Below are 139,723 nucleotides of genomic sequence, written 5' to 3'. Positions count from 1 at the left end.
CTTGTCAGACCAGGAGGCGGGGAGGGGGCTCTGGGAACCAGGACACGGGGGATGTGGCCCAGAGTGAGAGAGAGGCAGGACCGCCAAGAGGGAAGCTGGCAGAGGGGACTGGGCAGAGCCTCAGCGGACCAAGCGCTCACACACCGAGAAGGGACCGGCTGGGTCAGGGCAGTGGACCACTTGGTACCCAGAGGCGCCACGGCCAGGAGTGCAGGCTAGCTGCAGGCACCTGAAGGGCGGACTTCAGGCCTGCCTGATACCTGGTCCAGCGTCACTCGGGCCTGCAGTCTGCCCCTTGCTGAGTCTCTGTCCTTTGCTCACCCCCCACGCAGACCTTGTCCAGCCTGCCTCCTCAACATCTAAGGAACCCGCCTTCTGCTTCCACCCCACGCCTGTTCTCCCTGCCAGGCCGGGACACGCTTGGAGGACAGCAGCTGCGGCTCAGCACCCGCCTGTCCGCCTGCGACCCAGGCCCCCCCAGGGCGAGCCCTCCGCACACACAGCGGCGCCCGGCTCTCTCCGGCAGGATGCCCTTGGGAGCCTCCGGAGACGCTGAGGACAGAGGACCGTAGGGCGTCCCTCCCCACCCCCACGCCCGCCCCTCCGAGCACTCCCCTCACCACGCTCCCCCACACCAAACCCGATGACCCTCCTCCTCCTCCAGGCCGCCTCCTCCAGGATACCATCCCTGCTTCCCCCAGCCTGGTGACAGCACGCACGCACCGCCCCTCCAACACACACACACACCACGCCCCTGTCCTCTCCCCAAACACCTCCCTGGAACTGCCCTATGACTCACCGAACCCCTGACTAATCCCCGGACAAGAGGCCCTGTCCTGGCGGGTTCCTGGCTCAGCCTAGCCGAGTACCCAGGACCCACGAGGGCCTCGAAAACACCTGAAGCACTGCTTGTCCTCAAGCTAACTATTGATTGAATGTCTTGCCCAAGACTGTCCTCTCTGGCAGCCACTGCTCGGGGCAAACTGGCAGTGACTCTGTCGGGAGTGGGGTGGAGGCGGGGAGACCGGGGGGAAGGGAGAACATGACCCCCACGCCAGCCTGACCCCGTAAACAGGGGACCAAAAGCTAACCAGGGGCCTGAGGCACTTGGCCCTCGGTGCCCAGGGCCTGACATCCCTCCAGACCCCTCCTCCCCTCCCTCCCAGGCCCTCTGGCCCTGCCCCAGAGCAGCCCGACACCAGCTGACAGCTGCCCGCGCCAGCCAGCGCCCGCTGGCCCTCCCCGAGGGTCAGGTGACCCCTCCCCGCCCCAGGCCTCTGCAGTCCAGCCCTGCGGGCAGACCTGCGTCTGGGCAGACCTCGCCACCAGTGCTATCGTGGACGCTGGCTTCTCCTTACTGGGGCCCTGGGAAGGGCCTTTGCCCAACGCGACGGTTGGTGGTGACCGACCGGGAAGACCGCTCTCCGCTGGACCCCTCTCTCCTGCCCGGAGTGCGGCTCCAGTGAGTGCTGGCATGGGGAATAAGCGTGGGCAGGGAGGGCCCTTATGGTGCCAGGGCCGGGAGAGAGGCCTGTTCACACCGTGGGACTCAGAGGTGGACCCCCCGACTAGAGGTCAGCCCCACTGACCCCGAGGGGCCACCAGTGTGTCCGTGTGCGTCCGCGTTGGGGGCCTGGGGGCTGTTGGCACAGCTCAGCAGCATAGAAATCCTGTCACTGTCTCCTCTCCGCTTGCCCTCCCCTCCCCCAGGAGTTACCCTCCCCGCCATGTTGTTCTGGAATCTGGGCTCCTGCGTGAAGGTGGCAGGGCGGGGCTTCAGGGACGCTGTGAGGGCAGGCTCGGGGGGCTGGAGCCAGTCTCCCAGCCCTCGCTGGGTTTAACCCTTCATGCTGGGCAGCTGTCCCAGGAGCTTTGGGCAGCAAGGGCCCCGGGAACGAACGGCACGTATCGTCCCAGCAGCTGGGAGGGGCCCTGGGACCGGATGACATCAGCCGGGGCCGGGGCCGGAGCCGTGGCTCGGGCCTCTGTGGAGCGGGCGCGGGGGTGGACATGGCCACAGAGGTGTATCACGGCCAGGGCGCCTCCACCCCGGGCAGGGGCAGTCTTTAGGGGCCCCTTCCCCCTGGGCTCTCCTGGGGCCACCCCCAGGGAACTTGAGACTTGAACCTGAGCCTGCCTTGGTCCTCAGGCTCTCTGGGGCCCTTGCAAACATCCAGGGCGGGTCCCTCCCAAGAGATTTGGATCCCACCAGGCAAGAGTCAGGCTTCTACGGTTTTTCAGACCTACTGGTTTATTTTTTAGCCTTTTTACTATGAAAAACTTTAAGCCTACAAGAAAAAAATAGAAGGAAAGACACGATGAACATTTGCATGTTCTGCGGCTGGATTTACCATTTGTCTGAATTTTGCCACATTTGCTTCATTGTATTCACTAAGGCTAAGGTATTTTGAAGTAATCTGTGGACGTCACAGCATTTCCCGTCAAAGCACCTCAGTTCAGGTCCTTATGTAACCCCAGCGCTTTACCCCACTGACGATATTATTGGCTCCCCATGGACGGCTGCGTCCAGGCCGCATTCCAGTTTTCCCAGTTGTTCCTAAATAGTGTTCAATGCTTTGTTTAGACGAGGATCCAGTGGGGCTGGGGGCAGGGGGAGGACCCCGCTTTCAGTCTGGTAACATCTCAGCCAGCCCCCACCCTCCCGCCCCTGTTCCACACCCCCCCCAAAGTGACCAGCTGAACTGAACGCCGGCTGCCCACAGGAGGGTGAGAACAGGGCTGGCTCAGCAGCTCAGTCCAGTGAGGGAGACTGAGGCCCGGAGGGGAAGGGGCAGGCAGTCTAGGCAGACCCAGGGCTCCGGGTCCCACTGCGCCATGTCCAGGCACCTTCACCTCCTCGTGCCCCCACAAAGTCAGCTTCTTATTGGGGATCTGAGGAACCCCTCTTCTGCAAAGGGGCTGCAGCCCCTGGGGGTCCTCCCAGTGCTCTGTCCCAGGACCTCCTGGGGGCGGCAGGCCAGGCTGAGCCCCCCCACACCCCCTGTGGTCGACAGCTTGCTCCTGCATCCTCCAGCTCCAAGCACAGGGCCTAAGACCTCCTCCCCACGTGGTTGCTGTCTTTTTCATCAGCAGCCACCAGGGAAGAGCAATCAACTTTATGAGCATCAGGCACCAGCTTGTTCAGGGAGCAGGTGGGGGAGGCTGGCCCGGCTGGCAGACGAAGGGGGCATGGGGTCCGCCCATCCCAGGGGAAGGAGCCAGTGGGGTGTAGATGCTGAAGACGCTTCCACTCTGCTCAGCTAGACCCTCCAGCGCCCCCACCCCACCTCCTCAGCCGGCCCCCGTTTCTGGTTTTGAGGTCCTTCCGCTGTGAATTGAGCTGGGCACCCCGTTCCTCAGCAGTGCACCTCACCGGCCCTTCAGCCACTGTCCCAGCTCTGAGCCGTTTGGAGAAGGGCCCCTAGTCGCTGGGCCAAGGAGCTTGCTGGTCCAAGTGACTCCTCTCTGGGTGGTTCTGGCCCGTCTGCTGCTGCCCTCTGCTGGGCAAAGCCTCACCCTTCACACTCGCCCAGCTCAGCTCCACAGCCTGAAGGACAGTGACCACACACGCACATACCATAGGCTTGTTCCACCCCCACTGTTGTGTTTTGACCTTAAAAAACGTATCTCTTGTTAGAGTCCTAAAGATTCCATAGTAACCACCGACAAGACCGTCTATCTCTGGTTCGTAAAGCAGGTGGCTGGTCATGCGACTTAGAGGAAGGTGTGGGGAAGGGTGTCAGAGGCTGGAAAATGTGGTCTTGATGTCTAGTAATATCCAAGACCCTGGGAGGAGGGTCCAAGGTCCCTCCAAGCTTCTCCAATATCCAAGCTTCCAGGGGGAGAGGTCCCCAGGAGACAAGCCTGCCTGGGAGGGGCTGTAGGCAAGGTGCCCAGAGTGCCCGGGAATGGAGGGGCCGAGGTCCCGAGGTGCTGTCATGAGGTCCGGCTCCACTGCGGCTGGGAAGACAGAAGCCCTCCCGCCCCTCCCCACCCCACCCCTCCCCACCCCCGCTGGCCCCAGCAGCCCTTCCAGGAGCGCTGGGCTCTTGAGTCATCTTTGCCCCATGTGTCTCCTGCCCTGACAGCAAGCTCAGAACATCGTCGCTGCTGCTACGGACATTTGTCAGGGGCTGAAGGGCTTCTAAACTAATAATAGCTGTATTAAAATCGCATTAGGTCCTCAAGCTGGAGGAACATTGGGAGATTTTAAATGTTAAGAGAAAAGGAGATGGGGAAGAATATCTTCCCTCAAAGGATAACATCGGCTCAGAAATAAGTCAGGAAAATGAAGTATTGCTCTGTGACTCTGGAAATCAAGCCTTCCGCGGGAAATAGATGCTCTCCAAAGCCACATCTTTCAGCCACAACTGAGAAGGTGATGTGTGACGTCCCTAGCATTCGGTATTGATCCCACCGGACTAGGACCATGCGGAACATGGGGCTTGCCATCCCGCAGCCCTTGAGTCGTTTCTAGGATGGATTTAAAAACTTGATTTCTTTTTCTCCCTAGAAAATAATTTTGTGCCTTCCAAGCCTGGATGGCCCCAGGTGATACACAGCCCTCTGCCTTGTGAGCAACTCCAAAATTCTCCTGCCCATTCCAACCTAAGTGGTTTTAAATGGTTTTCGGGTCCTCTCATCTCTAATAGATTAAAAAATGCTCCCTTGGGCATCACAGAGACATTGAGTGGTACTTGTACCAAACCTCTGGCTCTGAGGGGCATGCGATATGTACCCTAGAGCTTCAGAGGCGAGAGGGCAGGCCATAAACCATGCTGCTTCTGAGTCTGCTGGCCGACACGTTTTATTTTGCAGTCTACTTTTGCTGCAAGCTGTTTCTTAATTATCTTCTCCCCAGAACACACAACTCCCCCTTGGATCTACTGAGACGCAGTCCTGAAAGCATTCATACCTTGGCGCTCTCAGGCAACCCCCTCCTGCCTAGACTGATGGGGGGATCAGACCTCCTCTGCTCAGACCCCAGCAGCACCCACCTCTGCCTCCCCGCTCAGCCCTCCCTCTGGTCCCATCTCCCTGCCTGTCCTTCGCCTCCTTGCTGCTCGCTGCAAACACGCGCCCTGAAATAGGCCTTCCTCAAGCTCCCCCAGGCCCAGACTCCATCTCCCTGGTCTCACACCCCTGCCCGGGTCCCTCAGCAGTAACTCTTCTAACCTTTCTAACTAGGACTCATTTTTCAACCTAATTTGTTCCCTAGGAGTCCCTCTGCGATATTCATTAGACTTTCAGTATCTGTTGATTGAGAAAATAGACAATGATAAAAACTACTAGGAACTTAATAATGCCTTTAAATGAATTTGTATTTTGGTAAACACTGAAGCATTTAGATACATTTGAGAAATGATCGCAAGCTGTGGATATTGCTTTTCTAGTCTGCAGATAATGCTGCTGGCGCTGATGGTGTGGCTTTGGGTCAGGGCTTGAGTGGCCCACGGATGGGAGTCCTCCACCCATGGCACTGTGAATCCACACTGCCCAGCTCCTCATGGAACCCTGCCCCCGGGGATGGCACCCCCACCACCCTGCCAAGTGCGAACTCCCAGCGGGCTCCCACTGCTGATTTGGGCAGCTGAGGCTCACAGCACAGAGATGGTCTCGGATAGGAGCCTGGGCCCCACTCAGGTCTCAGGACTCTCAGAGGAAGCCAGGGTGGTCCCCCTATCTTAGAAGGGAGACCACACGGTGGGGCAGAAGGCCATCAGCTTTGGAAGGAGACAGATTCACTGTGGCTGAATTCCAGCACTGGTGCTCACTCTCTGGACCCTGGGAAAGCTCTTCCACTTGTCTCCATCTGAAAATTATTCTGAGAAGCAGAGTGGGACGTTGTAAGGCCATTGGTCTGCTGTGGATGCTTCACAGGGGTGGCTACAACACAGAGGATGTATTTAAGCCTGAGGTTGCTCCATACTGGGTATCTGGCTGTGAGTTGGTGAATTAGTCAGGATGGACTAGGTTGTGCTGAAACACCCCCAAAGCTCAGTGCCTAATATAACCTGGATTGCTTTCTCTGTCATGAACAGTCACTCAGGAAGTGACTCTGCTTCCCAAATCACCCTGGCCAGGCAAAGAGTATGCAGGGCACTGCTTACTATAAATGCTCCTCCCGGAAGTGGCATCCGTCACTCCCATCCACATCATGCTTTAGCCGACGTACCTTCAGAGGACCAGGGAAGTGCAGTCATACCATGTTCCTGCAGGGGTAAAAAAAAAGAAAAAACAGGATATGTGTAAACAGTTTGGACAATAACCACAGTCAACCAACTAGTTTCCAGATACAAGGAGCTGACAGCCTCCGAAAAGACAGAGTTCGTGACTCATTTAGTCCAAGTTGAACCCTTACAAGTTTAGTTTGTGGTTTCACCTGCCATCTTCCCTAAAAAGGGAGAGACAAGTTTTCAACGAGGTGTACCTTCTGTAATTTTTAATGAACTCCAGTTCAGCCTGTGGGGAGAGGTTGTGTGCGTGTGCGCTAAGTCACTTCAGTCGTGTCTGACTCTTTGTGACCCCGTGGACTGTAGCCCGCCAGGCTCCTCTGTCCATTGGATTCTCCAGGCAAGAATCCTGGAGTGGGTTGCCATGCCCTCCTCTAGGGGTTCTTTCCGACCCAGGGATCAAACCCACGTCTCTTATGTCTCTTGCCTTGGCAGGCGGGTTCCTTACCACTAGCGCCACCTGGGAAGGCTGTGGGGAAACTCAGATACCCACCAAGGCTCCCAGGAAGAGGAAGTGACATGTGCTGACCTGTTGTGACGAGCCCTGAGCCATGACGCCCTCTTCCACCTCTGCTCGATGGGTGGCCTCTGTCCTTGTGCCTGGCTTCACCGCTGCTGTCCTCTGTCCCCACCCTGGGAGCCAAACACTGTCCGTGACCCTCCTTCCAGACCAGGAAGCGTCTAGCCACCCAGCGCGGGCTGGCCGCCGCTCAGGCCTCTAGCGCCACAGCTGGTCCAGGGCCTCGTTTGACACCCAGCTCCGTGGCCGGGCCCCACTAGAGAAGTTAACCCCTTGAGTCCTCCTGGAGTGAGTCCTGGAGTCATTTCATCAGGATGTGACCCAGCGACGGGGCAGGAGGACACAGGGACCTGAGGCCGTCTGTCCGCTGTTCCCAGGGTGGGGGCGCCTCGCCCTCCGGCTTGCCCTCCTCCATCTTCCCTCAGCCTCCCTCTCCCCAGGGAGCACTCAGGACTGACTCTGGGCTGGAGGCCTGGGCTGGGGAGAGGGCCCTGCGTCTCCCCGCAAAGCACTAAAGGGAGCCCGTCGGGTGTCAGAGGGGACGTGAGGCCCTGCCAACCCTCCCAGCCCCCAGGCCGAGTCACAGAGGTCAGTCCCAGGCACCACCCACGTGCCAACAAAGCCCGAGCGCTGAGGATGCCCGGGAAACGGGCTCTCCTAAGGGGGCTGTGCGCTCCGGCATCCGTGCGCTCCAGCATCCGTGCCCTGCGAAGGTCGTGGCAGTGGGCGGTAAACCAAGGCTCGGTTCACCCCAGGGGTCTCAGCTAGCTGGTGGGGGGCCTGGAGCAGACCCAGGCACTGGACTGCTGCCCCACGCTCCTGGGCCCAGAGGCACTGCTCAGGGCCGAGGCTCTGGCCACTGACTCAAGTGTCTGCCGGTGGCGAAAGGCAGGTCTGGGCTGAGAAAACTCTGTCAGCCTGAATTATTCATCCTGGACTTGGCAGGAGGGATGGGGGAAATGGAGGCCTTGGCTAGCTCAGTCGAACAGCAACGGATGGAAACTTCAGCCTCCTTGGGAATCCAAGGTCAGAGTCAGCGCCTGGGGGAAGCCAAAGAGTGGCTCCCTGAGCGGCAGCAAACCCACTTGTCCAGCTCAGGCAGGAGCCCGGGGGACTAAGCCACTGCCCCTCCATCCTCCCTGTGCCTGCCATCCATCCGTCCGTCTTCCCCATGCCCCTCCATCCTCCCCACGCCCCTCCATCCCCCCGGCGTCCCTCCATCCCCCAACCCCCGGTCCCCTCCGTCCCCCCCACCCTCCTCCGAAACCCTGGCGTCCCTCTGTCCCACCCCCCCACGCTCCTCCATTCTCCCTGCGCCCCTTCCCACAATCTGCATGCGTCAGGAGCCCGAGGACCCTCATATTTCCCCCAAGCCACACCCTAAGGTGACCCTTAAGTGGAAGGGCCTCAGTTTCCCCCAGCTTCAAGTCCAGCGTTTTTAAAAAGCTGCCGCCAAGCCTGGGGGCAGGAGGGTTTGCAATGCTGTGTGTGGACCATCTTGGAGGGACTTCTGGCTGATCCGGGCTCCCTGAGACAGTTTGGCCAGGGCCCCTGAGAACGTCTGACCGTGGGGGTGGCAGTGACCGGATGGAGGCTCTGGGAACACAGTGCTTCTCAGACCCAGCTGATGCCCCCTCAGCGGGAAAGCCCCACGCAGGCCAGTACCAAGGCCCAGCTCCAGGGGCCCTCAGCTGATCCCTCATGCTGGTTTCTGCAGACGTGTGGACCCCAGACACCCCTGGGACACGCACTCACTGTAGCAGTTGGGGGGAGGGCTGGCCAGAGGGTGTCAGAGTAGGAGAAACCAGGCCTGGGGACAAGAAAACCCGAGTGCCTGTGTCATCACAGCCAGTGACTTGTGAGTGACTTTGGCCAAGTCCCAGCCTCCTTAGGACTCAATTTCCTGACGCTCAATGTAGAGAAACAACAGCCCCCGGCATCTCCGCAGGACAGCGGGTGAGCGTGCTCTGGGCTAGTGTACCTGGGTTCAAATCCCTGGTCTCCCCCTAGTAGCTGGGTGCACACAGGCAAGTTACTGAACCTCTCCGGGCCTCATTTTCCTCACCTGTGAAAGGCTGATACTACTAATTCCCTCATCAGGCAGTTGTGAGGCTCGCATGGGTGAAGGTAACTAAAACACCTGGAACATTGCCTGGGTTGCGTTTGTTACCATTTACTGTTACCATTATTGTTACATTTATCCTTATCATCTCCTCCCACACCACACTGCAAGGTAACATCTGTGTCCTTAGGGCTCCTCAGGAGACAGGGGGTGAGGGGAGAGAAGGGTGAGGGGCCGCCCTGGGTGGCTGCACAAGGGCCTGCTGGGGACGCCACCTGGGTTCCCCCGGCAGAGCTGGGCTCGCAGAGATGAGTGCGCGCCTGGCCAGCGATGGGCCCCGGGCAGACTGTGCAGGCCGGGGCCTCGGCTCCCAGCAGAGGATATAAATGAACTTCACGAGCCGGCTGTCCCTGTGCCTCCCCGCAGCGCCTCTGCCTCCCTGACCTGGGGACAGGTCAGCTGGCAAAGGCTGGCACCCAAGTGAGCCCAGTGAGAGAAGAGGCACTGGGCTGCCTTGATTTTTCTCTACCTTCCTCCTTCCTGCCTCGGCCGAATTTGCAGGGAGGATTAGGTTTGCCAAGCAACTGTGATGTCTTATCCGATAACCAGACCGAAAGTATCAACCCATCCATGATTCTTCTCACGTTTACATGCCTCCCAACTTCTCTCAGCTCTTGGGGCAGATCCCAAGGAGGACTCACCTCGGGTGGTGGTGGGCAGGGTGTGGGTCTTCAGAGCAGGGCTGGGGAAAGCCTTCACCATCAGGCCCCAGTCCTCCCCACCCCAAGGCCTTGCCCCAGCACCCCCAGACTCCCTAGTCGTGATTTAGTCTTGCATCCGGCATAGCAATTTGCACAGAACAGGCAGAAGACACCCCCTTTCCCTTTCGAGGGGAACTCTGTGGCCTGCCAAGAAGTGACCAATTCAGGAACATCGTCGTGGAGGGGCGTAAACAGGCCAGGCTGAGGCTTTCAATGCCTCCCAGCGCTGGAGGTCCAAGTGGATGGTGGGACGTCTCTGAGCCGGGGGCTTGAACAAAGTGACAGGTACTGCTGCGCGTGGAGGCAGCCAGCCATGCCCATGGTCTGGACTGAAGGTCAGTTAGAGAGTTGCTCATGCCCAGCACTGCCCGGCCTGGTTGCATCCTCGGCCAGGAGTCCAGCAGAGGAGAGTATTAATAACTCCATGGTGACGGCGCCACCGCGGGACTGTCCTCTCGAACATGACAAATGCGGCCACAAGAGCCTCCCCTGGCAGTGTCTCCTTGGCTCTCTGCTGAGACAAAGTCAGGATACCTTTATATTTTTAAAATATATTTATTTGGCTGCACTGGGTCTCTTAGTTGCAGCATGTGGGGTCTTCAGTTGCAGCATGTGAACTCTGTTGCAGCATGTGGGATCTAGTTCCCTGACCAGGGGTCGAACCCAGGGTCCCCTGCACTGCGAGTTCAGAGTCCTAATTGCTTGGATCACCAGCAAAGTCCCAAAGTCAGGATGTCTTTAGGGGCCAAGTTTCCAGCCAGAGTTTCCAACATTTGCCTGAGGTCTGGCAGGCCGGACCTCATAGAGGGTGAAGGACAAGCAGACGGTAGGGGACCCAATCAGGAGCCCCTGCCTAACTTCTGCCTCTTCCTGGCTTGAGGCGGGCTCCAGCAAGCCATCACAGGCTTCGCTTTTCTCATTTGCAAGCATCCATGATAAAGCTGGCCCTCCCAAGGCTGGTAAGAAAATCTGATCCCCTGGGCAATAATGCTAGAAATAATCATGATAGACCACATTTATTGAGCACCTAGCTCCAGGTACTAGGCTAACATTTTCATAGCCTTTATATCTCAATTCTGCCCCTAACTCCATGAGGTGGGTATCATTGTTACCTTATTCTATAGATGGGGAAACTGAGGCCCAGAGAGGTTTAGTAACTTCCCCAGGTCACACAGCAATGATGTTGTGGGGCCCAGATGGTGCCCAGCGTATGTATATGCTATATCAAAATGAAGCATTCCTGCATCCCTCCAGCCCCTGCAGGATAGTGAGTCCCCACCAGCAGGGACTGTCTTCTCATTGGAGCAGGGATCAAAGTTTCCAAAGGGGAAGGCCAGCCATGGGACATGAGCAGTTCAGACATGCTCACTACATTCTGCAAGCTTATAATCTTAGGGACTGTCTTTTGGAGTTTTTTGTTTTTTGAATGTTTTAATATTTAAATTCAAATATTTTCAAGGCACTTGTAAAAAGTATTTAGTGAAAAGTCTCCCTCTCAGCCCTGCTCCCCCGAGGTGGAAACTGTTAGCAGTTGCTTGTAACAGACGATTCCAGAAGAAATCGACGCCTGTGTACGGTCTTGTCTAACACCTGGGGGTGTGGCTGGGGACTTCAGGTGCCCTCCTCCCACACACAGTCTCCCTCACATCCCTTCCCTTTCTCCTCTGTTTTCCAGGGACCCGCACTGCCGAGAGCCCTCAGCCAGGAAGACTCTTGTTCTCTAGCCAACAGGAAAGGCCGAGAAAAGGAAAGTTGAGGACTGCTAACAGCCCACCTTCTGTCCGGAAGCTGCGACCTCAGCCCTAGACGCCCCTTCCTCTTGTGGACTGCAGGGAGCCACCCCGCCCTCCCACACTGGAGCATGGTGGTGCAGGACAGCGTGGACGCCCCCGGCGTGCCGCTGGAGCCCTTCCTGCACCAGGTTGGGGGGCACCTGAGCGTGATGAAGTATGATGAGCACACGGTGTGCAAGCCCCTCATCTCCCAGGAACAGAGGTTCTACGAGTCCCTGCCGCTGGCCATGAAGCGCTTCACCCCGCAGTACAAAGGTGGGTGTCCGAGCAGTCCCCTGCAGGCGGTGCCCCCCCAAGGGGCCCGGCCTCTCCGCACGCCCCCACCACCTCCTCAAGCACCGTGGTGTGTTGTAGGGTTGCCATGGAGACCTGCCCCTCTGCACAGCCGCTGGCCTTCACCGCCCCAGCTTCTCTGAACTCTTCCAGCCCCCAGGCCTGGAGTGTAATGCTATTTGGCATCCCCTGTAAATTAGCTCAAGCCACCAGTCTTTGCGGGATTGAGAACGGGATAAGGTGATTCCCCAGCCCCACCCCACCTTGATGGGGCATTCTGGTCTGTGCTTTAGATGCGCCGTGCCCGGGTCCTGCAACTGTGGTTGGTAAACACAGGACGGGTAAACACAGGACACTCCCTTGGGTGACCCAAGTGGATGGAGGGAGCCTTGGGTCTGGGACAGGTTATGGAGGAGCCGGTTCACAGTGGGTTTGGGAAACCAGAATCCCCACTGTCCTCCAGGGGCAAAGCCAGGGTGCAGGCTGCTCCCTCAGTGTGTGTTCCGGATTTGGGCACAAGGTCTGGGGAGAGAAGGCTGCGTGGGCAGGGCTGCTGTTTGCCAGCCTCCGCGGGGGGCACTCCGGGCGGCCACTGGCATCCATGGGGCAGGCTGTCGTGTCCACCCCCAGCCTTTGGTAAAAGTGGCTTGCAGGGCTCAGGGCATGACTCTGCCAGTCGCCAACCCCACAAAGTAAGGAATGCTCAGAGAAAAGACCTCCTTTAAAGGATTTTAGACCTGTGACCTCAAGCTTCTGCCCTCGTTGTGCAAGTATCTGTAGTGAAAGCGATGATAACATTCAGACAAGTCACTTAAAAACTTACCTGTATTTCAAAGATGGAGAAAACTGGGAAGAAGGGGACCCGCCTATTGGTTTGCCAAAAAAGTCATTCTGGTTTTTCCATATCACCTTATGGAAGAACCCAAACGAATACTTTGGGCAACCCAATGGTGTTTCTCATACGTATGATCTGGGGTCAAACAGCTTTACCAGAATCACTGATGTATGTGTGTGTGTGTGTGTGTGTGTGTGTGTGTGTGTGTAAAGGCAGGCTCCCAGGCCCCATTCCTGTGAATCGGAATCCCTGGGTCAGAGCCCAGGAATCTGTATTCAGCATCCAGATTCAGACCCACTGAGAGGGGTCCAAGGCCTTGAGCCCTGGGCAATGCTTCAGTCGTGGGCAGCCAGGACCTCCCGAAAGTCTGAGATGAGACACACGAGAGATGGGGAGGGAGGCTGGTGTACAGCTTCCCAGGGGCCCTCTGGGGCCGCTGACCAGTGCTGCCGTCAGCTGTGGGCCACCGCCCACCTTGTCAGAGCACCCTCTGGAGTTAACATCTGTCCCTTTACAAGCGAACTCAGGCCAGCAAAGGGGCGGCCGGATCTCAGGACGGGGGCCCCGCTGCCCGCAGCATTCCCTGCTGGCCCCACACAGCTCTGGAGCCGAGACCGGCTCCCAGGGCCACCCCAGGCAGAGCATGGAAGTGGAAGAGCAACCACACCCCAGGGCCCTCCCTGCTCCCCGTCTTCCTGGGTCAGCGTGGACGGCCCCACTCTGGGGAGCCTCGGGCACTGGTCAGCTGTCCAGACCCATCCTCTGCCTTGCGTCCCTCTCAGCTTGGGCCCATCCTGGTATTCGCCCCCGACGCCCCGCCTCGGAGCCCCACTAACTCTGTAGATTAATTTGAGTCCTCACTTGGAGACGATGGTTGCAAACAAGTCAAGAGGGGCCAGGTCAGGGAGGCCCAGGATATCCATCAAGGGAGACCACGCAGCCCAGCTGCGGGTGAGAGTGAGGCGGAGCCCACGGGCTGGCCTGATGCCCAAACGCAAGGCTTGGATGATGAGGAACGCTGCTCCCCTCATCTGCCATACCACAGGCTGCCGGGTGCCAGGGTGCAGGCGCCACCCGAGGAAACACACATGTGAGGAGACACTAGAAAAAGGCCCAGAAGTGGGGCCTGCGTGCCCTCGGACCCCCGGGGCAGGAGGGAAGAAGGTCGGGTCTGGGCATGGGAAAGGGTCCCTTGAAGGGCCTGGGGCTGTGCAGGGTTCTTCCTTCCCCTGATAGGAAAAGTAATGCCAAGGCTTCCCTGGCAGTCCAGTAGTTAAGACGCCACACTTCTACTGCAAGGGGGCACGGTTTCAATCCCTAGTTGGGGACTAAGATCCCAAAGATGGTTCAATGCAGCCCCCCCACCAAAAAAAAGAAAAAAAAATCAAGAAAAGTACTACTGGTCAACCTTTTAGCATTTACTCAGTGCCGAACACCCTAGAAGTTGTTTCTTTGATTGACTTGTTTAACCGTGACAACACTCTAAGAAAGGTACTCCCGTCGTCCCCACTTCATGGAGGAAGAAACAGGCCCAGAGAGGTCACCCAACTTGCCTCAGGCCACACAGCCTGCAGAACAGAGCCAGGATTCAAGTCTAGCTCCTGAGTATGGCCTCTCAGCCCCCGGCCCTGATGCAGTGACCATCCCTGCAGAGACAACTCCCCAGACGCCAGTGCTCAGAGCCGTCCAGCCCAACAAGGGAGGGGAAGTGACTTGCCCAGGGTCACTTAGCTAGTGAGTTGAGCGCCCACAGGCCGCTGCAGGGGTCTCCCTTCCCATCCTGATGGGACCAGCCCAGAAAGAGGGGCCATTGCTGACGCGGCCGCCACATGCCCCGGAGCCCACTCTCTTCCATCTCACGCCTGCACGCTGATGGCTTTGGGGTGCTGGACAGGCACTGCGTTCCCCAGGGCAGCCTCCCTGGGCCCGGAGCGCGCCTGGACTCCTCGGACATGAGAGCATCTTGAAACTCTGTCCCTCCTCCCCTCAGCTTCGGGCAAGCGAGGACACGCTCCTAGGTCCAGCTGGTTAATGGATGAGCCAGATTCATATTACAGACGTCGGCGAATTAATGTCCTCATGAGCTTAAAAATAAATACATGACAGAATACTCACGGAAGCTGCTCGGCCAAATCAGAATTGCTGAGATGCTCTGGGTGTGTCAGGGAGCGCTCCCGTCTGCCCGGCTGACGTGGTCACAGTCGAGGTGCTTGGGGGGGGCTGGTGAGCAAGCAGATGGGGCTGGGGTCTCCCACCCACCTGGCTGGGCAGGGGCAGCAGTGTATTGGGAGCCTGTGGGTGTCTGAGACAGCCAAGGTGAGCTGGAGGCCAGGCTGGGGCCAACAAGGCTCTTGACAAAGGAACGATCCAAACCTCAGGGAGTCTGAATCCCACTGAGTGGCTGCTCTTGTCAAGGACATGCAACTCGAGACTGTTTGCAAGGTCACATGAGCTATGGGGCTCCCCTGGTGGCTTAAATGGTAAAGAATCCACCTGCAGTGCAGCGGACCTGGGTTCCATCCCTGGTTTGGAAAGATCCCCTGGAGAAGGGTATGGCAACCCACTCCACTTTTCTTGCCTGGGAAATCCCTTGGACAGAGGAGCCTGGTGGGCTATACAGTCCATGGGGTCGCACAGAGTTGGACATGACTGAGCCACTAGGACGACACTGTGTGCAATGGTCCCAGGTTTCAGAGGGAAGGGCTGGGCTGAGCTGAGAGAGGGAAGGAAGAGAGAGACAGGGAGCCAGGTAGAGGCGCGCAGGGAGACGGAGCGAGAAGGCGAGACAGGAGTCTGGCTGGGTCGCGCTGACGACACGACAAATAGAAATGACTTTTGGGTTTCACCGGTTTGGCATTATTTGCACCTCTGCTCACCTCCATCTATTTTGACACTCAGACCAGATGAGATCAGGCCAGAGCTAGAGTCCGGAGAAGCAGGCGAAGGTCACATTTCTTGTCCCTCCAGGGAGGCCCCCTGGGCCCAGGGTTCCCCAGGAACTTGGTTTCTGACAGGCCTGTCACCTCAGCCTCACAAATGTGCAAGGCCGGGGGTCCGCCAGACAGTAACTTGAACTTTGTGAGATCCAAAAGGGCCTTGCCTTTGGCCGGCACACCTTCCTGCCTCCCCGAGCGGCGAGGAGGCTCCAAGCTCCCCAAGAACCAGCACAGAGGCCGTGGGGCTCCCCCTCTCCTGGCACCTGGAGGGCGGGCTCTGGGGCCTGGTGGGGTGTGTGGTTCCCAGGTCAGCCCTCCTTCCTGGGACCAGCACAGCAAGGTCAAGGCTGGAAACAAAGCCCCGTGTCCTGGGCTTCTCGGTGCTTCCAAGCTTGACGCTGATCGCCTCTCCTGAGGTGGTGGCTCTGTGGCCACTCTGTCTGCCCCCGCGGAACAGAATGACCAGCCAAAGGTGACTGGGGACACAGCAGGAGTGTCCTCATCAACCACACTCGGGTAAACACAGCGTGACAACCCCCACTCTCCCGAGAGATCCTGGGCTTCGTGTGGCAGCCTGTTCCTCCTCCCACAGTCCCGGCTGGCACGGCTGGCACAGCCGTCACCCCTTATGGACCATGTGACCTGCGGCAAGTTATTCAATCTCTCTGAGCCTCAGCGACCACAGTCAACGCCTTGCAGGCTTAGCGATAGACACTAAATTAGCAGTAAACAAAACGCACATAATGCTGGCACATAGTAGGTGTAAAAGACCCAGCAGCGATTATCACTCCTGTGCTGTGTCCCAGCCGCCACCAGCCCCCTGCTCTCACGAGCAAGAACAGCACGGGTGGGCTCCATCCAGGGAGGCAGGCTGCAATCCAGGTGAAGGACAGAATGCCGCACTCAGGGGCACTGTGACCATTAGCATCACGATTGCTCCACAGGATACTGGGGCCTGGGATGAGCTAAGGAAGAACAGAATTTTTAAGGAACTGGAGGGAAACGAAGGTCACCGTCAGGCCGCAGAATCAGGGCTCTGGGAGCCCGAGATGTCAGGCCAGGCCCAGGGAGACCGCTGAGCCAGTAGCGCAGATGGGCCTGGAGAGTGACGTGCAGAATGACAGGGCAGCCCTGAAAAGGAGTGTCTGCACTGAGCAGCCCAGGAGGGCAGGCAGGACCATGCGCGTGGAAAGCAGCCGCCTCCGCGGCTGGCTCAGCAGAAATGACCACTTAGAGGCCGGGAAGGTGACCCAGTGCCTAGGGGAGGTAATAAACACCTGGGAGGATGGGAGGCAACCCTCCCACCTGTCAGGGTCTCAGCAGAAAATGAGTGGCACGTGCCAGGGGGTTAAATGAAGAGAATTCTTCAAGGATCTATCAGCAGAACTGCACACAGGATGAAGGGAGCAACCGGGGGGACTTTCCTGATGGCCCAGTTGTTAAGACTGTGCTTCCACGGCAAGGGCCACAGGTTCAGCTCCTGGTTGGGGAAATAAGATCCTGCATGCCACGTGGCCAACAAAAAAGAGGTGAAGAGGAACAACTAGGGATGGTGAGGCAGCCAGAGACCAGCGGGACAGGAAAGCTACAACCACCCCTGGGCCTGAAAGGTCAAGCGAGGGCATGGTAGAGCTGACCTGGCAAGAAGGAGGCCACAGAGAAACAGGGTGAGCCATGGGGCAGCAGGGAGGGAACCTGAGGGATGAAGGTCCCAACCTTTCTCCTCTTCTCCCCGCATCTGTCACCGGTGACCCTCACTGGCCCGGCTGGCAGGCAAGGAAGCCACGGGTACACGCCAGAGTCAGCCCCTCGGGCACAAAACAGGGTGGAGAGAGACGGAGGGCAGGTTGGTAGGTGAGAAAGCCAAGAGGGGTCCTCAGAGCACCAGCTGCAGGGAGAAGGGGGGCAGCAAGGACTTTACAGAGAGCCAGTTTTCATAAAACCACTCGTGTGGCAGTCTCCTGGGCCAGGACCATGTGTACCTTCCATCTTCACCAGGACTCTGGCAAGGCTGGGCACCCACCGGATGCCAAGCCCCACGGAGGGAGGCGTGGACCCTGCCATCAGAGCAAGAAGTCCACGGGGGATGACCACAGAGCCATCAATGTGGGGTCAGAGCCTAGGACCTGGCCTAGCCAGCGTCCCAGAGGAGAAGCCCGGCTAGTGCACGGGTTCCCGGGGGGTACGCACATCCTTTGATATCACAGCCAGCATCCAGAGGAGGAGGTCATGCTTGGAGTATAAACCCCAGGGGTTAGGGAGTTCTGCGGCGGTCCAGCAGGTTAAATCCTTGGTTGGGGGGGCTGAGGTTCCAAAGGCCTTGTGACATGGCCAAAACAAAGACAAACACACACTGGTGGTTAGGAGGTACCGTTGGCAAAAATCTCACATGCCTTCTATTTTCTATCAAAGAACCACATTCTGTCCATAATCCTCATGGGCTGTGCATCACGTGTCTCAGTGTGAAAGCCAGGGACGTGGGAAGGCTGAGTTAAGGGGCAGCCCAGGCGGCAGGAGGCTGTTAGAGGAAGGCTTCCTGGAAGAAGCTGCTCAGATAACGATTATGTGGAGGGGAAGGCAAGGGTGATGAACGAGACAGAATGAGATGCCCCCCCCACCCCAACTTCCCTCACTGCCACTTAGAGGTGGGGCTCTTCTCTGCAGAGGACCAACTCAGATGCCCCAAGGCTGGGCCCAAATGGGGTGCCACAGGGTGCCTGGGTGATGTGGGCTGTGTCCAGAGGTGCAGGAATGCGAGGATGAAATAAATGCACGCAGCTGCCCTGTTTCAAGCATGAAGGGGCAGGGAGAGGCCACGAAGCAGGGACCGTGCCAGCCTCAGCCCAAGGCCATTTCCGGCAGGCCCCACGGCTCTGGCTCATTCTGGAGCAGGATCTGTGTCAGGCCAGTCCCCGGAGCACTCTCTAGGGAGAGGAGCTGGGGAAGGGGGCAGGTTGACCACTGCCATTAAACTGTGGTTCAAAAGGACAGCGCACCGTGTCCACCCCTCCCCCTCTGCAGGCACCATCACCGTGCACCTCCGGAAGGACAGCCGCGGCCGTCTCAGCCTGGTTGCCAGCCCCCTGACTGAGAACCGGGGGCCCTTCACGGTCTCCACGGAGTCGGCAGCGGTGGCCATATGGCAGACCCTCCAGCAGAGCCCTGGCGGTGGCGCCCTCCCCCTCGCCCAGTGGCAGCACCCCCAGCTGGTACACTCGCTCACGGAGAGGTGAGGCCACGTGGCAGGATGCCAGAAGCCAGGCCGCGCGTCCCTAACTGGGACCAGCACTGTTCACGCCCGTGCCAAGGCCAACGGCTCCCCTTTGGGACCAGAGCCGAGAAAGTGAGCAATTCAGATGAGGGCTCTGTCGAGCAGAACCCATGTGACCAAAGAAAGGAATACATCTTCTTTGGTGCCACTTCCGGAGGGAGCATTTCAATGCGTTTCCTCTCGAAAGTGGATGTGCGTGCCGAGTCCTATACAGAGAAGGCATTCAGTGTGTGTTTGTTTAATTAAGCATCCATTTCACTGAGACCATGGAGTGCATCTGGAGGGGGGAGACGTGCAGCGCAGAAGCCCCAGAACAGTTGGCATAAAGGAAAAGTGTGGCTAATGCCTCTAGAAATCCTCTTCCTTAGCGGCCGAGTGCCAGTGCGGCCCTGGAGATGCAGACAGCTCAGGGCACCTGAGGTCCTCGGAGAGGTCTCCAGAACCTCTGATGGTGACCTTTCTCAGAAGAAAAACATCCCTGGGGAATTTTAAACATTTATGGGAAACAAAAGGGAGCTAATACAACGAAAGTACCTCCCTTCCCCAAGGAGCGCAGCAGATCTAATTAAGCCTCCTGGCTTGGCATCAGGAAGCGGTGTGTATTATCTCCCTGCTACACACCCGGGGAGCCGAGATGTAGAGGGCAGGAGAGAGGGTGGACCGTGGGTCTGTGGTTCTCACTCCCGATGAGGCCACAGGAACAGCCTAACCCCCAGCCTTCTGATCCCAGGCAGGGTCGCCCCCTCTATGCTGCGTGAGTTATTATGGACTTTAGAGGGGCCCCGCGAGGCCGGCAGCCTGGCCTGGCCTGGGGCCTGAGCGGGGCAGGGGGGCACCGAGGTCCTGGGGGACATCCTGGAGGGTAGCCAGGGGCAGTCCACGGCCTGGTCCAGCCGAGAGCCCTGCCAGCCACCAGGGTCCTGACCGCCGTGCGCGCCCCTCGCCCACAGCCCGGCCACGGCGCTCCTGAGGTCCGAGCTCCACCTGAAGGCCCAAGTCCCCTCGCTGGTGGAAGACGCGAACGGGAACCTGACGGAGAAGGGCAGCTTTAACCCGTGGGGCCTCCGCTGCCACCGGGCCCACCTGCATCGCCTGTGTGCCGAGTACCCAGAGAACCAGCGGCATCGTATCCTGGCCCGCCCACCATGCGCAGCGCTGCGGGGGAGGCCGGGGGCGAGGAGGGGTGGCCGAGACAAACGTGTTGAGGCAGGTCGGGGGAGAGACAGGGATGGCAGGGAGAGTGGGCCCCAAGCTGGGCCCTGGAGGAGACCTGTGCTGAGTGCGGTTGCCCAGTCGGGACCAGCTCTTCCTGACCCTTTGGGTAGTAGCCCACCAGGCTCCTCTGTCCAGGGGATTTTTCAGGCACGGATATATCCTCCTCCAGGGTATCTTCCTGACCCTGGGATCAAACCTGCATCTCCTGTGTCTCCTGCATTGCAGGCAGACTCTTGACCTGCAGAGCCACCAGGAAAGCAAAGAGAAGTCAGAGGCTGGGGAAGGCAGATGGGGCGGGGGGAGGGAGTGCCCCTGTTGGGTCACTGGTCATGTCTCTGCCACCTGGGCAGTGAGGATGGGCAGAGCTGGGGTCTCTGTGGGCAGTTAGGAAACATGATTGCCGCACTGAGAGGGGGCCAGGGGGACTCAGTGAGTGGGTGGGTCCCCATAACTCAACCTCCTTTTCATGCTCCCAATCCTCCCCACAGCCGTCACGGAGCCGATGGGTGAGAATGTAGCATGGCCCCTCTCTTAGGGAGGGACCTGCGGGGTAGCCCCTTAGGAGAGGTACTCCCCTGTCCCCCTCGGCCTGCCACAAACTCAGGGGGCGTATTCAGGCCTGGAAGGCCCCCTTTGTCACCACTGGGCTCCTTCCCACGAACTGGTGGCTGGTTTTGCGGTACTTACTAAGACATCTGCAATCTGCATCCCTAAGAAGTTTTTTGCAGGATAATTATTCGGCTGAAATTAATATTCCTGCAACTCATCTCTGAAGCTAACATCAAGGCACTTCTCCCAAAATGTACTGGCCCATTCAGTGACTCGAGGTTTTAGCCTTCTGATTTTCTGCCATAAAATGTAAATTGGGCATGGCCTGCTGGGGATTTCACGCCTGCATTTAAATTTCTACCTCAGAGCAAAAAGGGAAAGGAAAAGAAGCTCACATCCTAATAAACTCTCTCTAAAAAATGGACTTATGAGAGCAGCCTGCAAAGTCAACGCCTTGAATTCTTTATAGCGACAACAGGCTGGTCTGTAGTTAAAGGAATGGGGATGAAGGGCTGGGGTTCAGCGGGGGGAGTCTCCAGCCGGCTTCAGAGGCCCCTGACCACCTCCTGCGGGGAAGTGGCCTTTGTGTCCCAGGAAGCCTTCCTTAATGCCTCGCGACCAGGGTTCCTGTTGCTGGAAAACGTAGTGTCACAGTACAAGCATCCCTGCATCTTAGACCTGAAGATGGGGACCCGGCAGCACGGGGACGACGCCTCAGAGGAGAAGAAGGCCCGCCACATGCGGAAGTGTGCGCAGAGCACCTCGGCCCATCTGGGCATGCGCGTCTGCGGCATGCAGGTAGGTGGGGGCGGGACAACCGCAGGACTGGGCATCCCGGGAGGTCCACTGGAGGCAAGAGTGTCCCCCAACCAGACACTGTTGCCTTCACTTTGTGGGAGCAACAGAGGCAGTGGCCAGGCACCTCTTTCCCCAAGGAAACACATATCCTGATCCAGGACATGCTGGGTTTTTTTAAAGAGCACTGTTCAGGACAGTGGTGTCAAAATCCCACCGTTTGGGGAGGAATGTAAATTGGAGTAGCCACGATGGAAAATGGTACAGAGGTTCCTCAAAAACTAAAACTAGAGCTGCCATATGATCCAGCAATCCCACTCCTGGGGGTGCACCCAGACAAAACTGTAATTTGAAAAGATGCATGCACCGCTATGTTCGTAGCAGCATTATTTACAATAGCCAAGATATGAAAACAACTTAAATGTCCATTGACAGATAAATGGATAAGGAAAATGTGGAACATATATACGATGCAATGCTACTGAGCCATAAAAAAGAATGAAATAATGCCATTTGCAGATGTATGAGTGGACCTAGAGATTATCATACTAAGCAAAGTAAGTCAGATAGAGAAAGACGAATATTATGTAATATCACTTATATGTGGAATCTAAAATATGACACAAGTGAACTTTTATGAAACAGAAATGGACTCACACAGAGAACAGACTTGTGACTCCCAAGGTGGGTAGGAGTGGGAAAAGAAAGGATTGTGAGTTTGTGATTAGCAGATGCAAACTGTTATATATAGAGTGATAAACAACAAGGTCCTACTGTATTGCACAAGGAACTATATTCAACATCCTATGATAAACCATAATGGAAAAGAATAGGAAAAAGAATCTATATCTATAACTGAATCACTTTGCTATACAGAAGAAATCAACATATTGTAGATCAATAAATTTTTAAATAAAAATTTTAAAAATAAATTTTTAATTTTTAAAATATTTAATCTAAAAAAATTAAAAAACCACCAGCGTTAAACTCATCTCAGGGTCTCTGGTAGCTGAAACTTTCCAGCCTGGCCATGTAGGTCCTACCTATGTTGAGAGCAGAACTTTGATGACAGTGTGTGAGCAGGGCTGGGAGAGAACTGAGGGAAAACTTCCCTGTGTGCTCCATGGGGTCCTCATTCTCCTGAATGATGAATCTGAACCCTCTCCTTCTCAGATGCTGGGAGGCAGTCAGCTTTTCAAATCCATATTAGCCATTCTCTCTTCTTACTCTGCCTTTTCTGCTGCTTCTTACTACCTGTTCTGGGTAACAAAGTGGTAAGGTCATAAGCTGCAAAGCCCAGCAAAGGAATGGCTAACTTCTTATCGCCTGGACTCCATGCTTCATTTTTGCTGCTCTGATGTGGCTTATGGCTGGGGCTACAGGAGAACAGGAGGAAATAAACTTTCTCTACCGGTTCCCTCTTAGACTCTATCTACTCAAAGTAAAACCAGACACGGATTTGACGGTAAACACTATCGCTTTCCTTAATTGAAACTGCCACCCCTTGAAACTGGAAGTCGAGTCTATAAATTTGAGGCACAGATGTCCCTAGGAAAGCTTGGAATGTAGTTCTCAGAGAGGATGGAGTGTGATGCATTGTGGTGTAAGTGGAATTTCTCTCTGGACCCCAAACCTTCTGAAATTGGTCTGATTTATTTGGAAATTGAGGCCTATCCTGTGTTTAGGACGGGCCAATTTAGCAGCTGATCTTCAGCCCTCCAAAGGCAACACCAAGTCTATAGCATCTTTCTGATTTTTTTCCCACTCGTGTTTTCTGTAAAGATACCATGTCATCTGAAGGCAGGGAACACCTGGGAAACTGTCATGGCCAGGTACAGGCAGCCCTCCCCAGGTGTGCCAGGCGGAGCGGTGCCAAGTCCCCCCTCTGGCCGTGCCAGCCACTGGCCTCCGTTCAGCCTCTGCCTGCCTCTGCCATCTGAATGAAATGAGGGCGGCTGCCACTGTTCCCCCATCAGCATCTCTCCTCCATCTGCTTCGTTCTGGTGGCCAAGATGTGACAGAGGACTGGGGAAGAGCTGGTGCCAAGGAGAGGTGCCACCAGCCCACAAAGCCCGCTCCCCTCAACATCCAGTCTCCCCTCAACATCACCCACCGCCTGAAAACTCCAGGCACACTGATCTAGCCTCTTTCCATCTTCAAATAATTCACCCCACTCCACCCCTGGAACCATTACAGTTTCCTCAGAATCTGCAGAGAAAGGACTTCATAAACTTTGTTGGGGGAAATTTTAATTTACTTGGCTTCCCAAGGCCATTGGCTATGATTTCAGATTCCCACTAAAGCTTTCTGGCTTGGGTTTGCTAATGTTTGAAGAGGGCCAGAAGCCAGGACTTAAATCATGATTTGGCGGTTGACATTGGAAATTCACAAGAAAGGAGATCCAAACCTTTTCCTCATGAGCAGAGGGTCACCTCTGTAGGATGAACGATCTTTGGACCTTGGATTTCTATTAACGGCTTGCACAGAAAACATTTTTAAGTGTAAAATTTACACTGGTGCTTGGTGAAAGATTGTCTTGCCAGTCACTGCAGCCATTCTTGCTCAGCATCTCTAGAAATGTGTTTCTGTATTAAGTTTGCTTGAGACGCCTCTGTAGCAGATGTGATTTTTTTTAAGTTTGCAATTCTTAACATTTTCTATCTTCTTTTTTTTTTTCTATCTTCTTTATAATGTAAGGTTTATCAAAGTGATAAGAAGCACTTTCTCTGCAAAGACAAGTACTATGGAAGAAAGCTCTCAGTGGCGGGCTTCAGGCAAGCGCTTTACCAGTTCCTGCACGATGGGACCCGCTTCCGGACAGAGCTGCTGGAGCCCATCCAGCGCCAGCTCCAGGCCCTCCTCTCGGTCATTAGGAGCCAGAGCTCATACCGGTTCTACTCTAGCTCCCTTCTCATCATCTATGATGGGCAGGAGACTCCACAGACGCCCCATGGCAGCAACATCATCAAAGTTGACGTCCGGATGATCGACTTTGCTCACACAACATACAAAGGCTCCTGGAATGAACACACCACCTACGATGGACCAGATCCAGGCTATATCTTTGGCCTGGAAAACCTCATCCAGATCCTGCAAGGTATTCATGAGGGACAATGAGACTTGTTGGGCCCATCTGGACTTTTCCAGAGAAGAACTCTCCAAGGGGACCTGTTGGTAGTCTAGACCCCCCTGAGATGTGTCTGTAATAATTCTATCTATGTTCAAAAGCCATCTCTCCACATGACAGGCTATACTAACAGCTGCTAAGGACACCAGCTCTGGAGGTAATGCACATACCCTGGCATCTTGCGCTCATGCTGGCCCTCACAGGCTGCATGTGAGGATGAAACGGTGCCTTTCTGGAGTAAGGAAAGCTGCAGAGGAGTTAGGGGCCAGTGTCACAGCGAGATTCTGCAGCACTTGCACTGAAGGACGCTTTCTTGTTGTCATGCTGCGCTCTCACAAGCTGTGAGGGGAAAAAAAAAACCTTCCTTGAAGAAGCCTAGAAGAATGTGTTCCCAAGTTTGTGGTTTTTCTGCTCGCATGGGCTGCTGGCTCCTGGGGCAGACAGAGGCTAATAATGTCTCTTACCTTCCTCAGAGTGGTAGGTGGGGCAGGGAGACGTGAGACAGAGCTTCCATCTCACCAGCTCTGACCCCAGGTACCAAATGGACAAGGACAGTCCCAGACACAGCACTGGCAAACCGAGACTCCAGCTTCCCAGTTTTTGCTTATGGAAGGGCAGGTTCTATGGGAAGTGATGATTCTGCCAGATTCTGACCATGAAATGCAGCTTCCGGTGGGGGTGGACTGCACAGAAGAAAGATGTGAACTTACACTCTTCGCTTTCTATTTATTTATTGAGGGTGGGGGTGGGGTGGGGGAGTTAGAAGAGAGGCCCCTGGAGGACCCAGGAAACCAGGTTCAATGTTTACAAGACGGGTGGACAGTATAAATACAGAACCGAGAGCAAACGGTTCTAATTAATTCCTTCTCCTGCAGTGTAGAAACCTATTACAATGCCCTCGAGTCAAGCACTGAGATATGTTACCCAATTAGGGAAATAAATTTGTTAATAAAATTGCTGAGGTCACCAGTGATTATTTGGTGTGCCTTATTACTCCTGCTGTTTGTTGATTCTGATCATCATACTGTATGGCATCTTCAATTTATGAGTGACTAGAGTATACCACCGCAAGAACAGTTCACTGATTTCCTCCTGCAATGCGGGAGACCTGGGTTCAATCCCTGCTTTGGGAAGGTCCCCTGGAGAAGGGAACAGCTACCCTCCAGTGTTCTGGCCTGAAGAATTCCATGGACTATATCATGGAGTCGCAAAGAATCGGACACGACTGAGCGACTTTCACTTTTCACTTTCATTACCCTTTCTGTTTGTTTCTGATCATCACACGGCATGGTATTTCCAATTTATGGGTGACTAGAGTACACCACCGTAAGAACAGTTCAGCGATTTCCTGCAGTCCTTCAGGGAACGTGGGTGAGAAATGGTGGCTAATAAAGTAATGTTCGTGTATCACAAGTCAGGGCCCAGACCTGAGAAGTAAGTGGTCTCTTCATGTGAACCTTACACAATGCAAAAGGAAACAATTTTTGTATTCTCATAGCTAATCAACTTTCAAAAATCTACACAGCCTCTCTGCCCCTCCCGCAAAGAAAAAAAAAAATCCACACCAGCAGAAAGAAAGAATACCTGGATAAAAAGAAAACTTCTTTACATTTTAGTTTATACTGTATGGATTTCCAAGCAAGGTAACTTGCCTGATTATCTTTGGCCTCTGTAAAGTTGTGACTGAGGTTCATGCTCTGCATCCTTGGTGAGAAAATTGAGTCAAACCACAGTGACAGATTTTATTTTCTTGGGCTCCAAAATCACTGTAGATGGGGACTGCAGCCATTAAATTAAAAGACGCTTGCTCCTTGGAAGAAAAGCTACGACAAATCTAGATAGCGTATTAAAAAGTAGAGAGATTACTTTGTCTGCAAAGGTCCATATAGTCAAAGTTATGGTTTTTCCAGTAGTCATATATGGATGTGAGAGTTGGACCATAAAGAAGGCAGAGCACTGAAGAATTGATGCATTTGAAGTGAGGGACTGGAGAAGACTCTTGAGAGTCCCTTGGACAGCAAGGAGATCAAACCAGTCAATCCTAAAGGAAATCAATCCTGAATATTCATTGGAAGACTGATGCTGAAGCTGAAGCTCCAATGCTTTGTCCATTTGATGCAAAGAGCCAACTCACTGGAAAAGACCCTGATGCTGGGAAAGACTGTGGGCAGGAGGAGAAGGGGACAACAGAAGATGAGATGGTTGGATGACATCACCCACTCAGTGGACAGGAGTTTGAGCAAACTCCAGGAGACAGTGAAGGAGAGGGAAGCCGGGCTACAGTCCATGGGGTCGCAAAGAGTCGGTCACAACTGAGCGACTGAACAACAAATGCTATGTGGCAAAAAGAAGTCAGCTGAAAACGAAGTATTTCCTAATGATGAAAGGGAGCCCAAAATACTGCTTTTTCTGGGCCGCTTCCTTGCTTGAGAACTTAGTACTGCATCAACTAAGTCCAAAACTCCCTGGCTGAGCTTCTGATTCCTGTTCCCATTCTCAGCCTTGGGTGCTGTGGGAGCTGCCTGAGGGTGAGGTGGGAATGTCAGCTGGAATCTGAGTCTTTTTTTCTTTCCAACATTTATGTATTTATTTGCTGCGTCGGGTCTTAGTCGCAGCACCCAGGGTTTCTGTTGCATCACGTGGGCTCTCTCGTTGTGGCATGTGGGTTTAGTTGCTCCTCGGCATGTGAGATCTTAGTTCCCCCTCCAGGGATCCAACCCGTGCCCCCTGCATTGCAAGACAGATTCTTAACCACTGGACCACCAGGAAAGTCCCTGGAATCTAAGTCTTTTAGGGCTGGCCACCCACGTGGCTAACTACGCTGCAGCTGGTCTCCATGGTGGCTCCGTCTTCCTGCCACTGTGATGCCCTGCTACCTCTTTATCCCACAGTCCCCTTCACAGTGGCCTTCTTCCTCTTTTGCAACTCTTCCGAGATCCAGCCCAAATGATTCCCTCCTCCTCCTGAACATGTCACCAACAAAAGTGCAGTTTGTGGCAAGGGGCTAAGTTGGCTACCATTCTAGACTGTTCTTCCTAGACTCCTGGACTCAGAGGGGCAGCTGTGGTCTGAAACTTGTGCCAGGCTTTGCAGATTCAGCAACTCAAGTGGATGAGTCCACCCAAGTATTGCAAATCTGGGGAGAGGGAGAACAGAAAAATATGGAGAGGAGAAGGAGATGCACATGCATGTATTAGCTCTCCAATCTGTGTTTACTGAAAAAGGGCAAAAAGGTGCGGGAGCCCCGGGTATCCAGCAATCTGCAAGTGCATGCCTGTCCTGCTCGGCTGTGCCCTGCTGATCTCTTTGCTAAGTGCTGTGGACGGTTCAGCCCTCGGGAGCTAGATTCTAGTTGAGGAGGCAAGAAAAACACAAATGAACTGACCGCAAACCACGTGGGACATACCCAATGATACAGCGGATTAATCCACGTGGTACAGATGATCAATCCTGTAATAAAGTTGAACCATGTGCGGAGAGCAGAGTTGTCACGGAAACCTTTGGAGGAGGTGGGACTTCCTCTGGGCCCTGAAGGGGGACAGGAGTGGGAAGGGGCTGGGGCATTGGTGAGGGTGTGGAGTAGAGGGAGGGGAAGGTCCAGCGGGCTGGTGAGTCTGTGGACAGACCAGCCCATTCCGAGTGGGGTTTGTGGCTAGGAGTAGAAATGAAGTAGAGAGATGGAGTGAGCCCAGAGGGTGGAGACCCCTGGAGATCTGGCTGAGTAGCTCATTCATTTGTTTATGAGGTCATTCATCTGTCCTTCTCTCCTTCCATTCATTCATCCAACAGATATTTTCCAAGTGCCTGGTACAAGCTACATGGTGCTAGGGCCTTGTAGGAAACCAGAAGTGTGGGGATGGTGATGCTATTCATAAGAACCTTTTGATTTAATGAGAGACTGAAGATCCTCATATGAAAATATCACTGGTGCTTCAGTGGGGGTTGGGGGCCCTCTGCTCAGCTGCACAGAGGGTTACGCAGGAGAAGAGGCAGTGAGGACTCCCTGCCCCTGGGGTGATCACGGAGGTGGTGTTGGAGCTGTGCCTTGGAAGGGAGGCAGGACCGATAGATGAGAAAGAAGGGCGAGTGTTCCAGGAAAAGGAGCAACACCCCAGGAACGGGAATCGAGCGTTCTGCTCAGGGCACAGCCCTGTGCCGGCCATAGGAGATTAAGATGGGAAATGAAGAAACCCCAGAATGTGAGTGCTGGAAAGGGCCTTTGAACCTTCCGCCTTTCTGCTGGGTCTCGCCTAGGTCACTGTAAGAGCCTCTCTTACACAGACTGAGGAGCTCTCCTTTTATTAAAAAAATATTTATTTACTTTCTTGGCTGTGTTGGGTCTTAGTTATGGCTCGCAGGATCTTCAGGATCTTTGTTGCATCATGCAGGAATTTTCGTTGCCAGGCATGGGCTCAGTAGTTGCCCCTCGAGGGTTTAGTTGCTCCGAGGCATGTGGGATCTTAGTTTCCCTACCAGTTATAGAAATCATGTCCCTTGCATCACAAGGCAGGTTCTTAACCACTAGCTGCGTTCTCTTCTTTTTTTTTTTTTTTTTAATATTTATTATTTATTTGTCTGCGCTGGGTCTTAGTTTCAGCATGTGGGTTCTCTAGTTGCAGCATGTGAACTCTTAGTGGCAGCATGTGGGATCTAGTTCCCTGATCAGGAAACAGACCTGGGCCTCCTGCATTGGAAGCTGGGAGTCTTAGCCCCTGGACCACCAGGGAAGTCCCACTCTCTTCTTTTTGAACTGAGAAACACAGAGGTATTAGTCAAGGGAGTCTGTTTACAAACAAGGCTCAAATATCAGTGCTTTATGCTCCAATCCACTTGAGTCAGCAGACAGCCTCTGCTCCACATGGTCATCCCAGGACCAAGGCTGCTTCCATTCTGTGACCCCACTTCAACCACAGGCCTGAAAGCCAGACGGACGACACGGAGTAGGCACACCCTCATCCCCTGGGTGAGGTGGCCCTACCCAGATGCCCAGGGTGGGGGGAGGCGGGGGCGGGCGGAGAATCATTTAATTGTATGCATAGGATGAGCAAGTGGATTTGATGAGACCCTAGCCAGTCTTTACTGTAACCTCTCTCTCCATGATCCTCCCATCAAATTGACACCTGACTTATGGAGGGAGAAGCAAGGACATAAACAGCAAGAGGGGGGCATGTGGGGACAGCAGGGACTGGCAGCGTCAGGACTGCGGATTCCAATCCAGTTCCTTCCCCCAGCCGCGTCCTCACATAACAAGTATGCCAGAGCTCTGGCAGATGGGTTTAGCATCTCCGCGACCTCGGTTTCCTCATCTGCCCCACGGGCCCTCTGACGTGGTCTTCAAGACAGATGATGTGGAAAAGCAGCTGCTCCTGACCGCCCCACCCCTGCCAGCTGGGGTGGCGCGCACAAGGGCAGCCCGGGCCACACTCAGCCAGCCCTGCCGACATCGCCCGTGTGATGGAAGAGGAAGCTCACAAGCGGAGTGTTATTACAGCTTTTCCATAATGCAATGTCATCAGGAAGACCCGGGCCTCTGGGCAGCGCCCTGGCAGCCCCATTACTCTTCCCAGCTGCTCAGCGCCTTTCAGACGATGCTGGAGAGGGCAGGAGGCGCGCTAATAAAACACCCGGCAAGGCGAGACCACTCATCAGCAGCTCTTCAGGATGATCTGAACTTCAGACTTTTGATTTAAATCTGCATCCTCTGTGGCCAAAAACATAAAACAGAAGATGAGGGAAAGAGCAAAAATGAAAGCGTGAGTGCCAAGAATTCAAGAGGAAGGGAGGAAGACAAGCAGCTCTTGGAAGCTACCCCATGGGGAGCTGGCCAGGCAGGCTGACTTGCACCGGGGCTGGGTCCTTCCCACCAGACCTCACTCAGAATCCTCCCTTCTGTCAGCAAGCTGCCCCGAGATGGGAGAGGAGGCTTGAGAGCTCATCCAGGAACAAAAGTCAGACATCTCCCTGGTCTGATTTGCCCCCCACCTGTTTCCTTAAAACCTCTAGAGAGCGGGTGGGGACTGGTGGGCTGGGAGACCTGGGTCTATTCTAATGTCCTTTCTCCTCAGATTCCTTTGGTAAGAGGTGACTGCTCACCAGGGCCTGTTGTCCAATAGTGAGTTTTGCCCCTTGGAGGCCACAGGGGAGCAAAAGTGAGAGTGTTGCTACTTTGGCTGGAGACCAAGGAGGGCCTCTCTGAGGTGACGTTGACTAGAGGGCAGAGTGGAGCGGGGAGGCAGGTCCCTGGGGCAGATGGCCAGGGACCTCACCAGGGCCAAGGGGTCTGGATATTCGGCTGCAACTTAAGACCCCAGCCCCTCCCAGCACACCTCCAATACCTACATAGCTTGAAAAGAAATAAGCTCATCTCCAGAAAAAGGCAGCAATCTGCTGCCAGCATAACTTTCAGAGGCATCAAATGACGAGGTCCCCCAGTGCAAGCCCAGACCAGCTCTTTATGCTAGCGTATCTGGGTGTTGCAGCCAATCATGTCCTCCAGTTGAAGAAGCTGAAAGAAGAAAAATCAGGCAATTGTGCCCCACAGTACAGCTAAGTATTTAATTCGCTTTTATGTTTACATTATTAACAGCAGCATTACAAAATGATATTTTTACTTTCAACCGATTTCAATGTGCGATTCGATGTCTCAATGACTGGGATCATTATGATTTGAAAACCCGATGCGGAGCTCCCTCCCGCCTCTCTCCTCCCCCTGATCGTGCCGTGTTTCTATAAAGAGCTGGCAGGGCTCCAAGAGGCCCAAAAACCCATTCCAAATGGATCGGGAGGTGCAACCCTGCTGGGGGGTTTCAAGGAGCCAGGGGAGGCTGAATTCAGTGTGGAAAGAGTGACGACCAGCAGGTGGGTGTTGAAATGGTCATCAGCTCGCTGAGGGGCTGGCACTGCCAAGCCACATTCCAGGCAGTGCATATTAATGTGCCCAGAATGGTGCTCGCTGACTGACAGGGCAGTGAGCCCGGACACTGGCTCCAAACACCCATAGGCCTGGGGGGCGGGGGGGAGGAGGTAAAACAAGGCCAGAGAGGCCCCCAGACACCCCTGGGAAACACACCCTGCACACAGTTCACGCCAGTGACACCGCATGGAGGTCTGAGAGGCACCTGATGCAGCAGCAAGGGCACGGACTCTGGGGTCAGTCAGCTGGGGCTCAAGTCCAGGCTCTGCCACTCCCCCACCTGGCGACCTTGGCAAGTCCTTGTCCTTTCTGTGCCTCAGTCTCCAGTTCTGTAAAATGGGGATAAAAGTGGAACCCACCGTGAGGACTAAATGACTCAATAGGAAGGCCCTTAGAACAGTGCCAAGCACACAGAAAATACTCAGTTCGTGTCAATATATCATGCTAATTCCTGTTTTAAGATAAAGAGCTGAAGCTCAGAGTCATTAAATAGCCACCAAGGTTGGCTGCTCCGAAGGAAGGCTTTGCCTTGGCTGCCCCTCTACCTGGAAGTCATTTTGCCCCTTGCATGACTCAATCTCTCAAACACAAGCTCCTCCAGGCCACCCAGACCCCACCTCTGCCCCAGTCACTGTGGACCCAGCACCCTGACTTGACCCTTCCCTTCCCTAGCATTTATCACATCTGAAATTATCTTGTTCATTCACTGAAGGACTGAATATATAAAAAGCACTACTAGTTTTATTATTGTAGTTATTGTATGTCTGCTTGGTTGTTGTCTGTTTCCTCCACTTAAGTGTAAAACCCATGGGACTGTAAGTGAGAGTGGGGTGCAGCTGTTCACCGCTCAACAGCCATTAAAGAGGCCAGGTTGGTGGAAAGCTTGCTTTATTTTGGATGCCGGCATCAGGGGCCAGGGAGGGTGAGGGCAGATGCCTGTCCAAAGACCAACTCCACCCATCCCCAGCTGACAGCCGGTGGGCAAGAGCGCTGATAGGCTGAGGGAGGGGACTACACACAGACATATACAGTCAGCTCTGAGAGTCATCTGGAAGCTGGTCATCAGTGGTCTGATCAGCGTCATCTTGATTGAGTACAATGAATCTTCAGTTCCATGGCCGGCTTGTTCCCATTTCCTCGAGGCCAGTTCTCAGAATTGTGGCCCCTTAAGTCACAGCTACAGTCTGGTTACCATGTCTTTAACCTCCTCCACATGGTGAGGGCCTCAGCGCCTGTAAGACAGTTCATAGGATATGGCTCAAAATATTACCTATTGCTCCTGAAGAGGAACTAAACGTCCTTGACTTTGCTTAATGACTACATTATTATTGGCTTCTCAGGTGGTGCTAGTGGTAAAGAACCTGCTTGCCAATGCAGGAGACATAGGAGATGCAGGTTTGATCCCTGGAGGGGCTGATTCAGGCTTCTCCTGCTCCACATGTCCTTCTCACCTTCTCATCACGTTTGTGCATCAGTTCAGTTCAGTTCAGTCACTCAGTCGTGTCTGACTCTCTGTGACCCCATAGACAGCAGCACGCCAGGCCTCCCTGTCTATTACCAACTCCCGGAGTGTACTCAAACTCATGTCCATTGAGCCGGTGATGCCATCCAACCATCTCATCCTCTGTCTTCCCCTTCTCCTCCTGCCTTCAATCTTTCCCAGCATCAGGGTCTTTTCCAATGAGTCACTTCTTCGCATCAGGTGGCCAAAGTATTAGAGCTTCAGTTTCAGCATCAGTCGTTCCAATGAATATTCAGGATTGATTTCCTTTAGGATTGACTGGCTTGATCTTCTTGCCGTCCAAGGAACTCTTAAGAGTTTTCTCCAACACCACAGTTTGAAAGCATCAATTCTTCGGTGCTCAGCTTTCTTTATAGTCCAACTCTCACATCCATACATGACTACTGGAAAAACCACAGCTTTGACTAGACAGACCCTTTGTTGACAGATTAATGTCTCTGCTTTTTAATATGCTGTCTAGGTTGGTCATAGCTTTCCTTCCAAGGAGCAAACATCTTTTAATTTCATGGCTGCAGTCACCATCTGCAGTGATTTTGGAGCCCCCAAATTCACTGTTTCCATTGTTTCCCCATCTATTTGCCATGAAGTGATGGGACCAGATGACATGATCTTAGTGCCTCAAGTTGGGTGAAAACCTTATTACTCTTTCAGAGGGAACTCAGTCCCTGCCTCCTAGGATGGCTGTTGGCTGGTCAAGTGTTCTTCAAAAGCCACAGCCATGTAGGGCCTCAGGCAGAATGACAAGGTCTCAGGGCACCCAGCATGGCCCTAGGTGCCTGGAGCTTGATATTGATAGTAAATAGATATAACCCCACTCTTTGAACCTTGGGGCAGCCATCAAAACTATGTGGTTAGGTTACCCTTGTCCAAGATCACTGCACAATGAGCCAACAAATCAAGAGACGAGTTGTCCGGGGAAGGAACAGTGACTTTATTTGGAAAACCAGCAGACCGAGAAGATGGTGAACTAGTGTCCCAGAGAATCATCTTCCCCGAGTTAGAATCCAGGCTTCTTTCATACCACAGTGGGATGGGATGTGGTTGGCTGCTGCAAACTTCTTGGTGCCAGAATTCTTTATTCTTGCAGCTGTCCACATAGGTCTTGTCACAATGTTCCTATAAACCTCCAACAAGACAAATGGTATTCTCTGTTCTGCAACTTTTTAATCTCTATATGAATGAAAAAGTGTTACACCTTTAAAGATAGCCTTGAGAATGGACTATCCTATTTCAGGGTACAGGCAATACTCAACTTGTAGGAAAAATAATACGGTAAGTCCCCTACACACGAACGTTCAAGTTGTGAACACCCATTCACATGTCCAATCACGTAAGTGAGTTCGTGTGTCTGGCATACACTGTCACGTGCGTGCATGCCCTACCAGTGGTTGTGCTTTTGTGAACCTTACGGTACAGCGCTACACAGACTACAGTAGTACAGTGTCTTTATTTCAAGCCCAGGATGTGAGTGACTGAAATTGCAGCTTGCCCTCCCACGAAATTAAAAGATTTCATGCTCCTGGGAAGCTCCTTGGAAGGAGCTCCTTGCACCTTGGAAGAAAAGCTATGACAAACCTAGACAGTATATTAAACAGCAAAGACATTACTCTGCTGACAAGAGTCCATATAGTCAAAGTTGTGGTTTTGCCAGTAGTCATATATGGATGTGAGAGTTGGACCATAAAGAAGGCTGAGCACCGAAGAACTGATGCTTTCAAACTGTGGTGCTGGAGAAGACTCTTGAGAGTCCCTTGGACAGCCAGGAGATCAAACCAGTCAGTCCTAAAGGAAATCAACCCTGAATACTCATTGGAAGGACTGATGCTGAAGCTGAAGCTCCAATACTTTGGCCACCTGGTGAGAAAAGCTGACTCACTGGAAAAAAACTGATGCTGGGGAAGATTGAAGGCAGGAGGAGAAGGGGAAGACAGAGGATGAGATGGTTGGATGGCATCATCAACTCAATGAAATGAGTTTGAGCAAACTCTGGAAGATAGTGAGGGACAGGGAAACCAGGAGTGCTGCAGTCCATGGGGTCAAAAAGAGTAGGACATGACTGAGTGACTGAACAAGTCCATCTCCTATTGCTGACGATCCTTCAGCTCTACCATCTTCCACCCCTTCTCCCTCCTCCAGTAACTCTTCCTGCCAGCCCCTGTATGCCAGCTGTTGTGCTGTACTACTGTACTTTTCATGGTAAAGATTTAAAATGCTTTCTTTGTGTTTGTTTTTTAACATGTTATTTGTGTGAAAAGTATTATAAACCTATTATAGTACAGTGCTACGTAGCTTACTGTGTTAGTTGGGTACCTAGGCTATTTTGTTGGACTTATGAATGCACTCTCAGAATGGAATGTGTTCATCTGTAGGAGACTTATTGTAGCTACAAAGGTTAAAGTAACAGAAATAGATTCAATACGGAGTCAGATTTGTTCTTCCCTATTACAAATACAGCTGATGGTGAGGATGAGCCAGGAGGTAATGTTGGTCTGGAAATGTGTTGGGGTGCCTTTGATGCCTCATCTTCCACTCCCACTTAGCTCATCTCAAGCAGGCATCACACACCCTGGGTCCCCAAAGGTTCTCAGTCACATGTCTTTACCCCTAATGACTTCAGACAGCTCAGAGATGTTCCGTGTTAAAACCACCCACTGCTCTTTCCTTCTCCCTCTTCATTTTTCTCCCATCCCTGCCCCAGGCCTGGCTCTTGCTATGGAGGGAATGTCCCTCCATTCCCACATATCCAAATCCTAACCATCCTCAAGGCCCAGTCCAAACGCTATATCCTTCAGAATCAATGCTTGATCTTTCTCACACTAATCTCCTGAACAACTAGAAATACCATTTTTTCCTACAAACTCCTAATATTCTCTAACACTTCAATTAAAGCCCTTGTTGTTTTTAACTTTGTGTTTTGGTTATGTGGGGCTTCCCTATGGCTCAGATGGTAAAGCGTCCGCCTGCAGTGCGGGAGACCCAGCTTCGATCCCTGGGCTGGGAAGATCCCCTGGAGAAGGAAATGGCAACCCAGTCCAGTACTCTTGCCTGGAAAATCCATGGACTGAGGAGCCTGGTAGGTTACAGTCCATGGGGTCGCAAAGAGTCGGACATGACTGAGCGACTTCACTTGGGCTTCCCTGTGGCTCAGATGGTAAAGCGTCTGCCTGCAGTGCAGGAGACTGAGTGACTTCACTCTCTTCGGTTATGTATTCACTTCCTGACTCAGGGCAGGAGTCTCCTGGACTCACCTCTACAATTAGGCAAGGTGAGAAGGAAGAGACTTAGGGCAAGCCAAGTGTCATGTGCACACGCCTGCATGCTCAGGCACTGAGTCGTGCCTAACTCTTCTGCAACCCCATGGACTGTAGACCGCCAGGCTCCTCTGTCCATGAGATTCTCCAGGTAAGAATATTGGAGCGGGTGGCCATTTCCTCTTCCTGGGGATCCTCGCCACCCAGGAATTGAACTCACCTCTTCAGCATCTCCTAAATTGGCAGGCATATATTCTTTATCACTGAGCCACCTGGGAAGCCCAAATGCAGGACAGTAAAAACGCAAAAGGAGGTTCAGGTTTTCTTAAGGAAAATCTGGAAGAGGAGAGGTATCTTTAGGAGGAAAAAAAAAAAGAATTCTGGACATTACATGCATCTGGAGATGTAGAGGAGACAGCTTGGTAAAACAAGTTTTTCGAATTGAATCATCCCAGCAGATATTGCTCAAGCAGGGAAAAGTGGCAGGCTTGGGGAGGGGACCATCAGAAGGACACCAATAGGAGCTGGGGGAAATGGGACGAGGGCTGAGGAGCACTCAAGGAGTCGTGGCAGAGAACCACGTGGTAGCGACAAGTACAGGGCCTGCGAGAAAGGCGGGGAGGGGGAGTGCTGTTCGGGCTTCGAGCCACCTGTGCATGCCACGTGGTTAAGGTCGAACAACAACCTGTATTTACATGCAACCTAATCAGTTACGCAATTTAGCAGAGGTCTCAGAGGAAGGCTGTTTTAGTCTGGAGCTTGTGCAGTCATTGCAAAAGAGGAGCAAAGCTGTCCCTAGGATACTCCACGCCTGGCTTGCCCCTGGGAGCTGGACTAGTTCCTGGAGGAGGAACACTGAATTGACTTGCAGAGGCAAGCGAGCCGCTGCCCTTCCCTCAGAGCGGCAAGCGCGCCGCCCAGCGGCGCATGCTCGCTCGTCCCTCCCGGCCCCCCTCTTCGGGAAGCTGGCGACCCCTAGTGCGCAAGCGCCGTCTGTCCGCGCCGACCCCTCCCTCAGGGGCGGAGTCAAGTGGGGCCTAACATGGCGGCCAGCCGCTACCGGCGGTTTCTTAAGCTGTGTGAGGAATGGCCAGTGGACGAGACCAAACGGGGCCGGGACTTGGGCGCTTATCTGCGGCAGCGGGTAGCGCAGGCCTTTCGGGAGGGAGAGAACACCCAGGTGACCAGGCTGTGGGGCCCGCCTGTGGCGGGGAGGCGGTCGGGGCGAGGGGAGAGGAGGACGAGGCGGGGCGAGGCCGCGAGCGGGCCGGCGGAGGGCCTGCGCATGCGCGCGCCTTTTTGCTCGGGCGCACGTGCGCGGGACCCCCCTAACGCCCCGAGGCCCCGCGGAGAGCTGGGGCCCCGGCTTCTGCTCGGCCCTTTCACCCGGCTGTACTTTGCAGGCTCATAAAGAAGCGTTTTAAAATCCTGTAGCCTGGGACCGTTCAACTTTACTGAATCAAAATCTCTAGGGCCTCTGTTTTTAAACGCTCTCGATGACTCAGGTTGCAGCCAGGTTGTCGCACGGCACCAGCCTTAGGTGATGACAGTCATAGGCTTGTTGCTCCCCTGACACGAAGCCAGTACCTCGGAGTGTTGTTCAGTGACTGAGCTGATGTCCAAGGACCTCCACAGGACGCCCGCTAAGTCTTGGTGTGTCTCCTGGGCCCCCGTAACCCGTCCGGCAGGTTTGAGGCCTCACGCTGTGTCCCTGTGTGTGAGTAGTGGACCTGTGTTCTTGCTCTCCTCCAGGTCGGTGCTGCGGCTCTGGGATTTGTTCATCCACACAGCACGTGCTTATGGAGCACCCGCTATGTGCCAGGACTGTGCCAGGTGCTGGGGAGACAGCAGTTAACTAGATGAGGTCCCCCCCACGTGAAATTTGTTTAGGTCCTAGTTCAGGACACAGTAAGCAGGTAGATATACCTAGGACAGTCTAGATAAGTACTGTGATGGGCGTGAGATAGAGTACCCTGGTAAAGGGGTGATATTAGGTATGATCGATAAAGCCTTACTGAGGAGGTGAGACATAGATGAGGCCTAAGGGAAGACGATGAGCCGACAGTGAACACACCTGGTGTCCTTTCAGGCGGTGCAAAGGTCCTGAGGCAGGAAGCAAAAAGAAAGTCCAAGTGGCTGAAGGGTAGTGAGTGAAATGGCATTTGCTAAGAGGTGTCAGTCAAAAAAAACCAAGAGCCAGGTGTCATAGGATCTTCTAGGCAGGCTCTGGTTAGGAGTTGGATTTTATCATAAATACCAGAGAGAAGCTATTCTGGAGGCTTAGTCAGCAGGCTGATGTAACCTAATGTACTCTTTTTTTTTTTTTTTTTTTTTTTAAGACCACTCTGGTTGTATCAGTGAATGGATTATAGGGAGGCAGGAATAGGAACAACTGGAGAGGAGGCTCCTCTAGTAGCCCAGGCAGGAAATGGTGGTGGCTTGGATATAAGATGACAGCACAGGAGATGGAAGTGGCCAGATTGGGGTTGCAATGTGAAGGTTGTATCAGCAGGACTTTTTGATGTATTAGATGTAGGGTAAAGGGGAAGAGGAACCAAGGATAGATTGTTTTGGCCTGAGCTACTGGGTGCAGGGTGGTGCTGTTTATTGAGCTGAGGAAGAAGCAAGATAAGGAGCAGGTGGGGTGTGGGAAGAGCATCCTGAATTTGGTGTTAGACGTGTTTAACTTGTGATGCGAAGTGGATTTACTTCCAAGTGCAAATGTCAAGTTGACAGTGGGATATTTGAGCCTGGGGCTCAGGCAAGAGGTCAGATACATGAGATGTGACATGCAGGTACACACACATTGTGAAGAAATGACTTTTTGGAAATTTGGCCACAACCTGTCAAAGCAGGAACATTGCCTTTTTTCAACTTAGCCCAGCCCAGAGCCAAGCCAGCCTACCTGATAGAATAAGAACATGCCCAGTGGCATCACAGAAACCAAGTGCTGACTGGGTGGTGGGCGTGGACGGCATGTCTGTTTCAGGGGTTTGGGAATGGGGTGAGGGTCCCACAACAGTGAGGGCCTTCACACTTCTTACAGTGGTCTTCACTGGCCCAGAGTATAAAGATCTTGAAGGCAGGAGTCATAACTATTCCCAACTCTTCAAATCCCATAGTCTTTTTAGGGCTCTGCTTCCTATGTATTTTCAGTGTGAGCTTCCTGAGAATAGAGATGGTGCTATTTTTATCTTTCTCCCCAGAGCGTCTAGCATAGTTCCTGGCACATAAAAGACACTCAGTAAATGAATGAATGGGTAAATAAATTATGATTATGGCTCATGAGACAAAAATCATTTGAATATAGCTGCAGATGTAGCAGATCTAGATGGAGAGAAGTAGTGAAGAGCGAGATGGGAATATTTCCGTGTCCTGAGAGGTGAGAATTAATTTGAGAGCTCACTCTGTGGGGAACTGCAGGAATGGCAGAAGAGGGACAGAAGCTAGTCCTTGTCACCAGGGAGGTTACGGTTGGGCAGGCACGTGACTTAACTCTGATGAAATTCGAGTGGTGAAACCAGCCAGCAGAGAAGCTGCCAGAGGTTAGACCCTGGGAAGGTGAGAGTCTGACATTCACCTACTTGATTGTTAGAGTGGGAAGAGCCAGAAAAGGAGGATTGCGCTTTCTCTTTTGGAATTGTCATCCCTTGTCATCACTTAGGGATTCGGTTCTGAAGAGTAGAAGGCCCACACAGATTTGAGTCACGGCTGCAGATGCGACTCACGGCTTGGTTGATGGTTCCCGACCACTGATGAATGCGTCCCTGGTAGAGTGAACCAGTGCATCATGATGGCAGCAGGCACATTACTCAGGACCACTGTCGTGGTCCCTCATCCTTCTGTCACTTGAGAATGCTCCCAGGCTTAGTAAATCTGCAGTAATTTTTAGAAGGAGTAGTCCCTTGCCGGAATTGAGAACAGCGTTGAGTCACTCCCACTGACACCCCCGGATCATTTATAAAGACCTTGAGAAAGAAAGGTGGTTTATTAAACTGGCAGCCAGGGGTAGGCATTCAACCCAGTCAGCTGATCGGTGTGGCTCTCCCCCTTGGTTTTGCCAAGATTGCTGGAAAGACAGGACGGGAGGGGGAGGCTCTCTGTGTTTGTTCCCATAGAGGGGAGGGACAGGCAGTCCTGCTGTCAGCCTCGTGGCTCCCTGCATCTGGACGGTAACACTGAACTCGTGCACGGCACACTTGTGTGCATGAGCTTACTTAGTCTAATCCTTAGTGCAGCTGAGCTGAGGTCACCACTGCGATCCTCACTCTGCAAAGAAACTAAATCAGAAAAGTAACTTATTTGGAGTCCCTGGGAGTTAAGCGGCAGGACAAGGGCGCATAGTCTCCTTTGTGCCCGATCTTTCCTCAGCTCCCATTCCTCCCGAGTTGTTTCTTCTTGTTAGAAAGGAGTCCTGTTCCCTGCACTTCAAGCCCTCCCTTCCCCTCCTTCCCTGCTCAGAACCTCTTTGGCCCATGGACAGTTTGGGCAAAGAATGAAACATCTCTCTGTTTACCCACCTGCTTTTCTTTGGCCCAACCCCTCCCTCCCCAGCGCACATGGGGGAAAGACCATCCTCAAGTGGGATCGGAGCACAGAAAAGCCAGATCGCCTCGAAAGCAAATTAATCCTTCAGACCCCAAACCAGAGCACAAAAATAGCTGCCTCCATTTATCCTCCTGCAGCTCGCCCTCTGGGGAGTCTCATGGTCCACTCCACCCTCAGCCCACCAAGAGGGAGGGGTTGGTGGGAAGAGAGAACACGCTTAACACCTCTTTCATCCTCTATTCTATTGTGCAGTTTTTTAAAGTGAATGTTCATGGATTTTGCCTCCTTTCAATCCAGTTTCCTTAAGAGAGTGCATGTTCCCTGCAGCACCAAGAGATTAATAAAAGAATCACAACACGGGAGAAGGTGGCGAAAACAACAGTAATTGTTGACTTAAGTAGAGGGGAAGGCGCCAGCGCTTCTAATGAGCTCATTAGGTGCAGGCGGCTTCCTGGCAGCGCCCACTGAACTAGAATGGGGACCAGCTCGGAGGAGCCTCCCAGGAAGGGGCTCACCCACCAGGGAGTTCTTCTGTTAAATATCCAAGTGGAAATAATAGCAGCCCTGTTTGAAAGGAGTTGAACTGTTTTGGGGGTGGCGGTAACGAAGGTCCTCCATCCAGGTCCTCAGAGGGGCACTGAAAGGTTTCCTCTCCTGTTTTCTCAGTCATCCAGTCAAGGCCTGGGCCTGTGGCTCAGTGTGGAGTCTGCTGGCAAGTGCTGCCATCCAGCGTCACCCACCGTGTGGCTCCTCTGTATTTATTGATGAATGACTTGAGGGCGGATTGTGCTATTTTTTAGTTGTAATATTGAGCCCACTGCAAAGCAGCCATTGTGAAGAGAATCAGGCCTGAGAGGGAATGCAGGTATCTTGTCTCTCTCTCCCCTAGTTCTGGATGGAGCTGGAGGGAGTTAAGGTAGTGTTTAGACCAAGGCATGGCAGTTTTCTAGGCATGTTCAGAGATGCAGTGTGCCTCCTGGAGATCTAGATTGTCCACCACTGTCAGTGGGTCCCCCCTTAGAGATCTGAGGGTCTGCCTGTTGCCTCCTGGACTAGTGCAGCTTGGTGAGGCTTTCACTCTTTGATGGCCTGTGTCCGCCCCGCACCAGACCCCAGCCCAGCGGGGGCCTTTCCCCACTGCCTCCTAAACTGGCCGTGATGTAGTCAGTTCTTTTTGTCAAGTATAGTTGATTTACAGTGCTGTTTGTTTCAGGTATATAACAAAGTGATCCAGTTATACGTATATATGTTCTTTTTCAGATTCCTTTGCCTTCTGAGTTATTACAAGACACTGAATATAGGTCCCTGTGCTATGTGGTCCGTCCTTGTTGTTTATCTGTTTTAGGTATAGTACTGTGTATCTGTTAATCCCAAACTAACTTGTCCCTCCCCTGCTTCCCCTCTGGTAACTGCAAGATTGTTTTCTATGTAGATGAGTCTGTTTTTGTTTTGTAAATAAGTTCATTTATATCATTTTTTAGATTCCACAGATAACATTTGTCTTTCTGTGACTGACTTCACCTAGGGTGGTAATCTCTAAGTCCATCCATGATGCTGCAAATGGCATTATTTCACTCTTTTTTTTTTATAATATTCCATTGTATGTATGTACTACGTCGTCTTTATCCATTCATCTGTTGATGGGCATTTAGGTTGCTGCCATGTCTTGCTGTTGTAAGTAATGCTACTGTGAACATTGGGGTGCATGTATCTTTTCTAATTAGAGTTGTAGTCTTTTCCAGGTATATGCCCAGGAGTGGGATTGCTGAATCACATGGCAACTGTTTATTTTTAGTTTTTTAGAAACTCTATACTGTTCTCCATAGTGGCTGAACCAGTTTACCTTCCCACCAGCAGTGAAGGAGGGCTCCCTCTTCTCCACACCCTCTCCGGCATTTGTTGTTTGTAGGCTTTTTGATGATTGCCATTCTGACTCGTGTGAGGTAATCCCTTATTTTAGTTTTGATTTGCATTTCTCTTAATAATTAACAGTGTTGAGCATCTTTTCATGTGCCTATTGGCTATCTGTATTACTTCTTTGCAGAAATGTCTGTTTAGTCTTTTGCCCATTTTTCAGTTGGGTTGTGTGTTTTTTTATTGTTGAGTTGTATGAGCTGTTCTGTATATTTTAGTAGTTAAGCCCTTGTTGGTTGCATTGTTTGGACATATTTTCTCCTAGTCCATAGGTTGTCTTTTCATTTTGTTATCGTTTCCTTTGCTTTGCAAAAGCTTGTAAGTGATTAGGTTCTGTTTGTTTTTTCTTTTGCCTATGTCTCTTCTAGGAGTTTTATATTATCATGTCTTAGGTTTAACTTTTTAAGCCATTTTGAGTTTCTTGTTGTGTGTGGTGTGGGGAAGTAATCTAATGTCATTGATTTACAGGAGGCTATGCAGCTTTCCCAACACCACTTGCTAAAGAGAGAATGTCTTTTCTCCGTTGTGTATTGTTGCCTCCTTTGCAGAAGATTAATTGACCTGTGTATGGGTTTATTTCTGGGCTCTCTACTTTGTTTCACTGATGCATATGTCAGATTTAGTGCAAGTACCATACTATTTTGATTACTGTAGCTTTGTGGTATTATTGTCTGAAGGCAGGGAGGGTTATGCCTCCAGCTTTGTTCTTTTTCCCCAGGATTGCTTTGGCAATTCTGGGCCTTTTACGGTTAAAGATAAATTTTAGGATTATTCCAGTTTTGTGAAAAATATCATGAGTAATTTGATGGGGTTCTATGGCCATTTTAACAATTTTAATTCCTCCAATGCAAGAGCATGGGATACATCTCCATTTCTTTGAATCATCTTCAGTTTCCTCTAGCAGTATTTTATAGTTCTCAGCATATAAGTCTTTCACTTCCTTGGTGAGGTTTATTCCTAGGATGTTTTTTGTTTTTTTGATGAGATTTTAAAAGGATTTTTTTTTTTCACTTTCTGATGTTTCATTGTTAGTGTAGAGAAATGCTGTTGATTTCTGTACATTAATTCTTGTATCCTGCTTTGTTGTTGTCATTTAGTCACTAAGTCATGTCTGACTCTTACAACCCCATGGACTAGCCTGCCAGGCTACTCTTCTGTGGGATTTTCCCGGGCAAAAATAATGGAATGGGTTGCCATTTCCTTCTTCAGGGGATCTTCCTAACCCAAGGATCAAACCCACAGCTCCTGCATTGGCAGATGGATTCTTTAGCACTGAGCTACCTGGGAAGCCCTACCTTGCTAATCTCATCTATCTGCTCTAAAAGTTTTTGTGTTGAATCTTTGTGGTTTTCTATATGGGGATCATATCTTCTTCATACAGTGAGTTTTACCTCTTCCCTGCTAATTTGGATACCTTTTATTTTTCTTGTCTGATTGCTGTGAAGTGGTGAGAGTGGGCATCCTTGTCTTGTTCCAGGTTTTAGTGGGAAGGCTTTCAGCTTTTCACTGTTGAGTATTACATTGGTTGTGGGTTTGTCATAAGTAAACTTTGATTATATTGAGATATGTTCCCTCTATACCTGCTTTGAGAGGAGTTTTTAATCATGAGTGGACATTGAATTTTATCAAATGCTTTTTCTGCACCTATTGAGATGATCATGTGATTTTTGTCTTTTGTTTATGGGGTGTATCACACTGATTTGCGTATGTTGAGCCATTCTTGTTAACTTTGGATGAATACAGCCTGATGATGGTATACGATCCTTTTTATGTGTTATTGGATTTGGTTTGCTAGTTGTTTTTTTTTAATTAACTACTTATTTATTTTTGGCTGCGCTGGGTCTTCGTTGCTGTGCATGGGCTTTCTCTGGTTTTGGTGAGCAGGGAGTGCTCTCTAGTTGTAGTGTGTGGGCCCCTCATTGCAGTGGCTTTTCTCGTTGAGACACACAGACCCTCGCGAGCGTCCACGTTTGCGGCACGCAGGCTCAGCAGTGCGGATCACGGACTCTGAAGCACGTGGCTCCGGGAGGCATGGCGCATGAGGGGAGTCCCGCAGCGTGTGGCGTCTTCCCAGACCAGGGGCTGCCCCTGCGTCCCCTGCATCGGCAGGCAAGTTCTCAACCATCAGGGAAGTCCTGCTGCTATTCTGCTGAGAATTTTTCCATCTGTATTTATCAAAGATGTTGGCCTGTAGTTTTCTTTTTTGGTGGTGTCTTTGGTTTTAGTATCAGGGTGATGGTGGCTTCATAGAATGACTTTGGGAGTGGTCCCTCTTCAGTCTCTTGGAAGAATTTGAGAAGGATCAGTATAAATTCTTCTATGTATGTTTGGTAGTATTTCCTAGTGAAGCCATCTGGCCCTGGACTTTTGTTTGCAGGGAGTTTTTTTATACTACAGCTTCTAGTTCACTTCTAGTGATCAGTCTGTTCAAATTATCTATTTCTTCTTGGGAATTCCCTGGTGATTCAGTGGTTAGGACTCAGCGCTTTCACTGCCATGACCCAGGTTCAATCCCTGGTCAGGGAACTAAGATTACAGAAGCTACACAGTGCAACCAAAAAACAAAACAAATTTCCTGTTTCCTGATGCAGTTTTGGTGGGCTATATGTTTCTAGAAACATCCATTTCTTCTAGATTATCCAATTTGTTGGTAGATAATTGTTCATGGTATCCTCTTATGGCTTCTTATATCTCTATGATGTCAGTTGTTATTTCTCCTCTTTCATTTCTTATTTTCTTTGTTTGGGTCCCCTCTCTTCTTGGTGAGCCTAGCCAGAGGTTTTCAATCTCTTTTCTTCTGACTTTAGGTTTGTTTGTTCTTCTTTTTCTAATTCTTTTAACTGGTATTTTGGATTATTTGATATTTTTCTTGGTTTTTTGAGGAATGCCTTCATCGCTGTGAACTTTCCATCAAGAATTGCTTTTGCCATTTCCCATAGATTTTGTCTGGTTGCATTTTCATTGTCATTTGTCTTAAGGTATTTTTTAATTTCCTCTTTGACTTTGTCATTGCCCCATTGGTTGTTCAGTATCCTGTTTAGTCTCCATGTAATCTTTTTTTCCCCCCGTTTCTCTTTCTATGGTTGATTTCTTGTTTCATGCTGTTATTGTCAGAAAAGATGCTTGAAAAAAAAAAAGAAAAGAAAAGATGTTTGGAATAATTTCTGTGCTCTTAAATTTGTTGAGATTGTTTTATGTCCTAGTAAGTCATCAATCCTAAAAAATGTTCCATGTGCACCTGAATGTGTATTCTGATTTTTTGGATGTACTGTCCTGAAAATATCAATTAAGCCTGACTGTTCTCTTGTGTCATTTAGAATCTCTGTTGCCTTATTGATTTTCTGTTTGGGAAATCTGTCCGGTGATGTCAGTTAGTTCAGTTGCTCAGTAGTGTCCAACTCTTTGTGACTCCATGGACGCCAGCCCTCCCTTTCCATCACCACCTCATGGAGCTTGCTCGAACTCATGTCCATCGAGTTGGTGATGCCATCTAACCATCTCCTCCTCTGTCATCCCCTTCTCCTGCTGCCCTCAATCCTTCCCAGCATCAGGGTCTTTTCCAATGAGTCAGTTCTTCACATCAGGTGGCCAAAGTATTGGCACTTCAGCTTCAGCATTAATCCTTCCAATGAGTATTCAGGGTTGATTTCCTTTAGGATTAACTGGTTGGATCTCCAAGGAACTTTCAAGAGTCTCCTCCAACACCACAGTTCAAAAGCATTAGTTCTTCGGTGCTCAGGTTTCTTTATAGTCCAACTCTCACATCCGTACATGACTATTGAAACAACCATGGCTTTGACTAGATGGACCTTTGTTGGCAAAGTAATGTCTCTGCTTTTTAATATGCTGCCTAGGTTGATCTTGGCTTTTCTTCCAAGAAGCAAGCATCTTTTAATTTTATGGCTTCAGTTACCATCTGCAGTGATTTTGGAACCCCAAAACATAAAGTCTTTCACTGTTTCCATTATTTCCTCATCTATTTGCCATGAATTGATGGGACCAGATGCTATGATCTTCATTTTCTGAATGTTGAGTTTTAAACCAACTTTCTCACTCTCCTCTTTCACTTTCATCAAGGGGCTCTTCAGTTCTTCTTGACTTTCTGGCACAAGGGTGGTGTCATCTGCACATCTAAGCTTATTGATATTTCTCCCAGCAATCTTGATTCCAGCTTGTACTTCATCCAGCCCAGCATTTCAAATAATATACTCTGCATATAAGTTAAATAAGCAGGGTAACAATATTAGCCTTGATGTACTCCTTTCCCAATTTGGAACCAGTCTGTTGTTCCATGTCCAGTTCTAACTGTTGCTTCTTGACCTGCATATAGATTTCTCAGGAGGCAGGTCAGGTGTTCTGGTATTCCTATCTGTTGAAGAATTTTCTACAGTTTGTTGTGATCCACACAGTCAAAGGCTTTGGCATAGCCTATAAGGCAGAAATAGATGTTTTTCTGGAACTCTCTTGCTCTTTTGATGATCCAACAGATGTTGGCAATTTGATCTGTGGTTCCTCTGCCTTTTCTAAATCCAGCTTGAACATCTGGACGTTCACAGTTCACGTACTGTTGAAACCTGACTTGGAGAATTTTTAGCATTACTTTGCCAGCGTGTGAGATGAGTGCAATTGTGCAGTAGTTTGAACCTTCTTCGGCACTGCCTTTCTTTGGGATTGGAATGAAAACTGATCTTTTCCAGTCCTGTGGCCACTGCTGAGTTTTCCAAATTTGCTGGCATACTGAGTGCAGCACTTCCACAGCATCATCTTTTAGGATTTGAAATAGCTCAACTGGAATTCCATCATCTGCACTAGCTTTGTTCATAGTGATGCTTCCTAAGGCCCAAACTTGACTTAACATTCCAGGATGTCTGGCTCTAGGTGAGTGATCACACCATCGTGGTTATCTGAGTCATGAAGATCTTTTTTGTGCAGTTCTTCTGTGTGTTCTTGCCACCTCTTTTTAATATGGTCTGCTTCTTTTAGGTCCATACCATTTCTGTCCTTTATTGTGTCCATCTTTGCATGAAATGTTCCCTGGGTATCTCTAATTTTCTTGAAGAGATCTCCAGTCTTTCCCATTCTATTGTTTTCCTCTATTTCTTTGCATTGAGCACTGAGGAAAGCTTTCTTATCTCTCTGTGCTGTTCTTTGGAACTCTGCGTTCAAATGGGTATATCTTTCCTTTTCTCCTTTGCCTTTCACTTCTCTTCTTTTCTCAGCTATTCGTAAGACCTTCTCAGACAACCGTTTTGTCTTTCTGCATTTCTTTTTCTTGGGGATGGTCTTAATCCCTGCCTCCTGTACAGTGTCACAAACCTCCATCCATAGTTCTTTAGGCACTATGTCTACCAGATCTAATCTCTTGAATCTGTTTGTCACTTCCACTGTATAATCCTAAGGGGTTTGATTTAGGTCATACCTGAATGATCTAGTGGTTTTCCCTACTTTTTTCAGTTCAAGTCTGAATTTTCAATAAGAAGTTCATAATCTGAGCCACAGTCAGCTCCTGGCATTGTTTTTGCTGACTGTATAGAGCTTCTGCATCTTTGGCTGCAAAGAATATAATCAGTCTGATTTCGGTATTAACCATCTGGTGATGTCCATGTGTAGAGTCTTCTCTTGTGACAGTTTGCTATGACCAGTGCATTCTCTTGGCAAAACTCCGTTAGCCTTTGCCCAGTTTCGTTTTGTACTCCAAGGCCAAATTTGCCTGTTACTCCATGTATCTCTTGACTTCCTACTTTTGCATTCCAGTCCCCTGTAATGAAAAAGACATTGCTTTGGGGTGTTAGTTCTAGAAGGTCTTGTAGGTCTTATAGAACTGTTCAACTTCAGCTTCTTCAGCATTACTGGTTGATGTCAGAGGGGTGTTAAAATCTCTTGTTATTGTATTCGCATCAGTTAAAATCTCTTCTTATTGTATTCCCATCAGTTTCTCCTTTTATGTCTGTTAGAATTTGTTTTATTTATTTAGTTGCTCCTATATTGGGTTCATATATATTACTAAGTATATCTTCTTCTTGTATCGATCCTTTTATCATTATATAGTGTCCCTCTGTATCTTTCTTTATGGCCTTTGTTTTAAAGTCTATTTTGTCTGATACGATACTGTGATCCCCACTTTCTTGTCATTTCTGTTTGCATGAAATATTTTTTTCCATCCTCTCACTTTCAACCTGTGGTTATCCTTTGCCCTAAAATGGGTCTTTAGCATGTTGTAGGCTCTTGTTTTATTATCCAATCTGCCATTCTATGTCTTTTGATCAGAGCATTTAGTCCACTGGCATTTAAGTAATTATTGATAGGTATGTGTTTATTGCCATTCTAAACCTGCTTTTCCAGTTGACTTTATATTGCTTCTTTGTTCCTTTCTTTTTGTTTTTCCTTTTGTGGTTTGATGGTACCTGCTTGCTTTAGACCAGTAGTCGTATAAGCTCAAACACATTAAAAACAAAAAATCCACACTTTCTTATTCCACTCTCCCAAGTAAGAATGATGTGATTTTAATCTCCTGTTTTACATTTTCATGTTTATCCTTTTGTTGTTCATTGTGGTTATAATTGCTTTCACAAATTTTTTTTCTGTTTTTTTAATGTATGTTTTGGTTTATTTAAGTGATCTACAATCCTTTCATATATTTGCTTTTTCTATTGTGATTTTCCCTTTCCTATAGGTTCTTCTCTTCTATTCAGAGAAGACCTTTCAATACTCTTTTTCAGGATAGGTCTAAGTATTGCTGTATTCTTTTAGTTTTTGCTTGTCTGAGAGATCCATTATCTCTCCTTCTATTGTAAATAATGATCTTGCTGGGTAGAGTACCCTAGGTTGCGGATTTCTGCCTTTCAGGACTTTGAATATATCTTGTTGCTCCCTCTGGCCTGCAGAATTTCTGCAGAGAAATCAGCTGATACACTCATGGGGGTTCCCTTGTAACTTACTCTTTTGTTTTTCTCTTGCTGCCTTAAAGAGTTCTCTTTTTATCTTTAACTTTTGCTGTTTTAATTATGATACGTCTTGGTGTAGGTCTGTCGGGTTCATCTTGTTTGGAACCCTCTGTTCTTCCTGTACTTCGATACCTGTTTCCTTCTTCAGGTTTGGCTAGTTTTCAGCCATAATTCAACGTTCTTCTTCTGAAATCCTTATGCATAGATTGGCACGCTTTGTATCCCATAAACCTTATATATTGCTTTCATTTTTTTTTTTCATTTGTCTTTCTGTCTGCCATTCTAACTGAGTGATTTCTGTTATTTTGTCTTGTTGACTAAAAAGATGTACAGTGTGAGTGTTGCAAGTTATCTTTTATTTGGGGCATAATGAGGACTGCTGGGACACAGCACCTCAGATAGCTCTGAGAGACTGCTGCAAAGAGGCAGTGGGGAAGATCAATATATAAGATTTTGGTGAAGGGGGAGTTCAATGCAATTAAGTGCTTACTTTACAGAAGGTTTTCTGCTAGTCATGAGGAGCTGATGTCACCATGAGGAAGTTAGTGCTTTTCTAGATATGAAGAGTCTACGGCCATACCACCCTGAACGCGCCCCATCTCGTCTAGATATGAAGAGATGCAAGGTTGGGATCATGAAATCAGTTCCTGCAGACACCTTGCTATCTAAAGACCTGTTCCACCAGCTGCCCTGGAGCACAGAGGGCGTGCTGAAGGTCAGCGGCTGCAGCAGCACAGGCTTCCGTCTCCACAGCGGTGGATGGCAAATGCCTGTGGTGTTGTTCACTTGCTAGCAAATGCTCTTGGCAAATGCCAATTTGTAGTTGACAGTCTTCCAGATCACTTATTCATTCTTCTGCATTACTTGGTTTGCTATTAATTGCCTTTAGCTTAGTTTTCATCTCGGCAGTTGAGCTCTCTGATTTTGATTGCCTCTTCTTCATGTTTGTTCTTGTTCAGTCGCTCAGTCGTGTCTGACTCTTTGCAACCCCATGAGCTGCAGCACACCAGTCTTCCCTGCCCTTCACCATCTCCCAGAGCTTGCTCAAGCTCATGTCCCTTGAGTCAGTGATACCATCCAACCATCTCATCCTCCGTTTCCCCCTTCTCCTCCTGCCTTCAATCTTTCCCAGCATCAGGGTCTTTTCCAGTGAGTCGGCTCTTCGCATCAGGTGGCCAGAGTATTGCAACTTCAGCATAAATCCTTCCAATAAATAGTCAGGACTGATTTCCTTTAGGACTGACTGGTTTATTCTCCTTGCTCTCCACGGGACTCTCAAGAGTCTTCTCCAGCACCACAGTTCAAAAGCATCAATTCTTTGGCACTCAACTTTCTTTATAGTCCAACTCTAACATCCATACATGACCACTGGAAAGACCATGGCTTCGATTAGACGGACCTTTGTTGGCACAGTGATGTCTCTGCTTTTTAATACGCTGTCAAGATTTGTCATAGTTTTTCTTCCAAGGAGCAAGCGTCTTTTAATTTTGTGACTGCAGTCCCCGTCCACAGTGATTTTGAAGCCCAAGAAAATAACTCTGCCACTGTCTCTGTTGCAGGAATGGGGACCCCTTCCAGGGCCCGAAGTGGGCTCTTGTCTAACACTTGGAAATGAATTGTCCAAGGAGACACATGAGCTGACAAAGCAAGAGACTTTATTGGGAAGGGGCGCCTGGACAGAGAACAGTGGGCTAAGGGGACCCAGGAGAACAGCTCTGCAGAACTGGCCCACAGGCTCCGGTTTTATGGTGGTGGGGTTAGTTTCCGGGTTGTCCTTAGCCAGTCATTCTGACTCAGAGTCCTTCCTGGTGGTGCACGCCTTGTTCAGCCGGGATGGATGCCAGCGAGAAGGATTCTGGAAGGTGCTTGGGCACGTGGTGTCCCTTTTTGACCTTTCCCAAACTCTCCCTGTTGGTGGTGGCTTGTTAGTTCCGTGTTCCTTACCAGGGCCTCCTGTCGTAAAACTGTGGTACCTGGCCAGGGTGGGCAGTTTGAGTCAGTGTGCTTCCCCTAACATTTCTATTTTTCCCCACCTGTTTGCCATGAAGACTGGATGCCATAATCTTAGTTTTTTGAATGTTGAGTTTTAAGCCAGCTTTTTCACTCTCCTCTTTCCCCCTCATCACAAAGCTTTTTAGTTCTTCACTTTCTGCCATTAGAGTGGTATCAGCTGCATATCTAACAGTGTGTGTTAGTCACTCAGTCGTGTCTGATTCTTTGTGACCCCATGGACCGTAGCCTGCCAGGCTCCTCTGTCCAAGTAGTTCTCCAGCAAGGATACTGGAGTGGGTTGCCATTTTATCTGACGTTAGTTCCTTGTTACAGTTATCTGCATTTCTGTCGATCACCTTAATTCCTTCGCCATTTCTTTACCTTTCTTTTGAACCCAGGATCTGGTGGACTGGAGAGGTGTGTTTCATTGTTTATTCTTTTAGGGGATTTCTCTTGTTCTTTTCATTGAGAATGGTTCCTCTGCTCTTCTATTTTACTTATATTACTGTGACTCTGAATCTAGGGAAAACGGTTATCTACTGTGATCATGAACAGCTGTTTTTAAATGGGACATCCCTGTGTAGCCTGTTTGAGTCGAATATTTTGGTGTGAGGGCTGTTTTTGTTATGGATGCCTGCCATGTCTTTCCTCACAGTGTGCTGGCCCGCCCCCCCCTTGATGGCAGTGTGTCTGATGTTGTGGTGACCACGGCCTGCCCTGGGTGTTGGGCAGGGCCTCCTCTTTGCTCTGTGGTTGTCACAGCCCCGTTAGGGGCAGGGTCTAATCCCCAGTTGTTGGAGCAGAAGCCCCAAATCCAGTTGTAAGCTGTGGTGTGCGGTTGGTGGGACTGGAGTGCTCCCACTGGAAAAGGAGCTGCTGTGTATTCCTCCCCAGGAGGTGTCTCCCTGGACATGTGTTCTGTGACATTTCCTGTCACCTGTTGTGCATGCTCTCCAAGTACACTGTTGTTGGTACTGCCCTCGGCCCCACCTCTGCTGTGGGAATACCAGTAATCAGCTCAGATTTCAGCCCCGCTTCCCTGTATGCATGCCCACAACGTTTGTTATTGCTGGCGCCAGACTTGCCTCAGCTAGGGGAGCGCCAGTAATCAGCTCAGATGTCCCCTAGATGCTGCTGCCGGCATAAATTTGCTGGCCACTCACCTGCCAAGAATCGGCTCAGATTTCAGCCCCACCTCCACGTGTGGGCAATCTGCTGGCACTTGCACACTCCCAGAGCTCACAGGGGCAGAGCCGTGCCCACTGTGACCCCCTGAGAACGAGGTTGCTGTGGTGGGCTCGTGCTTCCCCCTGCCCCCACGTTGAAGGGTGGCTTCTGTGGCAGAGCTAGGCTCTGTCCTGACATGCACCCCACCCCACGCCCCGCAATTGCAGCTCAGACCACACCACAGGCCCTCTGGGCTGTCTCGGCACAGCCCAGGTGAGTCCTCTGAAGGCCCAGTTCTAGCCCCAGCCATTCTCCCACCAGCAGGCATGCGTCTTGGGTGGCTGGGAAGTGCAGCAAGGTGGCCCGCGCTGCCTTGCTTGTCCCCCTCTGTCCTGCCTTCCACAGGCCGGCCGCTGCACTCTCCTCTGAGGCTGCCTGTCTTCCCGGTGGGCCTCCCGGTCAGAGAAGGGGCTTCCCAGGGTACGGGAACCTTTCCCTTTGAAATGAAAGCTTCCTCCTGTCCTGATTCTTTTTGCTTTTTTTTTCTTTCATCCTATCCAGTTATGTGGTGACCGTTCTTACAGCTTTGGTTATACAAGATCTTCTGCCAGTGTTCAGTGGGTATTCTGTGAAATTGTTCCACATGGAGATTTTTTGATGTATTTGTGGGAGGAGATGAGCTCAACATCCTTCTATTCCGCCATCTTGATCTCTGCCCCCAATGGTGTTTTTTTTTTTTTTTTTGCTGTGCTGAGTCTTTGTTGCCACACAGATTGTCTCTCGTTGCGGCAAACCCAGGCTACTCTCTAGTTGCAGTGCACAGGCTCCTCATCGCCATGTCTTCTCTTTGCACTGAGCATGGGCTCTAGGGCATGTGGGCTCAGGAGTTGTGGCACATGGGCTCAGGGATCGTGGCGAGTGGGCTCAGGAGTTGTGCATGGTCTTCAGGGGTTGTGGCGTGTGGTCTTCAGGAGTCGTGGTTCATGGTCTTCAGGAGTTGTGTGTGAGCTTCAGGAATTCTGGCATGTGGGCTCAGGAGTCATGGCACGTGATCTTCAGGGCTCATGGTGCGTGGTCTTCAGGAGTCGTGGCATGTGGTCTTCAGGAGTTGTGGCGTGTGGTCTTCAGGAGTTGTGCATGGGCTCAGGGGTCGTGGTGCGTGGTCTTCAGGAGTCATGGCGCGTGGGCTTCAGGGGTTGTGACTTTCAGGCTGTGGAGCACAGGCTCAGTCACTCTCTGGCATGTGGGATCCTCCCAGATCAGAGATCAAACCCGTGTCTCTTGCATTGGCGGGTAGATGAGCCACCAGGGAAGCCCCCTCAGTGGTTCTTAACCTTTGAGAACCTGGTGCCTGTGGATGAAAGCGCAGACACAGGGCTTGTTAGGAATCTGGTGGCTCCCCAGGCCTTGAAGCACTCCTTGGAGCCACTTAAGACCCTGGACCATCCTTGTCCCCCTGGTTTTTCATGCCTCTTGCTCCCAGTCCCTCCGATCCCCATTCCACCAAGTCCAGCTCTGAAGTCTGTACTCTTCAAAGTGACAGCCTCTGACTCTGTATCACTCTGAGCTGTCACTACAGTGAAACCCAAACCTTCCCCGCCACACCTGCCGTGGGAAGCAGGCCTGGTCACCAGCTGCTGCCTCTGATCTCCTGTAACTGTGGCACTCAGTTACACTCTGTCCTGGTCATTTTTTATTTTTATTGTGTGTGTATCTTGTCTCAGCTTGATCGTCAACTTCTCTGGAGCCGAGCCTGGGTCTTTACGTCCCCTGGCAGCCGCCTAGCAGAGTATTCTACATAGTAGGTGCTCAGGAAAGATTTTCAGTTGAACTCAAGGGAATAGTCTCCCATAACAGAATGAACTCATTTCAGAAGTTCATTACCAAGTCATGAAAACCTTTTTTCACAGATCCTCCTGGACTGAATCCAGCCCTACCTTAATTAGCAAAGCAATCTGCAGCACCCTTTCCCAAAAGTGCTTATGCATCCCTTTGTGTGACTAGAACAGGGGCCGCTGTACCAATTGCTGTCACCACCCAAAATTCAATTTTGAAAATCGAAATCAGTGCCTGCGGCAACGTTGTAGATTTGTATGTATAAAAGTTTAATATGGTAAAGAGAAATTTACTGACGACTGAGCAGGGGAAATGCGAAAGGAGCGAAAATAGAGCCATAAAGGACACTTTGTCAGTCGAACATCTATTTTATTCACATTTAGGGAGCAGAGCTGAATTCTTCATAATATCCCTTGCTGCCTTTTTCAAACCCAGTGCTGCTATTAGTCCTAAAATGTCCATAATCTCATTAGGTGTGAATGCAAAATCAGGTAATTTAAAGCTTGTACGAGAATGTTCCTTAAATGCACAGTACACTTCATCAGGGAAAACTGTATTTCAGAATTCAGTGTTTGTGCTGGTATCTGTGAATAAAGTGTAGGATGTAGGTATGTGGTAAGGCTTCCGGAATGAGAGAATGGTTTCTATTGATGTAGTTTTAAGTAGTAAATAAGACTCTTTTTTGTCATTGCTGAGCTTGGGTTGGGTGTGACTAGAAACCCAGAATTGGCTGTGGCTCCATCTCTGCTTAGGCAGCAGTAATAACTGGCCAGAAATTGCCATCCCTCAGCTCCCATCACCTCCACTGAGCTACCTTTACGGCCTTGTATAGACATCTTCTGACCTCAAATGGGAAATTGAGTGACAAGTTCATTTTTTGGTGATTGGTCATTTAGAGGTGATTCTGATTATTCAGTGAGCGCCAGACTTTATGGAAAGTATCTGGGAGACTGTCTCTTTAATACTGAAAGACTTTTGAAAGGTCGAGGGAACCCAGAGGGTCGCACTGCAGGGTGACCCCTTCCTCTCCCTGTCCCTCCCCTCTGCCCTCCTGCTCTGCCAGAGGTGGCACGTGCCCTGCCCCCCGCCCAGGGCCCAGAGGAGGTGGCCTCCAGCCCGCTGTCACCATCGCACTCAGAGGAGGGGCAGGAGGGGACTCCTGCTGGCGGGACCCTGAAGGCGAGGGTCTGGTGGGAGCTGGGACTGGGGAGGATGCAGCGTGCCGGCAGTCTGTCCCCGGGGGAGCCGGGCGGGCTGCTGGCCAGAGGCAGCGCTGTGAGAGCTGGGTTGGGACAGTGGTCAGTGGTGTAGGAGGGGAAGGTCAGGACACGGGGCCTGCAGGTGGGGGACAGGTGCTGCAGGCGGCCACTCGCCTGGCAGAGACAGGGTCGGCGTGTGATCTCCACTGGGGTGACCGTGGAGCACTTGGGGCCCACTGAGAGCCATCAGGGTCAGGACTGGAGGTTCGACGAGGGCCGGGGCGAAGCTTGAGGAGTCACTTCCACCTCCCGCCACACCCCGCAGTCACGCCAGCAGCACCAATCCACTGATGTGTCCTCACTGCGGTCCCCTCAGCGTGGGCGCGGGCCGGCCCCATGCCTGGAGCACCCCCGTCCCATGGGGACTACTGCCTACCCCCGCCAGGACCCTAGGTGGGCTCCCTGGCTCCGCTAGTGGCGTCGGGGTGCCCTCCACACGCCCTCACTCCGCTGTTGCAGGGATCATCCTGAAGTCTTCTCTTTAGCCTGGTAGGTAGTGCTGTGAGGGCTGTGTTTACCGTAACTGTTGACTACTAATAGTAACCACCTTCGTTAGCGTCCCAGGCCCTGAATTCAGAGCAGTCCAGGTGTTACCTCACTTATCCTCACATGGCCCTCAGAAATAGGGAAGATCGTTTTCTTTTAAAACAAAGGTTAATTTGGCCAGTATGCTTCAAAAATGTCAATGCAGGAAAGACAAAGACCGAGGTGTCCTGGCTGCAAGAGAAAGAAATGCAGCAGGTAGTGCTGGAGGCGAGCCTGGGCTGAAAGTACTTTTTTCCTACAAGGATTTTTACTGAGACAGTTGACAGAGTTGTAATATGGGCGCTGGGATAGAAGTGTTGTGTCAACGTCGAATGTCCTGAATTTGCTCATGGATCTGTGGTTATATGAGAGAATGTCATCATTCTCAGGAAATTAAGTGTCAGGAAAGAGACAGTGATTTGCCCGATACCCCAGAGCTCCTAAGTGACAGGATCCAGACACGGTGGTTTGACCTGGCTGCTGCCCACAGCCATGGATGCCTGCTCCAGAATGGGCCGGGCATACGGGAGTTCTCGTCAGCTTAGAAGTGAACACATCCATCCAATTGTCTTGTGACGGTCTCCACATTAGTCGCTGGAAGTTTGGCTGGTGTTACTTTTTTTCCTTTTGCACCTTGCGCCTTCTGTTCATCTCTCGTCTGGTTAGCTCTCGGTTTTGCATGCGCTGCCAAAGACAGAGCGTTCAAAATGCTCTTCCCGCAAAGTGCATGCTGCAGATTCTTTTCCAGCTGGACTTTCTCTGAAAGCCCCGCCTCAGGGAATCAGAACTCAGTCACCGGCCTCCTGTTTTTCCATCCGTTCTTTCTTTTCAGATCTTTAACCCCGATCCATTCAAATAGTGCCTTTGACTATTATTCCGCAAACACCGGCTGCCTCCTCAGCCCCTCACCTCTTCTCTCCCGATGTGGCTGCCTGGGTGCCCCACCGATAGGTGGCCTGAGCTGGGGAATGGCGCGGGCAGAACTCGGTGACAGGCTGTCCTTTTGTCTGCTGTCAAGTGGGGACATTATCTGACGTGCACACGGAGGCAGAAGCAGAGCTGCCTTTTTAAAACACTCAACTACTGATTTATTTATGTTCTTTCTTCTTCGAGAAAGGATTTAAGTTGGAAAAATCCATCATTTGAATTCTGGGAGAAAACATTGAAGAGAAAGTTTCATTCTGGGGCGCTTTCAGAATTCTTGGCAGAATAACATAAGGAACTAGCTAAATAATGGCAAAGGCAGAAGGAAGGGAAAACCAGGAAGAGACATGGAAGGGGAAAACCCGTGTCTCCTCCGTGTGTCACCCTTCTTGCCTGGAATTCCCAGTGGGGCCACCTTCCTCCTGTCTGTCTGCAAGGCGTCCTTCTGTCCTTCCTCACAGCACCTGACTCTCCCTCTCAGGTCTCCTCAGTTACCTGTCTCATCCTAAAACACTGCTTTCTTCATGTTTCTTTCCTTATCACACTCAACAGCTCCCTACTCACCACAGATGAAAGTTCAGATGATTTTTTTTTTTTTGCCTTTCATAAGAGAATCTGTATTTTGAAGGTTTAACTCACAGAGCTCTCATCTTTTTCTTGCCCGTGCACGCTCAGGCCCGCGGCCAGGTGGCCCGGTCTGAGGCACAGGTTGCCCCTGCCTCCTCTGCCCTGTGCATGCCGGCCGCCCCCTCCATCGGGAAGGCCCGCTGCAGTCTCCCCAACTCCTGTGCCTTCTGCAGATCCCCGCTTAGTCCCACTTCCATCACCTGCTGGCCACTTGAGCACTCGGGAACTCGCCTCCTCTGACTTCTTGCGGCCCGCACTGCCCTCAGCGCTCCTGCCAGTGTTGGATTTTTCCTGCAGTGCCTCCCACCTCAGTGGCTTGCTGACTCACGCATCACGGGTGCCCCACAAATGTTGATTTGCCGATTGAGTTTTTCTGCAGGTTGGGGGGTTGCTGAGGTGGAATCATTATTCCAAAAAGGAGATTTCTAACAGCAAGACCTATAGTCGGAGAAGCCGGCGCAGAGCTGCAGGCCTGCTTCCTGTGAAGGCCTGACTTGGGGGGGTCCCCCTCAAGGTGCAGGGTGCAGGCCGGCGTGCGGGTAGGGCTGGTTTGCTCACTTTCTCGGGGTCCTTTGTTTTTCAGATTGCAGAGCCTGAGGCCTGTGATCAGATGTACGAGAGCTTGGCACGGCTGCACTCAAACTACTACAAACACAAGGTGAGTGGGCCAGTCTTTTCTGTCCCCAGGCCTCTGACTGCAGACAGCCAGTAAGAGTGAGGGAATCTGATTATGTGATGTTTTGTATAGAATTGTGGTTTTGCTGGTTTCGAATGTAACCAGTAATTTCAACCAAGCCAACTAAGGCACTTGGTAGAGGCTTTTAGGTCACCTAAATGAAAGGTCTTTGTAATTTTGAAGAAAAGCTACGTTTTGTATGCCGGGGGGTGCTTCTGGGTGTGTCCGACAGCTGTTGGATCTCGCACAGATTGGCCCACCCTCCTGACATGCTGGTGACAGAGTTGAAGTGACCGGAAGTCCTGTCAGAACCCGCTGGGCCTCTCCTTGGCCGTGACGTGACTGCTGTCAAATTCCACTAAGCGTGTTTCTTCCCCAGTCTTGAAAAATGTGCTCAGTAACTCCACAGATACACATGGCTGAAGGCCTAGTCTGCATGAAAAGGGGATTTCTCCTAAATCCTCGTGACCCAAAGTATGGTCAGCCGCAGCGTGGCACTGCCCGGGGGCTGGTCAGAGACGCGGCCTCAGGTCTGGGTCTCCCTCCCGGCCCCAGCCTGGGTCTCCAGAGGCTCAGGCGCCTCCGCTGCGGACGCCGGTGTGGCCTCCAGGTGGCGCTGCTCCCCTCCCTCTGGCCTCTGGACACCAGGGCCTGTGAACTGCCCTTGAGAGCTCGCCTCTCCCCACGTGTGCCGCGGAACTAACCTCTCCCCTCCCTCCTCTCTGCCCCTGTGACCAGTACCCTCGCCCCAGAGACACAAGCTTCAGCGGCCTGTCCCTGGAAGAGTACAAGCTGATCCTGTCCACAGGTACGGGAAGCGCAGCTGCTGCCGCTTCTGGTTGGTTTGCAAGTGGGTTTTTGAGTGGCCCCGGGGAATCATCTAATAAGACAGCTTTGCTTGATGGAAAGTCTTGTGGAATAGCCCACAGGAAATTCTGAAGCTACAGGGCTCATGTTTTTTGGTCATAGAATATGGAGAAGGTCAAAGGCGTTATTTAAAAAAAGCAAATTTATCTTCAGAGCTTTTAAATTCAAGACTGGGCAGCAGGGAACAGGGGAATATGTATTTGCCAAATGGAAGTAGTTGAAGTCAGGATGGAAGGGAAATAATTTTATTTTTATGGTCCTAAGAGGCCTTTATAAACAATGAGGGTTTTAATTAAAACAAAAAGCCATTCAGTGGACGTGTATGGGGACATGGGCTGCGGGTTAGATACGAGTTTAACTAGGTTTGTTTTGGAGTCCTTGACAGACCCTGATTAACAAGAAAGGAAATACCCTGCCTCACCCAGCCCCTCCTTCTTCCCCGCGTCCATTGTCACCGGAGGGGCACGTGGCGGGTGGTGGCCGGGGGAGCCTGGGTTGAAACAGGCAGGTTCTGGAAAATTACTATTTTTATTGCCAAGGACACCACATATAAAAATAGGCTAACCTTTTCTGGGAGGGCATGGCCCTGAAACATTTGCTTTCTGGTACTCTAGAAATTTCTGTTTCCTATTTCTCTGGTATGCTTCAGCCACTAAGGTTTGAGGATTTAGGCTTCCAGAAAACTCAGCCTTCTGAACAGATTAAAACCTGGTGGTGTCATCTGCCATTGTGTGTTGACCCTGATCCTACTTTTATTACAGTACTCTGAAAAACTGGGGTAAAGATACTTTGGCCAGGCAGAATCACTTTATTGGCAATTTTATGTATATCCAAAGAGTATACCCCCTGTCCCCAGGCCCGTGTAACTACAAGCTTCGATGCAGAGTGTCATTGTGAGGACCCCAAAGAGTTTAAGCAAAGTTTGAACTTGAAATCAGAACGGAAAGGAGCTCTAGAGGCTCAGCCTCTGCCCTTTGTTAACGCTCGGGACGCTGGGTTGGGGGAGAACAGGGACGCCACGACGGGGAGACGCAAGACCTCCCCCACTGGTCTGTGCTGTGGCTTGTTCTGGGATGGCAGGAGCTCAGCCTTAGGAAATTGGCTGATAATTAGCTTTCACAGCAAGCCTCATCTTTTTGTTGTGACTCTGTGGAATAAGCTTACCAAATGTTCCCTCTGACAGGGCAGGAGAACACCTTGCACTGTTCGTAGTGAGGATCTGAGGGCCTGGCAAGTCTGAAATGTGGCCCCAGTGTTGGTCCCAAGTGTGTCCACCCTGAGGTGGGGTCCCGGGAGTCTCTGAAGGAGCCTCAGGGCTTGTTGGGACAGGGAGTCCACGGCATCCCATTTTGTGCCCCACGAGGCAACCTGGACTTCTGGAAAAGTTGGGGTAGGATGCTGGGCTCGTGGCTGGGGTACAGAGCTGGTCCTCATTTAGTCAAGAGTCCACTGACAATAATTGTAATAATGTAAGTTACCTTTTTGTTCAGAACAGCTATTCTTTTTCTCCATAAGTTTCATTAAGAGATGGAAATCCAGGCTATAAAAATTAATTTCATAAATTAATTCATAAATAAAATTTAAATTTAAAATATAAGTAAAATTAGGTATCATAGAACTTTAGCCCTGGGGAGACTTTAGACCAGTGGTTGTCAATTCGGACTCAGTTTTGTCCCGCAGGGAAACTCTGGCAGCGTCTGGAGACCGTGATGGTCATCAGGCTTGGCGGGAAGGGGCTACTGCCGTCCGGTGGGTCAAGGCTGAGATGCGGCCACAGTGCCGGGTCTGCCCCACAACAAAGGGCTATCTGGCCCTAAGCCTCGCTGGTGCTGACTGAGAGACCCTGCCCTGGTTGCTTGGGGTGGGGAGGAGGGCTGGGTGTATGTTTCTGAATGAAGGCCCCACTGGCTCCTGCCACCTTCATGTCTGTGAAGAGGGCTCCCTTTTCTGGAATATGGGCCAGGTGCCAAGTACATCACCTCCATCATTTCCTTTAAAGGTCACAACTTTGCGGGCTTCCCTGGTGGCTCAGCTGGTAAAGAATCCGCCTGCAATACGGGAGACCTGGGTTTGATCCCTGGGTTGGGAAGATCCCCTGGAGAAGGGAACGGCTACCCACTCCAGTATTCTGGCCTGGAGAACTCCAGGGACTGTATATGCGGTCACAAAGAGTTGGACCCGACTGAGCAACTTTTCACTTTCACTGGTAGCTCAATGGAAAAGAATCCTGTCAATGCAGAAGCAATGCAGGAGACACGGGTTCAATCCCTGATCTTGGAAAATCCCCCGTGCCTCAGAGCAGCTAAGCCCGTGAGCCACAACTATTGAGCCTGTGCTCCAGAGCCCGTGAGCCTTAGAGCCCGTGCTCCACTGCCAGAGAAGCCCCCCAGTGGGAAGTCTGCACACTGCAACTAGAAAGAAGGCCGCATGCACGGCAATGAAGACCCAGCACAGTCAGAAATCAGTAAAATTACTACAGAACACAGCTCACAGCTTGTGAGGCAGGTGTTTATGTCTTCACTTCGCAGATGAGGAACCTGAGGCTCAGAGATGAGGAACCTGATTGCTTGAGGGGACCCAGTGTGGAAATGGTGGGTGGGGACGGGGGCCCGGGCCCAGCTTCCTGCTGGAGTCGAGGGTGTCCGCTCATCCCCGTGGTGTGGGTGGACTAAGTGCCTGGGTTCAGACCCCAGCAGCTCTGCCGCTTCCTGCCGTGGAGCCTGCTCAGGTTCCCTTACCCCACTCTGCCTCAAGTCCCCACGTCTGTACAACGGAGACAGCCCCTGAGGCTCAGGTCGAGTGTTGTGACGAGCCTCAGGGCGCGTGGGTTGCGAAGCCGACACAGCAGCGCCGTGTCCTGGCTCACAGGCGGCAGAGCGGGCCCTGCTTGGCTGCTGCATGGGGACGATGGGAGCAGAGGCCGCTGTCAGGACGCGGTCTGGCACCCGTGCTCGTCCACACTCACGGTATTCGGCCGTTACCCTGCTCGGCTCGCTTCTCAGAAGCTGGGGCCCCACGTCCTTTTCTCCGTGAAGAGTCCTGCCTGATGGCGAAAGCCCTTGGAGCCAACCTGTGTAATCATTTTACAGTTCGCCCTTTTTTGTTGTCTTCTCCTTTTGCAGACACGTTGGATGAGTTTAAGGAGATGAATAAAGGCATGTGGAAGAAGCTGCAGGAGAAGTTTGCCCCCGGGGACCCCGAGGAAAAGCACAAAGCCTGGGCGCGGGCCCTGCCGCGCCCGCGCACCTAAGCGTGGCGTCGTGTGTGTTGCCATCATCAATAAAACGCCCTGATTTCCCCATCCTCATGGTTCGGGAATCTCGTCTGGCCTTCACAGAAAGGAAGCCTTTGTTTCTCTAAAGAAAGCTGCGGCCTGAGAAGGGATGCAGGTCGAGCATCCGCCCGCCCACCGGCCAGGCTCGGAGTCCCTGGGAGAGGAAGCGCGGGTCTGCGTCTGGGCCCGAGAGGGGAAGGTGACAGGGCCTCTGGGCAAGGTGCTTCCTGCGCGGCCACGGGGCCCCACCTGCCAGCGGGGGTCTGCCTGGCTCCTGGCAAAGTCTCGGGCTCCCGTTTGTTGTAGGCGCTCCTGGGGGAAAGCCAAACATAGCAGCAGGCAGCAAAGAAGGCATCCTGTCCCGCCGCCAACAGAGCGGCGGTGTTCTGTGGCAGACGGCTGCGGAAAGCCTGCTCGGCCCTCTGCCCGACCTCACGGAGCAGCGTGTCCCAGGTCGGCCCGAGGGGTGGGGCAGAGCAGCCGGCGGGGTGGGGCCTTGGCTCGAGTCGGCCCAATGCTGGGGGCAGGCCCCGGCGGAAACACCGCAGGGTCACCTCGTTGCTCCACAGAGCCTCAGCGCTCACCCGTGGATGGTCACGGTCCCACTTGAGCTTTCTTGTCAAGAACAGGTGAGAGGAGGGGTTGGCAGGGCCGACAGCACCTCTTGTTGGGAAGTGGAAGTGGGTTCTCAACCTCCTCTGTACCTGGACTCCTCACTGTGTTTTGCATAAAATAAAATACATAGGATGATGACAGAAACCAGTTATACTGCGGTGCATTCTGCCCTGGAATCGCTGACAGGACGGCACTCAGCATCTCCCAAGTGCATGGTGAGGCCAGGCCAGCAGGCAGGGCTCAGACTGCCCTGCGCCAGCACTGTGTTCCCACAGCCCAGCCCCCAAGCAGCACGGGAGCCAGCATCCATTTCTAATGGACTAGATTTATTAATTTATTTAAGGCAATTAACATATTAGTTCTCGGGCCAAAGGATTTGTAAAACATCACACCAAAAGGAGCAAACAGGCAGTGAAAACCAGCCCCTCCTGACACGCCCCAGCCCGTTCCCCCCGGCGTGTGCCTGCCCCCAGGAGGAGCAAGGCTCCACGCTGCGGTCTCCCGTCCTCCTGGGGCTGCCCATGAGGCTGGCCCGGCCTCGGACACTGAGGTCTACACGCTCTACAGGAGGTCTACACGCTCTACAGCAGGTCTGGGGCCCGGGGGAGGGGCGCAGCCCGGGGAAGGGCCGTGCCGGCACCATGAATAAGTTAAATAACAAAGCCCTAAAATCACTAGCAACAGCATCATTGCGCCCCGCCAGAGGCGGCAGTGACCAAAACGTAGTGCTTGGAGTACAGAGGAGACCCCACTCCTGATCACCCACCAGGAGGAATACGAAGCAATGTCAGTTACTGCTTTAAGGGACCAAGCAACAGTCCTGTGCAAGGACGGACTTCCTCTAAGGCACTAAGGTGAGCGGGGCCCAGTGAGTTTGAGTCTTCTAGGGACTCGGTCTGGGCAGGGCTGTCCGCTCTGTAGCTTCCCCTCCAGGCTGGCCTGGGGGGTCTGGCCAAGTGGGTTCTGGCGGCTGGGTGGGCGCCTAGCCTGAAGGGGTGGCCAGTGTCCGTGCGGCCGGCGGGCCTCCTGAGGCGGCTCAGCGGCTCATGCAGTTCTGCACATCCACGAAGCCCAGGCGCTGCCTGCGTTTCCTCTGCTCCGTCATCTGGGTTTAAACAGACGCCAGCGGTCGGGTCAGGCCGCCCAGAGCCCACCCTCCCTGCGGCCCTTGCTGCAGGGCCGTCAACCCCAAACCCTGGTCCTCAATTAGCGTGTCACAAACCACTGATTTGGTGCAGCTGGGAGAGCGCCCTACCTAAAAGGGGCCGCCTGACCGTATTTAGTCACTGCCAGATGGCGCAGGGGACGCTCTGGGCAAGAGTGGGTGTTGAGAAGCGGAAGGAGGCCCTGACTTCCCCATCACCCGTCAGCGCCTGGGCCAGAGTCTAGCAGCTGCAGGTTGGGGGATAGGGGGCGCACGAGGGAGGCCCCACACCTGCACGAGGTCGCGCTCAGCCCTGCCAGACTGCCCTTCAGGGGCATGGGGGGAGGGGCCACCTCCCTCTCATCTCCCCTGCATCCAGCTCTCCACAGGGTCTTCCACCCCAGACCCAAGAGGAACGATCAGCAGGAAGGGGGCAGAGGAAGCAGAAAGGCCCCACCACCCTCCCCACCCCCAGGCAGGCAGGCTGGGACCTCAGGCACAGTGGCGGCTGCCAGCAGGGGCCAGGACCTGGGGGGCGCACCTGCTCCTTGAGCTCGTTGAGCTGGGCGGTGAGGTGGGACACCAGCTTCATGGTGGCGCTGAGCTTGTCCTGGAGGATGCGGATCTCGTTCTGCTCCCCCTCCCCCTCACTGCTCACCAGGGACATGGCCCGCATCCGGGGGAACCAGTCCAGGTTCTTGTTCTGAAAAACATCCCCGTGGGGTGAACGCCCAGCCCAAGAAGGCCTCGAGAAAAGCAGTTATGTGGGGGAAGCCTGTTGCCACACCCGTGGCCAAATTACCCCCCAGGGACGTGTCTTGGGAAAACCTGAATTGACCCGGGTCCTGCCCCCCGGGCCAGAGTGACCCTGTGCGGGCGGGGCACGCGCTGAGACAGGCCGACTTCCGCCAGCCTGTGTCTCCTCCTGCTGTATCACTGGGATCATGTTTACTCCTCACACCCTGCAAGGCGGAGGTCAGGCCCATCTCTCCTTCCTTCCTTCCTCCCGCCCCGCCCTGCCAGCGGGCCCCACACCCCAGGAAGGCACGAGTCAGGCAGATGGCACATTGAGGGGTGGGCTCTGCGGGGGGCAGTGGCATCTGACACTCAGGCGAAGCCACACTTCCCAAGACTAAGAGGCAGAGTTGGGGGGCACCTGTTGCAAGCTGAATTCTCAGGCCAACAGACACACCTGCACTCAAGACTGGTCCAAATACAGGCTCAAAACACGTACAGAAGCCCCTCCCGAGTTATTTTCTTTCCTTTTAGAGGCTGCAACCTCTGCTGTGTGGGCTCCCCAGGTGGCACCGGGGGTAAAGAACCCACCTGCCAATATAGGAGACCTAAAGAGACGTGGGTTCGATCCCCGGGTCGGGAAGATCCCCTGGAGGCGGGCATGGCAACCCACTCCAGTATTCTTGCCTGGAGAATCCCACGGATAGAGGGGCCTGGGGGCTGCAGTCCGTGGGGTCGCAGAGACTGGGACTAGGCTGAAGCACGCACACTGTGTGCGGCAATCTGAAGACGCCCTGCCTCATGGCCGGTGGACTTTACCCTCCAGACCTCCACTCACTCGCGCCTACACTGAACAGGAGTGATGGCTGAGTCTCTTGAGTCTGACACTGTGAAGCTCATCCAGGCGCCCTCGCGGCCTGCGACCACCCAGGCTTCGGGAAGCCGCCCTCCCTCTCGCCCCCGACAGAAAAGGCCCCTCAGAAAGGGCCACAAGCAGGGTCACCTGGCACCGGGCATCCACAGGCCCCAGACACCACCTGCACCCTCGGGGGGCTTTTTCCAGAGGCCCCCCTCTGCAGCACAGAGGGGCTGGGGGGCTCCGGACTAGCCAGCTCCAGCTGCTCTCCGCCCCCTGCTGCCTCTGAACGAGGGCCCACAGCCGTCCCCACCCTGCCCCTCGCCCCCCAGGCCCTCACCTTGATCATCTGGGCCACGTAGCTCTCCGGCCCCGTGTAGTCGGTCTTGTTCTTCACGCGGACAAGCACGATGAAGTACAGATAGTTCCACATGTTGTGCTCGAACTTGATGTGCTCCTCAAACGACACGGTCTTATTGTCAAACTTGTCCCTCTCCAGACCTGGGGAGGCAGAGGGCGGCAGTGAAGGCGGGCTCCCTACCTCCGAGAGCCCCGGTGGGCAGGCAGGGCCTCCTGACGCAGCAGGGGCACTGTTCTTGGGCTGAACATGCTGATGAGGGCGGGCAACAGCCTGCTCTGAGCCACTGAGGTCACTTCCATTTAAAGCAGCAGCCCCTGCCCTGCCACAGCGCCGTGGGGACCCTACAGATGCCGGGACCCCAGGGTCGGGGGCATGGGAAGGGCTTGACGAGGGGCCTGGTCCCACAGGGGACCCTGCTCCTTCACCCACAGGGGCCAGGAAAGGACCTGCCCTGAATTGGGTTGGTGGGGGTAGAAAGGCCCCAGACCGAGGCCAGGCTCGTTTCCTCATCTGAGACCCAGAATTTAAAGGAAGGGTTTCCGAGGCCCCTCCCTGCTCCCTCAATGACTCCACACTCGGGCAGGGCTCTGATCCCCCCAGTTCTGGGATAAGTGAACAGTCACCAAGCCGCCGGCCCGACGCAGGACTCCCTGGGGCCACAGGACCAAGGAAGGATGGATTAAGGCCTCCCAGCGGGAGCCCAGCCTCACCGCAGATGAAGCACGTGGTCTTGAGAATCTCTTCCTTCTTCTGCTTCTCGCTGCGCAAGTCAGCAAAGGTGTCGATGATCACCCCAAAGATGAGGTTCAGCACGATGATGATGACGATGAAGAAAAACAGGAGGTCGTAGACCACTCGGGCGGGGAAGAGAGACTCCTACAGGAGGGACGCAGGGAGGCTGGGCCCAGCAGCTCCCAGAAGAGCGCGAAGGCCCCGAAGACGGTGGAGAGGACCCGCCTCACTGCACAGAGCCAGAATCGCCGCCAGAGGCCACATGCGTGGACAGGGACTCAGCAGCCAGGAAGAGGCCCTCGGGGAGGAGTCTGGCGTGGGGGGCCAGGCCTCGGCTGTGCCCACCCCTGACCACTGGGGAGGGGACGGGTGGCTCTGAACCCTGCTGCCCTCAGGACACGTGATCTCACTCATTCTAGGGGACCCCTGGCCAAGGAGCAGCTTCTCACCCTTGTGCCACTGGGGACAGACTATTATCCTGGCTGCCTGCACACGCTGGGCCAAACCCCGAGGCCTCTTCCCCGCCCAGTCGCCCTGGCTGCAGAACAGGGCCCAGCCCCCCCAGACGGAGCCCTGCGGCCCGGGACCCACCAGCTGTCTGACTCACGGCTTTCCCAGCCTGAGAAAGCTGGGTGCCAAGGTCTTCCCTCAGAGCATCCACCCTGAGCACAGCTACCCCGTAACTGCCCGGGAGCAGGGGGCACAAAGCTGGGTGGGGATGTGAAGGGGGCGGACCGGGCTGCCCTGCTGGCCGTGACCTAGGGGCGGGCCAGCCCCCTCGGCCAAGGGCGGGGCCGGGGCACTCACGTCTTTGGAGGGCTTGCGCAGGATGTCCCCCACGCCACCGCCGTTGCGCAGCCCGTGGTTCATGACGGTGACGATGCACATGAGCAGGGTGTCACAGGCCCGCTCCGTGCTGTCTGGCTCCTCGTCCTCTACAAGTGGGGCACATGCTCAGACCCTGGCCAGGCCAGGTGCTTCCACCCCCACTGCACCCGACTCCTGAGACACACTGCCCTCACCTGCCAGGACCTCAGGCACGGAGACTCCTGAGACACAGTCCATGTTGTCCCCACTGCACGTGTTCACAAATGTGGCAGCTCCGTGTGGCATCCCCAGGGGGTTGTCTGGAGGGGACAGGGTCAAGGTCAGGAGGTCCAAGGACCTGGCCTCATCATGTCCCTAGTTCTGACACCAGCATCACCTCCTCCAGGAAGCCTGCCCTGATGCTACCAGCTCCCCACTGTCGGGGAAGGGTCTACATGTGAAGGGTCTACATATACCTGCCCCTGCCGGGCTGCACTCCAAGGACAGGGAAGGGGCTCTGCATCCCCAGCCCTGGCACACGGGCAGCTCCCACAAGTACCAAGTTTAACCTGAACCAGACGGTCTGCAAACCAGAGTGACTCAAGCCGCTCCCACCCCCCACAGTCTGTCCCAGGGAAGAGGGAGGCAGGTTGGTGTGAGTTAAGACCCCACCCAGAACCCAAGAAGAGAAACAGCGGGGCTGGCGGGATAAGCGCTCCGCTTGTGCAGGCCTCTCATCCCCACACCCCACCCGGGAGAGGCGCCCCAGACCTCTGGAGTGGTTGCTGGGCAGCCGGTCCACCTCAAGGATGAAGTCATCCTTGAGGAAGAGGAAGCCGACGATGGAGAAGAGGTAGACCAGGATGAGGGCTAGCAGGGCGGTCAGCAGGATGGACCGGCCGTTGCGGGTCACACTCTTGATGACGTTGAACAGTGTCTCTTCGCGGTAGATGAGGTCAAAGAGCTGTGGAGCAGAAATGAGGACACCGCTGGACCCACAGGCTGCCTGCTTCCCGCTGGGTCCCACGTCCCCCCAGAGAGGTCTGCGCTCAGGCGGGTGGAACCAGGCCCACGGGCCCATCGTGGGAGACATCTCTGGGGAGCCTGGAGTCCTAAAGCCCAAGAAGGGGCCCAGGGGAAAGCATGAGGGTGGAATGAGCATCAAATGCAGCTGGAGAAAGATGGCCAGCTCTCACAGCGTGCTCGCTACCTGCAAGGATACTCTACAAGACTGTCGTGCAGCAGCTCACTTCTTCCTCACAACTATTCTGGAAGACAGGTGCTGTTAATGATCCATTTTACAGATGGGGAAACCGAGGCATGGGCAGTTAAGAAACCTGCCCAAGGTTACACAGCTAGGAGGGGCCACACTGGGATGCAAACCCAGATGGTCTGGCTCCAGAGTCCAGGCTTGAACCCCCACTGTACAAGGGAGACGGGACCATGAGGAGCCATCAGGGTTTTGAAGGCCAGGCTGGGTCCAGCAGACAAGGACACTGGAAATCCTCTCCTCCCAACCCAGCAGCAAGAAGCCTGGTCCTGGGGAACGGCCAGCAACCGGCAGGAAGCCCCAGCCGCCCCTCCTCCCTGCCCGGCCCCACCCCCACCGGGCCTCACCAGGATGCTGTAGAAGAGCTCATGGGCGAAGAGGCCCAAGACGCTCGTCAGGATGTACCCCACGTGATACAGGAACTCCATGTCCATGACCATGGCCTTGTAGCCCCGGATGAAGGTGCCACGGTTGCCCACGAAGCTCACCACGAACACGATCTTGTTGGTCAGCTGTGGGCAAGTGCGGGGCGCAGGGGTCAGCGCCCTAGCTCCCACCCTGAACCCCCACTCCTGGGGCCGGGCCCAGAGCAGGTCTTCAGGAGAGTGGGTCCAAGCTGGTCTTGCTCAGCATGGCAGACATGGCTCCCTGAAATGCTTCTGGGACAGAATAGTGGAAGGCCCCTGGGGGACCCCAGCTTCAGGAAGAAGTGAAAAGTGAGTGTTAATCGCTCAGTCGTGTCGGACTCTTTGCAACCCCATAGACTGTAGACCACCACCAGCTCCTCTGTCCATGGGATTCTCCAGGCAAGAATACTGGAGTGGGTTGCCATTCCCTTCTCCAGGGGAGTTTCCTGACCCAGGGATCGAACCCAGGTCTCCTGCATTGCAGGCGGATTCTTCATCGTTTGAGCCACCAGAAAGAAAGTAAGATGCAAGAAAAGGAGAACAGGTCAGAGAAGAACACCCTTGGCCTTTATGATGATTAAGCTACGAAAAGGTACCCCCACTTGCTTGAGGCACTTTACTTCTAGCTGTCAGGAAACTGTCATAACACATAAATCTTTGATGTCCTCAATGTGCCTTCAGGCAGTGCACAACACCGGGTACCCAGCAGCCCTGAAGCTGGGGCTCCAAAGTGGCTCCTGGCTGGCTGGCTCCAACTGTCTGCTGCCCTGAGCTGTCCAGGAGGATGGAGGAGACACAGAGTGGTCCCATCCTCAGGTCTGTAATGATCCCGGCGCAGGGACCGAGGGATGGGGCAGAGCAGGGGCCAGTGGGAGGCAGGCCCGCTTCAGGTCCGACTGCGTGATGAACCCTGAGGGGTGGGGGCTGGGGTCCTCTGGCACTCACGTTAAGGGCACCCAGGATGTTGAGCGTGGGCCCAATGCCCAGGTAGTAGATGGAGCGCAGGATGAGCGCCACGATGAGGGGGCGGATGCTGTAGCGCTTGGTGAACAGGGCCGCGATGGAGAAGCAGATGAGGATCCAGAAGAGCAGCGAGATGAGTGGGGAGCCCAGCACTCCTGGGGGCCCAGGAACAGAGACAGGGCGGCTCACTCAAGCCCACCCACCCCACAGACCCCAAGAAGCCTCCCCCTTTCCAGGAGCCCTCCCTGTAAGTTGGTCACCTGGCTGCAGGGCTCCACCCATCACACCTGCATCTGGAGAAGGTGTTCCTACCACCTCCAGCTGCTGCTACCAACTGTTCTCTGCCTTATATGTGTGTGCACTGTCTACAGAGAGCATGGGCCCTGTCTGCCCCCCTGATGAGGTGCAGAACCCAGAGGGCATTGCTCCCCACACTGCACCCAGTTCCTTTGGAGCCTGGCTGGCCCCAAGCCCCTGCTCACATCAGAGTTGGGGGGGGGGGGGGCATGGAAGACTCAGGGCCCCCTGACTGCCAGCCCTATGTCCTCACCTGTGGATGCACCCTCCACATAGGGGTAGAAAAAGGCAATAATGATGTTGATAAAAACTGCCAGGTTGAAGGAGATGCTGCCCCAGAGGGTCATGCGGCGGGAGAACCAGTAGATGAGTGGCATGCCTGGGAGAGGTGGGGGTAGGGGAAGGGGGAGTCCTTGGTTAATATCATCTGCCCACCCCATGCAGGGGGCCACCAGCCTCAAGGAGGAAAACATGATCGGGGCCCTCCTTTGCGGGGTGGAGGGGGGGAGCCCTCACCAGCAGGTGAGGGAGGCGTCAGGGGCATCAGTGAGCAGCTCCAGCCCAGTTCATCCCGCCCGCCAGCCCGCCCGCCCGCCTGCGGGTCCTCACTGCGGAGCTTGCGCTGCCACTCCATCTCGTTGTGCAGGAAGGAGGACTGGTCGAAGAAGTCGCTCACTTTGCTGCCCTGCTCATCCTGCTCGGTCGTGGTGAAGAGCCGGTGCTTGGTCTCCTCCGTCAGGAACTGGCAGATGCCGGGCACGGGGAACACGATCTGCTCCATGCTGCGGTCCTGCCGCACGATCTGGACAGACACGGTGCCCGGTCAGCCCCGAGTCTCGGCCCCGCCCTCACCACGACCCGCCCTCGCTCGCGGCCCCGCCCTCATTACGGCCAGGGTCCTTCGGGCCCCACCTCTATCTGGGATGTGTGGTTCTCATAGTAGGCCAGCGGGTCCTCCTCCTGCTCCTGCACCGGGGCTGAGGACTTGAGCATCTGTGACAGCTGCTTGTTGTTGAGGCTGAGCTGGGGTGGGGGTGCCCGGGTCAGGCCTGGCAGCCCCCGCCTCCGGGACTGAGCCCTGCCCTGAGCTACACCGCGGTGAGTGACCCCCAGCTAGACCTGATCAAGCCCCAAAGGGGAGACTCCTGCAGGACAGTCAGGGCCCTCCACAACCCTGCCCAGGTGCACCCTGAGGCCCTGCTCTAGGCTTCCAGACCCGCCCCAGAACCAGGCTGCAGCCTTGTCCCCACTCTGCTGTTCGGTTACATCCGGATCAGGGCTGCTCCCATGGGTTCTCAGCCTGCACCCCCTCCCCCGCCCCGCCCCCATTCCAGATTCCAGCTGGGCTCTGAGGTCTCCGCTTTGCCCTCAGCCCCACCCTCAACCCCTGGCCTCACCCCCAGATACTATCCCAGCCAATCTCCCGCCTAACCCCGCCCCTAAATGTAAGCCCCGCCCCGGCTCAGCATTAGCCACGCCCCACGCCCAGCACTGTCCTCTGGGCCCCCACCATGGAAGAGATGCCCTCGGCCTCCTCCTCTTGGATGCGCTTCACAGGCTTCAGCAGGTGCTGCAGCTGCTTGTTGTGCCTGGAGAGCTGGGAGGGCAGCAGGGTCATGGGGAGCGGTCGAGGGGCGTGTCCACCTGCCAGGGCTCGGGCGGTGGGGCTGGTACCTGCAGCGCCAGGATGTAGATGTTGTGGCCCACTTCACGGGGGCTCACGTCTGAGTTCTCACGCTCCTCTTCCTGCAGGTAGGCCTTCTTGATGACGTCCACCTGGCAGGGCAGAGCCTGCTGAGTGACCTCTTCCTGGGGCGCAGGGAGGGCTGGGCCCTGACCGCCAGCCCAGCACACCCACCTGGGCCACCGCCCCCCCTGACCCCCAGCCCAGCCTCACCAGCTCCTGGGGCCGCAGGCTGATGAGGATGCGCTCGGCGTTTTCACTGTCGTGCCGGCTCTCCATCAGAGCCAGGAGCAGCTTGGAGGCATTGTCCTGGGGTGGGGAGACAGGCCACAGTCTGAGGGCCCCCAACCCCTTCACTGACTACTCTGTAACAGTCTCTTTGCCCACAAGTCTCAAGGCCTTCCTGTTCCCCACTGAACCCCAGGGCTTGCTGAGAAGGGTGCTGTGTATCCAACCCACCTTCCCCCACTCTGTGGCAAGCACATCCACGCCCACCTGCTTGTAGCAGACATGGACACGGAGGCCCTCGGAAAAACCCAGAGCATGTCCGCTTCTAGAGCAAGTGTACATCCAGCATGTTTGCTCACACGTGCACTCGTGTGCACAATAAACATGTATATCACACACCTGCACATCACCCATGCTTACACACATGATACCCACACGGCACCCATATACAGAATGCTAAGATCACATACCAGCATGCACACTCCACACACACATCACAGGCACACCTACGCATGCTCACGTGGGCTGCCCCGGGCCCCACCTTGAGTTGCAGCACCAGGTCCACACGGTACTTGCATAGGGGGCTGATGTCATTGAGAATCAGCGCGGTGATGATGTCTATGCCATTGGACTCGTGCGTCACGATGCAGGTCTGGTGGGAGGGAGGGGTGAGGATGACACGGGGCCCTGGGCCTCTCAGAACCCGTGGCAGCTCCAAGGGCTTGGGACTGGCCCCTGCCCGGCCTGCTCCGTCCTCCCCCACGTCCGCGCAACCACACGCGGCTCCATGGCTCACCTGGTTCTCGTGGCAGGGGCCCTGGCAGTACTCGGTGAGGGTCTCCAGGGTCTGGATGACGAGGCCCACGTTGTCCTCGTTGATGTAGAGCCCCAGGAGCCCCAGGCCGCCCGTGGTGCTGCCGCACATGATGTCCAGGAACTGCAGCGTCTCGCACACCAGGTTGTAGTTTGTCTTATTGTTCTGGCAGCGCAGGAAGTTCTGCAGAGTGTGGGGAGGGGTGCGCATGGCAGCGCTTCAGCATGGAGGGAGGGCCCGCCTGGGGACCACGATCATGTGGGTGGCAGGGATGGGGGCCTCGCCGGCCTGGGAGCCACATGCCGCGGTGCCCAGGCTGACGGGGGGCACAGAGTAGGGGTAGGTTTCGGGAGGTGGGGTGGGGCGTGAAGTGGGCGGGGCGCGGGGAGGGGCGGGGTGGAGCCGGGGGCGGGGCTGAGCCCTGGGCAGGGCGGGGCAGGGCGGGGCAGGACGGGGCGTGGGGGCGGGGCCTCACCTGCAGGTCCCGGTTGTGGTTCTCGCACAGCAGCTGCAGAAAACGCAGTATGGGCTGCATGATGAGCACGGATGTGCCCATCTCGTTGCTCTGCACGCGTTCGCCCACCTCGTGGCCCCGGAGCAAGCTGGGGCCCAACGCATAGCGGGATGAGGAGCTGGGCATCGAGAAGGAGGCCACGCGGCCTGCGGGGTGAGGCCTGGTGAGGCTGGCGCTGCTGGGAGCGCTCAGGCCCTCGCCCTCACCCTCCGTTCCCACGCTCACAACTCGGCCCACCCACCTTGCCTCCCGCCCCAGTCTGCATCCCTGGGGCCCAACATTCACCACCCTGAGCCTGACCTTTGGAGGTGGGGTCTGCCTGCTCTCGGTCCTCACGGGGTTGGCTGCCCAGGTCGCTCATGTTGACGGCCACCGTGGACTTGGTCTCCTGCTGGGCCCGCTTCATGCGGTCGTGCAGCACCTTGAAGAAGCGCTCTGACTTCTTGTCGCTCGTCATCAGGTTGTAGAAGGATTTCTGGGGTGAACGGGGAGATGGAGGGACAGGGCGCCTTAGCACTGGGCCTGGGTGAGGTCCCGGGAGGCTCCCTCCTGTGCTGCAGGGTCAAGGCGGGGAGACAGAGACGCCCCGGCGCCCTGTGCCTGAGGCCAGGCTGGGGACAGTCAAGACCAGCAGAGGTAGAGGGGGAGGGCCAGCAACCCTCTACCAGCAAGCCATGCGGGAGGCCTGCATGACCTTCCTGCCTACTGGCACCTGCTCTGGCCCCCCATCAGTTCCCCACACAGCAGCCAGAGGGGTCACTCTGAAGTCAAAGTCACGTCCCTTCTCTGCTCAAAATCCTGCAGCTACCCCATCTCCCCAGAGGCAGGCCCAGGCCCATGGGGGCCACGAGGCCACGTGATGACCTGCCATCTCCCTGACCCCAGCGCCTACCACCCCTCCCCCAGCCCCACCAGCCACAGGAGCCACTTCCCCTTCACAGCTTCTGCAGCCTGCTCTGCCCCTTGCAGCCTGCCCCACTTCTACACGTCCTCACTTCCAAGTCCTCATTCAAACATTCCCCTCCCAAGGGCCTTCCCAATGACTCCCCCAAGACTCCCCTTGCCCAGCACTCCCGAAGCCCCTTCCTGCATTATCGCCATCCAGCATGCTCTCCGTATTACATGGGGACTGCAGGTAGGGACTGCTGTCCCCAAACTAGGATACAAGAACTAAGGGAACATAGGTTCTGGCTCTTATTCTAGAGCCTAGAACACTGCCAGGCACACAGAAGGTGCTCACTCAACACAGACTTATCAGAAGAATGAATGAAGGAATAAATGAACAGAGATAAGACCATCACAGCGGGCTTCTGGAGAAAGCAGGGTTTTGGTTGGATACCAAAGGCTAAAGAGCATGTGGGAGGGCAGGGAAGGAGGCCTGGGCAGAGGCTGAAAGGCAAGAACGGTGGACGTAATTGGGGCGGAGATGGTGGGCAGCAGGCCCAGGATGGAGCAGGGCAGGGGTGTAGGATGGAAGACGGCCACATGACACAGAGCAGACACGGGAGGCAGAGCCTCGGAGTAGTCGGACTCACACTGCCCCCTGGGGCTGGATGCCCGCCCACAGGGCCTCAGCGCCTGGCACACTGCCCTCCGAGCCCCCTGCAGCCCTGCCCCCGCACACCTGGATCTCGGTGTTGCCGCCGTCCAGCAGGCGGATGGCCAGGCCAATGCTCTCCTGGAAGATCTTCTCGTTCTTGGTGCTGGTGATGAGGTCACACACCAGCTTGGTGGCCCCCTCCTTGTCCAGCCGGCACTGGGTGGCTGCGATCGCTGACCAGTCTTGGTCCAGGCCTGGAGGCGGGGAACTCGCTTAGGGAAGAGTGTGGAGGGAGGGGAAGGAAGGGCCTGGGGCGTCCCCAGAGGCCTGGCAGCGGGGACACAGGACTGACCGGCACCCATGGGGTCTGGGAGGTCCCCCCTCGTGCTGGACTTCCGGTTCTGGAGGTAGTTCTGGAGCAGCATCTTGCGCAGCTGGTTGCCCTGCGGGGAAGAGAGTGAGGCCGATGGCCGTCCCACCCTTTACCATCCAGCCCGGCAGTCCTGGCCCTGACCCCGCCATGGCCAGCACGCCCGGTGCCCAGCCCCCCAGGTACTCACCCGGTCCCCGTACTTGGTCTTCTTTAACAGCATCTGCTGCAGCGTCCTTAGGACCTTGACGCACAGCTTCTCCTCCGACTCCATGAGGTCCTTGGTGTGCTGGATCAGCCTGGCCACAGCGGAGGGGGCCATGCTCGGGGCAGACCCGTACCACCAGCGCGGCCACTGCCCCCGACCCCCCAGGCCTTCCCCACGCCCCTGCACCCCCGGGCCCTGGGCCAGCATCGCACTCACTTGGACAGGAAGCCCCCGCTCTCGCACCGCTGGTAGGCCTCACTGCCCTCCAGGAAGAGCAGCTCAGGCCAGTGCAGGACGTCCACCAGCACGGACAGCTCAGCCTGCACCAGGGGCCTCAGCCGCTCCTCCAGGGCAGTGATGATGTCCTACGGTGGGCAAGGCGGGGTCACTGCTGGGTGAGCTGCAGGCCGCCCAGGCCCAAGGGATGACCGGGGCGTGACCACCATTCCCCTCACCCCAGCACCATAGGACCCACAGACTGACCGCCCTCGTCTGAGGGCCCTGGGCCCGCAGAGCCCGCGGCACACCCTGCCGTTTCCCCCAGCCCCTCCTCTAGCTCTGTGAGGACCTGGGCAAGCCCCTCGCCCTCCCTGGGCCTCAGTCTTCTGCCACAGGAGGACAGTAACACACACTGGCCCCGTCGGGAAGCCAGTGAGACAGTGTACAGGGTGAGACAAAACACGAAGGTGCTATCTCAAGCGAGAGGCGTCCCAGCCCCCTTGGTGAGCGCCAACCCTGGAATGGGGCCCCTGCCCCTGGCGGCCCCCAGGACGGGACAAGCTAGCCAGCTCCCTCCGGGGGGTGGGGCGTGAACAGTCCAGAAAGGACGCAGCCCAAGCACAGCCCCCCGCCCACCTGCAGCTTCTCGATGATGTTCTTGTAGTCCCACTGGTTGGCGGTGGGCATGACGCGGGGGAAGGCCCGCGTGGCCGTCTTGTAGTTGGAGGCATTCCTCTGGGAGGCAGCCACACAGCTGGCGCCACTGCTGAGCAGCGAGCTGATGTGGGCGTCCAAGTCCATGGGCAGCGAGATGGCCCGGCCCTTGGCTGAGGGGAGAGGGGTCGGGGCGCTGGAGGGCTGGCAGGGGCTCAGCCAGAAGGGCCAGGCTCAGGGGGGCAAGGGCCAAGGGTGCTGGGGCCCCCACAATGGCCCCCACTTGGACCGAGGTGCCCTCCTCCCTTTTGGGGATAAAAAGAGGGAGTTCCTGCCTCCTTGTTTCCACCCTGGCTCCATGCGGACCCATCCCCTCCACTCTACCCACCTCCTTAACAACCTACAGCCTCCCTCCTGCCTGAGACTATTTGTAAGCCCAAAAAGCTCTGCTTGGGGATATCCCCCAGCACTCTCCTCTGGGGAACTGACTCAGAGCAGAAAACAGCTTCTCTGGATTGCCCGATGCCAGTCAGACACCAGGAAGGACTTACTGAGCACCACCTAGGAGCAGCTGACCGACAAACTTGGGGATTAGGTATTTACTGGGAGGGCAGGCGTCCCCGGGCGGAGGCAGGGGAGGGGAGCGGTGGTGGGGGCTGCCCAGCGCCCCAGGACACTCACCCACCATGGCGAGGGTCCGGATGCAGGCCTCCACAGAGCCCTTGTGCTGCTGCTGCAGCCACGGACACTCGAGCAGCCGCATGGTGGACTGCAGCAGCTGCACCACGATCGTCTGGTGCGTCTGCAAGAGGCAACGTGCCTGCTGCTGCAGTCCGGCCACCCTCCTCCCTGGGCGGCCCTGCACCCCGGGGCCAGGCTCACCGAGTCTGGGTGTGGGCAGAGGGACCGCCAATAGCTACCATGGGCCTTTGTGCCAGTTGGAAAAAGGCACCCTCTTTCCTCTCAGCAGTGCACAACCTGCCCAACTGTACATGGCAGCCCTGTGAGAACTGCCCATGGTCCAGGCCTGGGGCTTATAACTCTATTGCTGACCCTTTTCTTCCTTTAAAAAAATTTCCAATAAATTAAATGCTGTGAAAAGGGGAAATATTTACATGGTTCTAAACAAAAAGGTTATAGAAAAGAACACTTTTGGAATTCCCTGGCAGTCCAGTGGTTAGGACTCCTTGCTTTCACTGCTCAAGGCCAGGGTTTGATCCCTGATTAGGGAACTAAGATCCCTCAAGTCACATGGCACAACTGAAATAAATAATAAAGTAAAAATCAAAAAGGAATACTTCAGGGAGTCTTTCCCCCACCTGTGATCCTCTCACCCCACTCTCCCATGCTCTGCCCTGCAGCCGATAAGCGAAGGGGAAAACTGATACATATCACTCGAGTCCCAGAGGGGTCCGAAGGCCCAAACCCAGGTGTCAAACAAGCCCATCCTGGCTGGAAGGGCAGGACCCAGCGCTTTCTTTCTACTCTAAGACACATTATCCCTATTCCACCCTCAGCCCCTCTACCTACAGGCAGCCCTCTGACTGGTTTCCTGCATGTCCTTCCGGAGTTTCTTTATGAATTAGGTAGCAGGCTCCTTCCTTCCTCAAGGGGTTCTGGGGCTGTGACCCGGCTCAAGTCTGAGGATTGACTGGGGGGCTGTGACTCTCAGAGATCCAAGTCCAACACCTGTTCACAGCTTAGAGCTCTTCTGCAGAGGAGCAAGGCCAACTTGGAAGATTCTTCGCATCCGACCCCCCTGCTTCAGCTCCGCAGCCACTATGGTATCATCGCGCCTTGTCTTTGGCGCACAAGGGCTGCCAGGTGTCCCTGGCCACCCCGGGACCCAAGCGCATCTAGGAATTCCTGACCTATGGCAGTTCCCACTGTAGTTCCCGACCCACAGAAACTGTGAGATAATGTTTGTGGTTTGGGGGTAATTTGTTACACAGCATTGGTAACTGATGCACGTGCATATCCTGCTGCTGCATCTTCACGCACTGCAAGAAAACGTGAATATACACATTCTGACTTTCCCCACTCCCAACTCTGAAGCCGCCAGCAGCAGGCGCTCACCTGCAGGGAGGTGCTATTCTCAGAGAACGGGGAGCTGAAGAAGGCATTGATGGTGTCCAGCACGACGGTCAGCACGTATTTCTCCAGGGTGGGGTCGGCCAGGCGCTTCTCACGCTTACTGCAAACCTGGGGTAGGAGAGACCGATGCCTGGGGACCTCTCCACTCACGCCCCACGACGAAGGCGGCCGGGTCCCCCTCCACAGGCCAGCTCAGGCCCATGCTCCCACAGGCACACACCCGAGCCATGTCCAGGGTGAAGTTCTCAAAGAGGGTCCAGATGTGGTTGCTGGTGTAGATCTCCTTCATCTCCACCTCCGTGTCCACGTAGCAGTGGTTCACGAAATTCACGTAGGCCATTTTCACCTGGGCAGGCAGGGCTGGGAGGTCAGGGCGCCAGCAGCACCCACCACCCAACCCCAGCCCCGGCCAGGCTCTCCCTGTCCATGCTTCCGCCCGACCTTCCCTGGCTCCTCTGCCAGCATCCCCTCCGTCTCCCTACCTCCCAGCCCCGTCCCTTCCCCTGCCCAAGAAGGACTAAGGGGCTGCCCCAGCCCGGCTCCCCCACACTTGCATCCCCGTGGCCGCCCCCCGCCCGCCGCGGACGCGGGCCCCACCTCGGTGATGCAGTCCTCGTGTGTCACCACAGATACCACGTCCTCCAGGGGCAGCAGGGACGTGCACTTGATCTCGGTGTAGACATTCTTGCCCTCGGCACAGGCAGCCAGCAGGTCCACCAGGGAGATGTGGTACATGAGGGGGCTGTGGTCCTCCACGCCGTCCCGGGCGGCCTTCATCATGTCCAGCAGGTGGGCCAGTGAGGCCTTATCATTGTAGAACACGACCACATCGTCACCTGCGTTGGTCAGCTGTGGGCGGGAAGAGGGCATGTCAGGCCCCTCGGTCCAGCAGGTCCGGGGCCCCAGCCCTCACCTGCCCTCCCCAGGGAAGGACTCGGGCTCAGAGCCCGGCCTGCACCCAACACGCAGGAAATCCCTCCCCCTCCTGAGTGTCTGGGGTTTCCTGGCCCTCAGGGCCCTAAGCTAATATCTCAGACCTTCTGCCATCAGCTGGGACATCAAACCCCAGACCCAGGAAGGACCTCCTTCCTCTCTGAAGGAAAGAAATCCCACTTGGGCTTGTCTCAGAGGCGCCTCCTCCAGGAAGCCCGTTGCAAGCCCGACTCATGTGGTCCTCCCCTGTGCTTCCACCGCTGTAATTTAAACCCTCCAGGAACACATGCTGTGTCCCTCTCGTGTCAGCAATTCTGTTCTTCAGTTAATATAATAATAGCAGTCAGCAATGAACACCGCACGGCACTCCCGGACCCCACGGCTCACTGATTAAGTTCCTCGTCTCCCTTTGGTGTTTGCTCCTTCCTCTCCCTGCCCCTCCCCAGGCTACAAGATGCTCCAGGGCAGAGAGCATGTCTGTTCCAGATTTAGCCTCAGCCCTTTGGTCTTCATTTCTTTACTGAGCACCTACTATGTGCCCGACACCGGGGCCCTGGCAACGCGCACAAAGGCTGTGACCTGCCCCCGCTGCGGCTCCTGCCCGCGGACCTCATACTGGAGTGGTTTCCCCCACAGGTACACGGCGCCTGGCATGGAGCAGGTGCTTCATGATTTGTAAATAAATAATGACAAATGAAGGAATGAGCGTCTGAGTTCTCTCAGGCCTCTGACCTGAATTCTACCAGGCACCTAAGCTCTCGCAGGCCCAGGTCCATTAGGCCGCAGCCCGAGTTCTACTCCACCAGCCTCACTGTCCTCAGTCCTGTCCCCGTGTCCCCTGCAGCCCCGGGGCCCCTCTGTGACCCGCCCACCGCACGCCCTGGCCGCCCTCACCTCGGTCATGATCATGTCCTGGCACTTCTTGACGTACTTGCCCTCGGCCTTGATGACGGTGTGCAGGAAGTCCAGGTACTGCACATGGCGCCCGTGCGTGGCCAGCAGGTGCACAAAGTGCTGCAGGACGGGCTCCCCGATCTCGGAGCAGAGCTGGTAGTTGTTCAGGAAGATGTGCTGCATGGTCTCCGCCTCCAGCAGCTGCGGGCAGGTGGGGCGGCCGTCAGAGAGGGGGGTCTCGCGGTCCCGCCCCGCCCGCCGCCCCGACCCCGTGCCCTCACCCCCGGCGTGAGGAAGAGGTGCAGGTGCTTGTGCAGCAGGGCCTGGTTGCCGGGATTCCCCGCACAGAACTTCTGCAGGAACTGGTGTGTGTAGCGCAGGATCTCCATCATCTTGGCATCGCCCTGGACGCGGAGAGGAGGGGAAAGGGTGCCCAGGCGGGGGTGGGTCAGGGCTCAGCACTGGGACCCCAAGGTGGCCAGGTTCAAGGTGGGTCAGGAGACGCAGAGGTGGGAAGAACTGAGGGTCAGAGGCTGAGATGAGGCTGGAGTCAGGGAGCAAGGCTAAGGGGTCAGGTCAGGTGAACACTGAGGGGGTGTCAGAGTCAAGAGTCGGGGCGAACCTGGGGGCGGATCAAGATCACGGTGAGTCATAGGAAGGGGTCTATGGTTGAGATGAGGCAATGTTTGGAGTGAGGGGCCAGGGTGGGCTTGGGGACAATAGGGTAAGGCTAGGGTGAAAACTCGAAAGTCAGGGGTCAAGGGGAGGCTGGGGTCAACGTAGATCAGGGTAACAAAGCTGAAGGTCAGAGGTTAAAGTGAGGCTGAGAGTGGGCTTCCCTGGTGACTGACCTGCCCATGCAGGAGACACGGGCTGGATCCCTGATCAGGAAGATACCACATGCCAAAGAGCAACTAAGCCCGTGCTCCGCAACTGCTGAGCCTGTGCCCTAGCGCCCGGGAGCCGAAGCTACTAAAGCCTGTGCTGCAGCTACTGAAGCCAGAGCACCCTGGAGCCCGCACGCCACTAGAGAAGCCGCTGCAATGCGAGGCCACAGCAGCACTACTGGAGAGCAGCCCCACTCACGGCAACCAGAGAAAAGCCCACGTAGCAATGAAGACCCAGCACAGCCAAATAAATTAAAAAAAATTTTTTTTTTTAAATGAAGCTGGGAGGATGAGGATTAGCCCAGGGAGGGAAATAGAAGCTAGGGTCAAGGTCATGAACCAGGGTGAGGCTGGAGTCAATTCAAAGTTCAAGTTGATCAGGATGAGGGGTGGAAGGTCAAAGGTCAAGAATACTAAGATTGGATTCAAGGGTCTGGGTATTTGGGTAAAAAAAGGTAAAAAGGTCAGGTGAGGCAGGTCAGGTCGGCATCCGGGGTCAGTGTGTGGTTTGGGCTGGGTCCGGGTTCAGGTGCAGTAGCCCTGGGGAATCAGAGGTCAGAGGTCAGGCTCACCTTGTCGTAGGGGATCTGCAGCAGGTCCAGCATGACCTTGTGGGCGTCCATGTTCTTGAGCAGCCGCTGTTGTTTCTTCCTCATCTGCTCCCCCACGCCACACATCTTGTTCAGCCGCTCCAGGATCTGGGGGGCGGGGAGGGTGAGCCCAGAGCCCCTGCCCACTTCCTCAGGCTTCCCCGGGGCCAACCACAGTGGAGCCTCAGCTCGCACGGGGCCAGGAAGAGGGAAGGGGGCTGCGGCCACCAAACCCAATCATCGCAACAAGGCTGCGAGCACAGAAAAGCCAATTCCACTTGCAAAAGTCAACGGAACAACTTGACTGTGAAGTGGAATTTCACTAAATTCCTTCAGCTTTAAAATAATTCCATCTGGACCTTGGCAGGGCTGTGTTTAACACTCGGGGAATGCTGGAGGATTTCCTGCAAGCCAGCTGGAGTGGAGGCGGGAGAGGCGGCATGGGGCGTCCAGGGCAGGGGGCCCACAGACCCACCCCCAGGACTCAGACTCACGCCCTTGACGATCTGGTAGTTCTCGCTGCTCTTCTCCCCAGGCGGGTGCAGAAAGCCCTCCTCGTCTGTGGGCCGCTGGGGGGACGGGGGAGCGGGGTCAGCCAGGCCCGGTCCTCGGGGCCCTGCCCTGGCCCCCACACCCCACGCACCTCCTTCTTGTCTTTAGCGGGGCCAGCCTCCACCTCCTCGCCCTTGCCGCTGCCCTTCTTGTCCACCCACAGCTCCGACTTCTCCACCATGGTCCGCAGTCGGTCCAGCTCAGACTTGATCACCTTGTAGTTCTCCACGTCCTGGGCCGAGATCAGCAGCTGCACCTGAAGGTTGACCGCGAGCATGCCTGGTGAGATGGGCACCCCCAGGTTCACGGCCTCGTAGAGACGCCAGCACCTGCCCTGTCCAGGCCTCTCTGCTCCTGGCCTCTCCTCTCCACCCCTGCTCCTCTCCACTGAGCCAGATCTGACTTGGTGTTTATGGCTCTGCTCTAAGTCCACCGCCTCCAGGAAGCTTTCCCTGATTGGCCACAGACTTCCCTGCATCCCTGGTCGTAAGCTATCTCATCACCTGGCTTCAGTTACTCACTGGCTCATGTCACACGCTACTGTGGCCTGTCACCTGTTCACATAGAACAGAACAGGGCAGCAGAGCAAAGCATGCTGACATCACTGAGTGACAGGGCCTGAGCCCTGACTCTGTCACCACCTCACTTGCTCTGGGTCAGTGGGTAAGGGAGGAAAACTCCCCCAGGCATCTATTTCCCCCATCTGAAAAGCGGGAATGAGAGTCGAAACCCCACTGTCAGGCTGCTTGGAGAATTCCACGAATGTAAGGCCGGTGCTCAGTGCCTGGTACCGGGCGCACCTGTTAAGCACCAGTTCCCTCTCACTGGGAGCTGTCAAGACTGCATGACATCACAGTGACAGAGCCAGTCCCCTTGGTAAGAGGTGACTTTGTGCCAGGCACGATGCGAAATAGCAAAGGTGCCCATGGTAGAGTTCGCAATCTATAATATGCTGTCTCATAAGACATGACATAAGGCCTGGAGTCAGGCTGAGAGATCAAAGCTGCCAAGACTCCAGGTGGTGTCACCTGCAAGGAGCTCAGCAAGGCCAAACCCCAGGGATGCATCTCAAGCTGCCCCATCCTTGTTTCCCCCAACCCAGCGCTGTGTGTGGCCAGGGCTGGGTGACCCTTTGGCTCCCAGGAAGACCCCTCAGGCCTTCCTCCCTGAGGTCTGGGTGCTCCATCGGTGGATGGCGGAGCACCTCCACGAGGGCTGGGCACTCCAGTGGTGGATGGGGGAGCACCTCCATGAGGGGGGAGCACCTCCATGAGGGCTGGGCACTCCATTGGTGGATGGGGGAGCACCTCCATGAGGGCTGGGTGCTCCATCGGGGCAGGGGGGAGTACCTCCCTGAGGGCTGGGCACTCCATCGGTGGATGGGGAAGCACCTCCATGAGGGCTGGGTGCTCCATCAGGGGAGGTGGGAGCACCTCCACGAGGGCTGGGTGCTCCATTGGGGGGGTGGGGGCGAACCTGCTTGAAGGTGTGCATGGCCTCCTGGCGCTGGCTGAAGTGCTTGAAGAGCAGCTGCAGGGCCCCCGAGACCAGCGGGGCGTAGTCATGCATGGTGAGGTGGATGAGCACGCGCAGCAGCATGCGGCCGCCCTCGTCATCCACCTCCAGCATGCTGCTGGTCTTCCTGCGAGGAGGGAGGAAGTGTGAGGTGTGGCAGGGGGGAGGGGAGGCAGGCCGGTGTGACAGTTGGGGGATACGCAGGCTCCCTGCCACCCGCCAGACAGCCAGGGCACCGTGTCCCCCTGCTAACTTTGCAAACAGCCACCACCGTGAGCACCTTGGGGAGCCCCGTGTCCCCTGAGGTCCATACGATGCTCTGCAGAGATGCAGCTGAGGCCAGGATGCCTCACAGGGGACCCACAGACCCCGCAAGGGATTCACGGAAAGAGGCACAGGCTGCGAACAGAGATTGGGGGAAAGCTGATCTTTCTTTTCACCAAAATGTAGTGTTTCCTTCGGTGAGAAAAATGAGCAGTACCTGTGACTTTGTCACCAATAAAAAAATCACAGATGTTTTCCCATCACTTCAGAGTTGTTACAAAAATTACAAAATATCATTTACATTCATCACGACTTCAAAGGAATGGTACTAATTACACCCCTGGTGCGGGTTGTTATTTCATGTGTTAATAAAGAAGCACATATATAACTGTCACTTCAAATTTGTTTTCTCCAATATTTTGATAACTGCATCCCAATGCCACTGACTTCCTTTGTAATAATCATCCTATGTGCATTACATTCTGAATTTTAAAATGCTACTCTAGGAATTCCCTGGTGGTTCAGTGGTTAGGACTCAGTGCTCCCGAGGGCCTGAGTTCAATCACTGGTTGTAGAACTAAGATTCTGTAAGCTGCGCAGCGTGCCAAAAATTAAAAAAAATAAAAACTCCATCCTGGGAAGGGAGCCAAAGGCCTCACCAGACACCAAGAAATAGTTAAGAGCCCCCAGCTCCTGGAGTGACGCCCACCCCCTCTGAAGAGCAGCCTGGCCTTCCTGCTGTGGACACAGGGATGCACCTCCAGCTGCCTGGCCCAGGTCCTGACAAATAAACAGGCACAAACTGCCCTGAGTAGAGGCAGGGGGATGGCCAGAATGATGCCGGAGCCCAAGGAGCCCTGGTATCACTGGGTTTAGGCAGGCGAGGGAGAGTCAGAGCACAAAGTCGGGGGACCTCCGCCCCAGGGCCTGGTTAAGGGGTTGCAGGAAGATTAACCGAGAAGTGAAGGGTCTCCAGCCTGCATCCTCAGCACCCACCCAACGCCACGCACACCCCCCGCCTCACCCCGGCCTCACCCCACTCCAAACATGGCCTCCGCCTGCTCCCCAATGCGGTCCAGGTTCATGTTGGCGGCTGCGGGGAGTAAGGGGGGGCAGATGGAGGCTGGAAGCTGTCCGCACGCAGGACAATGGGGAGCACAGGCAGAGGGAGCAGGGTGACGCCCAGACCACCCTCACCCCCACACTGGCCGGGCGGCCGCCCCTCTGCCTGCCTCTGGGGGCGGAGGCGGAGCCTCCCAGGGCAGGTACCAGTTGGGCGGCCCATGGCCCTACAGGTCTGCCTGCCTCTCCTAGGGGTGGAGGCGGAACCGCCCAGGGCAGGGGCCCATGGGGCGGCCCACAGCCCTGAAGGCGTGAGCGGGGTCCTGGCTGGGGGAGCTGGTCTGGCTCAGCCTCTCACTGAGATGGTCGTGGGCAAGTCCCTGCCTCCCGTGGGCCTCAGTTTCCCCATTTAGGAACTGGAGGGGATGACCCCCACCCTGCTCCCTCTCTGGGGCGAGTAAGTGGGACAATGGGGAGGAAAAAGGCCCTTGCAGCCTGGGAAACGAGGGCAGGGCTGGGGCGCTGGCCAGAGGTGGCCCCAGACTGCAGCCCCTTGTGGTGCATCGAGTCACACAGCCTCAGCCTGAAGTTGGGGTGCAGGGAGGGGCGGGGGCTCACTGGTGGAGTCGAATGCAGGGGCCGTGCCATCAGCCCCGCTGTCCTGCATGGGAAACACCTCCACAAACTCCTTCTTGAAGACCGACAGCAGGTAGGAGATGCGGTAATCCAGGCGGACGTTGAGGATGAACTGGAGAAGGGGAGAGGGTGGGGTGAGGACAGGTCTGAGGCCAACCTTGTGGCAGGAGGGGTAAAGGGCCACCCCAGATGAGCCCCAGCGCTGGGGAGGCCCCGCACGGATGTTCAGGACTCCGTGGGGCATTACAACCAAGGCAGCGAGACTCCTCTCCCCCGGGAATGCAAGCTGGTGCAGTCGCCGTGGAGGCCAGTCTGGAGGTTCCTCAGAAAGCTACAAATAGAGCTGCCATATGATCCAGCAATCCCACTCCTAGGCACATATGATCCAGCAATCCCATTCCTAGGCATGCACCCGGACAAAACTGTAATTCAAAAAGATACATGCACCTCTGTTTACGGCAGCACTATTCACAACAGCCAAGACAAAGAAGCAACCTAAATGTCCATCAATAGAGGAATGGATAAAGAAAATGTGTGTGTGTGTGTGTGATAGAATACTACTTGGCCATAAAAAAGAACGATACAATGCCATTTGCAGCACCATAGATGGATGTAGATAGAGATTGTCATACTAAATGAAGTGACTCAAGCAGACAAACACCATATAATACCACTTATATGTGGAAACCAGACCAACACAAAGGAACCTACCTGTGGACCACAAACAGACTCACAGACAGAACAGACTTGCAGTTGCCGGGGGGGGGGGGGGAATGGGGGAGGGAGGGCGTGGGAATTCGGGGTTGCAGATTATATTTTATGTAATATATGTATATGTATATTATACATTATATTACATTATATATAATATAATTACATGTAATACATGTAGATAATATATAATATATGCAGATAATATATGGCAAACTATTATATACAGAATGGATAAACAACAGGTCCTACTGTATTGCACAGGGAGCTACATTTACTATGTTGTGATAAGCCATAACAGAAAAATATATAAAAAGAATGTATATACATACATATAACTGAATCATTTTGCTGCACAGCAGAAATTAGTAACATTATAAATCAACTATACTTCAATAAAACATATAAATAAAGACTCCTCCTCCCAGGGAGGTCCAGGGCGCCTGTCCCCAGCTCCTGCCCCACTGGTGGGGGTGGTATCTCAGAACAAGGCAGACACCCCCCATCCTGGCCCACTCAGTCGCTCCTTCCCAGGCTGGACATGGACACGGATAGGAAGGAAGCTCCCCAGATCCAGAGGACTGTGGTCCTCCCATTCTACTCTGGCAAACAGACCCTGGGGTTCCCAGGGGCCCGAGGGAACCAAGGAATGTAGGGGAGCAGGGGAGACCACTGTGGGGTGGGGCTGAGGACACAGGAGTTTTCAGACACCCTTGACTGCCTCTGTCCTCTGTGTCAGGGATTTGAGAATCACTGGGCTAAACAGCTCCGTGTGGAGCCTCCCAGCACGACAGGCTGTGCCTTGAGGGGGCTCACCCCACCAGCCCACGCGGACCTGCCCCCACCCCACCCTCTTCCCGGAGCGCCTGCCACCTGCAGGATCTCCAGGATCTTCAGCTTGGTCTCCATCACCACGATGTCTTCATTCTCCTCAAACCTGCTCCTATCCAGCGGTTCGGGGGCACCGGCGCCGGCAGGCAAGCTGGGGCCACCAAAGACAGACTGCTTGCGGTTCAGCACCATGGTGGACATCATGTGCCCCACGCCCTGGATGGACCGCCGCACGTTTTTGCCTGTGGGGTGGGGAGCAGCAAGGGGGTCACGGCGGGTGTACTTCAGGGACACCTGGTCTACCTCTGTCGCCGTCAGCTGCAGGGCAAAGCCACCCTGCAGGGGCAGGGCTAACCTAGGGAGACTTCCTGGGGGAGGTGAGCTTTCCCAAATCTGCGAAAAGGAGGGAGGGCTGGGCAAAGGTGAACCGTGTGGGGAGATCAGTGAGAATCCTCCAGTGGAAAAATCACAAGAGCTATTACAGAGCACGAGGGATCAAGGGACAATGTGTGGACTGCACTAAAGCCTGGGGTCAGTCTCTGGGCGCTTTTTGTTTAGATGAGTTTATGCCTCCCTGACAGCAAGGCTGTGTCTCCTCTCAAATGGTTGTTCCTGGATAACAGGGTGTGTCTCCCCACCTGACCCGGAGCTCCCCAGGCAGGGCCTCATTATCTCCCTCAAGACCAGGATATATTGGAAGGCAACTCGCCCAGACCCCAGGGTCTCCACAGCGCTTGCTCAGAGAAAGGGTCTCTCCGGTCCAGCCAAGGCTGGAGGAGACAGGGACCCCAGACGTCCCCTGGCAGCAGAGCCAGGAGGCAGGATGCCCAGGAGGGTGAATGGGAGAGGACTTCCGTTGCTAAGGGAAGCCGATGAGCGCCAAGGAGCGATGTCTCACCGCCTGGGTCCTCGTAGGCCTGCAGCATGGCCGTGGGGCCCTGCACGCAGTCGATGATGCCCAGCAGAGTGCGCGTGAGCCGCAGCAGCTCGCTGAAGCTGTAGAAGCCAAAGTAGATGAGGTTGTGCGCCAGGCTGACCACCTGCGGAGAGAAGGCAGGACCGATGCGAGCGTGAGCCCAAAACAGTGATGGGTGGGACCTCGCAAGGGGCGTGGTCTCGTGGGGGCGGGGCCCGCTCCGCGCAAGCCGGGCTCAGCTGGTATAATTGACAGTCAATTGGTATAATCGACAGTCCGGTCGCTAGGATGTCAGGGAGGCTTGGACACGGAGCCAAGGGTCCCAGATCAGCGCCGCCAGACCTCAGAGAGTTACCGAGGAAGCCCGGCCTGCAGAGGAGGCTACTGTGGGGAGGACAGGGCAGAAATGCAGGAAGCAGGGGGTGGGGGCTCCCGCCTGCGACCCAGCCCTGCGCTGATAGGGTGAGTGGACCAGGAGGCAGCCCTCTCCAGGGAGTCAGGAGAGAAGCCTCCCTCCTGGGGAGTCCCAGTGGTCTGCACGTTCTCCCCGCCCTGGCAGGAACGCTGAGGGAAGTTAGGTCACGGATCGCACGGCCCACCCCAGGGGTGGCCGAGACCAGGGGCAGGACCACTCCAGCATCCTGCGGAGCCCCAGCCCACCTCGAAGGTGAGCTTGTTCTTCTCCTCGTTGGCGAAAGGCACGGCCTCGCTGACCACATTGTTGAGGTAGTCCTCCACGAACTCCATGGTGCTGGCAAACTTGTTCTTCTTGTCGTCTCGGGAGGCGTTGAGGTTGGAATCGTAGCTGGAGGAGGTGGAGGTGGCCAGGCGTGAGCGTCCCCGGGGTCCTCCCACTCCAGCCGGGCCCTGCCCGCCCTCCTCCACCCAGCTCACTCCTTGATGGTGATGGCCGTGGGGATCTCGGTCCAGAGGCGGGCGAACTTGACGGGCGTGACCAGCTCCTGGGGGTCGCGGTCCACGTGCACGTGGAGCATCAGGTGGCAGAAGGAGGCGCGCAGGTCAAAGGGCAGCATCTCGTCCGCCATGCACAGGAAGATGAGGTCGACGCCCAGCTGCTGGGAGATCTCGTCGATGGCCAGGTACTGCCGGTCCAGGCACATGCGGGCGAAGAGCTTCAGCTGGTACCTGTGGGGAAAGGAGGACGGTGAGGACATGACAGGTGGGCTCTCAAGGGCTTCTAGCACATGCCTGGGCCTGCTGAAGACCGGTGCGCGCTGCGTGCGTGCTACCCAGGTGGCGCTAATGGTCAAGAACCCACTTGCCAATGCAAGAGATATAAAGAGACAAGGGTTCAATCCCTGGGTCGGGAAGATCCCCTGGAGAAGGACATGGCAACCCACTCCAGTGTTCCTGCCTGGAGAATCCCATGGAGAGAGGAGCCTGGTGGGCTATAGACCATAGGGTCACAAAGAGTCAGACATGACTGACTTAGCACGCATGCACACCTGCCCCCCACAACTTTACAATGTGGGTAATGACAGTCCCTACCTCTCAGGGTTGTTGTGAGGCTGAACTGAGTGATCGGGTGAAGTGTTTTGACCAGTGCCGGGGACACAGTGAGCGTCTGATGAGTGTTACCTAGTGTTCTTATTTTTAAAATATGGATGTTGGGAGACGGGTGTGGGTCTCTTTCAGGCCACTGTGCTGAGCCTGTCCTCAGGCCAACAAATGCTCCCCGGGCCACCCAGTCACCCTGACTTGGCCTCGCGGGTGAAGGAGGAGGCAGGAGCACCCCCAGAAGCCTCTGGGGCTCGTCCCAGGGCAGGGCCTGGCCGAGGCCAGCTGGGGGGACCCGGGGCACCTGTAATAGCTGAGCACGTTCTCGTCGTGGGCATTGCCGGCCCGCGCCTCCTGAGCCAGCTGCCGGACGCTCTTCTCGTGGTGCTCGTTGTTCTTGTCGGTCCACGTGAGCCACACTTCCTCTTCTGAGTACTCGATGCTCAGGTACTCGTGGGACTGTGCCATCTCCTTCACGGGCCGAAGCCTGTGGACGCGCGGCACCATCGATCGGAGCGGGGCCCAGAGCCCTACCGCCCCAACACTGCAGCCACACCGGCCTCCCCTCCCGGAGCTGCGCTGAGGGCCGGCCGGCTCCCAGGCGGTCAGGACCTCAGACGGACCAGGAGCTCCGGGAAGGCCGGGGCCTCGGCTCCCTCTCCTCTGCGGCCCCGCCCTCCCCACACCATGCCAGGCACCGAGCTGGGCCCACAGCAGGCGCTGGTGTCTGCGGAGAGCCTGTTCTAGCCTGAAGCTCTGAGGCGGCCGGGGAGCCGGGCAGGGGGGAGCCCTGGGGAGACTGAACCGCGGGCACGAGACAGTGCAGCCAGCTCACTCGGTCTGGATGAGAATGTCGCTGTTCTTGGGATCCAGCACACACTTGCAGATGAGCTCCTGGGTGACGGGGATGGCGATGTGATTGGACACACACAGGTCGGACAGGTAGTCCAGGAACCTGGGAAGGTGACAGCCGGGAGGGGCTCAGAGGCAGCCCCCCGGACGGGGCAAAGCCCCCTCTGCTCCCCCAGCTGGCAGCACCAGCTCCCTGATGCTCGCAGCTTACTGCTCCTCCTCCCTTTCCAAAGCTTAGAGCTGGGGCTGCGGACTCCCCTGGGAGAGGGACAACCCGTGGGCATCACCCTGGGGCTAACTGCCGAGGGGCAGAGAAAAGGACGCCCAGGGGAGGAGCGATATTCAAAATATTTAACTGGTTCGCTGCGCGCGCTGACTCACCTACTAAAAAAGGTTCTGGGGGCCTCCCACTGTACCGGGAGTCAACACTCTTACTGCTAAATTGGGCCAAATTTGGGAGGGGACTCAGGGAGGGCCCCCTCAGAGAGGGGGCAGTTTACCAACAAGTACAGAAGGAGTTCAAGATTTAACAGCCAGCGTCAGTGGCCTTCTTCCCCAGGCAGCGCTGGGAGCGGGGAGGGACAGTGGGGTGGGACCAGCGAGGGGGCCCACCTGGGCTCCCGGTTCTTGCGCACCAGGCTGACAAAGGTCTCCACCTCTGTTTTGGTGATGTGCTTCTCCAGGAGCTTGCGGTTGTTGTGCAGCAGGGCGGTGATGGTGTCTTCGGCCAGGATGTCATAGCCAATCTGGGACTGCATCATCCCGAACTGCTTGGCGATGTGCTCCTAGGGACAGCCAGGCTAAGGGTCACAGGGGGCCCACTCTGCTCCAGAACGCTGCCTCCCGGGCCCCCAGACACCAGTAGGGGACCCAGACCCTAGGAAGCTAAGGGGTCCAGGAGAGGACACCAGCCCTGGGCCAAGGGTGGGTTTCTGTAACATCGTTATTTAGCTCCCATCTAGCTCCGTGCCAGAATGAAACCCCCATGAGGGAGGGACCCTGTCTGTTAGCAGACCAGCTACATGATTGGTGGGACCTGGTGAAAATGAAATAGTAGACTCTACCCAGAAATAAACCCACACACCTATGGTCACTTAATCTTCAACAAAGGAGGTAAGAATACACAACAGAAAGTCTCTTCAGCAAGTGTCATTGGGAAAGTTGGACAGCCATATGTAAATCAATGACCTTAGAACACACCATCTCACCAAAAATAAGCTTAAAATGGCTTAAAGACTTTAATGTAAGACACATCACCATAAAATTCCTAGAAGAGATCACAGGCAAACATTCTCCGACACAAACTGTACCAGTGTTTCTGTCAGTCAGTCTCCAAAGGCAATAGAGATAAAAACAAAAATAAACAAATGGGACCTTATCAAACTTATAAACTTCTGCACAGCAAAGGAAATCATAAACAAAATGAAAAGAGAACCTACAGAATGGGAGAAAATATTTGCAAACGATGTGCCTGACAAGGGCTTAACTTCCAAAATATACAAATAGCTTATACAACTCAACAACAAAAAAACGAACCCAATTGAAAAATGGATAGACCTACCTAAATAGACAATTCTCTAAAGAAATACAAATGACCAATAGGCACATGAAAAGATGCCCAATATCACTAACCGTTTGAGAAATGCAAATCAAAACTATTAATACAATGAGGTACCTCCTCACACCAGTCAGAATGACCATCATTAAAAAGTCTACAAACAACAGATGCTGGAGAGGGTATGGAGAAAAGGGAACTCTCCCACACTGTAGGTGAGAATGTAAGTTGGTGTAGCCACTATGGAAAATAGTACAGAGGTTCCTCAGAAAACTAAAATAGAATTACCACATGATCCAGGGATCCTATTCCTTGCACATATTCAGACAAAACTGTAACTAAAAAAGATACATTCACCCCTATGTTCACAGCAGCACTATTTGCAATAGCCAAGACATGCTGCTGCTGCTGCTAAGTCGCTTCAGTCGTGTCTGACTCTGTGCAACCCCATAGACAGCAGCCCCCCAGGCTCCTCTGTCCCTGGGATTCTCCAGGCAAGAATACTGGAGTGGGTTGCCATCTCCTTCTCCAGGGCATCTTCCAAACACAGGGATCGAGCCCATGTCTCCTGCCTTGGCAGGCAGATTCTCTACCACTGAGCCACCAGGGAAACCCCACAGTGGGATATTACTCAGCCATAAAAAAGAACAAAATAACACCACTTACAGCAACATGGATGCAACTAGAAATTACCATACTAAGGGAAATTAAGAAGAGAAAGACAAATACCGTATGATATTACTTACATGTGGAATCTAAAATATGACATAAATGAACTTACCCATGAAACAAACAGGCTCACAGAGAACAGACTGGGGAGGGGAGGGGCTGGGGGAGGGGTGGAGTGGATGTTGGGGCTAGCAGATGTAAGCTTTTATATATAGAATGGATAAACAGTAAGATCCTAATGGATAGCACAGATAACTCTGTTCAATATCCTATGACAAACCATAATGGAAAAGAATATTTTTTTTAAATGTATATATATATATATAAAACTGAAACAGATGTACGACAGCAATTAAAAACACTATAAATCAACTATACTTCAATAAATTAAACTAGAGGTAATATTTTAAAAAAAAGAAAAGAAATAGCAGGACTCTTATTCAAAAACTAAGAATTTCAAGACAGCCACCGTGGAACATTAAACCCAGTGTGAGGTCCCTCAAAGGACGGAGCCAGGCTGTGTGCCGTGAGGACCAGCCTACAGTCCGATCCGCTTGAGACAGCGCCTGGCACACCGGGGTGCGCCTTGGGGAGCACGTGCGGGGTGAAGGAAAGCAGGAGCGCGGGAGCCTGCCGGCGGGCAGAGGACAGCAGGCCAGGCGGCGGGCGGCCCACCTGGTTCTTGCGGTAGTCCTCCTGGGAATGGCGCAGCACGCGGTAGCACAGGCGGAACATGTGCTGGTAGGGCGCGTTCTTCTGGTCCGACAGCTCCTCCAGCCGCACCAGGGGGCCCTCGCCCCCCTTGTCGCGGAACGGGGCCTTCAGAATGCCAAAGATCTAGGGAGCATGGAGAGTCGGGAAGAAGCCCCACATCTGCCCGCACCGCTCATCACCCTCAGCCTCATGCTGACCCTGCCCGGAGGCCACCCTGACATTAACCCCCAGCTGGTTCTAAGCTGGACATGGCCCCAGCCCACCGCTCACCCGCTCCCCTCTCCCGGCTGGAGTCCCCGGGACACTGGCCTCGGCCGGTCCCTCCCCAACGCGAATCCGAATCTCTACTCAGGTCCCAGGCCTGGCTCAGCCTCTGGGGGGAGAGCTGAGGGTGGCTACAGCTCAGGGGTCTGAGGCTAAGAGAAAGGGCAGGCCACAGCAGGGTGGCCAGAGCTTAAGAGGTCAGAAGCAGGCCCGCCTTGTCCAAAAACAAGTTTAACTCAGGGACTGAGTGTGGGTGAAAAGCTGTTATAGAACAGCAACCACAGAGCCAGAATCACACGGAATGAGAAAATCTTAGTTGGATCCTGATTCCCCCACCCAAAAAAAACGAGCTTTAAAGACGCATTTGGGGAAAGGTACAGAAAATTGATCTGGACGGGGTATTGTTGCTAGTTTTCTTAGGTGTGGTAACGAGACTCGGCTTACAGAGAACAATGCTTTTATCCTTAGGAGATGCACACTGAAGTGTTTAGAGGTGAGGTGCACCCTCTTTGGAGACGCGTGGACACGGGGGTGATGTGGACATGTAGAGTTACAGAAAGCCAGACTGGCAACGTGGTAACGAGTGCATGTTCACTGTTCTTTCAATATTTGCTCAACATTTGAAAATTTTCATAATAAAAATTTGGGGAAAAAAAAAATCTGTTTAAAGCACAAGTTCTCTATCTGACATCTGCACGAAAATCCTGGCCCTACTGCTTCCTAGCTGTGGACTCAGTCAAGTGACTCCAACCTCTGCATGCCTCGAGGGTGCAATGGGGATAATAATTAATAAGACTTTCGCTGGGTTGGGAGGATTAAATGAGGTGATTCACACAGGGCACTAAGGGCGGAGCCTGGCACATGCTAAGAGTGCAATAAATACTTATTTTAAGAGGTGATGAGATCAGCCACACCTCAAATTTTTAAAAAAATAATAATTTTTTAAAAATGTTTAAAGAAGTGATGAGAAAACAGCAGGGAGGCCACAGCTCAGCTGGAGATGTGAAAAGCAAGCTCATGTCAAAAAGATGAGCTTCCCTGGTGGTTCAGTGGTAAAGAATCCACCTGCCAATGCAGGAGACACTGGTTCGATCCCTGATTTGGGACGACCCCACATGCCATGGAGCAACTAAGCCCGTGGGTCACACCTACTGAGCCTGTGCTCTAGAGCCCGGGAGCCGCAACTACTGCAGCCTGCACGCCCCAGAGCCAGGCTCCGCAACAAGGGAAGCCAGCCCAAGGAGAAGCCCGTGCACAGCTAGAGCCAGCACAGCCAAAAATAAAGAGAATACACATATACAAAAATAAATAAATAAAAGACGTCCTGCTCGCCGGCCACAGGCCCGCCCCGGGGCCCGCCCAGCCCCAGGTGTGCGCGGCCACCTGTTTGAGGATGTTCTGCTCGCGCATCAGCTTCTGCCGCTCGCGGTTGGGCTTGGTGACCATGATGTCCAGCACGTTCTGCCCATTGTTGGGGACATCACTGACGAAAAACACCAGGTCCTCCAGCAGCTGGATGACAAACCTTCACAAAGGGACACCAGGCGAGAGGAGTGTGAAGGGCTGACCCTGGGCACCCCGAGGACCCCCTCGCGTGCCCCCAGGGGCAACCAGCCCTTCCCCACATGCCAGCCCTGCTGTCACAGCACACAGCCTGACACCTGCCTTCCACTTCTCTCCCAGCCTCACCCTGAGCTGCTCTCCACGCACACCCCTGCCCCCATCCACCCTGGATTCCAAAGTGCCCTCTGGACACAGAATCCCAGGATACTCCGACCTGGAGAAAAACCAGTAGGGCACACGGTGGGTGTCTGGTGAGAAGGGCTCTGCATTTCCATCCTGACTGCCACTTACTAGCTGTGTAACCACAGACAAATCTCTGAACCTCTCTGCACCTCAATCCCATCATGAGTGAAACAGAGGGAATGGTGACTCCATCACAGAGCTGGTTCTTGGAGTGTGTCAGCAGTGAGCCTGGGGCCCAAAGTCAGCCAGAGCCCGACAGGGACTAGTCCCTTCCTGTCACCCCACCCAGCCTGTCCGGCTTCTGCTTTGCCACCTTCGTCCATGAGACACAGACCCCAGGAGGACGAGGACTCTCAGGGAACCCCCGGAACCCAGCCCCTGCGGCCCACCTGCGGTCATTCTGGCTGATGAAACCCTCATGCAGCTTCTCCACGGCACTAGCCAGCATGGAGCTGGCGTCGTTGGCAAAGTCCAGGTCTCGGATCTCGGACACGGGAACCGACACGATGGCGAAGGCCTCCTTGTCCTCCTTGGTGGGGCACGTGCCCAGCTGCAGGAATACAGGTCAGCAGGGCCTCCAGGGACCAACCTGGACCCCAGCCCGGCCCCCAGCCCCCAGCCCGGCCCCCCAGCTCCCAGTCTGGCCCCCAGCCCCCAGCCCGGCCCCCCAACTCCCAGTCTGGCCCCCGGCCCCCAGCCCGGCCCCCGGCTCCCAGCCCGGCCCCCCAGCTCCCAGTCTGGCCCCCGGCCCCCAGCCCGGCCCCCCAGCTCCCAGTCTGGCCCCCGGCCTCCAGCCCGGCCCCTGGCTCCCAGCCCGGCCCCCCAGCTCCCAGCCTGGCCCCCGGCTCCCAGCCCGGCCCCCAGCCCCCAGCCCCCAGGGCCCACACCATGAGGCGGATGGGCCGCTCCTCCTCAACATCAATGGGCACGTTGGTGCTCTGGATCCACGTGTTGGTGCAGAGGTGCCGCAGCCGGACGTAAGAGTTCCTGCAGGCGACACAGGGAACGCATTGCAGCACCTCCCGGCTCTAACCCCCACGGCCCTGCGTCTTCCTCCTGGCTCCATGGCCAGTGGCTGTGGGCCAGGGGCGCCCGTCCCCCCCAGGTGAGGAACCAGAGGAGAGAAACCCCAGGCCCTGTGTTAACTGCCGTGCGTTCCCAAGCCCTCACACCTGGCCCACTCTCCCCAGACCCACGTGCTCCAAGAGGCCAGGCGTGCGTGCAAGCTCGGGACCCAAATTCATTTGGACAAATGAGGTTATTTACACTATTTATCCCATTCAGTGTCAACATGCCTGCGTCTCACATCAGAAATAGTCATGTCTTTGATTGTGAAACACAATTACCTTTCAGAAATGAGAAACAATCTGAACCTCCAAGTACATCTGGCCTCAAGATGCAGATAAGGGATTGGTTAATCCGCCCATCAGCCCTTTGATGGGTAACTCGATAATCCCACTACTCAGGTGAGGATGTCGGGGCCAAGTGACCAAGTCAGCTGCCTGAGGTCAGTGTTAAAGCCTGACTGACACCCAGGAAGCATCCTGATGTTCCATCCTAAAATCTCCAGGCTGGAGGACCTTAAAGGTCAGGGAGTCCATCCCCTGCACCCACTGTGTCCTGAGCCCCAGGCTGACTAGCTGTAAAGAACACGGGAGAGAAGGCGGCACCCAGGGTGCAGGGCCCGCGGCCCAGCACATGCCAAGTGCGGCAGGGGTGAGCTGCCTACAGCTGCTTCGGATCTGGATCTCCAGAGGGACGGGTCTTGCAAGGAAGGACAGAGGCGCAGGGGGTACTGGGGGTCCGGCTACCAGCCCAGGCAACCCCCCCAACCCCAGGCACACAGCGCCCACCCACCGGGGCACGAAGGAGTCAGTCTTCTGAAGCGTGGTGGGGTCCAGCTCGAAGAGGGACGCAATGTCGTTGCCATGGGGCACAGCCACCAGGCGGTACTTGATTTTCTCCCCAGCGTTCCGGCGACCTGCACGGCCCTGTGCGCCCTGGGGGCGGGGATTCCAACTCAGGCAGGAGCCCTTCCCTCCCCTCAGGCCCCCCGAAACTACTCGGGATCCCACCCGAGAGGCCTTCTCCCTCCAGCCCACTTCCCAGGGTCTCATGGACTCCCCACCCCCACCCCGGAGCCACGCATGGTCACCCTTCCCCGCCCCCAAACCCTCCTCCGATCCTCACCGCGCCTGCTGCCTTGGGATCAGAGGCGTCACCCTTGTAGCTGGGGTTCTCCTGCTCAGAGATTCAAGATGGGGAGTTAGTCACATGATCCCCGCTCCAAAACAATGTCCACATGTGACCCTGGGTTGGGGCAGGCAGACCCTACCCTCCCAGGGGTGCCCAGCCCAGCCCCAGGACTCATGCCAGCCCTGGAGGACGCACCCACAAGATCACTGCCCTCCACAGACCCACAGTTGGACGGACAGACGGACGGACACACACACACACACACACACACACACACACACACCCCAATACACACAAGCCCGTGCATCACAGACAGAGACAGATGCAGAATGTAAGCTCCACAAGGGCTGGGAGTCGTGCTCACTGCTGTAGCCCCAGGGCCTAGAACAGCTGCTAGCACAGAGCAGGGGCATCATCATGCCCATGAGACTTATCACCCGAGCATGACTACAAATACTGGTTAAATAGATAAATGAGCACAAATAAACCAGGGTCCACAGACATGTGTTTGCATGCAGGCATGTGCCAGGCACACACGCTCGTGCATGCCAGGCCGGGGCTCCCAGGATGCCCTCTGTCTCCCCACCCACCTCCGCAGCCAGGTAGTTGCCGGTGGCCAGGTGCTTGAAGCGGTAGAGGCCGTTCCAGTGGCCAGCTCCTCCACGGCACGGGTCGTGGTGGACCACCTGGGCGAGGCAGGAAGAAACGCATGGGAGGAGCACTGCAGGCCCGGAGGGCTCTGGGTGGGCGGCTCTGGGATCCTCTCCGGCCCCTTGGCCACGGAGGGGCTCAGAGGAGACAGACGCTGTGTGTGTGTGTTGGGGGGGGGGGGGGGGCGGGGGCGTGGCCTCCCACCAGGCAGGGGCGGGAGCCCAGAGAGGGAGAGCAGGCGGGCGGGGCCGGAAGCGGGGCTCTGACCTCCACCTCCCAGAGGGCGTTGGAGCTCGTGGCCGAGGTGGCGGACTGGCGCAGCGTGGTGCGCAGGAACACCTGCAGCTTGCCTTTGTACTCGTCGCACGTCAGGAACTTCTCCTGCTCCGCGTGGAACAGCCGCACCACGTCTCCCTGCAGGCGGGCCGCGGGCTCAGGGCGGGGGACCCTCCCGGCGGGCGAGCCCACCCGTCTCAGACGCCTTCCAGAGCCAGCAGGCACACGGAGCCCCAGCCCACCCCCGCGCGTGTCCGAGCGCCCACCCTGGCCGGCACAGGCCCTGACCGGGCAGCCTGGCGTCCTTGCCGGCGCGGGCACGGGGCAGAGGGTAGGGGGCCTGGGCTGGGACTGTGGAGGGGCGTGGGTGAGGGGGGAGAGCAATCAGAGGATCTGCGCCCACAGCCCCTTCCCAGAGAACAAAGTGAGCTCAGCCAGGACTGGGAGAGGATGGAGCCTCTCTTCATGAGATGAGGCCAGCCAGGGCGGCTGGGGACGGCCCTTCGGGGTGGGGGGGCTGGAGGGGGTGTGGAGCCAGAGAAGGGGGTGTGTGGAGGGGGGGCCGGACAGGGAGCAGAGCCGGGTGCCGGCAGGTGGGCGCAGGCAGGCAAGGGGACCCGGGGCGGGCGGGGCGGCAGGGGAAGGGGTGTCCGCAGTCCTCACCCCTTTCAGCACCTCCTCCAGGTGGTCTCGGAACTGCATGAACAGGTTGATCTTCCAGCTGGTGTTGCAGTTCACGGAGTTGACCTGAGGAAGCACAGAGACCCGTGAGGCTGCGCAGGCCCCCAGCCCCTCGGGAGTGGGCCGGGATAAAGGCCCAGAGCAGTGAGGGGAAACCAGCCCAGCCCCCAGTAATGAGCACAGGGAGGGGGTGTCTGCTCCCAGCCAGGGCCCCCAGACCCCAGCCCAGCGGCCCTGGGGCGGCCACCCTGTGGGGTGGAGCATGTGGGCAGATGCTGGGAGACAGAAAGGGGGGCGGGGAGGCCCACCCAGCCCCTCCAGGGGTAGACAGGGCCAGAGGGAGCGACCATGCGGGGAGGGGGTGTATAGACATTCCTCCACTGCAGGGTCGGCCCAACGAGACTACCAACGAGGGTCCCCGGACTCTTTAATCAACAGAAATTAATAAGAGGCCAGACAACCAGTTCAGACAAGGCTTTAGCAGGATTCATGCCGCAGCCCTAGGGAGCAAAAACAAGTCCCAGGCGCCCTGCTAGCTCGTCTTATAAAGGGTGAGATCCGGGTGGATCCACGGGCCGGGCCGGAGGTGTGGCCGAGGCGGCCTGCCGCCCCCTTGCTGGTGCCCTGTGCAGCCATCACGCGCAGTGCCTGGCTTTCGCTCCCAGTATCTCAGAAATAGCAGTTGGTTTTCCGCCTTTTTGCATCCTACCGTTCATAATTGCCCCCACTGTGAATGCATGCTGTTATGCTTAGTCTCATAGTTTCTTTGGATTGTGTTGCTCGTGAGACGCTTGGCCAGGTGCAGGCGCTCCTGTAATGCATCCCAGGTCCCAGCCTACATCAGCCCACCTCTCTCTCCCCCTCCCCGGTCACCTCCTTGCAGCCGGCATTGTCGCTGAGCTCGTAATTGCTGGCGTGCAGAGGCTGCCCGGCGTTGACGGGATTCAGGATCACCTTGTCCCCCACAACCACCTACGGGGACCAACGGAGCAGGGTGAGTGTGCGGAGGGCCGGGCCCCCAGGCTTCTCTCTGGTCACTCTGCCCCCTGAGAAACAGGCCTGAGCTTGTGCAAGCCCCCCACCAAGGACCCTGTGGAAGCCCCCACGGAGCTGCGGCCTGTGCCCTCCACCTGGGCCCTCCCCCCAGGCCATCCTCACGTTGTCCCCGTTGCTCCGCAGCTTCCAGAAGGGCTGGATGAAGAGCCAGGAGCCCTCGTTGCCCGTGGCATCCAGCGTCACCCGCATGGCGTTCTTCTCCAGCAGGGCCGGCAGCCGCTTGTTGACGGTCAGGTACTTGTTACTCTTCATGTGCAGGAGCTGGGGGGGCGGGGGGGTGGTGAGGTCACCCCAGGAGGCCGGCCCATCAGAGCAGGGGGTGCACAGGACCCTTGGACACACAGGATACAAACACGCAAACACGACCACACGCACACTCACACCACACCCAGTCTGGCACCCAGGTGGTCACACAAAAAAGCACTGCTCTAAACACCGTATTCGTATTAGCTCCCGTAACCCTGGAACAGCTGGACAAAAGTATTTACTATCGCTGGCCTGATCGTCCGGCTGGGGAAGGAGAGCCCCAGAGAGGGGAAGCTACTCGCCCAGGCCACAGAAGCACGTGAGCCCGGCCCCCGGGGCTCCAGGCCCTGCGCTGGCGACCACCGTGCTGAACACACACACACACCCCCGTGGACACGGCTCAGAGGCACCGGGCACAGCAGAGGCGGGCGGGCAGTCGTCCCACAGGCCAGCCGGGCGGAGCCCCCGCCCGCAGCCACCCGCCCGCACCTGGATGACGCTGCCGTACTTCACGACATCCCCATGCACCTTCTTGTTCTCCGTGTCGTTCTGCTTCTGCTCCATCTGGGCCGCGTGCTGCACAGACACAGGCTGCGGTGGAGGGCGGGCCCGACCCCCCGCACCCACAGGCCCTGCCACTGCACCCAGAGGGACCCACCCCCGCCCACCCCAGGCCATCTGTCCTGTTCCTCCTGCTGCTATGGGAGAATGAGGCTCAGAGTGCAGAGGGGCAGCCTGGGCACCCAGCAGGCAGCCTGGGGCACTAGGCCCCTCCTCTCTGCCCCCTTCCCACCACCTCACTCTGGGGGAGGGGGCAGCCAACAGACCCCTAAGCCCCCTACAGCCCCGACACCCCCAGCAGATAACCTAAGGCTGGGCCTCCTCCCCCGTCACACCAGAGTCCTGGGGCCCCAACTCAGGACCCCTGGCCCAGCCCTGCAGGTGTGCTGGGCACCATGCCCTCCTCCTCCTCCCTCTCCTCTGCGACGTTCCCTCCCCAGCACTGCGTGTGCTCCCGGCCCACCGCCTCCAGGGAGCCTTCCCTGACGGGCCACAGCCAACTCTGAAGGATCCAGCTCCGGTCCTCCGGGATTTGGTTTGCCTCCCGTTAAGGACACCTTTTTAGGCTCTTCTGTCCCATGAGCCTGGAAGCTGCCTAAGGATACACCATGCCTCCTGCATCAGACTGGGGGGGGGTCCTGCCGGTGGGGGGGCAGCGCTCTCTCCTCCATCAGACCAGCACTCCTTAAAGCAGTGGTCCCTCTGCCCCTTCCACCTCCTCAGTCCCGTTATCCGGGCCTCAAGCCTGAAGCTAGTGGGAAGGTGGCTGCGGGGCACCGTGCCAGGTACCACGTGACTTTGCACAAACCTCAGTGCCTGGCTGTGTGAGCACGTGTGGTGCTGAGGATCTGCACACACGTGAATGCCCCACACCCTGCCAGACCCACAGCCCAGCCTGGGCCTGCGGCAGCAGGGCAACAGCAAGGAAAAAGCTCGCGACAGCCCCCAGCGGGGGTGAAGACGTTCTCGGGTAAAACAGCTCAGCAGCACACACCCAGCCCCATCTCCAGCACGGCTCACAGCTGTGGGGTGTGGGGCGGGCCCTCTCGTTCCCCATTTCACACCCACCTCCTGGGGGAAGGCGATACTGGAAGCAAGGCCGGCCTGGTGGTGGGAGGGGCTGGGGCCCCAGGCCCAGGGGAGGGTCCCAGCAGCATGCTACGACCTTGCTGACCCTGGGTAAGCCTCCCACTCGCTTCCACGGGGACTGGGCTGGGAGCCCTGAGCTCGGTTCGGAGAGAACTAGCCAGGATGTGAACGCCAGGCCTGAGCACCACCGCTGGGCCCCACGCAACAACATCGGCCAGAGACCCAGGGACCATCTAAGCCCCATGCCAACTCATAGGATGTCCCCAACAGCCTAGTCCCCTCGAAGGGCCCCAGGCTCTAACTCTACAGAATGAGGGGAGAGGTTAAGACTAGTTCTCAAATCAAGTTCACTGAAAGCACTTCTCTAGAAGCCCCAGTAACTCCATGTACAGTTGCCCAGGTTTCTCACTGCACTACGATGTCCCGCTGAAGACCTAGCTAAGACCCACTGAAGGCAGTCCACAGCTCACTGCACCACGGGTCCTGGGACAGGGCTGCACTGGCTTGGAGGAGGAGACGCCTGCCTCCAACTGGCACAGAGGGGTGGATGAGTGGGCCTCTGGCCGGGCTCAGACCCCCCACCTCCTTCACAGGGACACACATCGGTCTCTGGCCTGATGGGTCAAACCTCAGGACTCAGCCACTAGGCCCTGTCGGCCCTGATGAATGGCAGCCCTGTGCGTGTGCCCGGGTTCGTGAGACACACGGGCCAGTGGACACCCGCACGCCCACACCTGTAACTTCTGCAGCAGCACCACGTCAGCGATCTTCTCCTTGTCCTGTTTGGTCTGCTTGGCCTTCCAGTACTGCTTCTGGGCCGAGTAGCGGTTCATGGGACACACCTTGAAGAGGCAGTCTGGGGGGTTGGGGGGCAGAAAGAGGGAGATCGGTTCACGCGGGGCTCCGGGAAGACCCCAGCCTGCGGCCCTGCCCGCATACCCCATCTCTGCCCTGCCCCCCACCACTGCCCCTGGCCCCACCAGGGTGAAGAGGCAGCGTCGGAAGACCCCCGGAGAACCTGAAGCACCCTGGATCGTGCTGAGTAGGATGGAGGGGCTGGGAAGCACCGGCCCCTCACCTGGGGGCGGACGCATGCCCGCTTCCCCACGGGAGGCTTATCAGAAGCCCTTAAAACCCCACTCCTGTGCCCGGTCTGGCTCCACGTTTTGTACTCTGGCGGCCGACAGTTCACAGCAGCATCCCTCTCTGGACCACCACTATCTTCCCCACAGTTCCCTGGGAAGTCATCAATACATCCCCCCCTCCAACCCCCCAGCAGAGGTGGCCTCCATCCCGCAGCAGGAGGAGGAGACTGTCTGGTGGTCCCTGTGGGATCAACCTGAGGCCTCTCTTCCCCTGAAACCATCTCCTTGTTCGGCTTGTCCCTGGCCTGTAGGAAGGGGGCTCCCTGATACTCTGCCTGGGACCCCTTCTTCATAATTCTCCCTTTGAGGCTCTGCTTCTAGAGAATTCAACCTAGGACAGAGCCAATTAAAATTCCAGAAATAAGTTCTTTATTAGCTGGGTTTTATTTTGGAAATAGATACAACGTCAATGATTTTCATAATCCCAAACTCTAGAATGTTAAGATTTTTCTACCTATGGAAAGGAGGCATGAGCTGGAAAACCCTGAAGTGCGGTGAGAAGAGACAGAGGATTTGGGGTGCTGTGAAATGCTGGCATGGGGACAGCGCCTGTCTGACAATACCGTGGGCTGTGCTGTGAGGCAGTGAGCTCTCTGTCACAGGAGGGAATCCCAGGAAAGCAGAGAACTGAGCTCATGGCCTCTAAGACCCCTCTCCGGCTGCAGTGCTGTGCCTTCCTGACCGGCAGCAATACAGGAGGAAGACAGTTGTGCTGTGAACCCAGACAGGGCCCCTGGGAGGCAGATCACAGAGTCGGGGCGCCCCCACCGCAGGCCCCTCCCTCTACCCTCTAAGGGAAGGTTATGTCCCCACTCTGGTCAAAACTAGTCCAACAGCCCCTGGAAACCAAAAACAAAACTGGGGTTTCTGCCTAGCCCACAAGCAGGCAGAGGCCCCTGGTCATCAGGAAGGGAAACCAAGTGAGGCAAAGTTCAGAGAACACAGAACTTCCTTGAAAGCAGGGGGGAAAAGACAATTCCACAAGCAGATGCAGCCAACAAGGCTGCCCTAGTCTGCCCACCCTGGTACCACCAGCATGAGAGGGCGTCACTTCAGAAACACTCAATTCTTCGCACAGCGCACGTCTTCACAGGGTTCTGCCCAACCTTCAAGAAGCTGGGTGTCACCTCCTCCAGGAAGTCCTCCTGCTTCTCCAGGCTAAATGGGAGTGTTCAGGGCTCCTGGTCCCCTAGTCATCACATTATAGTTCCCAGTAGGAGTTGGGGAAGCAGGGTGTTTTAGAAATGGGAGGGGGTGATTTTTGTTGTCCCAACCAGTGAGGTCACAGCTAGCCTGTAGGGGGCAGGACAGGGATGCTAGGCGCCAGCGCCGTAACACAAAGGGGTCCCGCCCGCTCACAGGTGGATGGCTGCAGGCGCGCTCTGGGCCCAGCGTGGTGCACAGAAGCAGTCTTTTTTGTATGCTTTTAGCAAACACTGACTTTTCCAGGAATGCAACTCCAATACAAACAGGGATCTGTGTTGTCCTTTGTTATTCAAACCTCACAGGGAGATTTGTGCTGTTTCAGAGGAGGTATCACATGGCTGCACCCACCACCTACGTTTGTGGCCGCGTCAGAGGCCAGCTCTGACTGCTGCCTGGAGTCTTCTAACTGTGCCCAAGATTTCCTTCTAAAATCTGTGTGTTACTTCCTTATCACTGTTGTCCATCTTTTTCTCAGTCATGCTTGGGGCATTACACTGTCCCTGTTCCCTACCCGCAAACCCTCCTCCCCCACCGCCCTGCTCCAGGCTCACTCAGATCCTGGCCCTAGACACCCCATTTTATATTACATAAATATGCATATGAATAGATTGCATTGTTTTTTAATTCCACTTTATAATATTAAAGGGAGGCTCTGAGTCTGGCTGGCTGGTCTACTTAGACAGGAGGGGGCAGGCCAGGCCCTGAGTGAGCCTGGAGCCGGGGAGGGCAGCAAGCCCTGGTGATGGGGTGCAACCCGCCCCTCCCCACCCAGCTGACCCCCGCCACACCCAAAGCAAAGAGGAGAAATGGAGGGGAGACAGACACTGCCGTGGGTGCCTGAAAGCAGAGTTCTCACTCTTCTGACCTGACTCACGGAGGAAAGAGATTGTGAGGTCACCGTTTCATGAAACAAATGGGGACTTCCTGTCCCTGGTGGTGATGAGTAGGCTCTAGGCCTGACAGGGCAGAGAACCCTGGTTATAATCCATTCTGGTCCCACCTCACCAGAAAACAATGAAAGCAACCAGATTTTTCAAACGTGTATTAAGACTTCTTAGAGAACTGAGAGGGGCTTCCCTGGTGGCTCAGTGGTAAAGAAGCTGCCTGCCAATGCAGGAGACATAAGAGACGCAGGATCGATCCCTGGGTGGGGAAGATCCCCGGAGGAGGGCATGGCAACCCACTCCAGTAGTCTTGCCTGGAGAACCCCATGGACAGAGCAGCCTGGCGGGCTATGGTCTGAAGGGTCACAAAGAGTCAGACACAACTGAAGCAACTTTAGCACAAGCCAAGAACTGAGTGAGGGGTCATCCAGCCAGAACAGAAGATCGAAAGGGGAACCAAGGAGGTGTGTAAACACCCAAGCGACTTTACTGGGCATTTGTTGAGTCCAGAGAACACGAACTCTTTATCTGGACGGCTTTGCCAGGTGACAAGGCAGATATTCAAGCCCAGGCCCAGGGAAGGTGGGAAGTATAACAGGAGACCCTCCCTTTAAAAGCTGGACCCTCAAAGGGCTACACCCCCAGCACAGGTTGACCCCAGAGAACAGCTCCTTCCTGGAACTAGGGCCCCATGGAGTCCCCTCGATGGTGCCAGGAACCCCAAACTCAAGCTTGGCTTCAGGCTCGTGTCTTGGGCAGGCGGAGTCCCCAGAAATCTGAGGACAGGATATACACACCTTCTCGGGAGGAAGATACCATCATCCTGGTCTACAGTCCCTCAGACCAGATGTTCAAATGCAATGACCCATATACAGTCAAAGATAACCAGGAATTCCTGGGAACCAGACGCCACAAGAGAAAACAAGCCCAAAACAAGACACTAGAAACAGACCCGAAGAGACTCAGACACAGCCACCACCGTAAAACTCTGCTTAAATCAATGAAAGAAGAGCCTGAGGGTCTCTGCAGGGAAACAGGAAATAAAATGTGACACAGCAGAAAAAGAACCAAATAGAATTTCTAGAAATAAAAAAGCTTCACGTTTAAAACTCACTGGATGAATCAGGAGATGCATCTTACTACTATTCTATCGCATTCTTTGAAGGATGGCTGACCCTATGACAGGGACTTAACGGCCCACAAGGGGTCAGAACCTGGATCTGAACAACATACGCTGCCCTGAGCATCGCAGCAGAGACTTGACGCCAGAAGTGATCCCTCCCTGCTCCCGCTTCCTCTTTATCTTTCTTGGAAACTTGCTACCTAGAACTTGTCAAATTTGTCTTTTTCTCTTACACAGATCCTCCCTTAGAGCCTTGCCCACAATACATAACATATAATGCCTATTGATCCCACTATTGGGCATATTTAGGAGAAAGCTCTAATTCAAAAAGATACATGCACCCAATGTTCACAGCAGCATTATTTACAATAGCCAAGACACAGCATCAACCTAAATGTCCATCTACACATGAATGGCTAAAGAAGGTGTAGTATATATATACAATAGAATATTAGTCAGCAATAAAAAAATGCCATTTACACCAACATGGATGGACTTAGAGATTATCATATTAAGTGAAGTCAGAAAGAGAAATACAAATACCACGTGATATCACATATACAGAATCTAAAAAGTGATGTAAATGAACTTATTTATAAAACAGAAAGAAAAAAATAAAAATAAAAAAACAAAACAAAAAGAGATCCACAGATACAGAAAACAAACTTACGGTTACCAAAAGGGGTGAGTGAGGGCTGGGGTGGGAGGAGAGATAAACTAGGAGATTGGGATTAGCATATGCACACTACTATACACAGAAACAGACAAATAACAAGGGTCTACTGGATAAGGGAACTATATTCAGTATCTTGCGACAATCTATAATGGAAAAGAATCTGAAAAAGAATACATATACATACACATAGCGTATAGCGTTAAGTCGCTCGGTCGTGTCCGACTCTGCGACCCCATGGACTGTAGCCCATCAAGCTCCTCTGTCCATGGAATTCTCCAGGCAAGAAAACTGGAGTGGGTTGCCATGCCCTTCTCCAGGGGATCTTCCCAACCCAGGGTCGAACCCAGGTCTTCTGCATTGTAGGCACATTCTTTGCTGTCTGAGCCACGAGGGAAACCCATACATAAATACATACATACATATATATATATATAAGTATATATAACTGAATCACTTTGCTATACATCTGAAACTATCACAACACTGTAAACTAACTACACATCAATTTTTTACATAGTTTAAAAAACAGAGGAGAAATGCAAGTAAAAAAAATGCTTATTGAATGAATAAATGATTTGAGCCCACTAAAATGTTTGTGGGAGACTTCCTTGGTGGTCTGGTGGTTAAGAATCTGACTGCCAATGCAGGAGACATGGGTTCGATTCCTGGTCCAGGAAGATTACACATGCCACGGGGCAACTAAGGCCATGTACCACAACTCCTGAGCCCTTAAGCCGCAATCAATAAAGCCCACGTGCCTGAGAGCCTGTGCTCTGCAACTAGAGAGTAGCCCCCACTGACCACAACTAGAGAAAGCCCGTGCACAGCAACGAAGACCCCTCACAGCAAAAAGTAAAATGAATAAATAAATTAATGCTTGAGGTTCACCCCGGTGCACATCTCCATGCTTCCACTCTGCTTCGCTCTTTGCCCAGAGGTGGCCCTGCCCAAACCCAGGAGGGGCCAGCACCTTCCTTTTCACCAGACTTCAGGGCAGAAGGGCGGAGAGAAGGAAAGGTGTAAGGGCAGCAGGGGATTGGACCCACACAGGAGCAGCAGCATCAAAGGCCAAAGGAAAGTCGGGGTCCAGAGAGGCTTCCTACAGTAAGGACTGTGTGCTTGGGCATGGACCAGGGGTGCCGGGCGTAGGGCTGGTGAGGCTGCAGCCAAGAGGATAGTCATTTATTAAACAAAATCAACTGACATTCCTGGAAACTGACTGTTGGTGTTGTTTAGTCACTCAGTCCTGTCCGACTCTTTGCAGCCCCATGAACTGCAGCACGCCAGGCTTCCCTGTCCTTCACCATCTCCTGGAGCCTGCTCAAACTCATGTCCATTGAGTCAGGGATGCCATCCAACCATCTTGTCCTCTGTGATCCCCTTCTCCTCCTGATTATGGTATATAACACTTCAAAAACCACTGTGTAGAATCATACAGGGGAGTTGGGAGATTTAAAAAAACACAAACTCTCAGGTCCCCCATAGAGCTGGGCAGTGGATGAAGCCTAGCATTTTTAAAGGCACACCCCACCCACACCCTCAACCCCAAGTGGTTCTTCTGCTCAACCAAGGTTGAAAAGCACTAGCAGGGGATTTGAGATGAGAACAGAGCACAGGGAATAAAGTTATGCAACCACAATTATGCATAAACTCTGCATAAATCATGTAAACACCTGTTTCTAATCTTTAACTTTTAGACTCAACTTACAGAACACTGAAGACTCCACTGCTGTTACAGAAGAGAACGCAAAGCTTATTCAGCATTAATGATGTGAAACTTACAGGGTGAGTGGCTGGTAGAAGGTGCATGCCGGGCAGAGCACTGTAGAAGCTGACGGGATGAGAAATAAAGGTGTGACCGTGATACTCAGGTTTATAAAGGTGACAGTCAGTGGAGAATCTACACCAGCCACAGGATGCTGCTGCGGGGGGGGGGGGGGGGGGGGGGAGCGGGGCGGAGTCGGGGAGAAAGTGGAGTGATGGGCCAAGTGAGCAAACCTCTCCTGGAATAAGCACAACATTTGGTGACCTGGGGTAGCCAGCAGAAGAAATGATGGACGGGGTGAATGGGTTTGCCTTCTCTGGTTACACCGCTGCGGGAGGCACTAAATGGGACCACCCCAGCGGGGAGCAAATTTGCAGTCTGGATCAGAACCCACAGACGTCCCCTCCCTGGGACTCAGCAATCTTGCCACTGGTCCTTAAACAACAGCCGCCACCACCTGCATTCCTACGGCACAGTCACAGTTGTACAAAGCGACGAGAGGGCTTCCCCGGTGGTCCAGAGGTCAGGAATCCGCCTGCCAACGCGGGGGACACGGGTTTGATCCCTGGTCTGCGAAGATTCCACTTGCCGTGGGGCAACGGAGCCTGCGTGCCACAACCAGCAAAGCCTGGGCTCCCGAGAGCCTCTGTTCCCCAACAAGAGAAGCCACCGCAACGAGAGCCCCCGTGTCGCCACTGGAGAAAAGTCGGTGTGCAGCAACAAGATCCAGCGCAGCCAAAACTAAATAAATCAACAAACCTCCGTTTTAAAAAACGTGACGAGAGACAAGGGTCTTGCAGCAACACTGTCGAGAATGGTAGAGACTGGACTCAGGCCATGCGCCCGTCGAAGGGGACTGGTTACATAAATTACAGAGGAGCCACGCGAGGGACGGCTGTGGCGCTGTGGCGGGGGAGGGCCAGAAATCCAGGCTGCAACCTGGGTAAACCTTGGAGCGGTTAGGCTAAGTGAGATATGCCGGTCCCCAAAGAACAAATACAGTATGATGCTGCTCATGTGAAGTACTTAGACTAATCAGATTCATAGAGACAGGAAGTCGGATGGTGGGGTGGGGGGAATGGGGTGTGAAGGGGGAGTTATTATTTAACGGATATAGAGCTTCATTTTTACCAAAGGAAAAGCCGTTCTGTGGATGGACAGTGGTGAGGGCTGATGAGAGAGTGCTTAACGCCACTGACCAGTACACCTATACACTTTTTTTTTCTTTTGGCCAGGCCATGCAACTCGCAGGATCTTAGTTTCCCAACCAGATATCGAACAGGGGCCCTCAGCAATAAAAGCAGAGTCCTAACCACTGAAATGCCACGGAATTCCTATGACCTGTACACTCTGTCGACAAAGGTCCATATAGTCAAAGCTATGGTCTTTTCAGTACCCACGTACGAATGTGAGTTGGACCATAAAGAAGGCTGAGTGCCGAAGAACTGATGCTTTTGCATTGTGGTGCTGGAGAAGACTCGTGAAAGTCACTTGGACAGCAAGGAGATCCAACCAGTCAATCCTAAAGGAAATCAACCCTGAATATTCATTGGAAGGACTGATGTGGAAGCTAACGCTCCCATGATTTGGCCACCTGATGTGAAGAGCCAACTCATTGGAAAAGACTCTGATGCTGGGAAAGATTGAAGGCAGGAGGAGAAGGGGATGACAGAGGTTGAGATGGTTTGATGGCATCACCGACTAAATGAACATAAGACTGAGAAAACTCTGGGAGACAGTGAAGGACAGGGAAACCTGGCGTGCTATAGTCCATGGGGTCGCAGAATCAGACACAACTTAGTGACTGAACAGTACAATACACAATACACTTAAAAATGAATAAGACGGTAAAGTTTGTGTAGTTATTCACAATTAAAAAATAAATATTTTTGAAATGCTTAAAACTAGATCATCTATAGGAACAGTTTTCACAGTTATCCAGGAATATGAATACAAATGAGGTTTTTTTTTTTTACAAATGAGTTTTTAAAAGAAAAAAAAAGGGGGGAGGAAAGAGAGTTCAAGGCTGACTTTATTTTTTTGGGTTCCAAAATCACTGCAGATGGTGAATGCAGCCACGAAATTAAAAGACGCTTACTTCTTGGAAGGAAAGTTATGACTAACCTAGACAGCATATTAAAAAGCAGAGACATTACTTTGTCAACAAAGGTCCGTCTAGTCAAGGCTATGGTTTTTCCAGTACTCATGTACAGATGTGAGAGTTGGACCATAAAGAAAGCTGAGCGCGCAAGAATTGATGTTTTTGAACTGTGGTGTTGGAGAAGATTCTTGAGAGTCCCTTGGACTGCAAGGAGATCCAACCAGTCCATCCTAAAGGAGATTAGTCCTGGGTGTTCATTGGAAGGACTGATGTTGAAGCTGAAACTCCAATACTTTGGCCACCTGTCTCGAAGAACTGACTCATTTGAAAAGACCCTGATGCTGGGAAAGATTGAGGGCAGGAGGAGAAGGGGACAGCAGAGGATGAGATGGTTGGATGGCATCACCGACTCGATGGACATGAGTTTGGGTGGACTCCAGGAGTTGGGAAGGACAGGGAGGCCTGGCGTGCTGCGGTTCATAGGGTCGCAAAGAGTCGGACACGACTGAACGACTGAGCTGAACTGAACTGAACTGAATATAGAAGGTCTCCAGTAGGATCTATCCACAGCAAGACTCAAAAAGTAAAAAGACAAAGATACAGAACAGACTATATAGAATTAGGGACTTCCCTCGTGGTCTAGTGTTTGAGTGCAAGTGACACGGCTTTGACCCCTGATCCCTGGCTGAGGAACTAGGAAACCAATGCCTCGTGGGTATGGCCCCAAAAAACAATGCTATGAAAAAGGGGGGAAGTCTAAATGTATGTTTGCATTTGCAAGAAGAACCACTGGAGGATGCATAAGACACTGAACAAAGTGGTTACCTACAGGATCAACAATGGAGATGGAAGAGGGCGTGAGAGCAAGCCCTGATGGATGTCTGCACAGTGTTCTGAGGTGTAACCGAATGAATAAATTACCTAGTTGGATTCTCCAGTAGGGCAGTCCCTGGAAATGGGGACAGGAGAGGGTGGGGTGGGGGCACCAGTGCTCTCATCTGGATCCTAGAGTCTGTATTTGTATTCCTTTTATAAGAAGGAAAAACAGAAAAGATGAAGAGTAAAATTTTAAGTACCCCATAAACATATGAAAAGATGTTCTGTCTCACTAGTAGTCAGAGGAATGCAAATTAAAACCACAGTGAGATGCCATTTCACACCCAGCGGGCTGGAAGACATTTCAGCGGGACCAAACCAGGATGGGGCTGCAGCTAAGGGCAGCCAGTGTCGGGGGTGAGCCGGGGTGAACGCGCACAGCCCCCGAGGAAGGCAGCAGGGGCCGTTCCTAGAGAGACGAACAGAGGCCCCCCACCGGGGTCACCCGCCTCGGAACACACCCGAGAAACCCTTGCCCGCGAGCCCAGGAGACACGTGTGCACCGGGTGCCCACTGCAGCATTGTTGGCAACTGTCAAAAACTGCAAATGAAGTAAAGGCTCCTCACAACAGAACCGAATAAAGGACTGCAGCTGACTCCCCCAGTGGAGTACTACGCAGCAATTAAACAGATGAACTACAGCCACAGGGATAACACAGATAAATCCCCAAAGACAGTGCGGCATGAAAAAAAACTGCAGGAAGATTTGTACAGAAGACTACCTTTAACATATGGGGTCGGAAAAATGGAAAAGAATACCCTATATAACTTGAAGAAATGTCTCTACATATTAGTAGCAAAAGCATAAAAGCCGGCCCCTGGATGAGGTACCCCATTTTCTGAAAGTGTCTGCCTCTGGGGAGGGGGAAGGGGGAGAAGTTGGGGAAGACGCAGGGGGCTTCGGCATAAGATGCTGTCTCTTTAGGAATGCAGAGGACCTGAAATAACCATGGTAGAAAGGATCTGAGACAGCTCAGTCGTGGGTACACGGGTGTGTGTTATTTTTCTGTTTATGTGCTCTTTTTAGTAGTTGAAATGGATCTTAATCACAATACAAGTAACAGTGAACCGGGCTTGGAAGATGGTCAGGGAGAGCAGAGGCCTGAGGCTGGGGGCGGAGGGCACCCAGTGTGAAGCACCCAGTGTGAACTGGAAGTCCTCTCATCCAGCCCCGCACCTGCCCCCCACTGGATGGGGTAGGTGACCCCTACACTCTTCATGGGGTTGCCGTAGCAGTGATGTGAGCGCGGAGCTTCCCAGGGAGACGAGGAGGTGCGTCCTTCTGCACTGGGTCTCCCGCGCCAGCGTGGAGGAGAAGAGGGCTGTGGGACGGGCCCTGCCCAGACCCGGCCCAGAGGGAGAGCAGGACTCAGGGGAGCCATAACCCGAGGCCCCCGCAGCGAAGCAGAGGCCAGGGAGGCCGGGCTGGCGCGTGGTGCCCGACACACCGGGGCACCCGCAACCTGGGCCTCCCAGGGCCCTGCCAGCTCCGGAAAGAATTTCCTGAGCGTGTCGGGGCTTGGGACGGCCCTGGGAGGTACCGGAGCTGAGACCACAAGCAGGGAGCTAACCAGAGGCCGATGGAGGCCGGGCGGCGGCTTCACAGGCTTGGCCGACCCGCCTGGGGACCTCCAGGGTCGGCAGGGGAAGGGGGACCCCGCCGCGTGGGGAGAGAGGGCGAGACACAGCTCCCAGCCACGGAGAGGCCCACCCCCGGCGGCCCCAGGACATGGCCAGCCATCCCTGAGAGCTCTGGGCAAGTTCTAGATGCCTGCCACAGCCCCCACACCCGGGGCGGGGGGGTCTCCCTCCAGGACTGTTTGGGGGAGAAACACAGAACAGTGAGAGACCAGGCTCCCGGGTTGGGGGCCAGGATCGGCCTTTCTCTCCCCTGGACTGTGGTCTCGAAGCTGGGAAGGTCTGTGCCCACGTCTCTGACCCCAGGTTCTCACACTCCAGCGAACACCTGCCAGCCAGGGGGTCGCACGGACTCCTGCCCTGTCCCAGAGAGTGGGCTTCTTCTCAGGTCCACACAGGGCCCCAGGGGGTCCGGAGGGGCCTCTGCCCGCCTCACCCTGACACCCAGGCCAAGGGCAGAGGGGGCAGGAAGGAGGATGGAGGCTGAGCCCTCTGGGTGTCTCCAGGGATCATGGGGCAGCCCCCGAGGCTGGGGGGGGGGGGCCCTGCTCACGGGCTTTGGGACTATAGGGAGGAAGAGAAAGGAGGGGGCGGGAGGAGGGCAAGAAGTCAAAGGAGCACTTGTTCTGCTAAGTAGAGGTTTTGTTGTCACAAACTGGCCCCAAACTCTGTCTCCGGGAACTCCAGGGCAAGCGTTGGTCCACCACACCCCACTGTCCGTCACCACCGCCCACCTCGCCACACAGCTGACTCCACACACCACCACCTTGTCTTCTCCTGTCGGCCCCGGACCCCGCCCCCCAGCCCCTCACAGCCCAGCCTCGGGACCCTCACCAAGCCCTCCAGCCCTAAGTTCTCTCTAAGAACTCACGCGAAGCCCTCAGCCAGAGCAGAAGTGCCAGCTGTCCTCTTTCCGGCTCCAGGAACGTGCCGGTGTGCCCGCCCTCACCCTAGCTGCCCCCCAACCCTGACTTCATGGACCAGGGCGGTCTGAGCAGGTGGTCCGCACGCGCACCCTGAGCCCTCCACGTTTATCAGGAGCAAGGCCGATAAAGAACACCGGTGGTGCTGGTGGGAACTGGGGAGGGGCCCGGGGTCGGGGAAAAGGTGAGGGAGTGTGACCAGACGGGGCTAGACACAGGGGACATGTGGCCAGGCACGCCCCGACCTAAGAGCCCACTCAGGCACAGATAGAAGCAGAACAGCAGATGTGGGCCCCCTGTGGCCTGGGGGGACCCCCTCTGTCTCTGTACTCCGACGGATGGGCAAGGCCCCAGCAGAGATGCCCAGGAGGCCGCAGGGCCCTCTTGAATCCTGCTCCCTCCCTCAACCGCATCCCTCTCGGGACAATCCCAGCTGACCTCTCCCCCAGGAGCAGCCATGTGGGCAGACAGGCGGCACCGCCCGGCGTGTCCCGGCCCGCTCCCACCCTGCCCACCACACCCAGGATCCGTCTGCCTGCCTCAGCCTCACACGGAGTCACTGATGACAGCTTCCCCTGCTGGGCGCCGGGGCAGCAGGGTTTCAACCCCAGGCCTGCGGGGCGGGTGGAGGCGCCCACGGACCGCAGGGCACACAGAGCCGGGAGGCAGACGCCCAGAGTCACACGGCAGAGCCAGAGCCCGCACCACAAGCCCCCTCAAGCAGGAGTCCCCCGCGCAGCCTGGGGCGGGAGGAGGGAGGAGGGGACGTGGGCCCCGGCCGGGCCTCCTCCGGCCTGAGCAGGTCCCCAGTCACGCACAGAGCCCTGATGGTGCGGGGAGGTCAGGGGAGCACAGGCCCGCGGCCAGAGGTGGTGCGCCCCTATGAAGCACCACGTGCCCCCACGAAAGTGGAGAGAGGCCACCCTGACAAGATGGCGTCCTCGGCCGACGGGGGCTCCACGGACATGAGGGCTGCGGGCGCCCAGCCTGACCCACCCGCTGGGCCCCGGCTGCGTCCACGCCCAGGACTCCACGGGGCAGGAGAGTCGGTAGGGGGCGTGGAGGACTCACCTCGGAACTTCTTAGGCGGGTTGTCCAGGTCGCCAGCCGCGGGCTCCACCACACAGCGGTCATCCACCAACCTGCGGGACAAGGCAGCGAGTCAGCAGAAAGAAGACCCCTGCCTGCCCAGGCGGCCCCAGGCACCAGGACGGCCTCCAAAGAGACCGCTCGAGGGACGGAATGGAAGGCTGGGTTAGCAGATGTAAACTTTTATATATGGAGTGGATAAGCAACAGGGTTTTACTGAACAGCACAGAGAACTACATTCAGTATCCAATTACTGGAATGGAAAAGAATGTAAAAAAAAAAAAAGAATGCATGCATGTAAAATGGAATCACCTTGCTGTAAAAAAAAAAAAGAAAGAAACCTCTCTCTCCATCACTGATAATCCCGTACCATCAAGTCATCCCCTTTCTGGGCAGCACTGTTAAAAGGCGAGGTCCCCTGGGTGGGGGTGGGGGAGCCCCCACAAAAAGCTCAGAGGCACATGCCATCTGCCACCGCCCTCCCCCGATGGAGCTGGAGCTGCGTCCTGGGAGTCTGCGGCCAGTCTGCGCTGGCACACACTGCCCACGCAACTCCTGGCAAGGCCCTGAGACCCCACCCAGACCTGATGGAGGAGGGAGAGAGAAGGGGACCGAGAGACAGGAGACTCAGAGAGACACAGAGAGACAGAAAAGGCAGAGTCAGAAAGACAAACGGAGTAAGAAGCAGAGGCAGAGAGAGACCAGAAACAAGCCGGTGAGAAACGCTTATGAGACACCAAACTAGGGGACAGCCTCTGGGTCGCCAAGACAAAACAGACCTTGCACCTTCCCGGCCTCCATCAGACCCGCTCCACACCCTCCTCTGTGGTCACCATGGGCCTGAAATTCCTCCCCTCCATCCTGGCTGGGGTTAATCCCGAGTCTCTGGAGGACACCCACCCACCCATCCATCCATCCATCCCCACATTTAACATTCTTCAACGCCACACAAGGCTCTAACACAATGATGGTGACGACGACCAGCCACCATCTCAGAGGCCAACTCTGTCTCAGCACTTCACAACCTCCACCTCGGAATTCTCACCAACTCCCTGCAGGGGGCTAGTCATGAGCACTATTTTATAGAAGAGGAAACTGGGTTTGAACATTAGTCTGTCTCAAGTCACAGAACTAATTCCAAAGCCTCCTTCTGCTCCTCCCCTCCTTGGATTGGCCAACAAGGCCTTTTGTGATCTGACCTCACCCGAGCCAGCCTCACAACCTCCCTGCCCCAGCTGTGCTAAACCTCTCGTCTCCACAGAGTGGTCCCAGCAGCTGCCCCACCGCTACCCCTCCAAGCCCCTCCATTCTTTCATTCTTTTATCCTCAGCCCCTGCTGAGGTGAAGCCTTCCTTGGCCAGTGCCCTCCCGCCCTCGGCGTCCCCCGACGCACCCAGCCCCGTGTTCCCGCAGCACCTGGTCCTGGCCTCTCCCGTGGCCACGTCTCTTCTGTGGCTCCTTGCGGTGTCTATACCATGAGTTCCCTGAGGACAGGAGCCTGGGGTTTCCCCTTTGGAATCACCAGCACGACACAGTCCACAGTAACAATAATGACAGTGAGCAGGATTTTGCTTCTAATGTTTTCATATATTATTTAATTTTCTAAGTCTCCCCTGTTTTTGCAGGAGTTATGGAGAGGGCAAACGATCTGACCAAGGACACACAGCCAGCAAGCAGCAGAGCTGGGCTTTGAAGGCAATGGTGCAGCCTCAGGAAGGGGAGAGAAGGGCCTGCGGTGAGGACCCACTCAGACGGCTCCCCGTCCCCAGCCTCCAGCTCCATCCTCTCTCCTCCACCAGCACTCAGGCCCTTGGTCTGAGCCACTTCTTGGCCACACAGCATGGGTTCCAAGCACCACTTGTAAGTTCACTGATAACTTCCGCCTCCACCTCCTCTGTCCCTCTTCCCCCAAACTCCAGAGTCGTAATCTAACCACCCACTCCGCGTCTCCACTTGGATTCAGCACATTCCCAGCGGAGCTCCTGCTCTTCTTGAAGTCCTCTCTCCATCCAGCTAATCCCTCCTTCCAATTGCTTGGTCCTCTCACTCACCTCTCACAGCTAACCTGTGAGGAAATGCTGTGGGCTTTATCGTTAAAACATGTATGGAATCTGAATCTAAAGTAAGACAAAGATGAACCTACCTATGCAACAGAAACAGACTCCCAGACATAGAGAACGGACTTGTGGTTGCCACGGGGTGGGCAGGGGGGCATCAGGGAGGGATGGAGAGACTGGAGTTTGGGATGAGCAGATGCAAACTATTATATACGGGAGGGTTAAACAACAAGGTCCCGCTATAAAGCACAGGGAACTATATTCAATATCATGTGATGAGATCATAATGGAAAATAATCTATATTATAAATGAGTCACTTTGCTGTACAGTAGAAGTTAACACAACACTGTCAATCAATTGGACTTCAATAAAAATGTTTTTAAATATGTACAGAATCTGACTTTTCATCACGCCAACACCACTTGGTCCAGGCCCCCAGCGGCTCTCACCTGGATATCACTGCCTCCCCACTGGTCTCCTGACACCCCCTCACCTCTACAGCCTGTCCTCCACAGAGCAGCAAAGGGATTCCTTTAAAAGGTCAGTCAAATCAGGGCAGTGCTCTCCTGGGAACCTCTAAAACCACCCATCTCAGAGGATAAGGCAAGAACTCACAAGACCCCTTCACCTCTCACACCTCATCTCCTCCACACACCCTGCCCCTTGCCCACTCTGCTCCAGCCCACCGCCCTCCTCGAGGCTCCCCAAACCTTCCAGGAGATTTGACCCAGCTCTTCCCTCTGCCTGGCACTCTCTACCTTCCTGGTTCCACCCCTCCCTCATCTCCTTCAGATCTTGGCTTAAATGACCCATTCCTTTAGCTGGGCTCCCTCCCTATCCTTTTAAAAACTGTGGACTGCCTCTCTCACACGTCTCATCCCCCTGCCCTCCTCATTGTTCTCCATAGCACCACCTGGCCTGCTACAGTTTATTTGGGGTCCTATTCCTCCCCGACCTGAGATGGAAGGTTCATGAGGACAGGGATGCGCCTGAGTTGCTTGGAAATCTGTGAATAAATATTGTGTTGGCAATTCTTTGATATTTGAGGCAACCTGAAGAGAGAGATCCACTTTTAAAGGGAATCATTCCCCCAAAGACTTGTTTTACCTTGGCCCCTTCTTTTGTGCCAGTGTTCCCGTGGAGGGACTCCAACCAGGTTCACACACAGCCATACCTGACGCTGGCCTGCTGCGCTCTCCTCTGGTGAATGTCAAGGTCAGAGTTCAGCATCTGTATCGCTTCCTCCTGTATCCCCAGCACCTGGACCACCTGTCTGGTGCGGAGTGGCACACTCGAAATACATACTGAGTGAATTAATCATTTTACTGGCTACTAAGGGAAGCACACAAGAAGCAAAAGATAAGGTCTCTGCCTCAGGGAGTTCAAAACCTCATTGGGAAGACAAGTCACAGACACAGAAGAGTTCATGATCTAAGGAATACGCATGGGTGCCAAGTGATGCTACCAGCTGTGGACTTCGTCCAAGAAAGGGAGAGGTCAGAGCTTGCCCAATCAGAGAAGGTGTGAGAGAAAAGGCAAGAGCTGTGCAGAGCCTTGAATAATTCATAGAATTTCCTGTAAGACATTAGTGAATCAGATTAGCTGGCTGTCTCTTGGCAAAGCCCTGAGAGGAGGGGTTGCAGGATGGGTAAGTTTTGGTAGGGGAGGGGAGGAAGCCGGGGCGGGGCTGGGACCTGGCACTGCTGGGGGTAGTGGACAGCCATAGGGCATTATGGAAGTCAGGGCAACGGAGAGAGGCTGGGGTACCCCCTCGACCTCCATCCTGACCATTGCATAAGGCCCTTGTAAAGGACATCTCCCCAGAGACTACCAATCTGAGGAAAACCCATCCTCACCTCAGAAACCCTCCATCCCTCCCCTGGGAACTCTTTGTCTGGGTCACACATGCACAAAAAAAGACATGCAAGTTTGGATGCCTGGCGTGCTTTTCCTAATCCCCCTGGCATAAATGTCCCTGATCATTATGTGGATGTCCTTCTGTCCCCACCTACTCTGGCATAGCTTCTGAAGCCCTGCTGTCTCCAACTGAGCCCCTCCCCAGTGCCCAGTGGTTTACAGAGCAGGGCACATTTGGGGAGTGCAAGCTGAAGCCACTTAGAGAAGGGGAGGGGTTGGTCAGAAGGGTAGTGTGGCCTCCAGCAGAACTGCAAGCAAGGTCAGAAAGGAAAACACCCCAGATCGGCAGCCAAGAGGGGACAGGAATGGTCTGTATGGACGACCAGAACAGAAAAGCAAGCCATGTGGACCATGAAATAAAAAAAGGCAGGGGGCTCCTGGAAGGCATCAGGAAAACAGGCTCAGGAAGATGGGACTTTCAGGACCTCCTCCTGGATCCAACATCCCACTCCCTCCCTTCTCCAAGTGCGGGTCCTGGATGAGCAAAATCAACACAGCCTGGGAACATTCTGCACCCCTCCCCTGCAGCCTCTGAGGGATGGCACCTCGCCCTCTCCATCATTGCATTTCCCATCTGGAGCGAAGCCCTCCACCACAAAGAGGGCAGCCAGCGGCAGGATGTTTAGGAAGTCCCAAACTGCCCCGCAGCGCGCCCGCGGAAGTCTCCCCTCCGTCCCTCGGAAGCTCCTCCTCAGGGCTGAGGCATCCCAAGAAGGTGCTATCGGGCGGGCGGGGAAGGGAGGGGTGTCCCGTGAAGCCATTAACAGATAAGCGGGAAAGCCCTTATCATACGGGCTGCGGAGAGGGAGACCCTGAGGCCAGAGGGAGGCACGAGGGCCGGGACATCCGACGGCTAAGTTTCGATGGAGGGGGAGCCTCAGAGGGCGCGGCCGGGACTTTCGAGCTTCTGGGTAGAGCTAGAGGCGGAGAGGTGGTGGCCCAGCGCCCCCCCGAGGCCCCCTGAAGCCCCGCCCCGATCCGCCGAGGCCCCCTGAAGCCCCGCCCCGGACGCCGAGGCCCCGCCCCTGCCCGCCGAGGCCCCGCCTACTCGCGGAGGCCGCAGAGCGCTCCCGGCCAGCCCCGGCCCCGCCCCCGCAGTGGAGCGAAACTCGCCTCCCCGCGTGCGGCCGTCGCCCCAGCCGCGTCGCGGAGGGAGTACGAGCGCGGCCTCGCCCCGGCCTGCCTCCCACTGCAAGCCGCCGCCAGGACGCTGGGCCCCGGCCAGGCGCGCCCGGGGGCGGCAGAAGGCGGGCGCGAAGGGGTGGGACGAGCCGCCAGCGCCGGCGCTTTCCTCCCGAGCCGGGGAGCCCGCGGGGGGCCGCCCGGGGGAGCCCTTCCCACTGGTGGCACCCACATCCCGGCCGTACCCGCCCCCTCATTCTCCCTCAAGGTGGGGGCATCTGTGTGCACTGTACTAGCCTGGCTTCCGATGCGCACCTGGCGCCGTAACCAGGTAACCCCTCCCCGCCTGAGCGCCTCCATCCCCGTCCAAGGGCTGGGGAATGGCCTACTCCCGCCCGCGCTCAGCCAGCCCTGCGTCCTGCCACATTCAAGGCGGGCCACACCTCCGATCCTGCGAGTCCCTGTCTGTCCCCACCAACTAAAGATGCGGGGGCGCCTCAGCCAAGATCACCTTAGAAGAACCGACGCTCCACTGTGCAGAACACGTTTACTTTATAAATCGTTTTTACACCCAGTACCTCATCCCATTCTTACCACAGTCCAGTGAGGTTCACAGAGTTAAAGGAACCACCTGGACCATGCTGGAGGTAGCTGATGGCACTTGTACAATCTAGGTCTCCATCGGTCCCACAAAACTTTACTGCGAAGGGAGGATGTGCTGGGTGGGAGCTCCTGCCCACCATGCTGAGTCCCGTGAGTACGGGAGCTGCCTTCTACACTCTCGCCAGCTGAGGACAGTGGGAGACAGAAGATGGGTCTAAGCCTGCACCGTACAGGGCCCAGGAGGAATCGGCATGGTGGGCAAGGGGAGGGGGTGAGAGGAGAGAGAGGGTCCGGCAGCAAGTCGGTGGGCAGGCCTGCCCTGGACCCTCTGAACAGGAGTTAGTGGACAGCTCTGCTCTAGAAGGATGTGGAGGGCGCTGCCCTGAAAATGCCCCAGGGTCTGCACCCCCAGACCTTGGTAGGAAGGGAGAAAGGCAGATGCATCCAGGGGCCTACCTGGGGTGGACTTTGAGATCAGGTGAAAGCCACGGAAAAGGCAGTGGGGCGGGTCAGTGCTGCCAGGAAAGATTAGATAAGGAGGAGGAAGAAGGGAGCCAGAAGTGGTGCAAGTGACTATCAGAGGAGCAGCTGAGGAAGGAGGCCTGCAGACTGGGGAGACCCCCAAAGATCCCTAGACAGCCCCTCCCTGATCTAGCCTGGGAAAGAGAGGTGCAGGGGGAGACCAAGGAGCTCAGGCCGCACGGTTAAAGGAACAGCCAGTTCCAGACCCCAGATCTCCTGACTCCCAGCCCAGGGCACTGGCCACCACCCCACAGATCTAGGCCAGACCCACAGAAGACCACTCCCAAAGCAGGCACTGTCAGAACACTGGGATCAGCTGGTGGTGGATGGAGGCCTTGGATTCCCCCTCCCCAAATACTCAGAGTCACATCCGCTGGTGGGGGTGGGGAGGAATGCTGGGCAAGTAACCCAGATTCACTGGCTGAGATCCCTGGCTCATCAGAGAAAAGCAGTCCACTTCAGCATCCCTGCCGAAAAACACCCATAAACCTGACCTCTACACGTCTTTCTTTACCAAGGATCCACCCGGAGCCACCGAAGGGACCAGTGTATATGGACTTTAAAATAAGCATGGCTCATCCTTTCAGAGAGCTTATGTCTAGAAAGGACAGTAAGCCACACACTCGGGCTCTCGGGGAACCCCAAGAGTCTCCCCAGTGAGGAACAGAGGCAGCAAATGTGATTAAACCTGACCAGACAGAAATAAAGACCCTTGGCCAGGGCACAAGCTTTCAGAGCGCTGCCTCTGCCCACAGGCCTGCCTGTGAGGCCAACCCTCTGAGAGCCTGGGTTTCTGGCTCTCAGGGCTGGATGGGCTCTGGCAAGTCCTGGGGTCTCTATTAGGCCAAGGAAGAGAGGGATGGGGAGCAGGGGAGACAAGAGAGCTGAGAAAAGGCACAGAAGAGGGCCAACAGTGGGCCACCCAGCCCACCCCCAGGCCTCTCTCCTGCACTCCATCCAGGGAGTGGGCTCTGAGCCCATCCAACCTGCCTCCTAACTGAGGCTGGAGGGGCCTCTGCAGGGCAGCCCCGAGGCCTAGGCCACCCAGCTGCAGACCCTGCGGGGCTCTCTGGGAAACAGAGCAGCAAGGGCAGCCCTGATGACTCCACAAAGGGAGACTGTCTACAGCCTCCCCATCAGAGGGAGGAAGAAAGAAGTGGGGGCAGGCGCTGCTTCAGATTAAAGGAGACTCAGGAGGCATTATGAATCAAATTAACACATGGACCTTGATCAGATCCTAATTTAAAGACACCAGTGGTCGAGGCCAGACTGAGAACAATGGAGTGGATTGGACTATGGATCCGGCATTGGATGCTATTCGGAAATTACTAACTGGTGTGATGACAGTACTGTGGTTACACAAGAACACAGCCTATTTCTTAGGAACGTAAAATGAAAGATGTAGAGGCAAAAACATGCACTGCATGTAATCTACCATGAAATACTTCAACAAAAAATAAGCAGAGTAAATATGGCAAAATGTAAACAATGACTAGGTCTAGGTGGTGGATATGTAAGTGTTCTGAATGATTCTCTCCTTTTTTTTTTTCTTTTTGCAGCACTGCGAGGCATGCAGGACCTTAGTTCCCAGACCAGGCATCGAACCTGTGCCCCCTACACTAGAATGTGGCGTCTTAATCACTGGACCACTAGGGAAGTCCCTTTTCCTGCTTTTATAAATTATATATATGCCTCCAGTTGGTGGTAAGGGGTCAAAGGGACAGCACTGACCAGAGCTGTAAATACTCGGCCAAGTACACCCATTGCCAGCAGGAACAGCATCTCTGAGACACAGACCGAATTCTCCCTCTCACAACCTGTCACCCCCGTCACCCTATTTCTAAACTCAGATCCTGTAAAGCTGGCTCTCCTGCAGGCTGGAGGAAGGGGGTGATGGCTGGCTGGCTGGCTGGCTGAGTGATGGGAGAGGGATTTGTAAACCAAATATGCACAGGTGTCTGCCTCAAACACCTGCAGCTGCCCCTGGGCTAAGATTTACGTTCACTGTCTCTTCTGGCTCTGCATACCTGCCAGCCAAACAAATGTGAACCTTTGCACGCGAGTGATCATTTCACTCCCCACTCAGGCCCCAGCCAGAGGTCCCCACAGCCCATCTCCCCGAGTGGCAACCCCTCTGCAATGTGTCCCCCTCTCCAAGCCCCAGTCCGACCACACCCCAGGTCCACTGGGGTGGACCATTTCTGCCCTGGTGTAGAAAATCCTGCAGCCTCTTCTCCAGTAGCCCTGGCGGACTCCTGCTGGGTCACCCCCCAACTCCCCAGGGGTCCACCATACAGGAGGCTGCAGGTACAAATGCTGGGAACCACGGCCACCCTGGGCGCGACCAGGGTGACAAACGTGGGGGGCTCGGAGCTGAGGCCTGTGATGAACTTACTGGAGATCTGGGCCCTGCTCTAGCCCCCACTTCCAGAGAGGAGACCCCCAGGTCCACACGGGGTGAAGTGTGGTGAGCAGGCCTGGGGGTGGACTGCAAGGAGGAATCTGCTCGGGAGTAATCAAAACACAGACGCCTCCCCCCAAAGGAAGGGCAGAAAGCTGCCATGACCCCACCCTGAAATCTAGCATATCACCCCACCCGGAGCCCAAGCCTCTGCCCCACCCACCCACAGCCTCACGGGGCCAAGCAGGGGAGGGGAGGGGACGTGGGTCAGGAATGTAGGGCAGGGCAGAGCAGGAGCAGCTGGCTACAGCAGGATTCTTTTAGGGCCCAGGAGGAGCAGGCAGCTGGGTCCCTGGAGCCCCACGGCAGGACCTTGGAGCTGATTCTGTCCTTGGGCCACGCCCACACTGACTGTCTCCACTGCAGCCCTCCCAGTCGCAGCCACCACGCCCAACCTGGCCCCGCCTGGAGGGCAGAGACTGGTCCTACTCCCCACACGCCTAGTGCAGTCCTCTCAGATTCACTGAGGTGAAGTGAGCATCCCTGGGGCACTGGATCCCAGCTTCCTCCTCCTCCTCCACCACCTCCACCACCAGAATTAGAGAGAGTCAGCAAGGGAAGAGATGTGCCTGGGCATTCCCCGGTGGTCCAGAGGAAAGGACGCCACACTCTCACTGCTGAAGGCCCAGGTTCAATCTCTGGTCAGGGATCTAAGATCCCACAAGCCACTCAGAACAGGAAAAAAAAAAAAGGTGTGCCTTCCTTTTGATCCTGGACTTCCACTTCGGGGAACCTGTCCCAAGAGGTTAACTGGACGAGTTGGTGTTCCGGTATGGACTAGGATGTTCAGTGCAGATTGTGTAGAACAGCAAGAAATGTACAGACAAGCCAAATGCCCAAGACTAGAGTTGCTTAAATAAGTGAGGTACATCATACAGCGGGGCCCTCTGTGACCACAACACTCGTAGGCCAGCATGCATGGGAAACACACAGCTTAATGTATTCTCCCCAAAAAGCCAGTATACAAAGCCAGATGTGCAGTTTGACCATTTTGTACATGTTTATTTGTGGGTGCATAAAGACTAGAAAGTCCATATAGAGGCTGTCAAGATAATCACAGTGGTATTACAGATAACTTTTTATTTTAGTTTTTTCAAGTTTTCTCCATGGAGCATATATTATTTTTAAATCAGGAAAAAAACAGTATGGGAATCCCCTGGCGGTTCAGTGGTTAGGACTTGGCGCTTTCACTGCCGGGGCCTGGGGTTCAGTCCCTGGTTGGGGAAATAAGATCCTGAAAGCCATGGAGCACAGCAAAAACAAAAACTTTTTAATTAAGAAAGGAAAAAAAAAATGTATTTTCCAAAAACCAATGAGTTGTATGGACTGGTCTAGAGGAGGCTGAGACCTACCTTAGGGCGCAGGACAGGGGTAAGTCCAACATCTCATTCCAGTGAAATCACAATTAAATGAAAGCCAAGGGCAGTTCAGACTGCCCATGGAATTTGGTCTGCATGGGGGGGGGCCAGCGCCCCCTCCTGGAATTACCCTTGTCTCAGAGACTTAAGACTCAACAGGCTCTTAGGGACCATTTCTCCCAGCTCTCCACTGTACAGACTAGAATAGGCTGGACTCTGTCTTGGTTACCACTGATTCCCCAGTGACGAGAACAGTGTCTGGCACATAGTAGGTGCCCATCAAAAGTTTGCTGAATGACTTAGTGACGTCTGATGAAAACTAAGAGATGGGCTTTCTGGACCAAGGAGCAGACCTCAGACCCCACCCCTACAAGTGTTAATACAGTTGGTCTGACATGAGACGCTGGAACTGGATTTTTCTTTTTTAAAAACACACAGGGATTCTCAGATGCAACAGAGCACCTTAGAGGACTATCAAGTGATAGTCCTCTAAGATAGAAACACACTCTGAGAGGCAGGGCCTTGCCAAAATCACCCCTCCAGTGAGTGACAAAGTAGGTCCTGACCCTGAGACCCGGAGCTTCCTCCACATTGACCTCCGCGTTCCCTAGGTCCTGACCTCCAAGGCCCACCCTCTTGGAAAAGCAGATCACACCCCCTGTGATCACCAAGCCCTGAGTGACACTTGTCCAGAGGCCCTGACCCCAAATGGTGCTCCAAGGCCCAGCCATAGGCAGTCAGAGGCAATCTGACCCATCCTGGGAGCTCAACTGCACAACCTCGTCCACCCACACTCCCCAGCTTACCGAAGGAGTCTGGGGGCCCCTCCTCTGGGCACTCAAAACAGACCTTCAGGGAACTGCATATGAGACCCAAGGGGCCCATCCCACACTCCCCGGGGCCAGTTCCCCCCAGCCACTGCCAGAAGCTAGAGTAAATCCTTCACTGGCAGTGGCCCCCCTCCGCCTCTGCTGCCTCCCACGGCAGCAGGGGGCGGGGGGGGCGGGGGGACGAGGCAGGGTCCCGGCCATGCACTCCTGCCAAGGACACGCATGGGCCTGCTCTCCCTTCCCGCCGAGGTCTCAGCCTGCTCCGGGATCCACTCCCCAAACCCCTCCCGTCCTTCCAACCCAGAGTTAATGTACAATCGTCACCAGGAGCTCTAATTATCCAGGCGGCTCTAATTGGCCTCCTCCACTTGGCTCGCAGAGATCGGCTGGAATCTGAAGGCTGCCCCAGACTCCCTCCTCCACCAGTGCCTGCACTTCCCACCTCCCAGCTGAGCAGCCTCACTGGCCCCCAAGGCTGCACTTGTCCTCACCAAAGTCACTTCCTCCAGCCCTCACTGGGCACCTCTGGGGCACCAAGCATTGGGATCGCCTGGGAACTGAACCAAATCACCCTCCAGGGTTCACAGACATGGGCACCAACAGCCAGGGTGAAGGCAAAGTGGGACCAGAGCTGAGGATGGAGGCAGAAAGATTCCAGTGAGGGTGGAGCAGAGGGAGAATCACAGAGAGTGATGCTTCTCTTTTAGACACCAAAAGTCTAAATTTTAGGCTCAAAATGCAGATTCTGATTCAGTAGGACAGGCTCGGGTGTGAGATTATGTACTTTCTAACAAACTTCTCCGTGATGCTGATGCTGCTGGGCCAAGGACCACACTTCGAGTGGCCATGCTTTGTGGTGTTCAGAAATCATTCTTCCCTTGAGTTTGGCTCTGAGCATGTGCCCAGCACAGTGCTGGAGTGAATGAATGGGGTGATTAATCAGTCAGTCCTGGCAGAGAGCCCAGCATTAGAAGGCCCTACAGAGAAACCTCCAACTAATCATAAAGCATCAAACAATACAATTAACATCGTAGAGGAACTTGTACAAAGTAGTTTGAAGCACAAGAGAAAAGGGGTAAATTCTGCCCTGGTCCGGGGCGGGGGGAGGGGGGTAGGGTGGGGGGCTGGATCTCACAAAGGAGGCGCTTTGCACCAGGTCTGAGAGGGTGGGTTAGATTTACCCAGGTGGAGACTGGCTGAAGGGCGGGGGCAACACAGAAACAAAGGTAGAGACAGGACAAGGTTCCAGGAATCTCAATCCAGGTGGTGCATCGGGGGTGTGAAGAGGAGGTGAAAAAAAAAGAAAGACAATTAATTTGGGGCCAGCGCATGCCGGTGCTAGAATGCCGTCTGGGAGGGCGGGCATGCAGGCGTCAGCGGCAAGTTGGGAGCTCTGGGAACCGGCCCCCGGAGCAGAAGGGCTCTGGCAGTCACAGGCCCAGCCTCAGAATCAGATTGGCGAGCAAGAGGCCGCTTCCTGGGGCAGGAAGGGCTGGGGCGAGAGGGAGCTGTGTTAGGAAGCAATAGAGGGAATCCCTGGCAAGCGGATGAGGCCTGTGTGAATGGCAGGAGGAGACGTTTCCCTTGGGCTTCCCTGGTGGTCCAGGGGCTAGGACTCCCCGCTTCCACTGCAGGGGGCGTGGGTTGGGTCCCTGGTCAGGAAACTAAGATCCCACCCGCCAGACAGTGCGGCCCGGCCAAAAATTTCTCTTGATTCTGTTAGATCTCACGGGTGCTGAAAAAGCCCCCAAGAGTGTGCTTAGCCCTAACACTGAGCAATAGAGAAGATGGTCATTTCCCCAAAGCCCTGGACCTGTCCAGACAGCAGAAAGGAGGCTTCCAGCATCTGCCCCCGTGTGCCCCCCACACCCTCTGCTCCTTCCCTTGGCGTTATCAGAGGTGTTGACTCCGTGCCAGCCGGGCAGTCTGGCCAGAGGGGCAGTCTGAGAGTCGTCGCTCTCTGGGGGAGGTCAGCTCACCCATTCCCATCCTCTGGGAAATCGACCAAGAGAAGGCAGACTAGTGGGGAGAGGTCGACGGGCTGGGGAGTCCGCATCTGAACGGGGAGGGAGCTGGGAAGGCCTGGAGGTGCTGAGATAAGGCGCGAGGTATGCTGGAATTCCCAGTCCGCGTCCCCCATTGGCTTACTCAGCCCTCCAGCCCGCGAGATCTTTCCCACACGACTAAAGCTAAACTCCCAACAAGACACCAAGGGAGCCAGGTGACTCCCACCTCCTGAGTTCAGGGTCAGCTCGCCCTGGGCTGAGGGTGCCAAGGCTGTCCTCCAAAACCCCCGGGGAGAAGGCACCTTGTAGCCAGTTGGCGTCCAGATGAGTCGGGCAGCAGACAAGGGTGGGTTCATCCTAAAGAACCGCTGGGTGTGGTAGATGAGACCATTTAACACAAGTCCACAGACTAAAACGGGACACAGGTAACAGGCCCCACCCTGGGGCTGGAGAGGTGTAGGAGCCACTCTCCCCTCCGCCCCAGCGACTCACTCAACTGCCCTTCGTAAGATAAACCCATTTCCTCTCATTCTTTCCCTGCCCTATGCCAGCTCTGGGCCTGGCCCTCTCCAGGGACGTGACCGGATTCCTTGCTCATCCAGACCCTGTGGGGTGGCGGCCAGAATTAATTAATGTTTGCAAAGTGCTCCAGAGATCCTGGGACTAGGGACCCAGGGGCGCCAGATGAGCTGAGCAGGAAATTGCCAGGGAGAGGCGGAAAGAAGGGGCCGCCTGGCGGGACCTGGGACGCCTGGAAGGAGAGGGCAGCGAAGAGACTCCTAGAGACAGGGAACAGGGCAGGAGAGAGCTCAGAAGAGAAGGTACGACCCCCCAAAGTAGCAGCAGGTCTGTAACTAGACGGCCCGGGCTCCTGGTCCACCCGCTCACCATCACCACCATCACGATTCCGCCCCGCTCCAGAGTCGGCCACGTCCAGGCCCGGACTGTCCCCGACTAAGGCCACAGCCACCCACCTGCCCCCCGCACACGGCCCACCTGCAGAGGAAGTCTCAGGCCCCCCGCCCCCGCCCCCGCCTCTGGGGAAGAAAGGCGAGCGTGGAGGCTTCGCGATGGGGGCGCCTCCTGCCAACACAGGCGGGGCGCCCGACTGCTACCTGGGCAAATATTTCACTTCCTTTCTCTTAAAGAAGGAGGCAAGCCGCTCCCCTGTTCCTTGAAGCTGGGGGACGACCAGGTCCCCTGACGGCGGGAGGCAGCAGAACGCACGCAAACGGCACCGGGGCCCACCGCGCCCCCCTCGAACTCGGCTCGCTCACCCCAGAGTGCTGATGAAGCCATTGACGGAGCCCTCGGCGTACAGGGAGACGATGTCCCCGATGTGGAGGAAGCTGGACATCTCGCTCATGGCTGCGGCCCTCGGGGGAGCCGGGGCGGTGGGGGCGCCCAGGGGCGCGCGGCCAGGCGCGGTGCGGAAGGCGGAGAAGACCCGCGAGGCCGAGCGGGGCGCGCCCCCACCTCGGAGCCCGGCTCTCGGCGCGGCCGGGGCGGGCTGGCGGCCCCCGAGCGGAAGGCGGCGCGGCGCGGCCCGGGAGCCGGAGGTGGCGTCCGGGTGAGGAGGTGCCCGCGTCTCGGCACACCCGCCGCCCGCCCGCCCGGCCCGGCCCGCGCGTACCTGCGGCGCAGAGGAGCAGGAAGTCTGGGGCGGCGGCACACACATGCAAATCTCACCCGGGAGGCGGGGAAGCCACACCCCGCCCCCCCGGCCCGCCCGCCGGCACCCACGTGCGCCGGCCCGCCTCCCGCGCCCCTCGCGCGTCCCGGCCCAGCCTCCCGGACGCCGAGGCGGCCGCCGGCCCCGCGCGATCCCGACGGCTCCCGGGACATTTCCAGCTCCGGCGAGTCCGCAGCCAGACTTGCGGAGCTGCCATCCCTGGGAGGCCCAGCGGGAGCTCTCCTCCCTCGAGGTTCCCCGAAAAGTCTACTCGGCCCTCGAGTCGCTGAGGGCTGGGCGGGCGGCCGCGGAAGGGGGAGCCCGGGCGCCCCAGCGGGCGCTCCCTTGAGCCGCGCCCGGAGGACGTGCCCCGGAGCGCCCTGGCTGCGGCCGCCCTGCGGCCACCTCGCGGTCTCCGCTCGCAGCTGAGAGCCGTCTTGCGCGGAGTGGCGCGCTCATTCCTTCGCAGCGCACATCGGGATTCATTTTTCTTAACGTAAAAAGCCTTTTCATTGCACAATAGAAAGTGCTAGGGCTTGGAGGGGAAATGAAGCGATGGGGTGGGTTTTGTTTTTCCTCGCCGCATTCCTGTGTACAAAGAGATCCAACTTCCGAATCAGTTCAGCCGCTCCCTCTCCAGGAGTTGGCTCAGAAACTCCTGGCTTCTTCTTTCTTTTCTTTTAAGGGGGGGAAGGAGGGGGACAGGAGTGAAAACTACCTTCGCTGGTTAATTGCGCACCCGAGCGCCAAGGAGGACCAGACCAGGGCCAGCCCCCTGGGAGTGACCCGCTGCGGTGTCGCCGCTGAGCTTTTGTTCATTAAGTCCTCTCCTCAAACGCGCGTCCCCAGGTCTCCTGCTTTCTGTTCTGTCCCGGGGCGCTGGGGTGTTTGCTTCCTAGTCCTTTTATTTTAGCTTCTGGGATAGAGTCCCCAGCGCCACCCATTGGATCACGTTTACTCCCTTCCGACACCCCCACCCTGACTTCCTGGGAAGGGGAAGGCTTAACCCTGAGAGAAAGGGAGGAGGGGACTGCGGACTGGGGGTGGTGGGGTAAGGCCCCCGGGGGATGAAGGACGAGGAGCCCAGAGACAGCTGCTGACCCAGGGGGAGAGAGTGGGGAGCCCCTGGGCCTGTGGCTTTTTCACGAAGACCCCTAGAATATGGGGGAGGAGGACCCCTCCAGGATTGCTGAGTTCAGTGTTTTCCAGTCTTCTCACCAGTCTATTTCACCACAATAGCAAATCAATTTTACCTCAGACCTGCCGGCACCGTCATCTGTCTATAAGCAAAACAATAGTTTCACAAAACAATACTTACCCTTATGACCTGTGATTGCACTCTGATATTTTCTGTTCTATTTGTTTTGTTTCATTTTGTTTTTTAATACTGATTGTGAACCACTAAATTGCTCCGTTAAATGTACCAAATGAGTTGCAAATTGCACTTGGAAAGACCTCACCCTGGCCACTCTGCCAAAAAGAGATGAGCAAATCCTGGAGAAGGAGAACCAAACCTCTAGGTCACACAGCCCCGTACATGGCGACTGGAACCAGAAGCCCAGCCCTTGACCCCCAGCTCCTGACTGCCTGCCCAGTAGTCTCTCCAGGGCCTCACACTACCCTGGAGCCTCAGCCATCTGTCCCCGGAGCCCAGCTGGGAAGGACCAGCCCCTGAAACAGCTTCACTTGCTCCCAGAAGTCAGGACTTCACTGCATTTCCTGCAGACAGAGAGGAAACATATGCATTTGTTCCACAAGCATTTCTCGAGGGCCCACTATGTGCCGGGCCAGTTGCCAGTCCCCGCCCCAGTCAGTGATGACGAAGAGGAGTGCGCTGGAAACACCCCCTCCAGCGGCTTCACTCTGGACGTGTGCCTTCCTTGCCCCAGCCACATCCAAGGGTCCGTGTCCTTCCTCTGCTAAGATTCAAACGGAGGGTTCCATAACTCAGCCAAGGTCTGATAGTCCAGAAGTGGAGGTCAGGCCTATCTTGCCCAAAGTACCTGCCGCTGGTTCCCCCTTCACCCCCAGGTCAGGAGTGCTCTGCGCCTCTGTCCCTCCACCACTGGGAGCACCCAGAGGTGGGGAGAGCAACCGTCATCTGGCTGAGCAGCCCTGGGAGGGATGCCCCGGCAGCCTCCTCCCACACACACACTGCCTCGGGGTGCTCCTCTGGACCACGGCACCCATCCCATGTTCCCAGAGGAGACACCCCTGGGCTCCAGACCCCTGTCACCTGCCTCTTAGAAATCATCTCCACTGGAAGCACTTTTATGCATCTGGGTTCTGAGGTAGGGTTTGTTTAAAGAAAGGTTCAGTTGGTTAAAAAATAATAAAATGAAGAAACTGATGATACAACTGCAGTGAGTTCACGCACCCCTTGTGTTTCCTCATCACCCACATGATCAAATCTACAGGACTTAGCTCAGCACACCAGACCCTGTCTGTCCCCACCCACCCCTTGGCAGGCACAAAGGTTACTGCTCCAGAATCGTGCTGTGAAGTGCACAGGCTGATCCTCATGGGCCTGGGATTGAGGCCCAGCTCTGCCAATTTTCCAGAGGCCGTTCTCCCAGCCTCCATTTCCATCGGTTAAATGGGGAGCATACTGTACCAACACGTGGGGGCAATGGGATAAAGCGGTCAGCACGACACCCCCCTGGTTAAGAAGGACTGAGTGCGTTCAAGCTCGTTTCCCCAGGACCACATCCACTCCCGCTCCACCACTCCCCGCTTTCTATTCCCGTGGTCAGAAGGAATTCTCCTTCCCTGATGCCCAGAGCAGCAATCTTTTAAATCTTATTATGAAATACTTTCAGAAGTAAGATTATATTTAAAATAATAGATTAAAAAGAGAGTTAGTGCCCTGTACCTATCCTCCAACTTTGTCAAATCTTCATATTTTGAAAAATTTAGTTCCAACATATATTTTTTTAAACTAAACAATTCAGTTAAAAAATGAAAAAAAAAAAAAAATTCAGTGGAGGCTCCTTCCATGGGTGCGTGCGTGCTGAGTTGCTTCAGCTGTGTCCGGCTCTTTGCGACCCTGTGGACTGTAGCCCGTGAGGCTCCTCTGTCCCTACATACACCTCCCCATCTACGCCGGGCCCTGCCCCAGCTCTCCCTTCCCCCTCCAGACAGGACCCTGATTTGGGAATATTGTTTCCTGCAGTTTTTACAGGTGGTACAGATGTATCCATAAACAATGTACGCTATCTCTCCGCGGGGCTTTACATGTTGAATAAATAGTGTCACCCCGCGTGTATCCTCTGGCACATGGAGCAGGGTGACAGCCCACTTCCTGCCCACATCACAATTTGTTTATCTGTTGGTCGGTGACCATGAAAGGCCTGTCTAGGTTTTGGCTACCACAACCGTGTTGCAGTGTACATTCTTGTCTGCTTATGCAGACGCTTGAGTGTCTCTAGGGCAGTGAGTCCTGAAATCAGCTGAAAGGGTAAAGATCAGCACTTTTTAAAACTCAGAATTGATTAGGAAATAACCAGCATGACATGTCTTCGGGGTCACCATTAGGGTGCAAGTCCTGTGTCGTGAGGGGCATGTGTGTTCTGGATCTCAGTGTGGGCCTATTGAGGATACCTGTTCAAAAGTGATCTAAAAACTCTACTCCGGAGTGAGAACTTAGAAGGTGAACTTACTGGATCTCAGGGAAGGTGCAGTTTGACCTCCTGGAAGTTGATGAATTGCACTCCAAAGTGGCCTTTCTAAGTCATCTTCTCATGGGTCACTAGAAGTATGTCCGCTGAGATATGCCTCCCCCCACCAGCACTTGCTGTTGTCAGGTTTCTTAGCCTGAAATTTCCTTGTTTCTCCACTCTCAGAGAACAGATTGGGGCCATCTTGAATGGTAACGCTCTCTCTCCTTTTTGGCCTTCCCCATTAGACCATGAGTTCCTAGATAGAGGAGGCTGTGTCTGCGTTAATTTGTGTCCCCACTGGGCCTGGTATGTAGCAAGTGTTCACAAAATCTATGCAGAATTGAACTCTCAAAGAGGAGGAGGATGGGGAGAGTATAAAAATTATTCCAGGAGGGCTTCTCCGGTGGCTCAGTGGTAAAGAATCCACCAGCCGTTGTAGGAAACACCGATTAGATCCCTGGTCCAGGAAGATCCTACGTGCCGTGGAGCAACGAAGCCCGTGTGCCACAAGTATTGACCCTGTGCTCTAGATCCCAGGAACTACAACTGCTGAGCCCACGCACCGCAGCGACTGAAGCCCGCACACCCTAGAGCCTGTGCAACAGGAGAAGCCACCGCAGTGAGAAGCCCCAGCACCCCAAGAAGAGGCGCCCCTGCTCTCCGCAGCCAGAGAAAGCCCGCTCCCAGCAAAGAGGACCCAGTGCAGCCAGAATAAATAAAAACTTAAATAAATAAATAAATAATCCTGAGAAATAATAGGAGACTGTGGGAGCCCTGGATCAGGGTATCAGACCCCTGGGTCCCCAAGCAGGAGGTGGGAGCTTCCAGGAATGCTCTAAGTGGTTGGAAAGGAGACCTGACCGGCCGACCCCTCCTGAGGGGCTTCAGTGGGATGCCCTGAAGCGGGGGCAAAGATCAAGCCCAGGAAGGAGGCTGCCTCCATCCTCATGGCAACTGGTTTACCTGGCTCAGGCCCTAACCTCCAAGGCCAGGTACCTCCAGCACCACCTCCCAAGGGGGCCTCTTCTAGAAGGAAAACAGAGAGGATGGGACAGTCTGGTCAGAAAGCCCAAACTCAGGATTCCCAAGGAGACAGTGACTGCAGGCGCCTCCAGGACGGGAAACTGAGGCGCTGGGCCTGGATTGCGGGGGCGGGGCGGAGGGGGCGGGGGGAGGCGGATTTCGTCTCAGCATATCTTTTTTTTTTTTTTTCTCTTTTTTTAACCTTTTGAATTTTGGACCATGTGGATGTTTAACCTATAACCCAAACTAAAGATGCTCAAGTTCTTACCCTCCAAGTGGCAAGCTCCAAGAACCCTCAGAAAGACCTCCAGGAACCCACTTCCATCCTCCATCCAATCCAGACCTGAGGAGTCGAGGGAGGCCAGGAGGTAGTGCTCAGACCACCCACCCAACCCCCCAGACTCAGAAGGAACTCGGGGCGTGTGCTGAGGGAAGGGGCCGCCAGGTCTGACTCTTGGGCCCTGTCACCAGCATGCCCCCCGCCTCCCCGCCACCACACCTGCCTTTCTAGGCTTCTCCCCAGCTCTGCCGTGCGACTCTGCAGAGGGTCCAGACCTCGGTGAGTCTCGGGTTCCTTCTTGTAGCCAGAGTTCACACCACCTTCCCAGACTTCACCCCTGGTGCTGACTGCTCTTGGAGCTTTTCCTGGTCCTCCCTGACGGGGCCTGCGAGAGGCAGAATGGCCACCCCCATGCTGGCGGTGCCATCTCAGTGTTTGGGGCGATAAGAGGTCGTCTGCAGGGCTTCCTCGGGCCCTCGCCCCTGACGTAGCAGCCGGGCCGGGAGGGGAGGCGGAGTTGGGCCAGAAGGGCTGACTCAGTGCAGCAGCCACCCTGCCGGGTCAGCCGGGCACCCCACCCACCGCCTGCCGGGGTTCCCAGAGAATTCCTTCCCCATGCCATAAGCTGCCCTGGGCGGGCACCCCAGCCCGCAGCAACCACTCAGCCACAGCCAGGGCTGCCCGCCCGGCCAGACTTCACACACACACACACACACACACACACTCACATTCACATGCTCAACCTCCCAGGGAGCCTGGAAGGAGACAGAACTTGTTCTGTTGGTCATCCCCCACCCCCACCTCCCAGCCTTCAAAGTCATATCTATTCATTTCAGACATTCGCTGACCACTGACCACATGCAAGGGGCTGGAGAGGAAACGGACAGAGGAATGCAGCCAGCTAGCCTGAACGCGCGCGGTCCCCGCCTGGGGAAGAAAGAGATCAAAGAGCCTGTGGCTGCTGGTCCCCCGGTCCCAGAAGAGAGTGATCCCGTCCTTCCACTCAACAGCCTCTTGAGAGCAAAGCCACTGGTTCTGAAGTCCTGAATCCAAGGGGCCTGATCTTTCCTCCTCCTCTGCCCTGAGGGGGTCGCCAGCAGATAAGGCGACCCCTCCCTGGGCAAACTGTGAAAAGCAGAAGTCCTGGAGCAGGACCACGGAGTCCTGGCTCCAAGCAGCGCTCTGCAGAGAAGCTGGCCCGCCTCTCTGGACCTCAGTGTCCTGAGGAGTAAGAATAGAGAGCTGTGTTCGTGAGATCCTGGCAGGAAACTGGCACCACGTCCCCAGTGGGTGGTTAAAGATAGGTTAATGAATGGACAGACTTGCAGAGGTGTGGGCAGGGTTCAGGGCTCAGCCAGAGGTGGTGCAGCTCCCGGGAGCTAGTGACCGGGGAGAGCTGTTATCAGCCCAGGCCTGGAAAGGAGCCAGTGGACCAGTCATTGACCCTCTCCCCCTTCCAGTGCTCTGGTCTCTTTCCAGTGCCTCCCACTGACTCAGAGGACAAGGGAACCTGGGTAACTCAGGCCACAGAGGCCAGCCACCCAGCACACAGAGCAAGCACGGAACAGTGGACAGTGGATCCGGAGCGGGGCGATGAATGGAGAGTATCTGCTGATAACATAAGTAACTACTTTGTAAAACCTTTAGCTCAAGCAGCAAATATCTCTATAATTGTCCTTGCTGGCATAGTCCTCAGGGTTCTCAATAAAGAGAAATACCAGTGAACCTAAAGAAATGACAACCTAATAGTGGAATTTTGTTTTCTAGGATGAGCGAAGAATGGACTTTTTTTTTTAATGTATTTATTTTTAATCGGTGGTGTCTGCCATATATCAGGGCTTCCCAGGAGGAACTAGTGGTAAAGAACATGCCTGCCAATGCAGGAGACATAATAGATGTGGGTCCGATCCCTGGGTCGGGAAGATCCCCTGGAGGAAGGCATGGCAACCCACTCCAGTATTCTTGCATGGAGCATGCCATGGACAGAGGAGCCTGGTGGGCCACAGTCCAAGGGGTCGCAACGACTCAGACACGACTGAAGTGACTGAGCACTCACACGCGCCATAAATCGACATGAATTTTTGGGGGAGAGATGTTTATGAGACAGAAGATTTTATCCACAAAGCAGACCTCTGTGTCCCCTCCCCAGTAGAATAATCAGCTGAGTAGCCACTGGCCAGAAGGAGGAAGTAAGGGGTGCAGGGCTGGGCTGCACTCGCCCCCTACCATTCTGAGTCAGAACTGGGGGGTGGTGGAGGCTCCAGGGGAGGCTGTCTGATTACAGCTCCCCGTTACCCTCTGAGGTTACCGTATCTTGGTGCCCAGGTCAGGACCTTGGCAGGAGCCCCAGAGAAGAGGGAGGCCTCTGGCAGTTCTGTGTCTTTCCAGGCTCGGGGGTGGGGGTGGGCCTGCCCCGTGAGGGGAAACTGTCTAGGTCCCTACGCTCCACCTGCCAGCAAGGGAAGCAGGTCTGGAGGGGTGAGCTCACGTCAACACCACCGTGAGCCTTTTGAGAAAGGAGTGAGAAAACCCTCCCGGGACCAGGGCCAGGCAGGAGCAGCTTTTGTCTGGCAGGAGACGAGCGGGGTGACGTCAGGTCCACCTGGGCTGGGCCCTGCCTCCAGCTGCACCCCACACCCACCTCGGCAGGACAGAGGCCCGCGGGCCGCTCCTGCACCCGGCTTGCCAGCCTTTGTCTCTGGAGCATTCAGAAGAGGTCGTGTAGTGAGGGGTGTGCCTTGCCCTCTGGAGGGGGCGGGGAGAGGTCATGGTCGAGGCACTCCGCTTTAGGGGGAGAGGGAGAGAAAGGCTTGCTGTTTGCCCAGGAAGGGAGCAGACACTGGGGCCCTTGTCCTGGGGCAGCGGGGGAGCTGCTGGCCAGATGGAGAGCGGCCGGGGGCTGGGGCCGGGGAGAGGAGGGGTTCCAGGCCCAGCCATGAGCCTCTTCCTCCCAGCCCCCACCCAGCTCCCGGGCCTGCCCAAGACCCAAGGAAGGGCACCCCACTCCCACTCAGATACAGAACCTCCAAAGGCAGTCCTAGGGCTGAGGCCCCAACGCTGTAGAAACCCCCCGGGTTTGGGCCATTGATGCTGGGCAGGCTTCTCTCTGGAAGCGGTTCTCCTGGTCTGTGCCTGTGAGCGTGTGCTCAGAGGTGTCTGACTCCTTTTGACCCCACGGACTGTAGCCCTCCAGTCTCCTCTGTCCGTGGGATTCTCCAGGCAAAAACACTGGAGCGGGTCGCCACGCCCTCCTCCAGGGGATCTCCCCGACCCAGGGATCGAACCTGCGTCTCCTGCGTTGGCAGTGAATGAACCCAGCCTCGGGCCTTCAGAGCCGCATTCCGGTGAGGAGGGTTGAGCCCCGGACAAACACTGATGGAAGCTGTGCTGCATGCAGGGCCTGCACGGGGAGGGAGAAGGAGAGCTCCCTGAGGGCCTGAGAAGCCTGGTCACCAGGAGCCCGGCTCCCGCCCAGCCCCTGACCCCCAGCACACAAAGGGCTGGGCCTGGCAGCCCCGAGCCCAGCTCTCGGCCTGGCGCTGCTGCTGTTCTACACCCTGTTTGTAAACGTAGCCACCCCCAGGACCGTCCCCAGCACCTCAGCCAGCCCTCAGCACTTGTCAGGGTTGGCTGGGGGTGCAGAGAGGAAGGCCCCGGAAGCCCAGGCTCTTGGAGCAGGAGGGGCAGAGGCGGCGGCGGGCAGAAAGAGAAACAAAAACTGCCACCCACTGCTGACACCGCGCATCCACCCCTAGGTGGCGCTCTGGCTGCACTAGCGCACGCGGCCTGTGCGTGCGTGT

At 55.1% G+C, this 139,723-nt stretch overlaps 3 protein-coding genes across 4 annotated transcripts; 2 read left to right on the top strand and 1 right to left on the bottom strand.

The window, feature by feature from the left end:
- The first annotated feature begins 11,437 nt into the window (after positions 1-11,437).
- Positions 11,438-24,717, top strand: IP6K3 (inositol hexakisphosphate kinase 3). Its single transcript, XM_061146460.1, has 5 exons — positions 11,438-11,624; positions 18,435-18,642; positions 19,635-19,810; positions 21,071-21,246; positions 23,941-24,717. The coding sequence occupies exons 1-5, from the start codon at positions 11,438-11,440 to the stop codon at positions 24,358-24,360; spliced, it is 1,167 nt and encodes a 388-aa protein (XP_061002443.1). The 3' UTR covers positions 24,361-24,717.
- Positions 24,718-37,070: 12,353 nt separating this feature from the next.
- LOC133059409 (ubiquinol-cytochrome c reductase complex assembly factor 2) lies at positions 37,071-62,675 on the top strand. The gene is made up of 4 exons (XM_061146462.1): positions 37,071-37,236; positions 58,376-58,450; positions 59,207-59,276; positions 62,458-62,675. Exons 1-4 carry the CDS (start codon positions 37,099-37,101, stop codon positions 62,583-62,585), a joined length of 411 nt encoding a protein of 136 aa, XP_061002445.1. The 5' UTR covers positions 37,071-37,098; the 3' UTR covers positions 62,586-62,675.
- Positions 62,676-63,529: 854 nt separating this feature from the next.
- ITPR3 (inositol 1,4,5-trisphosphate receptor type 3) lies at positions 63,530-130,721 on the bottom strand. 2 transcript variants are annotated; one of them, XM_061146459.1, is made up of 58 exons: positions 130,567-130,719; positions 116,395-116,465; positions 103,721-103,842; positions 101,826-101,912; positions 101,193-101,351; positions 100,908-101,006; positions 100,017-100,100; positions 99,345-99,491; positions 99,017-99,112; positions 98,421-98,471; positions 98,088-98,230; positions 97,118-97,217; positions 96,620-96,780; positions 95,868-96,009; positions 94,182-94,343; positions 91,895-92,067; positions 91,266-91,385; positions 90,735-90,917; positions 89,807-90,058; positions 89,573-89,717; positions 88,895-89,036; positions 88,039-88,238; positions 86,437-86,566; positions 85,792-85,849; positions 84,454-84,619; positions 83,069-83,233; positions 82,920-82,994; positions 82,408-82,533; positions 81,230-81,352; positions 80,949-81,149; positions 79,719-79,970; positions 79,342-79,467; positions 79,104-79,229; positions 77,709-77,829; positions 77,010-77,200; positions 76,371-76,519; positions 76,137-76,245; positions 75,929-76,019; positions 75,661-75,830; positions 74,337-74,511; positions 73,998-74,182; positions 73,505-73,705; positions 73,250-73,360; positions 72,694-72,789; positions 72,471-72,572; positions 72,307-72,393; positions 71,709-71,819; positions 71,406-71,598; positions 71,050-71,175; positions 70,482-70,654; positions 69,477-69,641; positions 68,631-68,823; positions 68,075-68,179; positions 67,860-67,987; positions 67,031-67,196; positions 66,300-66,460; positions 64,910-65,071; positions 63,530-64,329 (listed from the first exon to the last, which is right to left on the bottom strand). In XM_061146459.1, the coding sequence occupies exons 1-58, from the start codon at positions 130,653-130,655 to the stop codon at positions 64,261-64,263; spliced, it is 8,016 nt and encodes a 2,671-aa protein (XP_061002442.1). In that variant the 5' UTR covers positions 130,656-130,719; the 3' UTR covers positions 63,530-64,260. The 2 variants fall into 2 exon arrangements, 1 of the variants encoding a protein (XP_061002442.1); XR_009693549.1 differs by lacking the exons at positions 63,530-64,329; positions 64,910-65,071; positions 66,300-66,460 and having other exon boundaries at positions 67,058-67,196; positions 67,860-67,985; positions 130,567-130,721.
- Positions 130,722-139,723: the final 9,002 nt, after the last annotated feature.

This window comes from Dama dama, chromosome 7 (assembly GCF_033118175.1).
Source record: "Dama dama isolate Ldn47 chromosome 7, ASM3311817v1, whole genome shotgun sequence".
Lineage (NCBI taxonomy): Eukaryota > Metazoa > Chordata > Mammalia > Artiodactyla > Cervidae > Dama > Dama dama.
This window is presented reverse-complemented; position numbering and strand designations above follow the sequence as displayed.

Bases quoted from the DNA above. Each gene is read 5' to 3' on its own strand.
- IP6K3 (XM_061146460.1), top strand. From the start codon at position 11,438: ATGGTGGTGCAGGACAGCGTGGACGCCCCCGGCGTGCCGCTGGAGCCC. The intron at 18,643-19,634 runs GTGAGGCCACGT...CCTCGCCCACAG, and splicing joins GTACACTCGCTCACGGAGAG to CCCGGCCACGGCGCTCCTGA. The intron at 19,811-21,070 runs GTATCCTGGCCC...CCTCGCGACCAG, and splicing joins CCCAGAGAACCAGCGGCATC to GGTTCCTGTTGCTGGAAAAC.
- LOC133059409 (XM_061146462.1), top strand. From the start codon at position 37,099: ATGGCGGCCAGCCGCTACCGGCGGTTTCTTAAGCTGTGTGAGGAATGG. The intron at 37,237-58,375 runs GTGACCAGGCTG...TTTGTTTTTCAG, and splicing joins GGGAGGGAGAGAACACCCAG to ATTGCAGAGCCTGAGGCCTG. The intron at 59,277-62,457 runs GTACGGGAAGCG...CTCCTTTTGCAG, and splicing joins CAAGCTGATCCTGTCCACAG to ACACGTTGGATGAGTTTAAG.
- ITPR3 (XM_061146459.1), bottom strand. From the start codon at position 130,655: ATGAGCGAGATGTCCAGCTTCCTCCACATCGGGGACATCGTCTCCCTG. The intron at 82,534-82,919 runs GTGAGTCTGAGT...CCCGCCCCCCAG, and splicing joins ACTACCAGATCGTCAAGGGC to ATCCTGGAGCGGCTGAACAA. The intron at 74,183-74,336 runs GTCAGGCTCAGG...CTCACCCCGCAG, and splicing joins GGCAGACCCCACCTCCAAAG to GCCGCGTGGCCTCCTTCTCG.